The sequence below is a fragment of the Somniosus microcephalus genome, chromosome 19, assembly GCF_052327205.1.
Source record: "Somniosus microcephalus isolate GS21.2 chromosome 19, FLI_Smic_1.0, whole genome shotgun sequence".
Classification (NCBI taxonomy): Eukaryota; Metazoa; Chordata; class Chondrichthyes; order Squaliformes; family Somniosidae; genus Somniosus; species Somniosus microcephalus.
The window spans coordinates 79,601,479-79,745,657 of record NC_141005.1 but is presented as its reverse complement, the minus strand read 5'-3'; the positions used below and the strand labels follow the sequence as shown (position 1 = coordinate 79,745,657).

Sequence of the window (144,179 nt, the reverse complement as noted above, 5' to 3'; positions counted from 1 at the left end):
GTTGTCAGCTCTTCCTCTTCTTCCTTTCTTTCACTGAGAGACCCCCCCCCTCCTCTCTCTCCCTCTCCCTGAGGCAGCTGCACAGGCAGCAAGGCTGAGAATGAGGTTCTACAGCATCAATGAACCTTCCCTTTAAGTTCTGAAGAAAGCCTGTGGCAATCATGACTTGCGATTAGACTGCACCTGATATTGGTCCATCCTTTGAGTGTAGTCTTCTGAAATCGACCAATCGATTAAAGAACATCAAAGTAAACTTAACAACTTAAATTAAAATTTTGTTGCTGGGGTGATGATGCACTCCAGTCCTTTCGGTGCCCACCGGTCGCAGAAGAACATAGGAAATAGGAGCAGGAGGAGGCCATTTGGGCCTTCGAGCCTGCTCCGCCATTCAATAAGATCATGGCTGATCTTCTACCACATCTCCACTTTCGTGAACTATCCCCATATCCCTTGATTCCGAATATCCAAAAATCTATTGATCTCTGTCTTGAATATACTCAATGACTGAACCACAGCCCTCTGGGGTAGAGAATTCCAAAGATTCACCACCCTCTAAGTGAAGAAATGTTTCTTCATCTCAGTCCTAAATGGCCGACCCCTTATTCTGAGACTGTGACCCCTGGTTCTAGACTCCCCAGCCAGGGGAAACATCCTCCCTTCATCTACCCTGTCAAGCCCTGTAAGAATTTTGTATGTTTCAATGAGATCACCTCTCATTCTTCTAAACTCTATAGGCCTAGTCTACTCAATCTCTCTTCATAGGACAATCCCCCCATCCCAGGAACCAGTCTGGTGAACCTTCGTTGCACTCCCTCTATGGTAAGTATATCCTTTCCTTAGGTAAGGAGACCAAAACTGTCCACAATACTCCAGGTGTGGTCTCACCAGGACCCTATATAATTGCAGTAAGATGTCTTTACTCTTATTCTCAAATCCTCTTGTAATAAAGGCCAACATACCATTTGCTTTCCTAATTGCTTGCTGTACCTGCATGTTAACTTTCAGTGATTCGTGTACAAGGACACCCAGGTCCCTCTGAACACTAACATTTCTCAATTTTTCACCATTTAAAAAACTCTGCTTTTCTATTTTTCTTACCAAAGTGGATAACTTCACATTTCTCCACATTATATTCCATTTGCCATGTGCTTGCCCGCACACTTAACCTGTCTATACCCACTTGAAGCCTTTTTGCATCCTCCTCACAACTTACATTCCCACCTAGCTTTGAATCATCAACAAACTTGGATACATTTGGTCCCTGTAATCACAGAATCACAGAAATCACAGAAACCCCACAGTGCAGATAGAGGCCATTTCGGCCCATCGTGCCTGCACTGACACATATCCCACCCGATCCCCGTAACCCCTACACCAACACATATCCCACCCTATCTCCGTAACCCCACGTATTTAATCCCCCTAACACTAAGGGTCAATTTATCATAGCCAATCAACCTAACTTGCATATCTTTGGACTGTGAATGAAATCTGTTTGTCTTGATCCTGTATTCGTTTTGCACTCATGTATATTACCCTCCCCCACTGTGTATAGTTTCACTTCCTCTTTCCCGACTAACCTGGGAGGTTCCAGGTCTTGGCTCTTGGCTCCGCCCCTGACCTCTCTTACATAAAGATCCCAGGATCTGTATGACTCTTTCCTGTGAACCAGTCGGTGTGTTGAGATGTTAGCTCTGATCTTAGTGATTAAAAGCCAACTTGTTTAAGTCTATAACTTCTAGTTTTGTGGTTATTGAAGGCCCATCAATTTTAATCACTAAAGAATACTAGGATGGATCGACTCCTAAAACCAGAGCGTCTGGACTTGGATCCACATTCTGCTGAAGCATCAAATGCTTCGAACTCTTCGCGGGGGCCTCATCCACTAGCGAGGTAGATAAACTGAGTCTACTGACTACTCGCGTAAGTCATCGGATTTATTCGTTCATCCGGGATGCCACCTCTTACACGGAGGCCATCACTATCCTGAAGGCCCAATACCAGAGGCCGGTAAACGAAGTGTACACCAGACATCTGCTGGCTACACGCAGGCAGCGACCAGAGGAATCAATGGACGATTTCTTACAGGGCCTAAAGGACCTGGTCCGGGACTGTAACTGCAAGGCCGTGACGGCCAACGCGTACTCTGACAAATTGGTCCGCGATTCCTTCAGCACGGGCCTCAAATCGAATTATATCCGGCAGAGACTGCTGGAGGAGGTGGTCCTGGACTTAAAAAAGGCAGTGGCCACTGCGCGATTGCTGGACGTGGCCCAGAGAAACTCTGACTCTTATTCTTCCGGCCATGCGGCCCTCACCGCCTCGTGCGCGCCGAGGGGGCCACCATCTTGGAATCAGCCATCTTCCCCATCCAGGTCTCAGACCAGCTCTACGCCGTCGGAGTCCCCACACAGAAGTTCACCCAGGAGTCCTACTACAGCGGCAATGTCTCGAGGCCCGAAATGTTACTTCTGCGGCCAGGCCAAGCACCCCAGACAATGCCCAGCGAAGGACACTACATGCTTCAAATGTAAGAAAAAGGGGCATTTTAGCAAAGTCTGCAGGGGGAATCTGATTTCCAACTCCGTCACCGCCTCGTGCGTGCTGTGCGGGCTGCCATCTTGGGATCCGCCATCTTTTCCCGACTCAACGGCCGCCCAGGGCCCAACAGTGGCTTCGATCATGGTGGATCAATCCAGGCCACACCCGTTGACAAAATCTATGATGGACATACAGGTAAACAGGAATTTAACGAAATGTTTAATTGACTGTGGGAGTACCGAGAGTTTTATCCACCCTAGCCTGGTACGGCGGCACTCATTAACGGTAACCCCTAGACGGAGCAGAATTGCTATGGCTGCTAAGCCCCACACTTTGGACATTTTGGGCTGGTAACACTGACTGTAAAAGGCACGGACTACAAGGATTTTAAACTCCTCGTGATGCCAGAACTCTGTGTTAATGTAATCTTGGGCCTGGACTTCCAGTGCCACCACGAAAGTGTCACGCTAGCATATGGCGGGTCCCAGCCGCCACTCACAGTCTGTGGCCTATCAACCTTAAAAATCAGCCCGCCCTCTTTATTCGCTAATCTCGCTCCGAACTGTAGGCCCATAGCGACCAAAAGTAGACGGTACAGTCTGGAAGACAGACACTTTATCAAGGCGGAAGTGGACAGACTCCTGCGGGAAGGCATTATTGAATGCAGTACCAGCCCGTGGCGTGCCCAAGTAGCCATAGTTAAAAATAACGAAAAGAAACGGATGGTAATTGACTACAGCCAGACTGTTAATATTTATACCCAGCTGGACGCCTACCCTTTACCCTGCATATCAGAAATGGTCAACCAGATTGCGCAATACCGAGTCTTCTCGACTATCGACCTCAAATCCGCGTATCACCAGCTCCCCATTAGAACGGAGGACCGCCCATACACCGCCTTCGAGGCGAACGGGCACCTCTACCATTTTCTCAGAGTGCCCTTCGGGGCAACAAATGGGGTCTCGGTCTTCCAACGTGAGATGGACCGCATGGTTGACGAGAATAAACTACAAGCTACCTACCCCTATCTGGACAATGTCACTATCTGCGGGCACAACCAGAAAGACCACGATCTAAATCTTGCGAGATTTTTAAAAACTGCCCTAAAGCTGAATCTAACCTACAACGAAGACAAATGTGTCTTCAACACAACCCGTCTCTGTATCCTCGGCTGTGTGGTGGAAGATGGGGTAATTGGACCGGACCCTGACCGATTACGCCCCCTAAAGGAACTGCCCCTGCCACACAATCCCAAAGCTTTAAAAAGGTGCCTGGGATTTTTTTCGTATTATGCCCAATGGGTGCCCAATTACTCTGATAAGGCCCGACCCCTCATTAAATCGACGTCCTTCCCACTATCAGCTGAAGCTCGGGAGGCTTTCACCAGTATTAAACAGGACACTGAAAAGGCTGCAGTGTGTGCAGTGGACGAATGCATTCCCTTTCAAGTCGAAAGCGATGCGTCAGACTTTGCCTTAGCTGCGACCCTCAATCAGGCTGGGAGACCTGTGGCCTTCTTCTCCCGAACCCTTCAGGGACCTGAAATCAGGCACTCTTCTGTCGAGAAGGAGGCACAGGCTATAGTGGAGGCAGTGCGGCACTGGAGACACTACCTAGCCGGCAAACGTTTCACCCTGCTCACCGACCAGCGGTCGGTGGCTTTCATGTTTAATAACAAAGGGGGAAAATCAAGAATGACAAAATACTCAGGTGGAGGATCGAACTATCCACGTTCGACTATGATATTATGTACAGGCCGGGAGCCCTTAATGAACCCCCAGACGCCCTATCGCGGGGAATGTGTGCCAGCATTCATACGGACAAATTACAGGGTCTAACCAACGACCTCTGTCACCCAGGGGTCACCCGACTATACCATTTTATAAAGTCCCGCAATCTGCCCCACTCCATCGAGGAGGTCAGGGCAATGACCAGAGCCTGCCGCATCTGTGCGGAATGCAAGCCTCGTTTCTACAGGCCTGACCGTGCACACCTTATCAAAGCCACACGGCCATTCGAGCGCCTAAGTCTGGACTTCAAGGGACCCCTTCCCTCTGCCGACCGTAACGTATACTTCCTCAATATCATTGATGAATATTCCCGTTTCCCCTTCGCCATTCCCTGCCCAGACATGACCAGTGCCACGGTCATCAAGTGTCTCTGTAATCTATTCTGCATGTTTGGCATGCCGAACTACATACACAGCGATAGGGGGACGTCATTCATGAGTGACGAGCTGCGCCAGTTCTTGCTCTCGAAGGGGATAGCCACTAGCAGAACCACTAGCTACAACCCCCGGGGTAATGGGCAAGTGGAAAAGGAGAATGCTACTGTTTGGAAGGCTGTCACATTAGCCTTAAAGTCAAAAGGCCTTCCGACCTCCCGCTGGCAGGAAGTCCTCCCAGACGTGCTCCACTCCATAAGGTCTCTGTTATGGACTGCCACTAACGCTACCCCTCACGAAAAGATGTTCGTTTTCCCCCGGAAATCCACCTCGGGCATATCTCTACCCACGTGGCTGACGTCTCCGGGGACAGTACTATTGCGGAAGCACGTGAGAGGCCATAAAACGGACCCCCTTGTGGAAAAGGTACAGCTCCTCCATGCAAATCCTCAGTACGCCTATATCGAATACTCTGACGGGCGAGAGGACACTGTTTCCATAAAAGACCTCGCTCCCTCGGGGAGCGGAGAGAACGATGGGAGACTACCCAATGAAGACCTACACTACAAAGAGACAGGACGCCCAGAGGTATCAATACCCAACTTTAACCTGGAGGACACTGCAGATAACCTGGAAGACACTGCGGAGGCCCGGACAGCGGAGGAACCAGAATCCACTCCCCTAGAGGCACCTCAACCGGCTTTGCGCCGATCACTGAGAACTGCAAAACCTCCTGACAGACTCACTTATACCAACTTTTAAGAAACATCACCCCGATGGACTAAATCTATAGAAGGGGTGAATGTAATGAAATCTGTTTGTCTTGATCCTGTATTCGTTTTGCACTCATGTATATTACCCTCCCCCACTGTGTATAGTTTCACTTCCTCTTTCCCGACTAACCTGGGAGGTTCCAGGTCTTGGCTCTTGGCTCCGCCCCTGACTTCTCTTACATAAAGATCCCAGGATCTGTATGACTCATTCCTGTGAACCAGTCGGCATGTTGAGATGTTAGCTCTGATCTTAGTGATTAAAAGCCAACTTGTTTAAGTCTATAACTTCTAGTTTTGTGGTTATTGAAGGCCCATCAGTCCCCTCATCCAAATCATTGACGTAGATTGTGAATAGCTGAGGCCCAAACACTGATCCTTGTGGCCCCAATAGTTACAGCCTGCCAACCCGAAAAAGACCCATTTATTCCTACTCTGTTTTCTGTCCGTTAACCAATCCTGAATCCATTCTAGTATATTACCCCCAATTCCATGAGCCCTAATTTTGTTTAATAACCTCTTGTGTGGCACCTTATCAAATGCCTTCTGAAAATCCAATTACACCACATCCACTGGTTCACCCTTATCTATTTTTCTAGTTCGATAAGGTCCCGCATAAGAGATTAGCGTGTAAAGTTAAGGCACATGGGATTGGGGGCAAGGTATTGACTTGGATAGAGAACTGGTTGGCGGACAGAAAGCAGAGAGTAGGAATTAACAGATCTTTTTCCGAGTGGCAGGCAGTGACTAGTGGGGTACCGCAGGGATCGGTCCTTGGACCCCAGCTATCGGTCCTTGGACCCCAGCTATTCACAATATACATTAATGATCTAGATAAGGGAACTAGATGTAATATCTCCAAGTTTGCAGACGACACAAAGCTGGGTGGGCGTGTGTGCTGCGAGGAGGATACCGAGAAACTCCAGGATGATTTGGACAGGTTGGGTAAATGGGCAGAAGCGTGGCAGATGCAATATAATGTGGATAAATGCGAGGTTATCCACTTTGGTGTCAAAAACAGAAAGGCAGACTATTATCTGAATGGCAATAAATTGGGAGAAGGGGAAGTGCAACGAGACCTGGGTGTCCTTATGCACCAGTCACTGAAGGTAAGCATGCAGGTGCAGCAGGCGGTGAAGAAGGCAAATGGTATGTTGGCCTTCATAGCGAAAGGGTTTGAGTACAGGAGCAAGGATGTCCTGCTGCAGTTGTACAGGGCCTTGGTGAGACCACACCTTGAGTACTGTGTGCAGTTTTGGTCGCCTTATCTGAGGAAGGATGTTCTTGCCACGGAAGGAGTTCAGCGAAGATTCACAAGCCTGATCCCTGGGATAGCAGGAATGACGTATGAGGAGAGATTGGGTCGATTGGGCTTATACTCGCTGGAGTTTAGAAGAATGAGAGGGGATCTCATCGAAACTTATAAAATTCTGACAGGTCTGGACAAACTAGATGCATGTAGAATGTTCCCGATGGTCGGAGAGTCCAGAACCAGGGGTCATAGTCTAAGGATAAAGGGGTAAGCCATTTAGGACAGAGATGAGGAAGAATTTCTTCACCCAGAGAGTGGTGAACCTGTGGAATTCTCTACCACAGAAGGCGGTTGAGGCCAAGTCTTTAAATATATTCAAGAAGGAGTTAGATATATTTTTTAGAGCTAAAGGTATCAAGGGATATGGAGAGAAGGCAGGTACGGGGTACTGAGTTTGGATGATCAGCCATGATCTCATCGAATGGCGGAGCAGGCTCGAGGGGCCGAATGGCCTACTCCTGCTCCTATCTTCTATGTTTCTATGTATGTTTCTAGTTACAACCTCAAAAAACCCTAACAGATTTGTCAACCACCATTTCCCTTTCATAAATCTGTGTTGACTCTGCCCAATCCTATTATTATTTTCTAAGTGCCCTGTTACCACGTCCTTAATAATAGATTCTAGCAATTTCCCTACTACTGATGTCAGGCTAACTGGTCTGTAGTTCCCCGTTTTCTCTCTCCCTCCTTTCTTAAATAGTGGGGTTACATTTGCTACCTTCCAATCCGTGGGAACCATTCCAGAATCTATGGAATTTTGGAATATGACAACCAATGCATCCACTATCTCTATAGCCATCTCTTTCCGGTACGGTAGCGTAGTGGTAATGTCACTGGGCTAGTAATGTAGAGGCCTGGACATTAGTGACCCATCTCGTTCACTAATGTCCTTTATTCAAGAAGGGTAGCAGGGATAAACCAGGGAATTACAGGCCAGTGAGCCTAACATCTGTGGTAGGGAAATTATTGGAAAAAATTCTGAGGGACAAAATTAGTCTCCACTTGGAGAGGCAAGGATTAATCGGGGATAGTCAGCATGGCTTTGTCAAGGGTAAATCATGTCTGACCAATCTGATTGAATTTTTCGAGGGGGTGACAAGGTGTGTGGATGAGGGAAATGCTGTGGATGTGGTATACATGGACTTCAGTAAGGCTTTTGACAAAGTCCCGCATAGGAGACTGGTCAAGAAGGTAAGAGCCCATGGGATCCAGGGTGCCTTGGCACGTTGGATCCTAAACTGGCTGAGTGGCAGGAGGCAGAGGGTGATGGTCGAAGGTTGCTTTTGTGACTGGAAGCCTGTGTCCAGTGGGGTACCTCAGGGATCGGTGCTGGGTCCCTTGCTGTTTGTGATCTACATAAATGATTTGGATGAGAATGTGAAAGGTATGATCAGTAAGTTCGCAGATTACACAAAAATTGGTGGGGTGGTAAATTGCGAGGAGGAAAGCCTCAGGCTACAGGACGATATAAACGGGTTGGTCAGATGGGCGGAAAAGTGGCAAATGGAATTTAACCCTGAAAAGTGCGAGGTGATGCATTTTGGACGGACAAATAAGGCAAGGGAATACACAATGAGTGGTAGGACCCTAGGAAGCACAGAGGGTCAGAGGGACCTTGGTGTACATGTACATAGATCCCTGAAGGCAGCGGATCAGGTAGATAAGGTGGTTAAAAAGGCATATGGGATACTTGCCTTCATTAGCCGAGGCATAGAATATAAGAGCAGGGAGGTTATGATGGAGCTGTACAAAACGCTGGTAAGGCCACAGCTGGAGTACTGTGTGCAGTTCTGGTCGCCTCACTATAGGAAGGATGTGATTGCTTTGGAGAGGGTGCAGAGAAGATTCACCAGGATGTTACCTGGGATGGAGCGCCTCAGCTATGAAGAAAGACTAAACAGGCTGGGGTTGTTTTCCTTGGAGCAAAGAAGGCTGAGGGGGGACCTGATTGAGGTGTACAAAATGATGAGGGGCATAGATAGGGTAGATAAAGAGGAACTTTTCCCCTTAGTAGGGGGGTCAATAACAAGGGGGCATAGATTCAAGGTAAGGGGCAGGAGGTTTAGAGGGGATTTGAGGAGGAACTTTTTCACCCAGAGGGTGGTTGGAGTCTGGAACTCACTGCCTGAAAGGGTGGTAGAGGCAGGAACCCTCACAACATTCAAGAAGCATTTGGATGAGCACTTGAAATGCCATTGCATACAAGGCTATGGACCAAATGCTGGAAAATGGGATTAGATTAGACAGGGCTTGATGGACGGCGCAGACACGATGGGCCGAAGGGACTCTTTCTGTGCTGTATAACTCTATGGCCTAGAAATTCAGTATAGCCAGTTTTGGGGCGGTAAAGTCGGGCGGGCGCTAAAGTTTGTGCCCGGCGCAAAGTCGAGGCCACTTCGCCGATATTCAGTAGCTTCGCCCTAAGAGTTTGCTCGAGCGCTAAAACTGGCGTTACACAACTATCTTTAGGCGCAAAGCCGGCGGTGCTGAGGGATAGCGCCGAGGCCGGGCGCAGCGCAGGTGCGGTCATTTCTTGATTGACAGCAGACACCGTGGTGCCGGGCAGCTCTTAAAGGGGGAAGGGTCGACTTGGTCTGCTGCAACAGCCTGCACACTGCAGCCTTCCAGCTAGGCCTGAACACTGCTGGTGAGCAGAAGGAGCCATGGCAACGGTACAGAAGGCCCGTGAGCGTGCCCTGCGCTTCTCAGCCCATGACTTGAAGGTGATGGTGACGGCCTTGGAGAAGAGACAGCACATCTTGTTCCCGGACACTGGCAGGAAGCCTTCCACCAGCGTCTATAGGAAAGCCTGGAGGGAGGTCGCCCGCAGGGTGTCGGCCACCGGCGATGCCCCCAGGGACAATGTCCAATGCCGGAAGAAGTTCAATGACCTGACCAGGATTGTCAGGGTGAGTACCCTTTCCAGTCTCCTCCTCATCCTTGCATGTACACCTGACATGATGGGCAAAGGGACCTGAAAGCCCTAATGGCCAGCCCTCAGCCAGCAGCTATGGGACAGTCATGAACATCAATTGCACATTCTGCACTTTACACCATGGGAGGCAGTGCACACCACATCAGGGCTACACACTGGCCAAGCTATTCCACCATGGGAGGCAGTGCACACCACATCAGGGCTACACACTGGCCAAGCTATTCCACCATGGGAGGCAGTGCACACCACATCAGGGCTACACACTGGCCAAGCTATTCCACCATGGGAGGCAGTGCACACCACATCAGGGCTACACACTGGCCAAGCTATTCCACCATGGGAGGCAGTGCACACCACATCAGGGCTACACACCGTACTTACAGGCCGTCCTTTCTCTTGCAGGCAAAACTTGCAAACAACCGAAGGCACCAGGAGGAGACCGGGGGAGGCCGCCCCCAGATCCAGGAGCTCACTCCCCTGGAGGAGCGCGTGAGTCGCCTCATGGGAGCCCGGGTGATTGGGCCCGTCGCCTGTGGAGATGCCGACCCTCTTCTGGGCCACAATGGTAAGGACATCACCTTTTGGACCTCTCTCGTCACACTTGCGCATCCGATCTACCTCCTTTGCCACTGTCCGACCAATGCGCTGAATGCCACCAGTCATGCCTCCCTCGCTGACGCCCTCTCCTCACTCTAAAGCTACTCTTGTGCCTTCCTGCTTTCAGCTGGTGACGAGGAGCTCCCTGAAGCTGCCAGTGACAGCCCCTCCGAAGAGGAGGAGGAGGAGGAGGAGGAAGAGGAAGGCGGACCATCAGGGCAGCACTCAGGTCCGGCTGCAGATGCCGAAGTAGTGGACACGTCTTCCCTGGAGGAGAGCCTGGAGGAAGTGTCGGAGGGGAGTGGAGCTGCTGGGACCAGTGGCGCCCAGCAACCCAGGAGGGCTGCGGTTGGTCCGCGGCCTTCCCCCCAGAGGGGGGAAGGATCGGAGGGGAGTGCAGTTACTGGGCCCAGTCGCCGCCGGCAACGTGGCAAGGGTCGGGCAGCTCGGCCCCCTGCTCCCCAGCGGGCGAGTCCAGACTCCAGTCCGGCCACGTTCAACTCAGAGGAGGCGCGCCACCTCGATCAAATGGCCCAGGATTCGGATCGCCGGCACACCGAGCTGATGGGGGTAGTGGCACGGATGCCTGAGGCGATCGAGTCCCTGGCTAGCAGTGTGCGTGAGTTCGGGGCCTCACATGCTGCGAGTGGCCGGCTGATCAGTGATGCCGTCCAGACAGTGGCTGCTCTGTTGCGGTCGCAGACCAGGGCAACAGGGGCACTCACTGCTGCCACACGCGCTGCGTCAGCCAGGCATCGCCTGGACACCCGCCGCGCTGCAGCAGCACAGCGGGCTGCCCTTCGGCAGATTGGTGCGCATGCTGCAGTGCGGGCCCGGGCGAGTGCCAGCGTGCCACATCACCAGCCAGCGCCTCCCATCCGCCAGCTTGCACACATTCCTCCAGCCGTCACCGCCACTCCCCCAGTGGAGCCTCAACGGCAAGCGGCTGCGAATGATGTTGGCCAGGCACAGCTGCGCCAATCACCAGCCGGCCCCTCGAGGGCCAAACCCCATCTAGGCCGCCCCCCAAGGGCATCTGCCGGAAGGACATCTGACCCTCAGGAGCCTTCCCCCAGCCTCGCAGCAGCCACTGGGCAGAGCTTGCGGAGGAGCAGCAGGCCAGGCAGGGGCCCCAAAAGGCTCAACAAGGTCTCGCCCTCGCGGCCCAATAAGTAGACGGTGTGGCCAAGTGTTATTTTATATGGCGATGGCTATGTTTCTTTTGGGGATGGTTGTTTTGTTTCTGGGGATGTTTTTTGGGTTAAGGCCGAGGATGAAGGCCATTTTTGTCCAAATGTTCAGTTATTCCTCCCCAGGTTGTGGGAGTGAGTCATTTGATGTACTGTTTTTTGGGGCCGTTGAATGTTTCTGGGTTTCATGTGGGAAGGGGTTTCATTTGTCTAAAATAAAGATTTCTCTTTATTCAGAGAGTGTCCATGTTTGTTGTTGTAAGTGTTTGTTGCCTTCACCGGCTGAGGGCTTGTGGAGCGGCTGCGTTCATGTTCCTTCATGGCCACAAGGCATTCCCTGACAGGGGGCTTAGAAGTGACGTTCAATAAGCCGCCGACGGACGGCCCTTGGACCTTCTCGCTCCCTCCTGGGATGGTACTCCTCCTCCTCCTGCTCCTCCTCCTCATGCTCCTCCTCCTGAGGTGGTGGTCCAACGTGAGGTGGCAGTGCCTGAGTCCTGCGGAGAGCCAGGTTGTGCAGCGCCAGGTTGTGCAGCATGCAGCAAACTACGACGAATTGGGAGACTCGGTCCGGCGAATACTGCAGAGATCCGCCGGAACGATCCAGGCAGTGGAACCGCTGCTTGAGGACGCCAATTGTTTGCTCGATTATGTTTCTGCTCGCTTGATGACTCTCGTTGTATGCCTCTTCAGCAGGGGTCCTGGGCGCGCGGAGCGGGGTCATGAGCCAGGTACACAAAGGATAGCCTTTGTCCCCGAGAAGCCATCCTCTTGGGGGAGGCTGTGCCTCGAACATGTCACGCACAGTTGTCTGCCGCAGGATAAAGGCATCGTGGCTGCTGCCTGGAAAGCGAGCATTGACAGCTAGGATGCGCTGCTTGTGGTCACACACCAGCTGCACATTGAGGGAATGGTAGCCCTTCCGGTTGCGGTAATCCTCGGCATGCTCCACAGGTGCCCGCAAAGCCACATGCGTACAGTCAATGGCGCCCTGCACCAAGGGGAAGGCCGCGAATCTTGCAAATCCCAGTGCACGCTGATGCTGCCTCTCCAGGGCCATGGGGAAGGAGATGAATTGGCGTCTCCTTCTGAAAAGGGCATCGGTCACCTGGCGGATGCAGCAATGCACAGCGAACTGGGATATGTTAGCAATGTCCCCAGCAGCGGATTGGAAGGAGCCGGTGGCATAGAAGTTCAAGGCCACCGTCACCTTCGCTTCCACCGACAGAGACGTCCTGCTCCTGAGCTTTGGACGCAGATCTCTGCGAAGCAGCTGGCAGATCTCTGCAACCACCTCCTTTCGGAATCTCAGCCTTTTTACACATCGCGCGCCACTCATGTTGAGGTAGGAGCGCTGCTGGCGGTATGCCCTGACTGGGTAAGGCCTATGTTGCTGACGCCTGTTGCCCCCTCTGCGTCTAGCCAGGGCTGCCCCTCTCACACCGCGTCTGCGAGCCCTACGGACATGACGCTGAAACTCAGCGTTGGCACCCCATGCAGCCCCCATAATATGCTGCCAAACAGTCAAATATCCAAGAGGCCACTTGCAACGCTCTGGCCTGAAGCCAAAAATATCTGAGCTAGTGTTGGCCCAAACCAGAAAGCTCTCTTCCTTGGTCTCTCTCCAGAAATCCGTTGCACAAGAGTGTTTGCTGCAAAATGGCTGCCCTTTATAGTGCAGGGTAAGTGTCCTTTAATTTGCGCTCCCCGGGGCCCGCGTCGGCTCTGTTGCGTTCCACTAAACAAGCGTTCGGGCCGCCGGCCGCACAATGGGGCGGTCCCACTGAAGTTCTGGATCGGGGCGCGCAAAGGGCGTTGCACGAGGATATGACGTCATTTTCTGCGCACGCAGGTGAGCGCGCGCTAAGACTTTGCGCCAGCACTAAATGTCTACTTAATTTGGGGCGAGGCGCAGATTGCGCTGCGCCCGGACGCGACACGCATAGCGCCCGAAATTCACTTCTCTTAAGGCGCTAACGGCTGGCGCAACCAACTGAATTTCTAGGCCTATGACTCTATGACTCATGGCCCGGCATAACCCTCACTCTACCATTACCATCAAGCCAGGGGACCAACCCTGGTTCAATAAGGAGTGTAGAAGAGCATGCCAGGAGCAGCACCAGGCGTACCTACAACTGAGGTGCCAACTTCGGGAAGCTGCAACACAGGACTACATGCATGCTAAAAAGTGGAAGCAACATTTTCAAAGACAGGGCTAAACGATCCCGCGATCAACGGATCAGATCCAAGCTCTGCAGTCCTGCCACATCCAGTCGTGAATGGTGGTGGACCATTAAACAACTAACAGGAGGTGGAGGCTCCATGAATATCCCCATCCTCAATGATGGTGGAGCCCAGCACGTGAAGTGCCCAATGGATGATCCATATCGGCCTACTCCCGAGGTCCACACCATCACAGAAGCCAGTCTTCAGCTAATTCGATTCACTCCACGTGATATCAAGAAACGGCTGAGTGCATTGGATACGGCAAAGTCTCTGGGCCCTGACAACATCCCGGCTATCATGCTGAAGACTTGTGCTCCAGAACTAGCCGCGCCTCTAGCCAAGCTGTTCCAGTACAGCTACAACACTGGCATCTATCTGACAATGTGGAAAACTGCCCAGGTATTTCCTGTCCACAAGAAGCAGGACAAATCCAACCCGGCCAATTACCACCCCATCAGTCTACTCTCAATCATCAGCAAAGTGATGGAAGGTGTCATCGACAGTGCTATCAAGTGGCACTTACTCACCAATAACATGCTTACTGATGCCCAGTTTGGGTTCCGCCAAGACCACTCGGCTCCCGACCTCATTACAGCCTTGGTCCAAACGTGGACAAAGGAGCTGAATTCCAGAGGTGAGGTGAGAGTGACTGCCCTTGACATCAAGGCAGCATTTGACCAAGTGTGGCATCAAGGAGCCCTAGTAAAACTGAAGTCAATGGGAACCGGGGGGGAAAACGCTCCACTGGCTGGAGTCATACCTAGCACAAAGGAAGATGGTTGTGGTGGTTGAAGGTCAATCATCACAGCCCCAGTACATCACTGCAGGAGTTCCTCAGGACAGTGTCCTAGGCCCAACCATCTTCAGCTGCTTTATCAATGACCTTCCATCCAACATAAGGTCAGAAATGGCGATATTCTCTGATGACTGCATAGTGTTCAGCGCCATTCACAACTCCTCAGATAATGAAGCAGTCCATGCCTGCATGCAACAAGACCTGGACGACGTTCAGGCTTGGGCTGATAAGTGGCAGGTAACATTCGCGCCACAGAAGTGCCAGGCAATGGCTATCTCCAACAATTTGGATGATCAGCCATGAATTCATTAAATGGCAGAATAGGCTCGAGGGGCCGAATGGCCCACTCCTGCTCCTATCTTCTATGTTTCTATAAGCAAAAGGCTAACCACCTCCTCTTGACATTCGCCGAATCCCCCACCATCAACATCCTGGGGGTCACCATTGACCAGAAACATAAATACTGTGGCAACAAGAGCAGGTCAAAAAGGCTGGGTATTCTGCGGCGAGTGTCTCACCTCCTGACTCCCCAAAGCCTTTCCACCATCTACAAGGCACAAGTAAGGAGTGTGATGGAATACTCTCCACTTGCCTGGATGAGTGCAGCTCCAACACACTCAAGAAGCTCAACACCATTCAGGATAAAGCAGCCCGCTTGATTGGCACCCCATCCACCACCTTAAACATTCACTCCCTCCACCAGCGGCGCACTGTGGCTGCAGTGTGTACCATCTACAAGATGCGCTGCAGCAACTTGCCAAGGCTTTTTCGGCAGCACCTCCCAAACCCGCAATCTCTTCCACCTAGAAGGACAAGGGCAGCAGCACCACCTCCAAGTTCCCCTCCAGGTCACACACCATCCTGATTTAGAAGTATATTGCCGTTCCTTCATCGTTGCTGGGTGAAAATCCTGACACTCCCTACCCAACAGCAATGTGGGAGTACTATCACCACACGGACTGCAGCGGTTCAAGAAGGCGGCTCATCACCACCTTCTCAAGGGCAATAAATGCTGGGATTGCCAGAGACGCCCACATCCCAAAAACTAATAAAAAACCCTCAAAAAACTCACATATTTTTCAAAAACAATTTCCGTTTCATAAATCCGTGTTGACTGTGCACAATCTTATTATTTTTTAAGTGCCCTGTTACCACGTCCTTAATACAGGTGCACTATCCCTTATCCGAAACCCTTGGGGCCAGATGTGGTTCGGAATTTTTCGGATTTCAGAACGGAAATACCGCGCATTGAAAGAAACAAGCCACATCGAGCAATGCAGCCCACGGGGAACGTTGTAAAGTCAGATTTACTGTTTACCTAATTTACTCATCAAAAATATACAATATTTCAGTGCAACAATTTATACAAAGTATGAATACAACAAGTATTGTGAACATTTAAGGGTCAGTTTTTTTAAAGCACAAGAAATCTCAACCATTTTCCTATCCGTTTAAGTATCTCCCCACTGAGTGACGCTCCACGAAAAAACTTTCGGTTTTCAGAGCTTTTCGAATTTCGGAATTGCAGATAAGGGATAGTTGACCTGTAATAGATTCTAGCAATTTCCCTACTACTGATGTCAGGCTAACTGGTCTGTGGTTCCCCGTTTTCTCTCTTCCCTCCTTTCTTAAATAGTGGGGTTACATTTGCTTCCTTCGAATCTGCGGGAACCGTTCTAGAATCTATGGAATTTTGGAACATAACAACCAAAGCATCCACTATCTCTATAGCCAACTCTTTCAAAACCCTCGGAGGTAGGCCATCAGGTCCAGGGGATTTATTGGCGTTCAGTCCCATTAATTTCGCTAGTACTACTTTTTTTACTAATTCTAATTTCTTTCAGTTCCTCATTCTTGCTGGACCCTTGGTTGTCCACAATTTCCAGGAAGTTTTTTGCGTCTTCTTCCATGAAGACAGACACAAAGGGCTGGATTTTACCTGCCGAGGCGAGTTGGGGGCGGGACTGCTGCCTTCCGGGTTCTTGGTCCGCCCCCAGCGACGTCCGACGCACAGACGCTATTTTCCCCTGATTGGCCTTGTTAATCCCGCCCTGCGGGCTTGCTGGCCAATTAAGGGAAAGCCGGTGTTAGATGACGTCAGTTGATGACGCTTCATCTGCCCGTTTTCTTAAAGGGACATGAACCATTTATTTTTGACAGATGATTTGACAGTATTGAAGTGCTGTCAAACACTGATAATCACTGTACAAAGGTGAGCCCTTGTACCCAGGCTCTCCAATGACTCTCTCCTTAGGATAAAACAGATGGCAGCTGCAGGTGAGGGTACAGAAGCGATCTATCACTTCTCCCAATGAGGTGAGGCCACACAAACACTTCAAAGCTTGTCACCTACAGAAAAATCTAAACACATTAAAAATGACTTTCCCAACATTTCCTTATCTCTGATACTCACCAGTGTCCCATTGCATCCTTCACACCACTTCTGCAGCTGTCATCTATACACAAACATTACAACAGACCCACAGCATGCCTCACTTACCCAGGCGGGGTTCCCCCAACGTCAGGAAGCCCGCAGAAGTCTTAAAATGGGAAAAAGCCTCTTAACTGCCTGTTAACAGGCAGTTAAGTGGCTATAATCCTCTTCCCACTGCTAGGAATCGGGTCCCTGCGCAAATCGTGGACCCGACACCCAGGAAGATTGGTTGGAGGCGGGTTGGGAGCGGTTTCGCGACCCGCTCCTATTCTTTTTGATTTTTCCAGCAGACCCGCCTTCTCAGGGCTGGTAAAATCCACCCCAAAGTATTTGTTTAATTTCTCTGCTTATTCCTTATTACCCATTATAATTTTTCCTGTCTCAGCCTGTAAGGGACCCATGTTTACTTTCATTAATCTTTTCCTTTTTACATACCTATAGAAGCTTTTACACTCTGTTTTTATGTCTCTCGCTAGTTTACTCTCATATTCTCCAAAGATGTGCGGGTTAGGTTGATTGGCTATGATAAATTGACCCTTAGTGTTAGGGGGATTAAATACGTGGGGTTACGGGGATAGGGTGGGATATGTGTTGGTGTAGGGGTTACGGGGATCGGGTGGGATATGTGTCGGTGCAGGCTCGATGGGCCGAAATGGCCTCTATCTGCACTGTGGGGTTTCTGTGATCTGTGATTCTATTTTCCCTTTCTTATCAAATTCTTGGGTTCACCTTTGCTGAATTCGAAAATCCTCCCAATCCTCAGGCTTGCTACTCTTTTTGGCAGCATTATAAGCCTCTTCCTTTGATCTAATACTATCTTTTAGTGTGAGGTAATGCATTTGGGGAGGGCTAATAAGGAAAGGGAATACACATTAAATGGTAGGACACTGAGTAGTGTAGAGTAACAAAGGGACCTTGGAGTGCATGTCCAACGATCCCTGAAGGTATCAGGCCAGGTAGATAAGGTGGTTAAGAAGGCATACGGAATGCTTGCCTTTATTAGCCATGGCATAGAATATAAGAGCAGGGAGGTTATGCTTCAACTGTATAAAACACTAGTTAGGCCTCAGCTAGAGTACTGCGTGCAGTTCTGGTCACCACATTACAGGAAAGATGTGATTGCACTAGAGAGAGTACAGAGGAGATTTACAAGGATGTTGCTGGGAGTAGAGAATCTTAGCTATGAGGAAAGACTGGATAGGCTGGGTTTGGTTTCCTTGGAACAGAGGAGGCTGAGGGGAGACCTTACTGAGGTGTATAAAATTATGAAGGCATAGATAAAGTGGATAGAAAGGACGTATTTTCCTTAGCAGAGGGGTCAAAAACCAGGGGGCACAGATTTAAAATAATTGCTGGAAAGTTTAGAGGGGATTTGAGGGGAAATGTCTTCACCCGGAGGGTTGTGGGGGTCTGGAACTCACTGCCTGAAAGGGTGGTAGAGGCAGAAAACCTAACCACATTTAAAAAGTACTTGGATGTGCACTTGGGATGCTCTAACCTGCAGGGCTACGGACCTAGAGTTGGGAAGTGGGATTAGGCTGGATAGCTCTTTGTTGGCCGGCGCGGACACGATGGGCCGAAATGGCCTCCTTCCATGCTGTAACTTTCTATGATTCTATGATTTAACTTCTGTTAGCCACGGTTGGACCACTTTTCCTGTGGGCTTTTTGTGCCTTAAATGAATGCATATTTGTTGTAAATTATGTATTAATTCTTTAAATGCTAGCCATTGCTTGTCTACCGTCATACCTTTTAATGTAGTTTCCCAATCTACCGTAGCCAACTTGCCCCTCATACCTACGTAGTTTGCTTTGTTTAGATTTAAGACCCTAGTTTCGAATTTAACTAAGTTACTTTCAAACTCAATATAAAATTCTATCATATTATGGTCACTCTTCCTTAAAGGCCCCTTTACTACAAGGCTATTAATTAACCCTTTCTCATTGCACAATACAGGAAATTTTGTTATATCCGGCACCGACGGGGCCGAGCTGTTGCCGATCTATCAAAACTGCCGGATATACAAAGTTAATGTTGAAGCATATGGAGGTTTTCATCTCTGTATCTGACAACAAACACTGTTGCTTAGCAACAGCTTGTAAACGGTCGGCCCGTACCTTGGAAGCATCTCTGTAGCTTAGCAACAGCTTCAGAGACACTTTCCAGAGCCTGACTGTTGAAAACAAAGCCACGAGAAGAAAAAAAACCTAACAAAACGGCTCCTGATTTCTGCCGGTAGATCGAGGTTTCCGGACATACAACCTCTGGATAAACCAAAGTTTCCTGTACTAGGTCTAAAAATGCCTGTTCCCTAGTTGGTTCCGCAACATACTGATCTAGAAAACTATCTTGCATACATTCCATGAATTCATCCTCCACACTATTGCTGCAAATTTGGCATATCCAGTCTATATGTAGATTAAAGTCCCCCATGATTACTGTATTACCCGTGTTGCATGCACCTCTAATTTCCTGATTTATACACTGCCCTACATTACAACTACTGTTTGGGGCCTATAAACAACTCCCACCAATGTTTTCTGTCCCTTGTTGTTTCTTAGCTCCACCCAAACTGATTCTACTTCTTGATTTTCGGAGCTAAGATCCTTTCTCTCTACTGTCTTTATCCCATCCTTTATTATCAGGGCTACCCCTCCTCCTTTTCCATTTTGCCTATCCCTTCTAAAAGTTATGTATCCTGGAATATTTAGTTTTCAACATTGGCAGCTTTGCAACCACATCTCCGTTATGGCAATTAGACCAAACCTGTTCATCTCTATCTGCGCTATTAATTCATCTATTTTTTTGCGAATGCTTCGCACATTCAGATATAGTCCCTTTATCTTTTACTTATTTCTCTTTTTCCCTGATGTCACTTTAGTCACTGATGCCCCATTACCGTTGTTACTCTCTCTGTCCCTTCCTGACCCACTCTGTTTATTTTTACCCAAAAATCTACTCTGCTCTAGAGTCTTAACATTTCTCGCGCTGCTTTTAAATTTACTCTTTCCTGAATCCTCCAGCACCCCCATCATTAGTTTAAAGCCCTGTCTACCACCCTAGTTATTTGGATCGCCAGGACACTGGTCGCAGCCTGGTTTAAGTGGAGCCCGTCCCAACGGAACAGCTCCCTCTTTCCCCAGTACTGGTGCCAATGCCCCATGAACTGAAACCCCTTCCTCCCACACCACTCTTTGAGCCACGCATTTAAACCTCTAATCTGTTTGTCCCTATGCTAATTTGTGCGTGGCTCAGGTAACAATCCAGAGGTTATTACCTTTGAGGTTCTGCTTCTTAATTTGGATCGTAGCTCCTCAAACTCCCTCAGCAGAACCTCATTCCTAGTTCTACCTATGTCATTGGTTCCTAAGTGGACCACGACAACTGGATCCTCCCCCTCCCACTCCAAGTTCTTCTCCAGCCGCGAGATGTCTTTAACCCTGGCACCAGGCAGGCAACACAACCTTCAGAACTCCCAGTCGCGGCTGCAGAGAACAGTATCTATTCCCCTGACTATACTGTCCCTGATATACCTATCAATTCAGTTCATGAAAAGCGACGAGTTAAGTCAGTAACTATAGGTTTTTATTGGCTAAATAACAGAGCCCACCCTCGTGGGTGATTGGATCCAACAAGGAGGAATACCAGCCAGTCGACCACCTTTATAACTGGGCAAGCAGGCGGAGCCATGGGCGGAGTCAGCTGTGGTCAGCCCAGGTATAACAGCGTGGCAAGAGGTAACCTTGTGTAGTGATACAACAGTGATAACCATAGTGTAACGATATAAACAGTGATAACCATAGTGTAACGATAAAAGTGGTTTACCACATTCACCCCTTGTTTAAATTTGAGTCCGGCGGGGTGAAGTGTACTACCAGTTCGGGTATGTCAGTCTATCTGGAGGCCTCGTAAGCCTTTCTGATCGGCGCAGCAGCGGCGGCGGAGGTGTAGTATTCGAAGTTAAGGCTGGTGTCTGTGTGGTCGGCGAAGGCTCATGGGGTTCCGGCATGCCGTCTACCGGGGCTGGATTTGGGGGAGTGGTGGGGGGTAACGGTGGTGTCTCAGGGGTGCCCGAGGGTGCGAGGTCTCGTAAGGAGACTGTGTCCTCCCGCCCGTCTGGGTATGCCACATAGGCGTACTGGGGGTTGGCGTGCAGGAGGTCCACCCTCTTGACCAAGGGGTCCGTTTTATGGGCCGTCACATGCTTCCGCAGCAAGACGGGCCCCGGAGAAGTCAGCCATGTTGGTAGCGAGGTTCCCGTAGTCGACTTCCTGGGGAAAACAAACATTCGTTCATGGGGGGTGGCGTTAATGGCAGTGCAAAGCAGTGACCGGATGGAATGCAGCGCTGCCGGGAGGACTTCCTGCCAGCGAGAGGTTGGGAGGCCCTTAGACTTTAAGGCTAAGAGAACGGCCTTCCAGACTGTCGCGTTCTCTCTTTCCACCTGGCCGTTCCCTCGGGGGTTGTAGCTGGTGGTCCTGCTTGCAGCAATACCTCTCGCTAGTAGGAACTGGCGAAGTTCCTCGCTCATGAAGGATGAGCCCCGGTCGCTACGTATATAGTTCGGGAACCCGAACAAGGCGAAGAGGTCGTTCAGGCATTTGATGACCGTGGTACTGGTCATGTCTGGGCAGGGGAAGGCAAAGGGGAAATGGTCAGAGGACGGGAGGGGCCCCTTAAAATCGATGCTCAAGCGCTCGAAGGGGCGGGTGGCCTTGATCAGGCTTGCTCTGTCCGGCCTATAGAAATGCGGTTTGCATTCGGCACAGGTTTGGCAGTCCCTGGTCATGGTCCTGACCTCCTCGATGGAGTAGGGCAGGTTGCGGGCCTTAATGAAGTGGTAAAGTCTGGTGACCCCGGGGTGGTAGAGGTCGTTGTGGAGGGTCTGCAGTCTATCAATTTGCGCGTTGGCGCATGTACTTCGTGATAGAGCATCTGGGGGTTCGTTCAGTTTACCAGGCCGGTACACGATATCATAATCGTAGGTGGAGAGCTCAATTCTCCACCTCAAGATCTTGTCGTTCTTGATTTTGCCCCTCAGCTTGTTATTAAACATAAAAGCGACCGAACGCTGGTCGGTGAGGAGGGTAAATCGTTTGCCTGCCAGGTAATGCCTCCAGCGTCGTACTGCCTCCACGATCGCCTGGGCCTCCTTCTCAACAGAAGAGTGTCGGATCTCAGGGCCCTGGAGGGCCCTTGAGAAGAAGGCCACAGGTCTCCCTGCCTGGTTAAGGGTTGCAGCTAGGGCGAAGTCGGATGCATCGCTCTCCACTTGGAAAGGGATAGACTCATCCACCGCGTGCATTGTGGCCTTAGCAATGTCTCCCTTTATGAGTGAGAAGGCTGCGCATGCTTCTGCTGTCAGGGGGAAGGAGGTGGACTTCATGAGGGGTCTGGCTTTGTCCGCATAATTGGGCACCCATTGGGCATAGTAAGCGAAGAGCCCCAGGGTTCTCTTCAGCGCCTTTGGACAGTGGGGGAGGGGAAGCTCCATGAGGGGGTGCATTCTTTCGGGGTCGGGGCCGATGACTCCGTTCTCTACTACGCAGCCGAGGATGGCAAGGCGCGAGGTGTTAAACACACATTTCTCCTTATTGTAGGTGAGGTTCAGCCGTTGGGCCGTACGGAGGAATTTCTCCAGATTAACATCATGGTCCTGTCGGTCGCGGCCGCAGATGGTGACGTTATCTAGATAAGGGAACGTGGCATGCAGCCCGTTCTGGTCAACCATCCGGTCCATCTCCCTTTGGAAGACCGAAACCCCGTTGGTGACGCCGAAGGGAACCCTAAGGAAGTGGTAGAGGCGGCCATTCGCCTCGAAGGCGGTACTCAGGGCGGATAGGGAGTTGGTGATAGGCCAACTTAAGGTCGATGGTGGAGAATACCCGGTACTGTGCAATCTAATTGACCATATCAGATATGCGGGGAAGGGGGTATGCGTCCAGCTGGGTGTACCGGTTTATGGTTTGGCTGTAGTCGATGACCAGGCGGTGTTTATCGCCGGTCTTAACGACTACGACCTGGGCACGCCAGGGGCTGTTGCTTCCCTCGATGATGCCCTCCTTCAGGAGTCGCTGCACCTCGGAGCTAATAAAAGCTCTGTCCCCGGCGCTGTACCGCCTGCTCTTGGTAGCGACGGGTTTACAGTCGCGGGTGAGGTTAGCGAACAGGGAGGGGGGCGGGACTTTGAGGGTGGATAGGCCGCAGGTGGTATGCGGTGGGCGGTTTAGGAATTGTTGGTTGTAGACTGTGAGGGGGGGGGGGGAGGGATCCACCGTATGCCAAGGTGACACTTTGGAGGTGGCATTGGAAATCCAGCCCTAGTAGGACGGCAGCGCAGAGCTGGGGCAGGACGAGAAGTTTAAAATTTTTATACTCCGTGCCCCTAACCGACAGGGTCACAACACAGTAGCCGCTGATGTCTGTTGAATGGGACCTCGACGCCATCGAGATCCGGTTGCGCGTTGGCCGGACAGTGAGGGAGTAGCGGCTCACCGTGTCTGGATGGATGAAACTCTCCGTGCTTCCGCTGTCGAACAGGCAGGTCGTGGCATGGCCATTTACTTTGATGTCCATCATGGACTTGGACAGGTGATGCGGGCTAGCTTGGTCAAGTGTGACGGAGGCTAGTGTATGGCTGAGCGAGCTGCTGTAGTCTGCGGGTGAGGCGGCGGTCGGGTCTGGAGACAAGGTGGCGGTCGAGTGTGGTGAACAAAATGGCGGCGCCCACGACGTTGAACAAAATGGCGGAGAAGATGGCCGCCCCCACAACTCACATGAGGCACTGCTGGCGTCGGTGGCCTTGATCAAAGATGGCCGCCCCCCACGACGTGATGCTGGCATCTGTGGCCTTGATGAAAGATGGCCGCCCCCACAGCTCACATGAGGCACTGCTGGCGTCTGTGGCTTTCCCCCTGCAGGCCTTCGCGAAGTGGCCTTTCTTGTGGCAGTCGGAGCAGGTCACGTTTCTTGCAGGGCAGCGCGCCCTCGGGTGTTTCGCCTGGCCACAGAAGAAGCAGCCGGCGGCCCGATCGCGGGGCTCCGATGTCGCAGCCGGTACCGGGGATGGCGGTCCCGATCGGTTCCGGGACACCGACGCTGTGGTAGGCCCCAGGGGCGGCGGTGCGAGGGGTATTGCGGCCGGAGTCGGGCCCGAGTCCCAGGGTCGCGCAGCACAGTACCTGGAGTACGCCTCGAGGTCCCGATGGGCCACTTCCAAGGAGCGAGCGAGGATAGCAGCTGTTTTCAGGTCGAGGTCCTTTGATTCCAGCAGTCTTTGCCGTGAGTAGTCTGACCGAAGGCCTTTCACGAAGGCATCGCGGATATTTCCATCGGTATGTTCTGCAGCTGTTACGGCTTTAAAGTCACAGTCCCTGCCGAGTATTTGCAGCGCCCGTAAGAAATCATCAACCGACTCTCCTGGCTGTTGCGAGCGGGATCTTAGGAGATGCCTGGCGTACATTGAGTTTACAGGGCTCCGGTACTGCTCTTTTAGCAGGTTGAGGGCGTCCTCGTATGTAGCAATGTCCCGGATGAGTGCAAATACTTTAGGGCTCACCTGGGCGGTCAGAACTCTTAGTTTGGATACCGGAGGCACACCGGATTCTCCCAGGTAGGCTTCGAAGCAGCTCAGCCAGTGTTCGAAGTCGAGGGCTGAATTCGCAGCCTGTGGGTTTAGATCCAGGTACGGCGGTCGGAGGGCTCGCAGCCAGGCCGGCTGCTGGGGCTGTTGTAGCTGGCCATTTGGCTGTTGTAGCTGGCCGTTTGGCTGGGGCTGTACGTTTGGCTGCTCCGGTACAGACATTTCAAAATTTAGCCAATAAAATTGATATACCTATCAATTCAGTTCATGAAAAGCGACGAGTTAAGTTAGTAACTATAGGTTTTTATTGGCTAAATAACAGAGCCCACCCTCGTGGGTGATTGGATCCAACAAGGAGGAATACCAGCCAGTCGACCACCTTTATACCTGGGCAAGCAGGCGGAGCCATGGGCGGAGTCAACTGTGGTCAGCCCAGGTATAACAGCGTGGCAAGAGGTAACCTTGTGTAGTGATACAACAGTGTAAACAGTGATAACCATAGTGTAACGATATAAACAGTGATAACCATAGTGTAACGATAGTGAACGATAAAAGTGGTTTACCACAGTCCCCTACCACAACTACATTCCCTTTCACTCCCCCCACTTGAATGGCCTCCTGCACCATGGTGCCATGGTCAGGTTGCTCATCCATCCTGCAGGCTTTTCCCTCATCCACACAGGCCGCAAGAACCTCATACCTGTTGGACAAGGGCAAAGGCTGAAGCTCCTCCAGCACTGCACCTGGGGTCCCCTTACCTGCCTGAGTTGCAGTCACACCCTCCTGTCCCTGTCCACTAACCAAACCTGTATCCGAAGGCCTCAAGTGTGCTGGCGGACACAGTGTGCTCCATCTCCAGGGCCACCTGGGGCGAACGTGGCCACGGAAGAGAGGCAGGCAGACGGGCCAGATGACCCCCTTGACCTCCCATTGCCTGGATCTGTTGATAGCAACTTTGGCCAGGCCCAGGAGCAGTCCCACGAGGAGGTCCTGCGACCCGCCTGCTCTCCTCCGCACCGAGTGACCAAAGATCAGGAGCATGGGACTGAAGTGCAGCCCCTTCAAATAGTGGAAGAGGGGCTGCACCCTCTCACACTGAACATAAACATGGAACACCGAGTCCTCCAGGCTGCAGAAAAGGCAGGCGGGCTGGGAGTCCGTGAACAGACTTAAAACCTTATTGCACGGGACTGCCCTGTGCAACACTCTCCAGGCCAAGTCCACGATAAAGGGAGGACTCCCGCGTAGAGAGTCCTCCACTGGAGATTCCTACCTCCTCCGGACGGCAAGATGGTGCGCCAAGGCTTGTCTGGGCAGCAGAAGAGGATGACAAAGTGAAGGGTGTGCAAGAGCAGCCCATACAGGAAACCCCTCCGCGCAGAATGAAAAGGCATGGAGGGGATTTTCCGGAGATGGCTCAAGTTGTGAGGCGCCGGCTCCCGAGAGGGGTTTCGGGGCCGGGCGCCGATGAGGAATTCCATCCGGACGAGAGTCAGTTCGGACGGGATCACCCCACGTGCATGAGCCTCCTCGATACACCTAGTGGAGTCAGGGCCCAGTGCCACTTGCAGCAACTCGATGGCTTTGGCCGCAAGCCGGACGTTGGCCCAGGACAGGCGCTGCGCCAGCTCCTCCGGCACCATCTAACCCGCTCCTCCGCCATCGAGCAGGTCTCCGATTCTGGTCACCTTGCCAGACACAACCCTGCCCTCCGCCAGCCACCTGAACCCACGTTCGTGGAGGTGCGGATTACTGAGCAGCAGCTCCCGAAGGACAACCGCTACTCCTGACGGGGGAGAACTCCGTCTGCACGCGACCTTGTTCCAGATACTTAGCAATTCCTGGTAGAAGACAGGCAGCTCCCGCAAGGAGGCACGGGTACCACCCAGTTTTACAAACAGGAGCTGCGTGTCATAATTGAGGCCGTGCAACTAGCGGAAGAAATACATCGCCAGCGCACACCATCTGGGAGGATCCTCGACGTACAGGTCCCTCTGCAGGGTCCAAAGGCGGAAAGTCGCAGCCTGGGTGCGAAGGCACACCAGTGCCTGACTGCCCTCCCTAAGCGGGAGACTCAGAACTGCGGCAGAGACCCAGTGCTTCCTTTTGTCCCAGAAGAAGTCGATGAGCTTCTTCTGTATCTTGGCAACAAACGCAGGGGGAGGGATCAAAGTGACCAACCGGTACCACAACATGGCGGCCACCAGTTGACTTATGACCAGTGCTCTACCCCTGTAGGACAGCTCTCGGAGCAGTCCCGCCCAGTGCCCTAAGCGAGTGATGACTTTGGCCTCCAGCTCTTGCCAGTTCGCCAGCCAAGCGTCCTCGGCAGGGCTGAGATAGACTCCCAAGTAGAGGAGCTGAGTGGTGCTCTTTTGGTTAGAACAATTGACTGTAACGTAATAAAATTTGAAATAAAACTTAACAAATTAAATTAAAATTTGGATTGCTGGGGTGATGATGCACTCCAGTCCTCGCGGTGCCCACCGGTCTCGGAAATCCTTGAGCGTGGCGGTGGACACCGCGGCTCTATCTCCAGGGCCAACCTGGCGCGAACATAGCCACGGAAGACAGGCAGGCAATCGGGCCGAACGACCCCCTTGACCACCCGCTGCCTGGACCTGTTAATAGCCACCTTGGCCAGGCCCAGGAGCAGTCTTATGAGGAGGTCCACCGACCCGCCCGCTCCCCTCTGCACCGGGTGACGGAAGCTCAGGAGCGTGGGACTGAAGTGCAACCAAAAATCGAGGAGCAGCCCCTTCAAATAATAGAAGAAGGGCTGCAACCTCTCACACTCTATGTAAACATGGAAGACGGACTCCTCTAGGCCGCAAAAAAGGCAGGCAGCCTGGGAGTCCGTAAACCTACTCAAAAACTTATTGTACGGGACTACTCCATGCAACACCCTCTAGGCCAAGTCCCCAATAGAAAAGGGGAGGACTCCCGCGTTGAGAGCCCTCCATCTCCGCCGAATGGCAAGATGGCACGCCAAGGCGTGTCTGGGAGGCAGACGAAGATGGCAAAGAGGAGAGTGTGCAGGAGCAGCCCGTACAGGAAACTCCTCCGCGCAGTGCTAAAGTGCACGGAGGGCATTTCCCCGAGACGGCTGAAGTTGTGAGGCGTCGGTTCCCGATGGGGGTTTCGGGGCCGCGCGCCAATGAGGAATTCCATCCAAACGGGGGTCAGTTCAGATGGGATCGTCCCACGTGCTTGAGTCTCCTCAATACACCTAGTGGAGTCAGGGCCCAGTGCCACTTTCAGCGACTCGATGGCTTTGGCTACGAGCCGGACGTTGGCTGAGGACAGGTGTTGCGCCAGCTCTTCTGGCGCCATCCAACCCGCTCCTCCGCCATCGAGCAGGTCCCTGATTCTAGTCACCCTACCACGCACAGCCCTGCCCCCCGCCAGCCACCCGAGCTGGCGGTCGTGGAGGTGCGGATTCCTGAGCAGCTGCTCCCGAAGGACAGCCGCCACACCTGACGGGGGAGAATTCCGTCTGCACGCGACGCTGTTCCAGACCCATAGCAGTTCCTGGTAGAAGACAGGCAGCTCCCGCAAGGAGGCACGGGTACCACCCACTTTTACAAACAGGAGCTGCGTGTCATAATTGAGGCCGTGCAGCTAGCGGAAGAAATACGTCACCAGCGCACACCATCTGGGAGGATCCGCGACGTACAGGTCCCTCTGCAGGGTCCAAAGACGGAAAGTCGCAGCCTGGGTGCAAAGGCACACCAGCGCCTGACCGCCCTCCCTAAATGGGAGACTTAGAACCGCGGTAGAGACCCAGTGCTTCCTTTTGTCCCAGAAGTCGATGAGCTTCTTCTGTATCTTGGCAACAAACGCAGGGGGAGGGATCAACGTGACCAACCGGTACCACAACATGGCGGCCACCAGTTGATTTATGACCAGTGCTCTACCCCTGTAGGACAGCTCTCGGGGCAGTCCCGTCCAGTGCCCTAAGCGAGCGATGACTTTGGTCTCCAGCTCTTGCCAGTTCGCTGGCCAGGCGTCCTTGGCAGGGCTGAGGTAGACTCCCAAGTAGAGGAGCTGAGTGGCCTCTAGGCAAAAGGTCGGAGTTCCCCTGGGAGGGAGTCCACCTGCCACTGACCCACCAGGAGTCCGGAATATTTCTCCCAGTTGACCCACCCCGTGTCCCGCTTTCCCGGTGAGGCTCCCGCCCCGTGTCCCGGGCGGGCTCCTGCCCCGTGTCCCGGGCTCCCGGTCGGTCTCCCGCCCCGTGCCCCGGTTTCCCGGTGAGACTCCCGCTCCGTGTCCCGGTGAGGCTCCCGCCCCGTCCCAGTCTCCCAGTGAGGCTCCCGCCCCGTCCCAGTCTCCCAGTGAGGCTCCCGCCGGGCGAGCTGAGAGCGGGCAGTGCGGAGCATGCGCAGTGTGTGCCGCGGGCGGGCCCCGGGCGCGCATGCTCAGTAGCGGCGGTTTGCCCGGGACTGTGTGAGGCGGAGCGCCGCAGCCCCGGGCTCCCATCAGCAGCACGGTCCGCGCTCACAGCCTCCGCCGCGGTAAGAAACATTCACAACATTGCTGAAAACTCGGCCTCCGGCGGGGGTGGGGACAGGCCGCTCGCCCAGGGTCCCCGCCAAGTCGCTGGGCTGAGTCCGGGGCTCGACTCGGTGCCGGGCGGGGGCGGCAGCCGTTGGGCCGCGGGGCTCCCGCTCGGAGCGCACCGCACATGCGCCTCAGTGCGGGGGGAGAGTGAGCCCCGGCCAGTGCCGGCCGCCAGTGTGGGGGGGGGGAAGAGAGCCCGGCCAGTGCGGGGGGAGAGCGAGCCCCGGCCAGTGCCGGCCGCCAGTGCGGGGGGAGAGCGAGCCCCGGCCAGTGCCGGCCGCCAGTGCGGGGGGAGAGCGAGCCCCGGCCAGTGCCGGCCGCCAGTGTGGGGGGGGGGAAGAGAGCCCCGGCCGCCGCCAGTGGGGGGGGGGAAGAGAGCCCCGGCCAGTGCGGGGGGGAGAGAGTGAGCCCCGGCCAGTGCCGGCCGCCAGTGCGGGGGGAGAGCGAGCCCCGGCCAGTGCCGGCCGCCAGTGTGGGTGGGGGGGGGGGGGGGGAAGAGAGCCCCGGCGGCCGCCAGTGTGGGGGGGGGGGAAGAGAGCCCCGGCCGCCGCCAGTGTGGGGGGGGGGGGGAAGAGAGCCCCGGCCGCCGCCAGTGTGGGGGGGGGGAAGAGAGCCCGGCCGCCGCCAGTGTGGGGGGGGGGGGGAAGAGAGCCCCGGCCGCCGCCAGTGTGGGGGGGGGGGAAGAGAGCCCCGGCCGCCGCCAGTGTGGGGGGGGGGAAAAGAGAGCCCCGGCCGCCGCCAGTGTGGGGGGGGGGGGAAGAGAGCCCCGGCCAGTGCGGGGGGGAGAGTGAACTCCGGCCAGTGCGGAGGGGCTCGCAGCTCTCCCAGGGGCCCGTGTCCCACTGAGGCAAACCGGTCGTGTGCAGGTCCCCCATTCTCCGGCTGCAATGATAAAAAAGAGAAATAACTGGAAATGTGAACACAAAGCCCTGACAAACAAAACCGAAGTCTGGCGATGTTTAGCAGGTCGGCCAGTCACTGGTCAATGCTCCGGGTTTTACCCAAAACATTAAACCTGTCCCCCGATCCGCGGATGTGTGTTTCCAACATTTTTTGTGTTTTCATTCTCTGAAATAACTGGGAAGAAAATAAAACAAATGTTGCAGATCAGCAAGATTCAAAGTAAACCTTTTTTTGTGTAAATTCAGTTACAATCCGCTTCTGATATTTGAATTACTGCATAATTCTTCTTTTGAAGTTTTCTTCAAAGATAAAGTTCCCACTGCTGTTTCAGTTGCTTAATTAGAATTATTTGGTAACTCGAATAGTGCAGACATGAATTTTAATTCGCAGGAGTACCCAGTACATTTCAATTAGAAAATCGGGCTGGAGGTGCTTTGTTTAAGTCATCTGATCTTATTAATTATCGCTATCAAGTACTACTTCTGAAGTTGTGCATGTTTTTTGGTAAACCAAGTAGCAAGTTATTGAAATTTGTAATACTTGTTACAGAAGTGATGATTTACTTACGAAATAAGTTAAACTTGTTTGGTATTAGCTTTTTTTAAAGTTTGTTTGCACTTTGGCTACTCCAACACACTCTGTGCTGGACTCTCATCCTTTACACTCCACAAACATTGGCACCAATGTCCAGACTACTTGTTTGTTTAACATTACAATATAATTAGGGCCACTAATTTATGGTGACTGAATAAATAAGTCAGATTCTGTTTTGATTACATAGAATGTCAGGTTATTTAACCGGTGTTTGGGGGGATCAAATGCCACAGTTCCATTCAGTTTACTAGGAAAATGTAAATCAGTGAATATAACTTGCAGTCACCAAGATATTATTACAATCTATTGTAAAGCAACTCATCTGGTGCTGTGTGACATTTTGCAATGCTACTTTGCTCACTGTGAGCTCAATTTAAAAAGATTCAGCTGTACAATTCACGGTACTTTCCTTAGTTGTGAGTGTTCTCATGATTCGCAGTTGATCTTGTGCTTTATGAATAAACAGTACGAGGAAAAATGTGACATCTGTTGTAATTTAACCTGATGAGTGCTGTAAAATTGTGTCTGATTTTCAGTGAATTGAAAGCTGGACTCTGCTGCTGGTAAGGGGAGGGGGGTTGACAGGTAGCTTTGAAAGTCGACTCCGAAACACAATTTTTCATTATGCATCAAGAATTTTCAGATACCTCAAACCTTGCTGAGGGCTTTTTTTAAGCTTTCATCTCTACAGTCAGCTTCTTCCTCGTACTGTTATAAACCTACTTGGATTTTCCTAAGATGTGGGAAATTGATCTGTCCAGTTGCGTCACTGGGATTGTGCCAGTTGCAGAGCCCGAATCTAAAGATCAAAGAGTGGAGATCAGCAGCATCTGTGTGTGCCAGAAACTGATCTCTGCCTTGATCTCTGCCAAAATAAGATACTGGCAGGCATCTTGGTGTCTTGGCTTTTAGTTTGTGTTTCATGTCTTCTAGGGGATTCCTTGAGCGTGTTGTCATCTCCAAAATCTGTACCCATCTTGCCCGCAATTCCATGTTTAAATCTCTCCAGTCAGGTTTCTGTCCCGCCACAGCACTGATTCGGCCCTTATCAAAGTCACAAATGACATCCTATGTGACTGACCATGGTAAGCTATTCCTTCTCGACCTGTCTGCAACCTTTGACACATTGACCATTCGCTTCCAACACCTCTCCTCCGTCGTCCAGCTGGGTATGAGTGCCCTCGCCTGGTTCCATTCTTATCTATCCAGTCTTGCCAGAGAATTACCTGCAATGGCTCCTCTTCCCGTCCCTCGAGAGTCCCCCAAGGACCCTTGGTCCCCTCCTATATCTCATCTACATGCTGCCCCTTAGCGACATCATCCGAAAACATAACATCAGGTTCCAGATGTACGCTGACGACACTCAGCTCTACCTCACCACCACCTCTCTCGACACCCCCCCCCCCCCAATCTGATTTTTCACACTGCTTGTACTGGATGAGCAGAAATTTCCTAAAACAAAATATTAGGAAGACTGAAGCCACTGTCTTTGGATCCTGCCACAAACTCCGTTCCCTAGACACTGACTCCATCCCTCTCCCTGGCAACTGTCTGAGGCTGAACCAGACTGTTCACAACCTTAGTGTCGTATCTGACCCCGAGCCGAGCTTCTGACCCCATATTCTCTCCATCACCAAGGCTACCTACTTCCACCTCCGTAACATGGCCTGGCTCCACCCCTGCCTCAGCTCACCTGCTGCTGAAACCCTCGTCCATGCCTCTGTTACCGATGGACTCGACTATTCCAACACACTCCTGGCCGACCTCCCATCTTCCACCCTCCAGAAACCTGAGCTCATCCAAAGCTGTGCTGTGTGTAACCGAACTCACACCAAGTCCCGTTCACCCATCACCCCTAGGCTCGCTGACCTATATCGGCTCCCGGCCTGGCAAAGCCTCAAATTTAAAATTCTCACCCTTATTTTCAAATCCTTCCATGGCCTCACCCTCCCTCTGTAACCTCCTTCAGTCCCACAACCCTCCGAGATCTCGGCTCTCCTCCAATTCTGGCCTCTTGTGCATCCCCTGTTTTAATCGCTTCACCATTGGCAGCCGTGCCTTCAGCTGCCTAGGCCCTAAACCCCTCTGCCTCTCTACCTCTCTCTTTTAAGACGCTCCTTAAAACCTACGTCTTTGACCAAACTTTTAATCACCTGTCCTAATATCTCCTTATGTGGTTTGGTGTCAAATTTGGTTTGATAATACTCCTATGAAGCGCCTTGGGACGTTTTACTTCATTAAAGGCGCTATTGAAATTCAGCTTGTTGGGAGCACAGTATGATGATTGTAGAGCACCACAGCTTTTAACACTTGATGTGTCAGTCGCGGGTCTTTGTTGGTCTCGGCCATGATGGTGCCTGGGTGTTACAAGTGTCGATACCCTCAGACTAGGGAGGGTTTTCAGTCTCGATTACTATCCAGTGAATGCTGCGGGATATACAAGGATGTGAACACTGGGTAGAACAGGATCATGGTCACCTAGTCCTCCTGGTCAGTCTCATTCAACAATAACAGCTTGTATTTCTATCGTACCTTCAACGTAAAGAATGTGACTTCAGCGATGGATGTAAGGAAATCCGACGCCTTGTCAGGAAGAGAGATTAGGAGGGGTGACCAAAAGCCTGGCCAAAGAAATGGGTTTTGAGAAGCTTTTAAAAGGAGAGAAAATGGAGAGATTTAGGAAGGGAATTCCAGAGTCTAGGACCAAGGCAGCTAAAAGCTTCGCCATCAGTAGTGAGGTGAAGGGAGTGGGGGTGGCGATGCGCAGGAGACTAGAGTCAGAGCAATGGAGTGTTTGTGTTGTAATATAGAGCTGGAGAAGATGGCAGAGATGGGGTTGGGAAAGGACATGCAGGATTTAAAGATGGGTGTGAGAAATTTAAATTGAATGTATTGTGAGATGGGGAGTCAGTGTAGGTCAGTGAGGACAGGGGTGATGGAGCAGTGGGAGTTAGTGCCAGACAGGATACCTGGCAGCAGAGTTTTGGATATACTGGAGTGTGGAGGATGGGAGTCCAGCACGGAGTGTGTTGGAGTAGTCAAGTCTGGAGGTGACATAGGCACGTCTCAGGGTATCGGTGGCGGTGGGGCGGAGATGGGCAGTGTTGTGGAGTGAAAGTAAGTCTTTTTGTTATAGAGGATATGGGCATTGAAACTCAGATTGGGATTGGACAGGGTGGTAAGGTTGCCAATGTTCCAGTTCAGGGTGTGATGGCGGCTGGGGAGGGAGGTGGAATCAAGTGGCCAGGGAGCAGCGTTTGTGCCGGGGCTGAAGATGGTGAATTAGTTCTTCCCAGGGGCTGGAGGGAGTTGTGACTCATCGGACAAGTTATCTGACAGTACACAGGTAGTCATGGCGGGGAGGGGGGGTGGTTGAGAGAGGTGGTGGAGAGATAGAGCCGGGCGATATCAGTGTTCATGTAAGGGGCAGTGTGTAAATGACTAACAGGAGAGGCCCAAGGATAAATCCATTCATACAAAGGGAATTGACCACTTTGGGGAAAGTACTGAGAGCTGCCAGTGCCCGTGTGACTGCACCCCACCCAGCTTTCAGGAATCATTGCTTTCAGGGGACTGAGGGATAAGAGAGGGCGATTAGGGTATGAAAAAACGTTTTGATGGAAACAATACATTTATTGACAGGGTTGATGGGTTAATGCTTTAACTCTAATAAATTGAGAACCTATCCAACCAACAATCCACTTGAACGTTTCAGGGTACGTCCTGATTTTGTGAACTAACCTTGCATATGAGGTTTGTAAATAAAGATTCAAATAGTGCTCCTTTACTTTGGCTGTGCCAGTCATCCATAGACACGTTAACACACGGTGCTAATTTGTATTTGTCCCAAATGTTACAGATTGGTTAACCACTTGGTTTACTGTAATAGTGCACTCCAGTAAAGCAGAACTATTAAAATCATTCATATTTATTAGAGAAAAACATTCACCCTCAGATTGAATCTTATTTCTGTTTTATCTTCTGTAATAGCTAAAAAAGAACAGCTTCTCTAAGTTGGATCAGACTAATGTCCTTCAATATTCATGTTAATATTCTAACTTGTGTCATGAGGTTCTATATATAATTACAGGAAGTTCAAAAGGAAGATTGTTATCTATAATTTATAATGCTCGCTTCTGATTCCTTAAATTTTAATATTTAAACTAACACAGTGGCTGTCTTTCTATAGTATGGATATTATGGTCTATACTGCAGTTTGGAAGATGCTGTAAATATTATTGCTGATACCACTTTCTGCTGTATGTTACTGCTGATTGTGAATGAATACATGTCTGCTTAGTAACAGGCCTGTACTTTCAGGTACTGTTTGTGGCCAATATATTTCAGTGCTTGGACAATAGAAATAATTGGATGGAAAATATTCTGCTTGACATAGGTGTTCTTGAGGCTTCTATACTTGCTTGTCAGAGATCTAGTGGCATTAATAAGCATCAATTATATAAAACTAGTGTGAAGAAAACAGTAGGCAGTGGATTCCTTTATTCCCCTCAGTTTTATTCTGTCTCCTGAATGTTACTCATTTTTCCGCTCCTCAAGGTGCTGCCTCCTGTTGAGGTATTATTCCATGGGTGCCTGCAGCATCTGCTCCCTTGCCCTAGTGAGCATTCTTTGTGTGTGAGTCTCGGCAGGTTATTTGACCAAGGAGGGCATCACACTCAAGCCAAATCCTATTTCCACACGTGCACTTTCCAGCTGAGGTCAGTGCATAGTGATCATGGGCAGGTACCCCAGCTGATTTTCTTTCTTTCTTCCTCTTCCTTGCCAGCTCCGGATGCTCAGGCTAATTGTAGCATCTCAACTGTTGCCCTGACTGGGATCAGCTAACTTGAGTACATACCAGGAATCAAACTTAGGGCAATCTTGTGATCTGGATGACTTAGTATGATGCCTTTATCCACTAAACTCTCCACCTATTCTCCTAATCCCTAACTAGAAATATTGTTGAGGTTTGTGTCACTGAATGATAGGAACAGGAGGAGGCCATTCAGCCCCTTGAGCCTGCTCTGCCATTCAATTAGATCATGGCTGATCTGTACCTCAACTCCAGTTACTTGCCTTTACTCCATATCCCTTGCTGCCCTCACTTAACAAATATCCACCGATCTGAGTCTTGAAAGCTCTAATTGTCCCAGCATCCACAACCTTTTGGATAGGATTCATACCATTGATCTGTGACACTGGGATATGGAGGCTGGTTTTAGCAGAATTCTAGGAACATGTCACTTCCTTGGTTGTTAAGCAGGAAGATACGTAACGTGGAGAGCCAGAGAGATGAATGCCTTCAATAATCGGAGAAAAAACAGATTCTTGATATTTGAGTAATTATTGCGTAGAAAGGTATTGAATGAATCTTGAATCAGTCTCAGCAGTAAGTTATGATGTCATATTGATATTGAAGAGAATATTTTACATTACATTAATTAAATTCTACTCATAATATAAATATTGTATTTATCCAGCACCTTACCATATTGAAGATATCTCAAAACTGTTTCACACAATGAATTCCTGTTAGAGTGCAGTGATCCTTACGCAAACAAATCGGGGTAGTTGTTCTATGTTGGCACTCTACTTGACGAGGGTGAACTGAGGTAAATAACCCGTCCCTTTTTTTGGTGGTGTTGGCTGAGTATTTGGATATGGAGAAAGCCATGGTTGGCACAAATGAAAGGCGTTGTTATATTTTGGGTGACTCTATCTGGTGTTAGGTGGAATTTCATGGTGCCTTGTTAAATGCTAAAATTGGGACTATTTGTTGATCACATAGGCCTTCATCGGCTCACTGAGATGCTAAGGGAGCTCCACTTTACCTGGGAACTGTTTTGGCCCAATTCACATGTCTGTTGTCCAGCTGCTTGAGGCTTAAAGTATTTTTCAGTATTGTGTTGCTCAAGTGATAGAGGCAGGCGATGTGAACCCGTGATTGAGCTTTCAGTACAGACAATGACATTGGCTACTTTGATTTAACTAAAAGTATTTGATTTGATAAATTACCGATCTAGCCATCTCAGTCACAACTGACATTTTTATACAGCACCTTTAATGTAGAAAAACACCCCAAGGTGCTTCATCAGTGTCCAGAAAATAAAGGAGAGATTAGGACTGGTGACTGAAATCTTGTCATAGAGGTAGGTTTTAAGGAGTATCTCGAGGGACAAGAGGGAGGTGGAGGGGTTTAGGGAGGGAATTAAGAGTGTGACCTAGGTGTCTGAGGGCATGGATGTCACAGATTGGGCTAAGGAAGGGTGGGATGTACAGTAGCTGGAATCCAAGGAACGGAAAATTCTGTTGGGTGGGGTGGGGTGGGGGGTTGCGGTTGTAGTGCTGGAGGAGGCGGGGAGGACGATTGAGGGCCCAGGAGGTAATACAGGCCAGTGAGGGTGAGGGCTGGGAGACTTGGCGTGGGGTCGGGGGTAGGTTATGAGCAGCAGAGCTTTGGACGAGCTGGACTTTGGGGAAGAGGGAAGGAGACTGAGGAGCAGATTGAAGTAATAGATGGAGCCTGTAAGCAATGAAGACACACATGATGGTTTCAGCAGCTGATGGCTAAGGTAAGGGCTGAGATGGAATCAGTACTTCATACCTATATCTGCACTTGGTGTTTGTAAAGAGTTTGGTGCTTGGAGTCCAGCACCAAGACAGCATGCTTGTATGAGAGCTCTGATGGGGAAGAAGGGTGCGGATCAGTGGGGTGGCCATAATGTAGTGAGGTGCAAGGCTCAAGGTTTGATCACTTAATGGTTATGTAACTGGAAGTCTGTGAGTGACTGCTCCAACTGCCAGCTCACCTACTACCTGTACTGACAAAATCAAAGCAGCGGGTGGGAAGCAGGTAGACTGGGTACCCAGATCGGCTGGCTGCAAACAGGTCACGTGGAGGGACTGGAACCTGGCTGTCTTTAAAAACAAGTAAAGGTATCTGAAGACTAGATTGAAAAACAAAATGGCAGTGGAGCAATTTTCCTCTGTCCAGTCCTGCTTATGCTGAGGTGTTGACTTTGAAAAGGAGAAATGTATTCCTGCTCGGTCTTTTTTCTAATGCAAACTAATTTCGTCGTTTGAGTTTTTTCTTAGCATAAAGTGCAGACTGAGAGGAAAAAAAACATTCAGCCCATGAAGCCTACTGCATCCAGAGCACGTGTATGACTATTTAATCATAGGTTCCACCCTTTCCTCTCCCCACTAACACCGGTTGGTCCTCAAAGGAGCTCTTAGTTCCGTCACCTTGCACTGTAAAATCTCACGCATTCCTCTGAATATCTGAAATATTTTGTCAGCCGGGGCTCAGTGGGTAGCACTCGTGCCTCTGAATCAGAAGGCTGTGGGTTCAAGTTCCACTCCAGAGACTTAAAAGAAAGACTTGCATTTTTATAGCACCTTTCACGACCACCGGACGTCCCAAAGTGCTTTACTGCCAATGAAGTACTTTTTGAAATATAGTCACTGTTGTAATGAGCACAAAAATCTAGGCTGACACTCCCAGTGCAGTACTGAGGGAGTGCTGCACTGTCAGAGGTGCCGTCTTTCGGATGAAATGTAAAAGATCCCATGGCACTATTTCGAAGATGAACAGGGGAGTTATCCCTGGTGTCCTGGCTGATATTTATCCCTCAATTAACATCACTAAAACAGATTATCTGATCATTATTGCATTGCTGTTTGTGGGAGTTTGCTGTACGCGTTTCCTAGATTACAACAGTGACTACACTTCAAAACGACTTCATTGGCTGTAAAGTGCTTTGGGGTTGTAAAAGGCGCTGTGCAAGTCTTTCGTTCGTTCTTTCTTTCGTCCCTCCCTCCGTTCCTTCCTTCCTTCCGCCCCACCTACCTGTTCAAGGTGTTACTTGACCCCAAATTAACTACATTCCCGGGGTGGGGTGTTTGCTCCATGTGTCCATTACCCTGTATGAGAACTTTCTCTGTCTTTTCTAATGTTGCTTAGGGTTGTAAATTTTAGAATTTGTGTCCTCCAGTTTTAATCAAACAAAACGGCTTCCTCAGTACCTCATTATTTGAAAGACCTGTATGATGTTTACTCAGATTTATTTTCTCCAGTGAAATAATTCTGATCACTTGAGCCTTTCTTCATAACTGAGTCCCCGAATGGCTGGAATCATCCTGAGCACTGTGTGCCCTGCCCAATGCATCTACATTATTTTGAGGTAGGGTGACCAAAACTGGATGTCACACTTAAAAATGTTAGGGACAGTAAATCTATAAATTATGCCAAGGCATTAAACAAAACTTCTACCACTTTCCTACAACTGGGTTGGAGATTTGCTATTCACATCTAAGGTTATAAGATGCTTAAAATTTAGATTAGCTTATTAGTCTTGTATCACTCACACAGTACACTTGATTTAAGTGATTAACTCCTAATTGCCAGGGTCATTGAAGACTTGAGTCAGGCACAGAGATGCATCAACCTTATTAACACACCTATGATAACATGACCAACACCATCACAGTGTTAAGCATTGAGAATTATAGCAGGTACTTGGATATTATTTAGAAACATAGAAAAATAGGCGCAGGAGTAGGCCATTTAGCCCTTCGAGCCTGCTCCGCCATTGAATATGATCATGGCTGATCCTCTATCTCAATACCATATTCCTGCTCTCTCCCCATACCCCTTGATGCCTTTTGTGTCTAGAAATCTATCTACTTCTTAAATATATTCAGTGACTTGGCCTCCACAGCCTTCTGTGGTAGAGAATTCCACAGGTTCACCACCCTCTGAGTGAAGAAACTTCTCCTCATCTCAGTCCTAAATGTCCTACCCCGTATCCTGAGACTGTGACCCCTCGTTCTAGACTCCCCAGCCAGGGGAAACATCCTCCCTGCATCCAGTCTGTCTAGTCCTGTCAGAATTTTATACGTTTCAATGAGATCCCCTCTCATTCTTCTAAACTCCAGCGAATATAAGCCCAATCGACCCAATCTCTCATCATACGTCATTCCTGCCATCCCAGGTATCAGTCTGGTGAATCTTCGCTGCACTCCCTCCATGGCAAGAACATCCTTCCTCAGATAAGGTTACCAAAATTGCACACAATACTCAAGGTGTGGTCTCACCAAGGCCCTGTACAACTGCAGCAAGACATCCTTGCTCCTGTACTCGAATCCTCTCGCTATGAAGGCCAACATACCATTTGCCTTCTTAACCGCCTGCTGCACCTGCATGCTTACCTTCAGCGACTGGTGCACAAGGACACCCAGGTCTCGTTGCACTTCCCCGTCTCCCAATCTATTGCCGTTCAGATAATCTGCCTTCCTGTTTTTGCCACCAAAATGGATAACCTTGCATTTACCCACATTATACTGCATCGGCCATGCATCTGCCCAATCACCCAACCTGTCCAAATCATCCTGGAGTTTCTCGGCATCCTCCTCGCAGCACACGCGCCCACCCAGCTTTGTGTCGTCTGCAAACTTGGAGATATTACATCTAGTTCCCTCGTCTAGATCATTAATATATATTGTGAATAGCTGGGGTCCAAGGACCGATCCCTGTGGTACCCCACTAGTCACTGCCTGCCACTCGGAAAAAGACCCGTTTATTCCAACACTCTGCTTCCTGTCTGCCAACCAGTTCTCTATCCAAGTCAGTACCTTACCCCCAATCCCATGTGCTTTAACTTTACACGCTAATCTCTTATGCAGGACCTTATCGAAAGCCCTCTGAAAGTCCAAATACACCACATCCACTGGTTCTCCCTTATCTATTCTACCAGTTACACCTTCAAAAAATTCCAGTAGATTAGTCAAGCACGATTTACCTTTTGTAAATCCATGTTGACTTTGTCCGATCCTGTCACTGTTTTCCAAGTGCTCTGCTATTAAATCTTTTATAATGGACTCTAGCATTTTCCCCCACTACCGATGTCAGGAGGAGGGCAAATCGGACAGCAACTTCCAGATTTCTGTTTTTAATTGCGCATGTGCCACCGCCTGAAGTTGCTGTCCGATTTACTCCATAATAACGGTGAGTGCTGTTAGCCTCACTGTTATTCCTATCGCCAAGTCCAGGGCAATATGTGAAATAGAGCATGACCTGCTGTGACCCTCACCTGGTAATTCTGCCCCCTTTATTAGAAACATAGAAACATAGAAGATAGGAGCAGGAGTAGGCCATTCGGCCCCTCGAGCCTGCTCCGCCATTCAGTGCAATCATGGCTGATCATCCAAATTCAGTACCTGGTCCCTGCTTTCTCCCCATACCCCTTGATCCCTTTAGCCTTAAGAAATATATTCAACTCCTCCTTGAATATATTTAATGAATTGGCCTCAACTGCCTTCTGTGGTAGAGAATTCCACAGGTTCACCACTCTCTGGGTGAAGAAATTCCTCCTCATCTCTGTCCTAAATGGCCTACCCCTTATCCTTAGACTGTGACCCCTGGTTCTGGACTCCCCGACTATCGGGAACATCCTTCCTGCATCTAGTCTGTCCAGTCCTGTCAGAATTTTATAAGTTTCAATGAGATCCCCTCTCATTCTTCTAAACTCCAGCGAGTACAAGCACTATCGACCCAATCTCTCCTCATACGTCATTCCTGCCATCCCAGGTATCGGCCTGGTGAATCTTCGCTGAACTCCTTCCATGGCAAGAACATCCTTTCTCAGATAAGGCGACCAAAACTGCACACAATACTCAAGATGTGGTCTCACCAAGGCCCTGTACAACTGCAGCAAGACATCCTTGTTCCTGTACTCAAACCCTCTCGCTACGAAGGCCAGCATACCATTATTGCCCCACCATTGGCGGCCGTGCCTTCAGCTGCCTAGGCCCTAAGCTCTGAATTCCCTCCCTATGCCTCTCAGCCTCTTTCCCTTCCTTCAAGACATTCCTTATTATCTACCTTTTCAACCCCAAGCTATTGGTCACCTGTTCTAATATCTCCTTGTGTGGCTTGGTGTCAAATTTTATTTGATAACGCTCCTGCGCAGCACCGTGGGACGTTTTACTACGTTAAAGGCGCTACATAAATGCAAGTTCTGCGTTCGCAATCCATGCCTCCTGACCCATTCTTGGTGCCCAACCACCCTGTATCCAGCCACTAGGTAACACTCTCCTCCAGGCTGCGAACCAGATCCCAGGCCGAAGCTATCTTCAAACACAATGAAAGCATTTGAAATGTTGACTATTTACTGTTTTTCCAGTCTTTCGTCATACCTCAGACCTGTGAGAATTTTCTTCTTCTCACCCTGCACTGTAATATGCTTTGTTCAGCCTTTCCACATCGAAAACAGCCAGAATATCATCCCATTTTCTGGTCTTGTCTTTGCTCAGTGCATCCATGTCAGTGCAGCTCAGACTGTGACCTCAGCGGAGTGAGGCAATGGAAACATAGAAACATAGAAGATAGGAGCAGGTGTAGGCCATTTGGCCCCTCTAGCCTGCTCCGCCATTCAATGCGATCATGGCTGATCATCCAAGTTCAGTACCCGGTCCCTGCTTTCTCCCCATACCCCTTGATCCCTTTAGCCTTAAGAAATATATCCAACTCCTTCTTGAATATATTTAATGAATTGGCCTCTACTGCCTTCTGTGGTAGAGAATTCCACAGGTTCACCACTCTCTGGGTGAAGAAATTTCTCGTCATTTCTGTCCTAAAAGGCCTACCCCTTATCCTTAGACTGTGACCCCTGTTCTGGATTCCCCGACCATCGGGAACATCCTCCCTGCATCTAGTCTGTCCAGTCCTGCCAGAATTTTATAAGTTTCAATGAGATCCCCTCTCATTCTTCTAAACTCCAGCAAGTACAAGCCCAGTCTCTCCTCATACGTCATTCCTGCCATCCCAGGTATCAGCCTGGTGAATCTTCGCTGAACTCCTTCCATGGCAAGAATATCCTTCCTCAGATAAGGTGACCAAAACTGCACACAATACTCAAGATGTGGTCTCACCGAGGCCCTGTACAACTGCAGCAAGACATCTCTGTTCTTGTACTCAAACCCTCTCGCTATGAAGGCCAACAGGGGGCTAGAAACCTATGTAGTGAAATAGAGGAAAGTGAAAGGCAGACAGAAATAAATGGTAAAAGGGTGAGGAACAAAAAACAAAGGGCCAAACTAATTCATAAAAAATGTGAGCATAAAAAAAGCCTGAGGGTTTTATACCTTAATGCGAGAAGCATCAGGAACAAGGTAGATGAATTAGCTGTGGAAATAGAGGTTAATAATTATGATCTAATTGGGATTACGGAAACATGGTTGCAGGGTGAGCAGGGCTGGGAGCTTAACATACAGGGGTATTCAGTATTTAGGAAGGATCGACAAAAAAGAAAGGGAGGAGGGGTAGCATTGCTAGTAAAAGAGGGGATAAATGCAATTGAAAAGAAGGATATTAACTCAGTTAATACAGAATCTATATGGGTGGAGCTAAGAAATAGCGAGGGGCGAAAAACATTAATAGGAGTGGTATATAGGCCTCCAAATAGTAAAATAGAGGTTAGGGAGGGCATCACGAGGGAAATTAGAGAAGCGTGCAATAAGAGCACAGCTGTCATCATAGGTGACTTTAACTTACATATAGATTGGACTAGCCTAATCAGTAAAAATAATGAGGAGGAGGAATTCCTTGAGTGTTTAAGGGATGGTTATCTGGATCAATATGTCGAGGAACCAACTCGGGAACAGGCTATATTGGACTGGGTACTGTGCAATGAGAAGGGACTAATCAGTAATCTTGTTGTACGGGGACCCTTGGGTCAGAGCGATCATAACATGATCGATTTCTCACTCGAAATGGAGAGCGAAGAAATTGACTCAGAGACTAAGGTCCTGAATTTAAACAAGGGGAATTATGATGCCATGAGACGGGAACTGAGTAGGTCTGATTGGACAACGTTCCTGGGAGGACTGGAGGTAGATAAACAATGGCAAACATTTAAAGATAGAATGACAAAATTGCAAAAATTGTTTATACCAATCTGGCATAAAAGGAAATCTAAAAAGGTGACTCAACCGTGGATAACAGGGGAAATTAGAGACAGCATAAAATCCAAAGATAGGGCGTATAAAATAGCCAAAAAAAGCGCCAGAGCGGAAGATTGGGAACAGTTTAAGATAGAGCAAAGGAGGGCAAAGGGCATGATCAAGAGGGGCAAAATAGCTTACGAAAACAAGCTGGCGGAAAATATAAAAACTAACTCCAAAAGCTTTTATAAATATATCAAAAGGAAAAGACTGGTGAAAACCAAAGTTGGTCCATTGCAGTCAGATACGGGGGAATATATAATGGGAAATAAGGAAATGGCAGATCAACTAAATGCATACTTTGGGTCAGTCTTTACGAAGGAAGACACAAAAAACCTCCCTGGGATATCGGGAAAAATAGGGACATTGGCAAAGGAGGAACTGACGCAAATCAATATCTCTAAGGATATGGTGTTAAGGAAGCTAAAGGGATTGAAGGTGGACAAATCCCCAGGGCCTGATAACATGCATCCTAGGGTACTGAAGGAGGTGGCCCTAGAGATAGCGGATGCACTAAGGATGATTTTTCAGAATTCATTAGACTCGGGAACAGTGCCGATGGATTGGAGGGTAGCTAACGTTACCCCACTATTCAAAAAGGGGGGTAGGGAAAAAGCAGGTAATTACAGACCTGTAAGCCTTACATCAGTTGTGGGCAAAATGCTGGAGTCCATCATTAAGGATGAAATAGCGGAGCACTTAGCAAATGGGGACAGGATAGGACAGAGTCAACATGGATTTACAAAGGGTAAATCGTGCTTGACTAATCTATTGGAATTTTTTGAGGGAGTAACTGGTAGAATAGATGGGGGAGAGCCAGTAGATGTGGTGTACCTGGACTTCCAAAAGGCCTTCGATAAGGTCCCACATAAAAGATTAGCATGGAAAATTGAGGCTCATGGGATAAAGGGGAAAGTTTTGGCGTGGATAGGGAACTGGCTGTCAGATAGAAAACAGAGAGTTGGAATAAACGGCTCATTTTCTGAATGGCAGGCAGTAACAAGTGGGGTACCACAGGGATCTGTCCTGGGCCCCCAGCTGTTCACAATTTACATTAATGACCTGGATCAGGGAGTCGGATGCAGCATTTCCAAATTTGCAGACGACACTAAACTAGGAGGGGGGGTGGGCTCAGAGGAAGAGACCAGGAAGCTCCAGAGCGATTTGGACAGACTGGGCGATTGGGCGGATAAATGGCAGATGCACTATAATGTGGACAAGTGCGAAGTTATCCACCTTGGGTGCAGGAACGGGAGGGCAAATTATTATTTAAATGGCAATAGATTGGGAGAGGGGGAAGTACAGAGAGACCTGGGTGTTCTTGTACACCAGTCACTGAAGGCGAGCATGCAGGTGCAACAGGCGGTCAAGAAGGCAAACGGTATGCTGGCCTTCATAGCAAAAGGGTTAGAATACAGGAACAGGGATACCTTGCTGCAGCTGTACAGGGCACTGGTGAGACCACACCTCGAGTACTGTGTACAGTTTTGGTCGCCTCATCTGAGGAAGGATGTTCTTGCCATGGAGGGGGTGCAGCGGCGATTCACCAGGCTGATACCAGGAATGGCGGGAATGACCTATGAGGAGAGACTATGTAGTTTAGGGATGTACACACTGGAGTTTAGAAGATTGAGAGGGGACCTCATAGAAGTGTATAAAATTCTGACAGGTCTAGACAGACTGGATGCAGAAGGAATGTTTCCCTTGGCGGGTGAGAACAGAACTAGAGGACATAATTTAAGGATAAGGGCTAAACCATTTAGGACAGAGATGAGGGGGAATTTCTTCACTCAGAGAGTGGTGAACCTGTGGAACTCATTGCCACAGAGGGCAGTGTACGCCAGCTCATTAAATATATTTAAGAGGGAATTAGATATATTTCTACGGGCAAAAGGGGTTAAGGGTTACGGAGAGAAGGCGGGGACGGGATACTGAATTAAAGGATCAGCCATGATCTCATCGAATGGCGGAGCAGGCACGAAGGGCCGAATGGCCTACTCCTGCTCCTATCTTCTATGTATCTATGTAACATACCATTTGCCTCTTAACCGCCTGCTGCACCTGCATGCTTACCTTCAGCGACTGGTGCACAAGGACACCCAGGTCTCGTTGCACTTCCCCTTCTCCAAATCTATTGCCGTTCAGATAATAATCTGCCTTCCTGTTTTTGACACCAAAGTGGATAACCTCACATTTATCCATGTTATATTGCATCTGCCATGCTTCTGCCCAATCACCCAACCTGTCCAAATCATCCTGCAGTTTCTCGGCATCCTCCTCACAGCACACACGTCCATCCAACTTTGTGTCATCTGCAAATTTGGAGATATTACATCTAGTTCCCTTGTCTAGATCATTAATATATATTGTGAATAGCTGGGGTCCAAGGACCGATCCCTGCGTTACCCCACTAGTCACTGCCTACCACTTGGAAAAAGACCCGTTTATTCCAACTCTTTGCTTTCTATCTGCCAACCAGTTCTCTATCCAAGTCAATACCTTGCCCCCAATCCCATGTGCCTTAACTTTACACGCTAATCTCTTACGTGGGACCTTATCGAAAGCCTTCTGAAAGTCCAAATACACCACATCCACTGGCACTCCCTTATCTATTCTACCAGTTACATCCTCAAAAAATTCCAGTAGATTAGTCAAGCACGATTTACCTTTTGTAAATCCATGTTGACTTTGTCCGATCCTGTCACTGTTTTCCAAGTGCTCTGCTATTACATCTTTTATAATGGACTCTAGCATGTTCCCCACTACCGATGTCAGGCTTACCGGTCTGTAATTCCTCGTTTTCTCTCTACCACCTTTTTTGAATAGTGGGGTAACATTAGCTACCCTCCAATCCATGGGTACTGTTCTAGATTCCATCGAATGTTGGAAGATGATCAGCAAAGCATCAACTATTTCTAGGGCCACTTCCTTAAGTACCCTAGGATGTAGGGAACAGGTGCCTCTCCTCTGTGTCCTGGATTATATGGATTGTTACTGACTGCTGTAGTAAACCAAGCACAAAGTATACAGAGCTGCCGTTCTGACGACCCACCTTTCTGCCTGTGAAACTTGGACAACATATTCACATTACATTAAGAAGCAGAATCACATTCACCTAAGCTGCCTGAGACGACTAATGAATATCAGGTGGCAAGACAAGATCCTTGACACCAAAGTTCTCAAAAAAAGCTGATGTGCCAACCATAGATGCTCTGATCATGAAGTCACGGCTACGATGGCCAGCTGATGTGCCAACCATAGATGCTCTGATCATGAAGTCACGGCTACGATGGCCAGCTGATGTGATGTGAATATCTGATGATCAAATCCCGAAGAAGATTTTTTTTGCAAATTGCCAACGGAAAGCAAAAGAGATATATAGACTGCTTAAAAGTGATTCTGAAATGGTGCAAAATAGACATCCGTAAGGGGGAACATCTTGCTAAGATAAGAAAGCATGGCATAAAACCATCTATGGAGGCACCTCCTACTGTGAGGTCCATCCCATTGCTGATGCTGAATGTAAATGCCAGCTGAGAAAGTCGTGCATGAAGAATCAAGATCCCCAACCTGGTGTATCCGGGATCCACTGTTCACTCTGTGGACACTCATTCCCAGCAAAATGAGTCTCATCAGTCATCCAAGAACTCAGTGCAGAAAATGGGATGATATTCTAGCTGGCTTCGATGTGGAAGGCTGCACAAAGCAATAATACAGAGCATTCAGATTGTGTATATGAATGTATCTCTTCAAAGTTAGAAAAAATTGACACAAGTCAAAAAAATGCTCACTTGCTGGTTTGTAGCTTTCTGTTGTGACAAGCTGCTGTACCTGTCCTGGGAGCACTGACATGCATTGCTTTTAGTTTGTACCTGCCCTTGCCCAACTCTTTCACCTGGCTCCGTTGACCTTTGTTGATGTAATTTGTGGTTATTGAACAATGGCTAAAGGAGTCATGGTGTGGAGATGCCGGAGTTGGACTGGGGTGGACAAATGTAAGAAGTCACACAACACCAGGTTATAGTCCAACAGTTTTATTTGAAATCACAAGCTTTCGGAGCGCTGCTCCTTCGTCAGGTGAAGTGGAGAGATGCATAAAGACACAACTTATCTAGTCAGAGAATAATGCCAGATGATTACAGGTAATCTTTCTAAGAACGGGATATGACGCTCGACTCGTCGATCGACAGTTCCGACAGGCCACAGCAAAAAATCGCATAGACCTCCTCAGAAGACAAACACGGGACACAACCAACAGAGTACCCTTCGTCGTCCAGTACTTCCCCGGAGCGGAGAAACTACGCCATGTTCTTCGCAGCCTTCAACATGTCATCGATGACGACGAACACCTCGCTAAGGCCATCCCCACGCCTCCACTACTCGCTTTCAAACAGCCGCCTAACCTCAAACAGACCATCGTTCGCAGCAAATTACCCAGCTTTCAGGAGAACAGCGACCACGATACCACACAACCCTGCCACGGCAACCTCTGCAAGACATGCCAGATCATCAACACAGATACCATCATCACACGTGAGGACACCACCCACCAGGTACATGGTACATACTCATGTGACTCGGCCAACGTTGTCTACCTCATACGTTGCAGGAAAGGATGCCCCGGAGCATGGTACATCAGCGAGACCATGCAGACACTGCGACAACGGATGAACGGACACCGCGCAACAATCGCCAGGCAGGAGTGTTCCCTCCCAGTCGGGGAACACTTCAGCAGTCAAGGACATTCAGCCTCCGATCTTCGGGTAAGCATTCTCCAAGGCGGCCTTCGAGACACACGACAACGCAAAATCGTCGAGCAGAAACTGATAGCCAAGTTCCGCACTCATGAGGACAGTCTCAACCGCGATCTTGGGTTCATGTCACGCTACATGTAACCCCACCTGACGTAGGGTCACGCAGACTCGAGTCGTCGTTGGCTTGTTCTCTCTACACTAGGGTTGCAAAGGGGTGGAAAGTTTCTGGTAAATTTCCGGAAATTTTCCACGGGAAGTTTAGCTTGGGAAATTTGCCCAAAAAAGCACATGCTAGCATAATATTTTTTTTGTATTTCTTTCTTTTTTTCCCCCACAGGTCCTCTCTTAAAATTACTAACAGAGATGGAATCTTAATTATTAAGGAATTTCTTAATCAATATATGTTTATCTTCTTACTTGGCTTGTTTTAATAATTACAAGTTTTGTGTGTGACTGTGAACAAATGTGTCCTGATTGGTTGGATGAGCGATTAGCTCCCTCTATTTGTAATATCTGCATATCGAATTGTGATTGGCCTGCAGGCATCTGTAAGACTGCTATAGTTTTTTTAAGATCCAGGTTAGGGGTCCTGAGGGAAGTCATTTTGTTTTCTGCTGATGTTGTGATGATGCAGTAAGTAAATCAGACTTTATACCAAATAAACCAGTTACTTGTTGAACTCTGTTGTCCTTCAATTTAAAATATACAAAATAATACACTATTGGTGATGTAGCGTCGTGTGTGTACAGGTCATGCTTCCGTCACATGGAGCATCAGCAAAAATGTACTCGCCCTGTTGCAATCGTGCTGATCGACCGCAGTTCGACACAGAGATGAATGCCCTTTATTTCTCTGCATAGAACAATGCCACGTTTACCGTCGGATGTGTGGAAGCATTTTACCCCAGGCATTAAAGATGGAAAGACTGTGTACATGTGCAAACACTAAAAAGCCATATGTAAAGAATGCCACAAAGATGCAGCAGCATTTATCCAAATGCAACAACTTCACTCATATTACGTCTATTGGGTGCGCAGCTCATGGGCTTAACCTGCTCCTCAAGGACATCATGGGTTTGAGAACCATGGAAGCACTGTACAAGAGAGCCAAGCAAGTTGTTAAGTATGTCAGGGCAAAACAGGTAGTTGCAGCAACCTACAACTCCAAGCAAATGACAAAGAACAAGAACACCACACTGAAGCTGCCCAACAACACTAGATGGGGTGGTGTTGTCATAATGTACAACAGCCTTCTGGAGGGTAAGGAGTCGCTGCAAGAAATGGCAATATCCCAGTCTGGGGATATGGAAACCACCATCAAGAAAATACTGCTGGATGATGTGTTTTGGGAGAGAGTGGTTAGCAGCCTTAAACTACTCTCACCAGTAGCATCTGCAATTGCTCAGATTGAAGGAGATGACGCTGTCTTGTCAGATGTTCTCAGGCTTTTTACTGATTTAAAAGAACAAATCAGCATTGCCCTACCCACATCCCTGCTGCTCAAAGCAGAGGAGAAGGCAATTGTTCAATTCATACAGACGCGTCAAGATTTTTGTGTCAAGCCGATTCATGCTGCAGCATACATGCTGGACCCAAAGCATGTTGGGAGACCAATACTTTCTGGAGACCAGATCAACAGCGCTTACAGTGCGATTTCTACCCTCACACCATCTCAATCTGGATGTGGGCAAAGTTCTGGGAAGTCTGGCAAAGTTCTCTACCAAGCAAGGTCTTTGGAATGGGGATGGGATATGGGAATCATGCAAGCATATCAGTGCACATACCTGGTGGAAGGGACTTTGTGCATCTGAGGCCCTGTCACCCATTGCATCGGTGATACTCCAAATCCCACCTTCATCAGCGGCCTCTGAACGAAACTGGTCACTTTTTGGGAATACGCATACAAAGGTGCGCAACAGGCTGACTAACAAGAGAGTGGAGAAACTGGTGGCTATCCGGGCGAACCTACAACTTATTGAGCCAGATACAGAAGTGTCCACCACACAGCTAGACACTGACACAGAGGAGGAAATGGACACGTCAGAGCCAGAGCCAGAGAATCAGGAGGAGCAATGAGGAGTAGAAGACTCATGAGTAGAAGACTCAAAGGGACAAAATAAGGACAAATTACAGGCTAAATAAGCTGACGCTCTTTTTATTTTATTTTAGATGGGTCTTTTTTGTGGGGGTTCAATAAAGTTCAAAATTATAACCTAAATAAAGTTTTGAAAGCCTGTTTTTATTTGTATGGAACAGTATGTCTATTTTGACGACAAAGATAATATAAGGGTCAGAGACAAAAACCATCAGTGTGCAAAAAAACCCAAAATTCCCGAAAATTCCCATGGAAAGTTTCCTCTTTTAAAAATTCCCAGAATTTTGCAACCCTACTCTACACAGATGCGGCCGGACCTGCTGTGATTTCCAGCAAAAAAAATGTTTTTCGGTCTGTTTTTTGTTTTTCATACAGACCCCAGCATCTGCAACATTTGACCCCTTGTGACCCCACCTCATTGTTCTTTGATGTAATGTTTTCCTGACTAACCTGTTTGGACACCATTCACACCTTTGATTGCTGTGATTCTCTCTCTGCTGAGGTGTGATAAATGGCAGTTAGAAAGATTACCTGTAATCATCTGGCATTATTCGCTGACTATATAAGCTGTGTCTTTATGCATCTCTCCACTTCACCTGACGAAGGAGCAGCGCTCCGAAAGCTTGTGATTTCAAATAAAACTGTTGGACTATAACCTGGTGTTGTGTGACTTCTAACAATGGCTAAAGGAGGCAGTGGAGATTTGAAAGAGCCGTAAACGTCACCTTGAAAGAATGTGAAGCCTGGCTAGCTTCATTTCCAGCACAACCTTCTGATACTGATCTGAGCTACATCATGGAAATAGATTATTCCAAGCTGTTTCCCTATGCTTGTGATGCGTCATTGACTTTGATAATTATATACTGCGCCGTAGTGACTCAATTAACCAGTATCCTTATTAAATGTCTATGTTTCCTAAGGAAAATGGGAAAGCAAAAATCTTTTGATTCGGTTTTGCTATTTTCCTTTCCTAGAATACAAGAATTGTACTTGATGTGGGTGTTGAGATCCGTTATTCTGTTTCTATAGCTGACTTTTCAATCAAGTTTGATATCATGAAATGTCTGCAATTTCTGCGTTACATTTTAATGCTGGGAATTTGAAGTAAAAGCAGAAAATACTCGAAATATGTCGCAGGTTTGTCAGCATCTGAATCGAAAGCAGGTGAACTTTGTGCTGGACCTTTTTATCTGCACTTTGATTAGTTTTCTGAATGGAGTTGAATTGTTGCTGGCTCAGAGAGCAGAGAAACATGTCTCCAATGTTTCTAATCAGCAGCTAAAGTAGGTCAGCAAAAAGGATGTGATTTCTTCAATTTACTAGCTCGAAATGGCCTGTTATTCTCTGACTCACTTCCAGTGTCCTTATCTCCGTGTGCAACTAGTGGTACAGGCAGGCCCCCATATAGCTATTAAATATAATTAGTGTACACATTGCGAGTAGATCACTAAACTTATGATTACAGTCTTCTGACCTGTACATGTTCTATGTGTAGGTGCTGGCTTCACTTAGCTCTGCTGTGGATGTGTAATTGGGAATGGGTGTTGAGAGCTTCATCAGTCACGGAGATTGTTGTGTCTGGGGGGGAAACTGAATATTCGTTGATTTGTAAATGTGTATTTGAATACATTGATGTCCAGTAATCATAGTACATGTTCCTCTACTCAAAACAATATTGTTGAAAAAGCTTGAGTAACAGATGAAGTGAATGGTGGTAACCTGTTGATGGCAGGCCTGTTTGGACCTGGGGAGCTGCTGTGGGATATATACAGGCCTTTTGGGAGATGTATTGTATATTCAGTGTCTTTGTATCCGTGTTGTGTGTAGTCTCACACCTTCTGTTTCATCTGATTGAGCTCCTACTGAAAACAGCAGTTTCCTATTTTTTGATTTCCTGATCCACAGTGTGATCAAGAAGACTACAGAATATTTCGGTGGACTGCTCTGGCTGGCAATGAGTGAAAATCTGGGCGTGTAATGTTCCTCCAAGTCAAAATTCTATTTACTTAATATTTTTATGTTCTATATATTTTTGTGCTCATCAAGCTGTCTGACCTCAGCTCTAATTAATGGAGCCAGTGTTGTCACCATTGGTATCAACCTGCTGTCGGAAAAATTACACCAAGATGCTTTAATGTTGAGCCAATAGGGTCATAGAATTGTAGAATGGTACAGCACAGGAGGAGCCCTGTCCATATTGCACCTCTGCCTGCCATCCACTCAGTCTTAATTTCCTGTCCTTTTTCCATACCGTTTTAATCTTTACATTTTTATTGTGATTTTCTTAATTTATCAACGTAAACTAAATTCAGGAAACTCTTTTTTTATCCGGCACCGGCGTGGTGCCGGTTTATCAAAAAGTCTGGATTATAGAGAGGTATAGTTAAAAGGTATAGTTAAAAGGTACACCGCAACAGATCCAGGCGTCCCTGTTGCTTAGCAACAGGTGCAGGAACCCCAGCCACAAGATCCAAGCGTCCCTGTTGCTTAGCAACAAGTGCAGGAACCCGGGCCACAAGATCCAGGCGTCCCTGTTGCTTAGCAACAGGTGCAGGAACCCTGGCCTCAAGATCCAGGCGTCCCTGTTGCTTAGCAACAAGTGCAGGAACCTGGGCCACAAGATCCAGGCGTCCCTGTTGCTTAGCAACAGGTGCAGGAACCCCGGTTACAGGGCCACAGATCCAGGAACGGCCACTAATATGAAGTAAAGCTTACCTGAACCTACTCCTGAATTTTGCCGGTTAACAGAGATTTCCGGTTATTTAGGTGCTGGTAAATTGAGAGTTTCCTGTTCATAGAATCATACAGCACAAAGGGAGTCCATTCTGCCCATCGTGCCAGTGCTGGCTCTTTGAAAGAGCTATCAATTGGTCCCACTCCCCTGCTTTTTCCCCACAGCCTTGCATGTTTCTCCGTTTCAAGTATATAAAATCAAAATACTGCAGATGCTGTAAATCTGAAATAAAAACAGAAAATGCAGGAAGTACTCAGCAGCAATGTTCCTATTGAGCAGTGCGACTGCGCAGCGGTCTGGAGGTCCTGCGCAGGCCACTCACGGGCTTTTCAATGTAAATAACCGCGCAGGCGTAAAAATTGAATGGGCCGCGCAGCCAGTTAAAGGGCCTGCACGCCACAAAACAAAATTACAGGCAACATTGCTCAGCAGGTCAGGCAGCCTCTGTGGAGAGAGAAACAAAGTTAACGTTTCAGGTCGATGCCCTTTCATCAGAACTAATTGATCGCTCTTTCAAAGAACTGGCACAGACACGATGGCCAAATGGTCTCCTTCCATGCTGTAGATTCTGACGAAGGGTCATCGACCTGAACCGTTAACTCTGTTTCTCTCTCCACAGATGCTGCCTGATCTGCTGAGTATTTCCAGCATTTTCTGTTTTTATTTATAATTGTATATCATTGTTCTCTGTTGTTGCCGTGAGTGACGCACCTTGTAGCTAGCATTGGTCTTGAATCTATGGCCTCTATTTATTTACCAACTCACTGACCAGCGGAAGTAGTTTTTCTGTATTTTTTGTTGAAACCCCTAATAATTTTGAACACCTATTGGATCTCCTCAACTTTCTCTGTTCTAATGACCGAGTGGGTTGGCTTCACTTGTGTCTCCTCGGAACTGAAGATTCTAATCCATGGTATCATCTTAGTATCCTCGCTTATGCTCCTCTTCATAGTTCATCATGCTTCCTATTTTTGTGTTCTCTGCAAATTTTGATCTTCTGCCCCTAAAACCCAGGTCCAGATTTTATATGTATAGAAATAATAGGGAAGAGCAATGGTCCCAACACTGACCCTTGGGGGACACTACGCCTTCTGGTTTGAAAATCATCCATTATCCACTATTGCTCTCAGCTTTAACCAGCTGCCTATCCATGCTGCCACAACCCCCTTGATTTTATTATTAATCCTCCTATTAGGCATCGTTTCAAGCACCCTTTGAAAATCCATATACACAATATTCACTACATTTCTTTGAGGAAATAATGGAATATTCTGATAAAGAACTGTGTTAAATTTGTCAGACACGACTTGTGTTTTGTGTTTTACAAATCCATGCTGAATGTTCTTAACCAACCCTTATCTTTCTAAGTGAGTGTTAATTTTATCCCACATGATGGCCTCTAGAAACTTACCCACTACATGTTGAGCTGATTGGTTAGTAGTTAACTGGTTTATTCCTTTCTCCCCTTTTGAGCAGAAATGTTAAATTCGCGACCCTCCAGTCTCCTGGTACAACTTCCATATCCAAGAATGTTGGAGCGATGGTGGTCGGAGCCCCTGCGGTTTCCCCTCTGACTTCCCTCAGCATTCTCCGATGTGTACCATCAGGGTCTCCTCTTCCTCAGTTCTGCCAATTTTTTCAGTACTGTACAAATGCAATTTCTTTCTTTCTTTCTTACAACTCCCTTGTTTATAGTTATCCTAACTAATTGCTTCACCACCTCTTCTATCACACTTTTCTGTGGAAAAACAAGGCAAAGTGATCATCCAATACCTCCCCATTGCTTCATCCCCATAGGTTTGCATTAACTTTTTATGGGCTAATACAATCCTTTACTATTTCCCTTTGATGGCTGTCAGCCTTTCTTCGTACTCTTAGCCTTTCTAATCTTGTCTATTCCCTCTCTATACTTCTATTCTCAACTTTTTTTAGATCTTTTAATTTGAATTTCTGCACTCCATTCATGTCTGTCGGGATATCTAAAATTTGGATTGAATTCCTAATGAGAGGTTTTGATATTAGTTCTTTCTTGCCCTATTTTCACCAGCTGAAATTCTGCAAGTTGTCCTGTCATTAGTACTGACCATTTCATTTTTGTTTTGTAAATATATTGGATGGTTTTATATCCATTCTCTGGAATGTAAAATGAGCATCCTGGGATATTAGATTTACATTCTTTCCGTTCCATATGACCCTACTGTAAAGTTAATCCTTTTTTCCCCCCTTCTTGATATCCAACAGAACTTGTAACTGTTCAGTGTCGAGTAGATATGTATCCTGTACAAACAGGATATATGTAGTCCCTACCACTTACAGTATCCCCGTTCATCCCGGATAGCCGCCTAGATCAGCCAAATGGTGCTGACCATTTACCATTACCATAGGCGTCAATTACAAATGCGCTGCTAATACCGGTTACTTCGGACAATTCAAGCAGCTGTTTGAGGTCACCTTCCGCTTGCCCTGCCGCATGGTTTTATTTCCATTGATTAAAAAGGAATCTAGTTGAGTGTCGCACTAACTGTACTCAGCTGATATATTTCCTTCTTCGAATCACCCCTTATTCAATGTTAATTTCTGAGACATTAACAAACCTGGCGAACTATGAATTGACATGGGTAGTTCGTAGACAGCAACTTGTCACAGTCTAACTGTTACTACAGTATATGAGAAGCTGGGTTCTTTTGCTGGTCTAAATGTACAGTTTTTTATTCAATCTGATACCATCCAAGAACAGCAAAAGCAATTCTTTCACCAATTAACCAGTTCTGAAGAAAGGTCATCGACCTGAAACGTTAACCTGGTTTCCCTCTCTACAGATGCTGCCTGTGTATTTCCAGCATTTTCTGTTTTTCTTTCACCAATTAAGTTCAACATAATGCTAAATCAGCCCAGATTGTGCTTTCTCTTTAATTATGTTGTCTGCTGCAAGTACTTACAGTGGCTTTTGAGTCAAGGTTGCTTACATGCATCAAGATACTCTCTGCTGCTCATAGAGCTTGACAATATTCCTTACACTTGCAGTAGCCACTTATTAAAAGTGGTGGCACTGCCGTTATTTTGGGAATTCACCTACCACGAAGTCTGTCAAACGTTATAAAGGCCATCGCGTATAGTGGGCAAATCACATTCACACTGTTGTAGGAAAAATGATTCCTCGGAAACTAGACTTTGAGTAAGAGAGACAACTTTATTAAATGACAGAGCTCTGGGAGAAGCGTCTGCAACCACGCGGTCTGCGAGAGCACCTTCTCCCCGATTGTAGTACGTGCCGAGCTTATATACAATTCCAAGAAGTTGGTTTTAGATCATTTACATTCATCCAATCAATTCGTTTATTAGCGCATATCGTTATTTTCCTCCAGTCAGGAGTTTACACACTTGTGTTGCCAATTCTGCCTCTTCAGGTCTTCGTTCCGTCTTGTTCCCCGGCGGAATGTGATTAGTTCGATAATAGGATACAAGTGATTAGTTCGATGATAGGATACCAGTGAACCTTGTTAGTCCTCAGTGATTCAATTAGTCCCAGTCAGGACACGAGATGAACTTTGTTCCAGCCATGCGTAAGCGTGGCATGTCTCACTGTGCAGTGATTCAATTAGTCCCAGTCAGCGAATTTGTTGTTTGTGTCTTTTCCAGCAAAATCTTGTCCAGCAAAAATTTATTCTAACAATCCCTCCTCTTGGTCCTGGAGCACGATTCATTTGCTCCCAGATGACCATCCTCGGTCCCCCTTTCGTCGGTGCTTACAGCCACTGGCTGTTCGGTTGTTCCTTCGACAGTGTCGTATTGGTGTTCTTCGTCCCTTGGTAGCAGGTTGGTGTGTTCCTCCTCAATAGAGGCGATCGGCATCACGGTTTTCATAGCAGTTTGGCAACACCACTTTATAAGGCTCAGCGCACAACACATCAACATACAAATTACAACTATTATTATTATCCCTTGCATCATCCACGCTCCCCACCCGGTTTTCCCTAGCAACCAATCAAGCCACCCTGTGCTTGTGGGTTGATGGAGCTTCTTTATTTCTTCTTGGATATGATTTGCTAGGCTCGTGATATTCTCTGAGCTATGTGGGACATATGTACAGCAGTCTGTCCCGATCAGGGCACAGGTGCCTCCTTGCGCCGCCAACAGATAATCTAGGGCTACCCTATTCTGTAAGGCGGTGGTCCGGATCGCCACCATTTCGGCACTAATTTCTCTCAGGGACTCAGCCGTATCGTTGGCTATTTGTTCGAGCACTGCTGCCATGTTTATGGATTCCCTTGCTATTTTTCCTGTTCCGTACCAGGGGAATGCTATAGCCCAGAATCTTTCGGTTTCCGTAATAGCTCTCTTAACACGCTTGGCTGGTTGCCATAACGACTGGTGCCCGTAGTGGTGGGTTAGGGAGGATAAATAATGGATGTATGGTACTACGTATCCTATATAGCATGACCCAGTCCAGGTTCGTGGAAGCCATGGATACGCCTTATATCCGCAAATGAAATAGGTATTATAGGCCTCAAATTTGTTCCAAAGTTGGTACATGATCCCAGGTATTCCCCTCCAGGGTAGATTGCTAGTCCGGTTTAGCACTTCGGATAAATTAAACGTTCCCACGTAGGGCCATTCTAGGGCACCTGGTGGTTTAGTACTGGTTTTGGTTAAAGTGTAATTATACTTGCACTTACTCCATCCAACCACTAACCCTGTCTCGTCATAGTTTACCAAGCAGACTTCCCCCTCTGCATTGTTTAGTTTTCCCCCTGTGCTGACTAATAGCTCTTCTGGATACCTTCGATTATCGTACTGGGGATGAAACCATCCTTTAAAGTTCGTGGGGTTATACCCTGCCTGTTTCCACTCATGTTCCAGCTGATCTGGATTCAAGCTATTTTGGGTTTGTATGGTATCCTCCTTATTCCAGGTGGTATTAGAGTATAATAACCACCCTACCATCTCCTCTACCTTAAAGGGGATAGGTCTTAATGGGATTCTTCCCCCCCGTATGGGTGGGCACATGGGCGCACACCCAGCAGGAGCTTTGGCCCATTTTTTTCGCAAAGACATATGACATCTACAGAAAGGTATTTACATGCAATCCTCTCTCTTTACGTAAATGGGGTACCGCGCTTCCCGTGACAATATGAAATAACGCCATTACCCATAATACTCTAAACATGATTAATATATCACTACAGTCCAGTCTTTACAGGAATTTTATGACAAAGGGTATGCAGATCACCTGTAAAACAGATTCAGAAAGTAGCCAGTCAGTTGTCTTTATATACTTTCAATTGTGTCCAATGCTTCCATACTCCTTTACCCCTTATGTCTAGACAGGCACAGGTATCCCCACTGATTATGATTTCATATGGCCCACTCCATTTTGGGGCGAACCCTGGTTTGCTGGGCAGAGTTTTCACCATGACTTTACTACCCGCTGAGGGAACATAAGCCGTCATTGTGAGCTCTTGTGCCCGATCCTTGTCCTCCTGATTATCGCGGACATTCTTTCGCATCTCCTTTAATTGAGTGCTAAGTTCCAGAACGTATCGTTTTAGTCTATCTTTTAAAGGGCCTACATCGGCCCCACCTGTTATGATGCCTTCTGGCAATTGCATCGCCCTTCCTGTCATCAATTCATAAGGGGTCAAGCCTGTCGTTCGGTTTTCAGCGGCTCGCAGCTTCATTAGGATAATGGGCAATACTTCAGTCCAGGTTTTCCCCGACGTCTGCATTGCCTTTGCCAATGCATTTTTAAGGGTTCGGTTCATTCGTTCCACCATGCCCGAACTTTGAGGGTGGTATGGGATGTGGAATTTTTGTTTAATTCCCATTAATTGGCATACCGTTTTTATGACACTCCTGGTAAAGTGGGTACCTTGATCAGAGTCCATTTGAATTGGTATTCCCCACCTGGGGATTACTTCTTCAGCTAAGACTCTGGCAACCATCAAAGCGGTGCAATTTCGCGTGGGGAAAGCCTCTACCCAGCGGGTGAATTGGTCTATGACCACGAGGCAGTATGTTTTGCCGTGTGACGGTGGAAGGGGACCTGTGAAGTCTATTTGTATATGCTCCCAGGGCCCTCGTGGCCTTGGTTGATGTCCCATTTTGACCTTTATGGGTCGCCCGGGGTTATACTGCGCACAGGTGATACATCGATGGCAGTATCTCGCGATATCTCTTCCCATCCCCTTCCACCACCATTCTTTGCTGAGGCTTCCCATCATCGCTTCTCTCCCTGAGTGTACAAGCCCATGGTGGAGTTCTAATAGCGTATTTTGAATGCACTTGGGGGCCATTACCCTGTTATCCTTTCGCCAGACATTATCGCTTCCCCGCTTTGCGCCTTGTTCTTCCCACGTACCTTTTTCGACGTCGGGGGTGTCCTCATGGAGTTCGTCAACACTTATCTCGTCCTCGGAGCTGCTCACAGCGGCTATTGGTACTTCTTCGATCCTTTCTTGCTCTAGCGCCCTTTGTGCTGCTTGGTCCGCAGCCTGGTTCCCCTGGTGATTTAACCAGTCCGGGCTAGTCCGGTCCGGTTCCCTCTGATGTGCCTTAATCTTAATTACTGCTACCTGTTGGGATTTGTCGCTAGCTTCTAGGAGGGCTTCTATCCTCAGCTGGTGTTTTATGGGATTGCCTCCCGTAGTAATGAATCCCCTCCTACCCCATGCAGTCATATAATCGTGGACCACCCCAAAGGCATACCTACTATCTGTGTAAATGTTCACGATTTTATTCTCTGACAACTCTAGTGCCCTGGTGAGAGCCACTAGCTCTGATACTTGGGTCGATAGGCCTCCATCAATCCGTCCTGACTCTACGGTTTTTAATTCGCCATTAACCACCGCCCACCCCGTTCGGGGCAGCCCATCTATATACTTGCGTGAACCATCTACGTACAACGTCTCTTCCGCTGTCGCTAAAGGGGTGTCTTTTATCCTATCTTCTTCCAGGTTCATATCTACGCCCCCACAGTTGTGGGGCTCCCCAGTTCCCAGTATTCCTTCTGCCGGGTTCTCCCCCGTGTCTCTAACAATGGTTACTGCTTTACTCGGAGGGAGGAGGACGGCCTCCCACTTGGCACGTCTCATGTTCGAGACGGATCTTAATTTCCCGGTATTCAGCATCTCTACCAGAGTGTGTTTAGTGTGCAATATAATGTTTCCTGTCATTACTATCGGCTCACTAACCTTTACTGCCCAAGCCACACAATCCAATGCAGCTATGCACCGGGAGAGCCCTGTGACTACCGGTCCCTCCGCTGTGGAATAGTAGGCGACGGGCCTTCTTTTATCCCCATGATCCTGTGTAACTACTGCTGTGTAAAACCCTTCTTCACTGTTGCAATGTATGTGGAAGTCCTTACTCATATCTGTCAGTCCTAGCCCTGGGGCTGATACTAGCTCAGACTTTAGTTGAGTATAAGCTTCCTCTTGTTCCGGTCCCCAATCTATTGGTTCCAACGCGGGTTTACCCCCTTTCACTAATCTTTGTATAGGTTCTGCTAATTTAGCGAACCCCGGGATAAAATTTCGACTGTAATTGAAGAGCCCCAGTACCTTCCTGACTCCGCGTACTGTTACGGGTCTCGGCATGCCCTGGACAGCGTGTTTCCTGTCCTGTGGCATTTCTTTAAGTCCTTGGGAGATTAGATGTCCCAGGTATAGGACCTGAGTTTTTCCTATTTTTTTTTAGGGCTTACCTTGAGGCCAGCCGTCTCTAGGGCCCTTAGTACTAAATATAGGGTTGCCAGATGGTCTGCCTTCATTTCCGAGGCTATTAGTATGTTGTCGACGTACTGCAAAATAGTGCTTCCTTTAGGTACTTCTATCTGTTTTAGGATATCACTCATGACGCGGTGAAAAATAGCTGGGCTATTATGGAATCCCTGTGGCAATCGGGTCCACGTATATTGTTTATCCCCTACTGTGAATGCAAATTTCTCTTGTGATTCCGGATCTAATGGGAGTGCCCAGAATCCGTTAGCTATGTCTAAAACGGTGAATATCTTCTGTTCAGGGGATAGCCCATTCAAAATTGTTGAGGGGCTGGCAACGATGGGGTGTAATTTAGGAGTGACCCTGTTGAGGGCCGTATAGTCTATAGTCAACCTATAGCTCCCATCAGGTTTCTCTACTGGCCATGTGGGGGAATTAGTAGTGCTCGTGGTTTCCCTCAGGATACCCCTTTCTACTAGCCCCTTCACTATGTCCACGACTGCCTTCCTGGCCCCCGCCTTTATTGGGTACTGGCGGTGGGATTAGCCAATGTCCCGCCCCGACTCACGGGAGCCATCTCGACTATTTCAACGTCCCCCTCGCTTGCAGGGGCTGTTGGTTCTGCGCTGTAATATGGGGGAAGGGAGGTGGTGTCTGGACAAGTCCCCATTCGCCCCCCCCCCCTCGTATACCTTACACTCTAATTCCTTTATAATCTTTGCTTGACATTTCGCCTTTGTCTCTAGTTCCGTAACCATCTGTACTTTGTCTTGTGCAACTTTCTTTATTACGTTTACTTGTTCAATGAGTCCTGCTAGTTGGTGTACTAATAACACTCCTGCCTTCTTGGTTTTATCCTTTGTCTGTTTAGTCAACCAGCTTCTCTGGAGTTCTAAAGTCTGTGACACATCCCACCCGTCTTTCTGCATCTTCTTAATTAACGACTGTCGGTTTGTCATATAAGAATATGTGAGGGAGCCCGAAGGTCCCCTCTTAACTTCCTCACCTGACATCGCCGCTGCTTCACCGATCGTTCCTTCGTGTCTGGAGATCTGTTCCTTAGAGAGCCCCCCTATTCTTTCCTTCCGAGAATACCCGAGCTTCTTGTCGCACCCTATGCCAGCGTCCTCAGAGGTCCGGGTTTGTCTTTCTCTCAAAACTGCCCGGACGTGTAACGCTAATAATCTCCTAGTTCACTTAGCAACATGATATAATGCAGAAAAATGTCAACCATACTCGACTAGTATCACGACTTTAGAACACCTTGGAGTCTCGAGTCTCGGCACCTACTTCATGGTCCTGGCCTTCGCGTGGGGCATTTGCCCTCTTAACAACCGGCCTGAGGCTAGGTGTCTGAGACAAGTGTCCTCCTGATCCGAGGTTTTTCTTAGTTACTTAGTTACTATTACAGAAATACAAATACACATACAAATCAAGTAGTGTCTCTTACCCACTCAGTCTGTGTCCCAGATTCGTTTTGGTGCCGCCTCGCCGTTCAGTCGCCTTGTCGAGTGTCTCTGATTTATGAGCGGTCAAAAATCTGACTACTCACCCTGGTCACTGATTCGAACGACTGTTCAGCTCCGTGGCACCCTGCTCGCAGCGCCAATTTCTTGTAGGAAAAATGATTCCTCGGAAACTAGACTTTGAGTAAGAGAGACAACTTTATTAAATGACAGAGCTCTGGGAGAAGCGTCTGCAACCACGTGGTCTGCGAGAGCACCTTCTCCCCGATTGTAGTACGTGCCGAGCTTATATACAATTCCAAGAAGTTGGTTTTAGATCATTTACATTCATCCAATCAATTCGTTTATTAGCGCATATCGTTATTTTCCTCCAGTCAGGAGTTTACACACTTGTGTTGCCAATTCTGCCTCTTCAGGTCTTCGTTCCGTCTTGTTCCCCGGCGGAATGTGATTAGTTCGATAATAGGATACAAGTGATTAGTTCGATGATAGGATACCAGTGAACCTTGTTAGTCCTCAGTGATTCAATTAGTCCCAGTCAGGACACGAGATGAACTTTGTTCCAGCCATGCGTAAGCGTGGCATGTCTCACTGTGCAGTGATTCAATTAGTCCCAGTCAGCGAATTTGTTGTTTGTGTCTTTTCCAGCAAAATCTTGTCCAGCAATCTTGTCCAGCAAAATTTTATTCTAACAACACGAATGTGCCCACTTGTGTGGCTCGGTGAGCAACCCAAGCACCCCACCCACCCGCCCCTTCAACCACCGTCTGTCAGCTGTGACAGAGACTGTAGGTCCCGCAATGGACTCATCAGTCACCTGAGAACTCATTTTTAATGTGGAAGCAAGTCATCCTCGGTTCCGAGGGACTGCCTAAGAAGAAGAATTTATATAGCGCCTTTAGCATAGTAAAACGTCCCAAGGCGCTTCACAGGAGCATTATCAAACAAAAATTTGACACCGAGCCACATAAGGAGATATTCGGACAGGTGACCAAAAAGCTTAGTCAAAGGCCTAGAAATTCGGTATAGCCACGTTTGCGGCGCTAGTCCTGGCGATGTGCAAAGTTTAGCGCCAGGCGCAATTTAGTGCCACCTAGCGTGATATTGGGTTGCAGCGCCCCTAAAGGTGATTGCGGCGCTAAATCAGGCGCTGCACGCTACTCTTAAGGCGCTAACCCGGCGGCGCAACTCAATTTCGCGGCAGCGGGGCGCAGCGAAGGTGCTGTCAATAATCACTTTCCCTGAGACACACTGGCGCCGGCCAGCTCTTAAAGGGGCAGGTCAATTGGCATCACCAGACACACTCACTGCCTTGTAGGCCTTCAAAGCAGTGGGAGCCTACCTGTGGTGCACCAGCCTAGCAAGACATGGAAAGGGTGAGGCAGAGGGCGGAACGCCTCACTGATGGGGCATTGGATGCTTTGGTTGGCGCAGTGCAATCAAGGCCAAGGAAGATGGTCGGAATGTGATTTATGTTTTGGACAGTCTCCCGGGTGTGAGAGGCAGTTATGTGTCAGTGTATTAGTTTTGCTTTCTGTTGCCATAGCTTTCTCATGTTTGAAGGAACCACATTTTGTATAATGAAACACTTTCTTCATTTACAATGGCCATGCCTGCTATTTACATGCACCTTGCCCTTCACAGGCTTGGGGGTATCAGACCGGTTCCATTCCTGTTCTTGGAATGGCAGCAAGCATTCCGTGAGAGGGGCCTAGAAGCTACTTCTGATCAGCCTCTGACGCACAGCCTGAGAAGAGCCGCTCGCGTAGAAGTTCAGGCCAGCAGGCATCTTCTCAGCCACCGACAGATGTCCTGCACCTTATCTGAGGCTGCAGATCTGACTGAAGCAGCTGGCACAGCTCAGTCACCACCTCCTTTCTAAATCGCAGCCTTCTGACACACTGCTCCTCCGGCATGTTCATGTAGGAAAACTGCTGTCGGAAAACCCTGCCAGTGCAAGGTCTGCTGTGGTGACGTCTGTTGGCCCTCCTCCATCTGGCCATGCCCGCCCTCCTCTCCCAGCGTCTCAGTGCCCTTTCCAGATGATTCAGCAGCAGGACGTTCCCCTCCAGTGCAGCCCCCATAATAAGTGCCCACAGGAAGGTTCCCCGTTGTCGAGGCTCACCAACAGCAAGGTGATGGTCAGAAGGCTGAAGATCGTCTGCCTGCGCTGGCTCAGTGGTCAAATGGCTCTGGGTGTGCAGCTCAGCAACTCGTTGTAGCTCTAGAGGAAGTTGTGCTCCAAAAATGGCGGCCGCTTTTAAACCACACCAGTCCCCTTTAAATAACGCTCCTCCAGCCTGAGAACGACTTGGTAAGGTCCAGGTAAGCTGTCACTATTAGCGCCAGGCGCTACGGAGGGGGGCGCCACTGAATTTCCGGTCCGGGGCGCCCAAAAGGCGTTGCACACTCAAATGACGTCATAATCAGCCTGCACCCATGAGCGGGCGCTAAGATTTAGCGCCAGCGCTAAATGCATGCTCAATATGGGGCGAGGTGCTAGGCGTCCGCCCGGAAATTGGCTAGCGCTCCACTTCTCGGCCTCTTTAGGCGTTAATCGGTGGCACTAACAACCGAATTTCTCCCCCAAAGAGTTTAAGGAGTATCTTAAAAGAGATAGCGAGGTGGAGAGGTTTAGGGAGGGAATTCCAGAGCTTAGGGCCCAGGCATCTGAAGGCACGGCCATCAGTGGTGGGGCGAAGGGAGTCGGGGACTCGCAAGAGGCCAGAATTAGAGGAGTGCAGACAGCTCGTAGCTTATCGGGCTGGAGCAGGTTACAGCGATAGGGAGGAGCGAGGCCATGGAGGGATTTGAAAACAAAGATGAGAATTTTAAATTTGAGGCGTTACTGGACCGGGACCCAATGTATGTCAGCAAGCACAGGGGGTGATGGGCAATGTTCCCTCCAATGAACAGCTGCTTTAACAGACTGCACAGCCCATTCAAATTTCTGCGCATGCGCGGTTTTTCCATTTAAAAGCTGTGAGCGGTCTGCACGTGACCGCCAGACCGTGCGGCCGTGCAGCTTAATAGGAACATTGGTGATGGGTGAATGGGACTTGGTGTAAGTTTGGATACGGACAGCAGAGTTTTGGATGATCTTGGTGATGGAGAGGATATGTGGTCGGAAGCTCATCTCGGGGTCAAATACGACACCAAGATTACAAATAGTCTGGTTCAGCCTCAGACAGGGCAAGGAATGGAGTCGGTGGTCAGGGAACGGAGTTTGTGACAGGGACTGAAGGCAATGGCTTCAGTCTTCCCAATATTTAATTGGAGGAAATTTTTGCTCAACCAGTACTGGATGTCGGACAAGCAGTCTGGCAAATCAAAGGTGGGGCGCGGTCGAGAGAGGTGGTGCTGAGGTAGAGCTGGGTGTGGAAACTGATGCTTTGTTTTCGGATGATGTCGCCGAGGGGCTGAATGCAGATGAGAAATAGGAGGGGGACCAAGGATCGATAGCAGTGACTATTGTAAAATACCTAGTGTTGCTCTGGGTACTTTTTCACAGCTGCTAAATTAACAGGGTGATGGTCTGGTACATGAAGGTATGCGTTGTATATAGAGCGAAAGAAACTTTATTAAACAGTGGTTATGTCACTGTAGTAGTTACATACTCCTGAGATTTGTGTGGGGTGTAGTCATACACATGGCAATGTGGTGAGTATAATAGAAAGCACTTGAAGTGGTGAATTAATGTCTACCCATCAGTTTCTTATGGTACACCATTTTAAACAGTTGATTCATAAGTTTTTTAAAACCTTTCCCCTGCCTTCACTACCCTGCACCAATACCTGGACCAGCTAGCAGAGTATTCTGGTTGATCTCTTGTGTCATCGCTGGAAGGCAAAATAAACCGTTTCTCATGTAATTCCTTTGTGAAGCACTGAGACTTTTCCTGAAGTTATTGAGGTGTTATATAAATAGAAGTGTCTCTGTGTCTGTCTCTTTCTCTCTCACTAGTTTTTGAAAGTTTCTGAGCATGCATACAGATATTTTGTAAAGTCATTAATGGTTTTGCCACACGGTAGGTACAGGGGAATACGTTGGCACTTTTATAGTTATTGATTGATGTTGCTCCGAACTCATTGGGAATTGCGCAGTGTGTTGAGTTGGGATAATTTGATGAGTGCCTGTGGTTTAGCTGAGTTGTGTATCAGGAATCCTACCTACCTGTAGGGGAGGATCACTGGAATTTTGTGCAATGCTGGGTGGGAGTTATTAATTTGTGGTCACATTCTGATTTAGGGTGTGCATCACATAGACATTACAACATGGAAAAAGGCCATTTGACCTGTGTTGGTCTTTATCCTCCAAATGAGCACTAGTCCTGATCCCAATCCCATATGCCCACCCTGTCCCAGTTCCCTTTATTCCCCCTTTCTTTTAAGCACCCATGTAACCTATTCTTAAAAGCTGACGTGGTCTCTGCTTCCATCACTAACTCTTGTAGTATATTCTACAGCCTCTCAACTCTGTGTAAAAAGGTTTCTCCTGCTCTCTGCTCGAAAGCGCTTGCATTTAATCTTGTATCTATGTCCCCTTGTTCTAGGTCCCTCAATCAGTGGAACCAGTTTGTTTCTATCAACTGTCCGATCCCTCCAGAATTTAAAAAAACCTCTGTCAAATCACTTCTTGATCTCCTCTGTTCTCGCACAAACACCTACTTAGATCAATGCCATGGGTATAACTACTCCGCATGCAAACTTCAGGAATATAGAACTACTTCATTGCCTTCACCACCGTTGGATGACACCTCTTTCACTATATAGCGTATACCATCCTGTGCCAGACATTTGTAGGTGTCAGAGTCCATTGGAATCTATGGGGTGTGGTATCCTCGGTATGTTACCTTGAGCTAGTACTCATGCTTTCTGCTGCAGATGGTAGGTGTGAGGACTGATTCCTCCTCCTCCATCTGCTGCTCTAGGTTCCATTGCCTGGCCTTTCCAGCTTTCTGTGTTGTCCTTTGATTGGGAGGGTGTCAATGTATTGGGAGAGGTCTGTTAGGAAGTGGAGTACAGTTTGGGGGACAACAACAGAAAATGCTGGAAACACTCAGCAGGGAGTGGAGCGGAGAATTCTCTCTCCACGATGCTGCCTGACATGCTGAGTGTCTCCAGCATTTTCTGTTGTTTCAGATATCCAGTATCCGCAGTATTTTGCTATTGTACAGTTTGGGGGAGGTTGGCTCACGTGGGAGGTTTTGAAATGTGCACTGATCCTGAAGGAAGCATTTAATTGGAGGTAGTAGGAAGGTTGTGTTGGGTGAGATGGAGCTTGCCAGTTTTTGGGAGGGTATAATAAGATCTCTATTGAGGCGTTGGCCTAGCCTGATGATGCCTTTCATGTCGTGTTTAGATTCCATCTGTGGTGAATGGGTGTTTCCCACTGGACCACAGTGGGAAAGAGTTGATGGGCCCTGAGGGGATTTTCAAAACACTCCGCTATCTGTTGTTTCTGGACTCGTTTTGACCCTTGCTCACTCGCCCGCCCTCTCGCCCTCAGTTCATGCCACAGACTGTTCAGATGTAATTTTGGGGGCAGTGACTCTTGATCTTAGCCCAGTTGCCTTGGGGATTCAAGTCCAGGCACGGCTCTTCTATTGCCACAGGGAGGGGCAGTTGGATGGATGGTAACCACATTGTGCTCAGTTATAGAGAAACATTGGTTCAGGCCTGGAAGCAGGTCCTTGGCCTATCATCTTAGCCAAGGATGCTATGCAAACTGGAGAGACTTGTGTAGAAAAGTGAGAGTAACATTAAAAGAAAATTCTGAGCAATTGGTTCTAAAAAAATAATGAAGGAACCAATTAACCGATGACTACAAAATTGCCACAGTTCGTTATTCCATAATGTCTTTGTCCAGTAGCTATACTAACGACTCGCAAGTCCTCCTCCCTCCCTCTCCACCCAAAGGTAAATGGGGACTTAACAGGAAGAAGCAACTGTTCTGATACCAAACAAAAGAAATCATAGAATAATAGAATGGTTACAGCATGGAAGAATGCCATTCGGCCCATCGAGCCCGTGCCGGCTCTCTGTAAGAGCACTTCAGCTAGTCTCACTCCCCGCCCTTTCCCCGTAGCCCTGCAAATGTTTTTCTTTCAGGTACTTATCCAATTCCCTTTTGAAAGCCACGATTGAATCTGCCTCCACCACCCTTTCAGGCAGTGCACTCCAGATCTTAACCACTTGCTGCGTAAAAGTTTTTTCTTGCGTCGCCTTTGGTTCTTTTGCCGATCACCTTGAATCTGTGCCCTCTGATTCTCGACCCTTCTGCCAATGGGAACAGTTTCTCTATCTACTCTGTCTAGACCCCTCATGATTTTGAACACCTCTATCAAATCTCTTCTCAATCTTCTCTGCTCTAAGGAGAACAACCCCAGCTTCTCGTCTATCAACGCAACTGAAGTCCCTCGTTCCTGGAATCATTCTCGTAAATCTTTTCTGCACCCTCTCTAAGGCCTTCACATCCTTCCTAAAGTGTGGTGCCCAGAATTGGACACAATACTCCGGTTGAGGCCGAACCAGTGTTTTATACAGGTTCATCATAGTTTCCACGCTTTTGTACTCTATACCTCTATTCATGAAGCCCAGGATCCCGTAAACTTTTTTAACCATTTTCCCAGCCTGCCCTGCCACCTTCAACGATTTGTGCACATATACCCCTCGGTCTCTCTGTTCGTGCACCCCCTTTAGGATTGTACCCTTTAGTTTATATTTCCTCTCCGCATTCTTTCTCCCAAAATGTATTATTTCACATTTTTCTGCATTAAATTTCATCTGCCACTCTTTCAACATCAGAGAGAGTGTCATTGGGTGAGTTCTTAGGGAAAAAAATAACAGCCTGTGATTAAACATCATGTTTCACAGACATTGTTTGAGCTGGAGCAGCTCTGAAATCAGCCAAAATCCAGTTCAGCTTGGAGTATATCGAAACAGGCGATGCTGGAAACACTCAGCAGGTCAGACAGCATCTGCCAGAGAGAGGGACGGAGGGTCAGCGTTTCAGGTCGATGTCCCTTCATCTTCTGTTTTTATTTCACATTTGCGTATCTGCAGTAGTTTTCTTTTTGTCAACTTGGAGTATACTTGCTATGGTTTCACACCAAATTGGGCAAACCCCAATTAGCTTGCCTGACATCTGGTTGCACTATAATAGTGGTTTCTGTTCTGGGTTGCATCCGCCAGAATGTTTTCTTGGATAGTTGGTTTAAATTGAACAACAACAGCTTGCATTTAGATCGGAAAATGTCCCAAGGCACTTCAGAGCTGTAATCAGGCAAAAAAAGACCAAGCCAAAGAAGAGATACAGGAAACTTTGGTTTATCCAGAGGTTAACTGTCTGGAATGCTCGAGCCACCGGCAAAAATCAGGAGCCGTTTCGCTAGGTTTTTTTTCTTTTCGTTGCTTTTTTTTCACCAGTCAGGCTCTGCAAGGTCTCGCTGAAGCTGTTGCTAAGCAACAGAGACGCTTGCAAGGTACGGCCGACTGTTTAGAAGCTGTTGCTAAGCAACAGGGTTTGTTGCCAGATATGGAGCTCAAAATCTCCGTATGTTTCAACATTAGAGCTGGTTTGTCCGGCAGTTTTGATGGGACGGTAGCAGCTCGGTCCCGTCGGTGCCGGATATCACAAAACTTCCTGTAATAGGAAGGATGGTCAAAAACATGGTGAAAGAAGTGGGTTTTAAGGAGGGTGTTAAAGAAAGAGAGACAGTGGCGAGAATTCCAGAGCATGAGGCTTAGATAGTGGAAGGCATGGCCGCCAATGGTGGGGCCAAGGGAAGGGGGTGCACAACAGACCAGAGTCAGGAATATGGAGTTCAGGGAGGGGGGTGGGGGTTATGAAGGCATTAAACAGGAAGATAAGAATTAAAATTGGAGGCGTTGGGTGACAGAGAGGACAATCCTGTATTTTTACCCCCTGTGTCTCTGATTTTTCACAAGGTCTATAAGATCTGCATTATTCATTGTCAAATGGAAGTCCAGATATTTGATATAGCAAGTTCTACTGTTTTAGGAGGTTTGTCAAGCAGGACCTTCACCTTCTAAATCCATGCTGACAGAACATGGATTTTTACACTACTTCAGCTGCATATGTAAAATATAATTTGACTTTGAGAAAAAACATTGTGAATTATACTTGCTACCAAATGTTTCCTGTCCTTGTGGTCCTGATAATTCACCAATTATCAGGTGCTGAGCGATTCTGCCGCCTTGTCGTCACAGGCATTTTCTCTCCTATTATTTTCCTTCCCCATCATTATTTCCTCAGTGTAACTGTTGGGATCAATGTTTGGTTTACTAATATGCAGTTTTCTGAATCAGAATTGTTGGGTAACACCAATCTTGATGTGCAGCTTGCTGATCCTCATTAATTTCCTACCTTTCATAATTAAGTGTTATGATAGAAAGAACTTGCATTTCTATAGTGCCTTTCACGATTTTGAGATGTCCAAAAGTGCTTTACAGCCAATGAAGTACTTTGGAAATGTAGTCACTGTTGTGATGTAGGAAATGCAACAGGCAGTTTGCGCACAGCAAGCTCCCACAAACATTTCCAAAGTACTTAATTGGCTGTAAAGCGCTTTTGGACATCCCAAAATCGTGAAAGGCAGTGTAGAAATACAAGTTCTTTCTATCGTAGCACTTAATTATGAAAGGTAGGAAATGAGATAAATGGCCAGATCATGTGTTTGGGATGGCCTGAGGTCTCGAAAGCCACTATATTAATGCTCTCTCTCTCTCGATCTCTTTATGACTATCTCTTTCACACTTGCTCGCTCTCTCTTGCATCTGAAGTATAAGGTATGAAGTGCATGGGGGTTATGTAACTGCACTGATCTCAGCCTAGTCAACTGGTTTTACAAAATCTCTCAGTCCAGTTTAGCAGGTAACGTGCAATGTGTGAAATGCATATAGATTAACGAGCTGCAAATCAATGAGAATTCGAAGATTGGCGTGCGTCTGGGAATTTCCTCCGAACTGCTCTGTTCCGGAGGTTTACTGGCGAAGTTACAGCAGTGGAGTGGGAGCAGCACCGAGGAAATTCCCAGCCTAGGTTTTGGAATGAATGATTTTCCTCGTGAAGTAGTTCTGGATGTTCTTCTCATGTTCCCCAACCTCCTTAAAAGGAATGCATCATGCAGGTTAATAACAATTCCACAAGTATGTACAAGGATACATTTCATGTAATAACTAATGTTTTTGAATATTAGAATCCCTGTTAAGTTGTTCAGTCAAGACCTGTGTCTCCAGGTGCAGTGAAACCTCCCCTGTTGATATTATGGGTTAGATTGCATGTCATCAGAACAACCGTGAACATGTATGAATTTGCACATGTTGTTTGAAAGTCTCAGTTCACATTTTGCTTTCGTTCCCTCATCAGGAAACCTGTGCTCTCTGCTTCCTGCAGCAATGTTTATAGTCGGTACTGGGCGGGGGGTCCACTGCTGCCTTGGGGGTTGGCACAAAAATCATCTCTTGAGGGGGATCTTTGCTTTCAAAGGCAGCATTTACCTGCATTTGGCTGCTTTCTGATATGTTAACAACTTGCATTGGGATGAATGATTTTCCTCGTGAAGTAGTCCTGGTGCAGATTTCCTGACTTGTAGCATTGTTTCCTGGAGCCAGATGTCAGAGTGGCTCTCAGCCTGGTTTTAAATCACTTCATCTCCACACAGCGACACTTTGACCCTCCCTCCCTGAGCAGGGAAATCCTCCCTAGCCTACTGAATATTCTTCCTTCCACACCCCCCCCCCCCGCAATTAAGGAAAGGGTCCCTTGGCCACTCTAAACCCTGCCCCCCCCTTTCCAAATTGCATCAAAATTCCCAGGCCCTGGGAAACATCCTCCATTCCATCTCCAAATCTGTCCTTCTCTTCCCCCTCCTTGTCCACCTCTCCTCATCCCTGCTCCCTTGCTGGCCCCTCCCCTTCACTATCACCTCTTCCTCCCCCGTCCTCTCCTCTTTCCTCTTGCTGTCCACTTCTCTCTCCCCCGCCCCGCCCCGCCCCATTCTCCTTCAATCCCCATCCCGCCCCATCCCTCCCATGCTCTCCTTTCTCCCTCCACTGCCAATCCTCTAACCCTACTGCACTTGGTCTTGACTCTGAATGTGTAATACCACATGAGATGGGCTTGTGGACACTCATACATATTCCAGTTAGTTTGTAGCCTGAATCTCGGCCTGGCAGAGACTAGGGTATTTCGATTAGGCATTTTACAGCCTTCTGGACTCAACACTGAGTTCAACAATTTCAGACCATAACCTCTGCCCCTATCATTATTTCATTATTTTTTCTCTCTCACACGGCAGATGTCGATCATTCTGCCATCGCCATTTACACCTCATCTAGAGCCATCTTTTGTTTCTTAACTTGTCCCATTACCATCATCCCTTTGGTCTCTTAATCTCTCCTGCCTTCCACCCTATCACAGACCTTCCCTTTTGTTCTTTCCTCCCCTCCCCACTTTCCCTGCCCCATAAAAACCTGTTACATCTCTTAACTTTTTCCAGTTCTGACGAAGGGTCATCGACCTGAAACGTTAGCTCTGTTTCTCTCTCCACAGATGCTGCCTGACCTGCTGAGTGTTTCCAGCATTTTGTGTTTTTATTTTATATTCGAGACTAGGGCATCATGGAGCAGCATGTGAAGCATTCCAGTCAGCAGGAGCAGAGGCAGCGGGTCAGTGACACCGGGGTCCTGTCACACCTAATTACATCGAATGTACAGCACAGAACACCGGGGAGAACTCCCCTGCTCCTCTTCAAATAGTGCCATGGGATCTTTTACATCCACCTGAGAGAGCAGACGGGGCCTCGGTTTAATGTCTCATCCGAAAGACGGCACCTCCGACAGTGCAGCACTCCCTCAGCACTGCCCTAGGAGTGTCAGCCTAGCTTTATGTGCTCAAGTCCGTGTGAATGAAGTACAACACAGGGCGCCAAAGGACAAAGTGAAGTGAAGAATGTCCAAGTGGGTTAGCATATTGTCTAAATAAGAACTTCTAGGCACAGGGAAAAAGCCATCATGCCCAACTAGCATGTTACTTCACACAATTCAACTCCACCTACTCCCCATAAGCCTACATCTCTACTCTGTGGAAATGCAATAATTATCTATTGAGCCAATTTACACTATCTGCGTTCCCTAAATGTTTTTTTAGGTGAACACTGATGCTCAACTTCCCTTCTTAGTCCTAATTTCATTTCAACTCTTCTCCCATGGTATTTCAGCCCTTCACTGCAGTGAGCAATTAACCTGCATCAACTTTTAATTAATTCCCTTCACAATCTTACAAATTTCAAATCAATTCCCTCTTTTTTCTAATGAGTCTAGAAGTTAGATCAAATGCACAATTCAAACTGGGGATTTGGGGGAGGCTGGAAGAGAATTTTTATGTTTTCCAAATAGTGACTTATTTTAGTATAAGAGGCCAAGACTATTGGGCAGGTAACGGCACGCTCTGGTTTACAGGGGATGTAAAGTCTGCTTCCAGGAGTGCCTGGTGACACTGAAAACGAGAATATGTAGTGTAAAAACCCAAAAATGTAACCCCTCCTATTCCATGATGCAACAGGAAAGCGCTATTTCATTCATCTTACAAAAGAAATGCTGTGGTTGCACAGCTTCAGTGTTCTGTATCACACCACGATTACTGTGAAATGTTGCTTCCTTTCTGCTTTGTTTGGCTTTGTGCTGCTTGAATAATATTGTACTGTACTTGAACATGAAGCTTTGTGTCTCTTTTTGATTCAACAAGTACATAGCTTGATCTACAGTTACAGAAACCTTTTTGTGGCTACCAGCCCAAACCTGACTGATCTAATGCTCAGCTTCAGAGCACAGCATACTGAGGTCATCAGTCAGTGTCTTTGGGCACAGTGCGACAGATTCAAACATGTTCTCTATTGGGGGGAGGTGGGTGTGGAGGAAGAAACTATCACTTTAGATATCTTGTGTCTCATTCAATTAATATTGTGTGTCAGCAACAATTACTTTTGTATTCAAAGTGTGCTCTCTTTATATAGTCTTACCATAAATTTCTTGTGATATTTTCATTTTAAAATATCCAATTTCTTAGCTGCTGGCCCACTTCAGTGATCTTGGTTAATGGGAGCGTTGCAGAGAGGCTCAATTGTAAACAGCTGGGGATGGGGGAGGAGGTGAAGTGAGAGCCACTCTGGAAACCTTGCTACAAGTCGGAGAAATCGACATCCTTAAATATTGCGTGGAATTGATGTCACCGCAGCAGCTCAGCAGAGAGGGATACCTATTTTAGGGGCTCCATGTCATCAATAAAACAGTCAAAGAAACTTTATAACGAGGCGACTATTTTCTCCTATTAAAAGTGGGGAGTACTTGGAACAAAATGTATTCTGTCAGACTTTCCTTCCCCCTTTAACATGTGCAAACCAAAAGGGAGGTTTGTATTGTCACTGACTAACGGCTGGTTTTATATACTAGACAGTTGGATTCAATGAATTGTAAAAGTTAAGCCAGATATTTTGACCATAATTGTATTATTAAACTGGTAGTTAGGTACGTCATTAAGAAGACTAGTCTTTTCGAAAGTTCCAGTGCCCTGTTTTTGTTAATATACAGGAAACTTTCGTTTATCCGGAGGTTAAATGTCCGGAAAGCTCTGTCTACCGGCAAAATTCAGGAGTCGGTTCAGATAATTTTTTTTCTTTTCGTTGCTTCTTTTCTCCAGTCCTGGCTCTGCAAGTGTCTCTGTAGCTAAGCAACAGCTTCAGCTAGATGCTTACAAGCTGCACTGACTGTTTTGAATCTGTTGCTAAGCAACAGGGTTTGTTGCTTCACACGGAGCTCTGAGCTCCGTATGTTTTAACATTAGCGCTGGTTTCTACAGCAGTTTTGATCTAACGGCAGCAGCTCGGTCCCGTCGGTGCTGGATACCAGAAAGTTTCCTGTACTAATTTGAAATGGCAGCAGAACACAAATGCAATATTAAGATCGTGTCAATCTAGTAATGTGATATAAGAAAGACTTGCATTTATATAACGCCTTCCACGACCACCAGATGTCTCAAAGCGCTTTACCGCCAATGAAGTACATTTAGGAGTGTAGTCACTGTTGTAATGTGGGATACTGTAATAGAATTTTGTTGTTCTCGCAAAACCTTTTTCGAAATCACATGAACAGAGACGCAGTGATCTACATGGATTTTAGGAAGGCGTTTGACAAAGTACCACATAGAAGGCTGGTTAACAAAAATTGAGGCTCATGGAATAGGTGGGTCAGTGGCAGCTTGGATAAGGAATTGGCTTAAGGACAGAAAACAGCGAGTTGTGGTAAATGGCTATTTTCAGACTGGAGGATGGTAGACAGTGGTGTTCCCCAAGGGTCAGTGCTGGGGCCACCATATAATATATATAAATGACCTGGATATTGGAATACAGAGTAAAGTTTCTAAATTTGTCGATGACACCAAACTTGGGGGTGTGGCAAACAGTGATGATGATACCAGTCGATTGCAACAGGACATAGAAAGGCTAGCAGAATGGGCAGACAAGTTGCAGATGGAATTTAATACAGAGAAGTGTGAGGTGATGCATTTTGGCAGAAGGGACAGGGAGAAGCAATATACACTTAATGGCACAGTTTTAAAGAGTGTGCAGGGACCTGGGAGTTAATATGCATAGGTCCCTGAAGGTGGCAGGACATATCGAGTGAATGGTTAGCAAAGCATATGGGATCTTGGGCTTCATAAGTAGAGGTATTGAGTACAAAAGTAGAGAAGTTATGCTGAACTTTTATAAAGCGCTGGTTTGGCCACAACTAGAGTATTGCGTCCAGTTCTGGTCACCACACTTTAGGAAGGATGTGAAAGCCCTTGAGAGGGTGCAGAGGAGATTTACCAGAATGGTTCCGGGGATGGGGCTCTTAGCTACAAGGACAGGTTGGAGAAGCTGGATTTGTTTTCATTAGAGCAAAGGAGGTTGAGGGGTGATTTGATAGAGGTGTACAAGATTATGACGGGTTTGGATAGGCTGGACGGGGAAAGGCTGTTCCCACTAGTTGATGGTACAAGGACTAGGGGACACAGATTTAAGGTTTTGGGCAAGAGATACAGGGGGGACGTGAGGGAAACCTTTTTTACGCAGCGAGTGGTGAGGACCTGGAACTCGCTGCCGACGGAAGTGGTGGAAGCGGACACACTCAATGTTTTCAAGGGGAGGCTGGATAGGCACTTGAGGGGAATAAACTTGCAGGGCTACGGGGATAGAGCGAGAGAATGGGACTGACTGGATTGCTCTACAGAGAGCCGGCACAGACTCAATGGGCCGAATGGCCGCCTTCTGTGCCGTTATGACCCTTATGACTATGATGGAGGGGGATTGCAGTCAGTTCCTGATGTCAAACTGGCTGCTAGAACATAGCATTCCCTCATTTTCATCTGCCTTTTAATCTGTTTCATTTCCTGCCTTTTTTTTCTCAGTTCTGAAGAATGATTTTGACCTGAAACATTGACTCTATTTCTCTCTCCACGGATGTTGCCTGGCCTGCTGAGTTTTTCCAGCGTCTTCTGTTGTTATTTCCTCATTTTCATATGTTATCTCGTCTCGCTCCCCATTGGAATTGGCAGAAGCAGCATGGTCTTCTCACCATGGGAATGGCGTTTGGGATTGCGTGGCTTAAAGTGGAGTGGGAATTGTAAAATAAATTAGTTTGAGAAGACTGAGATTGACAAGTGGGTGCTGAGGATGAAAATCTGGGCCAGCGTCTCAGTCGATAGAAACTATTTCCTCTGGGTGGGTGGGGAAATCAAGATCATGGGGACGTATATTCAAATTAGAGTTAGGCCATTTCGGAGGAAAATCAGGAGGCACCTTTTCACATAAAGGGTTGTAGAAATCTGGAATTCTGTTCTCCAAAAGGGTGCGGATGTTGGAGATCAATTGAAACTTCCAAGACTGAGATCAATAGATTTTTAAATTCGGCATGGGTATCAAGGGATATGAAGCAATGGTGAGTAAATGGATTTGAGGTATAGATCAGTCATGATCTGATTGAATGGTGGAATAGACTCAAGGGGCTGAATGGCCTCCTCCTGTTCCTATAGTCTGAGTATTGGAGCTAGGTACCATGGATTGAGAGTTCACTGGTTTGATCCCTGACTGCTTAGTTCTGGATTGGAACCAAGTGGTGAACGGCAAGAAGGGACTGGGGCGCCGCCCTGGCAGGTAGAGGGATTGCACCTCCTGCTGCTTGGCCAAGGTGGGCATCAATGGAGGTCTGGGAGTAGCTTGTCCACCAGCCTCCTGCAACAGAAGCATAAGTCTGGGATGAGTTGAATGGTGATGAACTTACCTTGGAAAAATGATCCACCAAGAATTTAAAACCTACTTCAAAATTTTAAACTCTCGTCATTTCACTGTGCTGAAAGGAATGTCTGGAAATGTCTCGTTTGAAATCCAACACAAGGCCTCAAAGCATAAACTGTTTTAGCACTTGAGTCAGTACACCCCTGCTGATTTACTGCGGCTGTGAGTGAGTTGATTACTCAAAAAAAATCCAAATAACGTTAAACAAGAGAGAGGTCAAGAACAAAAAATTAGACATCAGCTGGGGAACAAAAAAACAATCTATAAGCTGGTTTTGTGTGGAGGCCAATAAAAGGAGACTGTAATTTCAAGAGATTTCCTCTCCAGCAAAAGCAAGTGGGGCCCCTGAAAGTGGACTGTTCCATTTGGGATAAAGGTTTAGGATTTCACCTTTTTGTAAACTCCCTGTAGAGTTGGCGCTCTCGTCAGACGTTTTCAATTACACCTCTTTTATCGTTTTTCTCTCTTCCCTCCCAAAGAAAACAATCACAGTTTATAAGTGTTAATATACAGCATACTGGGTTGACTTCTCTGTGATAGCACTCTTTCCTTTGATTCAAAAGTCTTCACGTTTAAGCCCCATACAAAGGCTTGACCGTATAATCTAGCCTGACACTCCATTGCAGCAAGTATTGAGGGAGTGCTTCATTGTTGGAGGCACTGTTCTTCAGGCAAGACATTAAATCATACATTAGTACGATAGCAAAATACTGCAGATGTTGGAAATCCGAAATAACAACAGAAAATGCTGGTCAAACCCGAAACGTCAACTCAAATTTCTCTCCACGGATGTTGCCTGACCTGCTGAGTTTTTCCAGCATTTTCTGTTGTTATTAAATCATACATGTTTAAAATGTAAAAAATCACATGCCATTTTTCAAAGAAAGGTAACATTCTTCCTTCAAGCACTCCCAGCTAAGAATAAACCAGCTGGCCATTCATCTCTTTGCCTGTTCTGTGGGATGTTGCTGGTGTGAAATGACTACCATGTTTGCCCACATAACAGTTACTATATTTCAGGTCGTAACTGACTGTGAAGCTCTTTGAGATGGTTTCAATGTGAGCGATGCTATATAAAAGCAAGTATTATTTATATTGTACCTCCTAGCTTAGTGAAGAATACTAACGTACAAATTATTAGATTTCAGCAGCTAAAATACATTTTTTTTGATAAGATAAACCTGGGATTCAAAGTGAGAAGGGAGTTAGGAAGGGTAGAGGACTCCAAGCTTTAACTGATCAACATTCATTTAAAAACTCATGGTGTAGCTAGCAACTGATTATAAGTTTGCTCTTTGATTTAAGATGTCTGCTTTGTAACTGACTGAAGTTATTACTGCCAGTTCTGTAGTACTGTACTTGACTTATTTTTGGCTACCTACAGAGGGGAGGCGAGGGTGCAGGGGGAGTACTCTACTCTCCTTCCAAGTTTGGCCTGCCTGTCAGATCAGGAATGCTGAGCATTGGTGACCGTTTAACAGTATCTGGTGGAGTTATTGACATGGGCTGTGATTGTAGGTAAGTCTTGCCTGCTGTGTGGAGTTTCACACTGTAGTGCTAGCTTTTTATGGAGATTATTTCTTCCCCTGAAAGAAATGGGAGTAGTCAAAGCAGGACAGAAATATCTCTTGGGCTTTTTGAATTTTAGTCATCTGATTGTTTTAATGCAGTTAAGTACATCCAGACTGCATCCCAGGTTAGTATGTCCTGTGTGTCCAGAAAAGATTGAATACGATTTATTTTAAAAAGTGCCTCACCGAAAAAAGGATGAATGTTTTATTTTCAAGTGTGGATTTTTTTTAAGTAAAGCTCAAGAGGATTATGGTACAGTTCAGCATTTGTAGTTCTGAAAACTGACTTGGTGACTAGATTGCTGATTATTCTGCTTTTGAAGATTCAGGTTGGTGAAATAGAAGCACTTTTAAGTTACTTTCAGATTTTATATTTTGTATTTTTAAGCAAACATTCATAGACATTTGAAACTACCTTAAAGATGGTGCTACTGTCTGGAATAATTAACTTTCTAACTGAGACTGCAGTTTCAATTTCTGTTTAGAAATGCACAGATTCCAGTTTGTAAGTGGAATTCTGGTCAGATATTATTGGCAAATTTGTTTCTTTGAGCAGTCTTCAAGCAGTTGGATTTGTGGGCTCCAGGCTCCTTCCTCCCTGCACCCCAGTGTAATTCAGACCGTGTGTTTTTCACGGTGCCTCACTTTACCTTGGCTGAAGCTGGCTGTATTTCCAGGTTCTTCTATTGTAAACGTATGGTGAGTGCCGGATGGGACCATTGCCTGGAAATTGGCACGCTGTCTAAATCGGGGAAAGGAAGTTGTGTTCAGTCCTGTAGCAGCACAGATTTCAGGTGTTTTTCTGACCTCTGCCTGCTATCAGAAACCTCCTGTTAAACAGCAGCCAATTGATCTCCACCCTTGCAGTGTATGCACTGAGGAATGATTATAAAATGTATCTGGGGTGAGTTGCTGGCTGTATCTGATCTGATGGGTGGTCTGTAGGGCGAGCATCTGTTCAGTGGAATCTTCAGAGAATGACATGGAAGGGGTTCTTCTCATAGTATTTAAATCATAGATTTTAAATTATAGTATTTAAATATACAGCACAGAAGGAGGCCATTCGGACTATTGTGCCTGTGCCAGCTCTTTGAAAGAGCTATCCAATTAGTCCCACACACTCTGCTCTTTCCCCACAGCTCTTCCAGTTTTCCCCCTGCTCCTCCTTGTTTCAGACACAAGCTTCCTGTCCAAGCTACAAGTTTCTGCTCCTATTCCCTCTACCTAGTGCTCAGGCGCTGGTGTGCACGGGGTGCTGGGCAAAGGAAAACCAGCTGCATGTAGCCTGGAAGATGTTTCATTTGATTTTATGAATGTTGTTGCAAGGTGCCCCTGTAGCTCAGTGGGTAAATGTTGGCCTTTATCTCAACGGGGCTGGATTACAAACTGGAGGAAGTGATGCTTCAGTTGTACAGAGCCTCAGTCAGACCCCGTGGTCATGCCGTCTCCCAACTTCTCTTGTCCATGAGACCAATCTCTCTTTCAACACTATCCCCACCATACTGCTGACCACCCAACTTCTCTTCCTGGCCCCATGTTAGCTGATATTGTAGACGGTTCCCTCTGCTCTGGTACTGTACCCCGCCCCTTCATATCTGTCATTATCATCACCCTCCTCAAAAAAAATCCACCCTGACCCACTCTGTCCTTGCAAACTACCACCCCATCTCCAACCTCCCTTTCCTCTCCAAAATCCTTGAACGTGTTGTCGCCAATGCTCCAGGGAACTCGCGCAGCCGGCTTGCCGGATTTTCAATGTAAAAACCGCACATGCACGGTATTTTGAATGGGCCGCGCAGGGCCTCAAAAAATTACAGGGAACATTGGTTGTTGCCTCAATTCTGTGCCCATCTTTCCCTGAACTCCATGTTTGAACCTCTCCAGTCAGGTTTCTGCCCTGCCACAGTACTGAAATGGCCCTTATCAGAGTAACAAATGACATCCTATGTGACAGTAACCATGGTGCACTATCCCTCCTCATCCTTCTCGACCTATCTGCAGTCTTTGAGACGGTTGGCTGCACCATCCTCCTCCAATGCCACACCTCTGTTGTCCAGCTGAGTGGGACTGCCCTCTCCTGGTTCCATTCTTACCTATCCAGTTGTAGCCAGAGTATCTTTTGCAATGGGTTCTCTTCCTGCTCCCATACAATTACCTCGAGTCCCTCAAAGATCTAGCATTGGTCCCCTCCTATTTCTCATCTACATGTTGCCTCGATTTTAAAATTCAAATCCCTCCATGGCCTCGCCCCTCCCTATCTCTGTAACTTCCCCCAGCACTACAACCCTCCAAGATCTCTGCGTTTCTTCAATTATGCCCTCTTGTACAGCCCTGGTTTCCGTTGCTCCACCATTGGTGGCCATTCCTTCAGCTGCTTAGGCCCCAAGCTCTGGAATTCCCTCCCTAAACCGCTCTGCCTCTTTACCTCTCCTCCTTTAAGATGCTCCTTAAAACTTGCCTCGTCACCTGTCCTAATTTTGTTGTCAAATTTTGCCTGATAATGCTCCTGTGAAACGTCTTGGGACGTTTTACTACGTTAAAAGGTGTAAATACAAGTTGTTGTTCGCTGAGGCATAATCAAATAAAGTAGACTCCAAGCCAAAGAAGGAGATATTAGCAGGGGTTTAAGAGGTGGTTAAAGAGGTGGTTTTAAGCAGGGTCTTGGAATAGTTTAGGGAGGGAATCCCAGAGCTATGGCAGCTGAAAGCACAGATGACCAAGGTGGGGAGACGAGACGCACAAGAGGCCAGAGTTAGAGGAGTGGAGAGTTTGTGAGGGGGGTGTTGCAAGTCTGAAGGAGGTTAGAGATGGGGTGTGATGAATCTATAAAGGGATTTAAACACGAAGGTGAGAGTTTTAGCACAAATGGACTGAGGTGGGGTGGAGCCAGGCAATGTTAGGGAAGTTGGAAGTAGGTGGCCTGGATGGAGACAATATGGAATCAGATGCTCAGCTTAGTTTTGGATAGGGCACCAGGTTGCAAACTGTCTGGTTCAACCTTACACAGTGGCTGGTGAGCGGGATGGAATTGATGACAAGGGTACAGAGTTTGTGGCATGGGCTAAAGAAAATGGCTTCAGTCTTTCCAGTGTTTAACTAGAGGAAACCGTGGATCATTTAAGTCTAGCTGTCTGACAACACAGTCAGTGGAGAGATCAAGAGAGGTGGTGGAGAAGTAGAGCTGGGTGTCATCAGCGTATTTGTGAAACCTGCCCCCATGTCTATGGATATCCCCATGGGGCAGCATGTAGATGATAGAGGAGAGGAGCAAGGGTGGATCCTTGGGGGACTCCGGAGGTAATGATGCAGTGGCGGGAAGAGAAGCTATTGCTGGAGAAGTTCTGACTACGATGGGATAGTTAAGACTGGTACCAACCGAGAGCAGACCCACTGAGCTGGACAAGGAGGAGAGGCTTTGGAAGAGAGGTGTTGTCAGCCATGTCAGATTCTGCAGAGATGGTTCATGGTCAAAGTTATCGAGGATGGCATTTGTGAATTTGGTTAGGGCCATTTCAGTGCTGTGTAGGGAGGGAAACCTGACTAGAGAGATTAAAACAGGAAAGATGGGCATGGATTTGGGAGGCAACAATACATTCAAGAACGTTGGAGAGGAAAGGGAGGTTGGAGATAGGGCAGTAGTATGCAAGGGGGTGATGACGGCAGTTTTGAAAGGGAGGGGGACAGTACCTGAGGACAGAGAACCATTTACAATTTCAGCTAACATGAGGGCCAGGAAGGGAAGTTAGGTGGTCAGTATTTTAGTGAGAATGGGGTCAAGGGAGCTGGAGGTCGGTTTCATGGATGAGATGAACTTGGAGAAGGCTTGACGGTAGATAGGAGAGAAACTAGAGAAAGATGCAGGTTCGGTACTAGGGCAGGAGGAGCCTGGGAGAGATTTGGCTTGGTGTGGAAGGGTGGGGAAGCAGCAGAAACAGCTGAACGAATGATCTTAGTGACAAAGAAGTCCATGAGCTCCTCGCAAATGCAATATATGATGATGTGGAGATGCCGGTGTTGGACTGGGGTGGACAAATGTAGGAAGTCACACAACACCAGATTATAGTCCAACAGCTTTATTTGAAATCACAAGCTTTTGGAGCGCTGCTCCTTCGTCAGGTGAAGTGAAGAGAAGCATACAGGCACAGTATATATAGTCAGTCAGAGAAAACTGCCAAATGATTACAGGTAATCTTTCTAACTGCCCTTTATCACACCTCGGCAGAGAGATAATCACAGCAATCAAAGGTGTGAATGGTGTCCAAACAGGTCAGTCAGGAAAACATTACATCAAAGAACAATGAGGTGGGGTCACAAGGGGTCAAATGTTGCAGATGCTGGGGTCTGTATGAAAAACAGAAAAAAACCAAAAAACTTTGCTGGAAATCACAGCAGGTCCAGCCGCATCTGTGCAGAGAGAACAAGCCAATGACGACTCGAGTCTGGATGACTCTACGTCAGGTGGGGTTACATGTAGCGTGACATGGACCCAAGATCCCGGTTGAGGCCGTCCTCATGAGTGCGGAACTTGGCCATCAGTTTCTGCTCGACGATTTTGCGTTGTCGTGTGTCTCGAAGGCTGCCTTGGAGAATGCTTACCCGAAGATCGGAGGCTGAATGTCCTTGACTGCTGAAGTGTTCCCCGACTGGGAGGAAACACTCCTGCCTGGCGATTGTTGTGCGGTGTCCGTTCATCCATTGTCGCAGTGTCTGCATGGTCTCGCCCATGTAGCATGCTCCGGGGTATCCTTTCCTGCAACGTATGAGGTAGACAACGTTGGCCGAGTCACATGAGTATGTACCATGTACCTGGTGGGTGGTGTCCTCACGTGTGATGATGGTATCTGTGTTGATGATCTGGCATGTCTTGCAGAGGTTGCCGTGGCAGGGTTGTGTGGTGGTGTGGTCGCTGTTCTCCTGAAAGCTGGGTAATTTGCTGCGAACGATTGTCTGTTTGAGGTTAGGCGGCTGTTTGAAGACGAGTAGTGGAGGCGTGGGGATGGCCTTAGCGAGGTGTTTGTCGTCGTCGATGACATGTTGAAGGCTGCGGAGAACATGGCGTAGTTTCTCTGCTCCGGGGAAGTACTGGACGACGAAGGGTACTCTGTTGGTTGCGTCCCGTGTTTGTCTTCTGAGGAGGTCTATGCGATTTTTCACTGTGGCCCGTCGGAACTGTCGATCGACGAGTCGAGCGTCATATCCCGTTCTTACGAGGGCGTCTTTCAGCGTCTGTAGGTGTCCATCGCGTTCCTCCTCGTCTGAGCAGATCCTGTGTATTCGCAGGGCTTGTCCATAGGGGATGGCTTCTTTAACGTGGTTAGGGTGGAAGCTGGAGAAGTGGAGCATCGTGAGGTTGTCCGATGGCTTGCTGTAGAGTGAAGTGCTGAGGTGTCCGTCTTTGATGGAGATTCGTGTGTCCAAGAATGAAACCGATTCTGAGGAGTAGTCCATGGTGAGTTTGATGGTGGGATGGAATTTGTTGATGTCATCGTGTAGTCTTTTCAGTGATTCTTCGCCGTGGGTCCATAGGAAGAAAATGTCGTCGATGTATCTGGTGTATAACGTTGGTTGGATGTGCTGTGCAGCGAAGAAGTCTTGCTCGAACTTGTGCATGAAGATGTTGGCTTATTGGGGTGCGAATTTGGTCCCCATGGCTGTTCCGTGTGTTTGGGTAAAGAACTGGTTGTCGAAGGTGAAGATATTGTGGTCAAGGATGAAGCGGATGAGTTGTTCGATGGCGTCTGGAGATTGGCTGTTGTTGGTGTTGAGTACTGAGGCTGTCGCAGCGATGCCGTCATCGTGGGGGATACTGGTATAGAGTGCCGAGACGTGTTCCTGGTTCAACTGGTCCGTGGGTGCTGAGTTTCTGTAAGAAGTCTGTAGTGTCGCGACAGAAGCTGGGGGTTCCCTGTACGATGGGTTTCAGGATGCCCTTGATGTATCCAAAGAGGTTCTCACACAGGGTTCCGTTGCCTGATACGATAGGACGTCCGGGTGTGTTGGGTTTGTGTATCTTTGGGAGGCAGTAGAAGTCTCCCACTCGGGGAGTACGTGGGATGAGAGCGCGTAGGATGCTCTGAAGGTCTGGATCGAAGGTCTTGATCAGTCTATTGAGTTGGCGGGTGTGTTCTTTGGTCGGATCTGCGGGTAACTGTCTGTAGTGTTCCTGGTTGTCCAGTTGTCGGTATGCTTCTTTGCAATAGTCCATTCTGTTCTGTCTGACGATGGCCCCTCCTTTGTCTGCTGGTTTGATGATGATGTTGCAGTTGGTCTTGAGAGCGTGGATGGTGTTGCGTTGTGCTCGGGTGACATTCTGGACTGTCTTGTGAGTGCGGCTGATGAATCTGGTGTTGATGCATCTCCTGACAGCTTGAGCATACGCATCAACGCCAGATTCATCAGCCGCACTCACAAGACAGTCCAGAATGTCATCCGAGCACAACGCAACGCCATCCACGCTCTCAAGACCAACCGCAACATCGTCATCAAAGCAGCAGACAAAGGAGGCGCCATCGTCATACAGAACAGAATGGACTATTGCAAAGAAGCATACCGACAACTGGACAACCAGGAACACTACAGACAGTTACCCGCAGATCTGACCAAAGAACACACCCACCAACTGAACAGACTGATCAAGACCTTCGATCCAGACCTTCAGAGCATCCTACGCGCTTTCATCCTACGTACTCCCCGTGTGGGAGACTTCTACTGCCTCCCAAAGATACACAAAGCCAACACACCCGGACGTCCTATCGTATCAGGCAACGGAAACCTGTGTGAGAACCTCTCTGGATACATCGAGGGCATCCTGAAACCCATCGTACAGGGAACCCCCAGCTTCTGTCGCGACACTACAGACTTCTTACAGAAACTCAGCACCCACGGACCAGTTGAACCAGGAACACGTCTCGGCACTCTACACCAGTATCCCCCACGATGACAGCATCGCTGCGACAGCCTTAGTACTCAACACCAACAACAGCCAATCTCCAGACGCCATCCTACAACTCATCCGCTTCATCCTTGACCACAAAGTCTTCACCTTCGACAACCAGTTCTTTACCCAAACACACGGAACAGCCATGGGGACCAAATTCGCACCCCAATACGCCAACATCTTCATGCACAAGTTCGAGCAAGACTTCTTCGCGGCACAGGACTTCCAACCAACGCTATACACCAGATACATCGACGACATTTTCTTCCTATGGACCCACGGCGATGAATCACTAAAAAGACTACACGATGACATCAACAAGTTCCATCCCACCATCAAACTCACCATGGACTACTCCTCAGAATCGGTTTCATTCTTGGACACACGAATCTCCATCAAAGACGGACACCTCAGCACTTCACTCTACAGCAAGCCCACGGACAACCTCACGATGCTCCACTTCTCCAGCTTCCACCCTAACCACGTTAAAGAAGCCATCCCCTATGGACAAGCCCTGCGAGTACACAGGATCTGCTCAGACGAGGAGGAAAGCGATGGACACCTACAGACGCTGAAAGACGCCCTCGTAAGAACGGGATATGACGCTCGACTCGTCGATCGACAGTTCCGACGGGCCACAGCGAAAAATCGCATGGACCTCCTCAGAAGACAAGCACGGGACACAACCAACAGAGTACCCTTCGTCGTCCAGTACTTCCCCGGAGCGGAGAAACTACGCCATGTTCTCCGCAGCCTTCAACATGTCATCGACGACGACGAACACCTCGCTAAGGCCATCCCCGCCTCCACTACTCGTCTTCAAACAGCCACCTAACCTCAAACAGACCATCGTTCGCAGCAAATTACCCAGCTTTCAGGAGAACAGCGACCACGCCACCACACAACCCTGCCACGGCAACCTCTGCAAGACATGCCAGATCATCAACACAGATACCATCATCACACGTGAGGACACCACCCACCAGGTACATGGTACATACTCATGTGACTCGGCCAACGTTGTCTCCCTCATACGTTGCAGCAAAGGATACCCCGGAGCATGGTACATCGGCGAGACCATGCAGACACTGCGACAACGGATGAACGGACACCGCACAACAGTCGCCAGGCAGGAGTGTTCCCTCCCAGTCGGGGAACACTTCAGCAGTCAAGGACATTCAGCCTCCGATCTTCGGGTAAGCATTCTCCAAGGCGGCCTTCGAAACACATGACAGCGCAAAATTGTCGAGCAGAAACTGATGGCCAAGTTCCGCACTCATGAGGACGGCCTCAACCGAGATCTTGGGTTCATGTCACGCTACATGTAACCCCACCTGACGTAGTCTCATCCAGACTTGAGTCGTCATTGGCTTGTTCTCTCTGCAGAGATGTGGCCGGACCTGCTGTGATTTCCAGCAAAGTTTTTTTTTTCTGTTTTTCATGCAGACCCCAGCATCTGCAACATTTGACCCCTTGTGGCCCCACCTCATTGTTCTTTGATGTAATGTTTTCTTGACTGACCTGTTTGGACACCATTCACACCTTTTGATTGCTGTGATTATCTCTCTGCCGAGGTGTGATAAAGGGCAGTTAGAAAGATTACCTGTAATCACCTGGCAGTTTTCTCTGACTATATATGCTGTGCCTGTATGCTTCTCTTCACTTTACCTGACGAAGGAGCAGCGCTGTGAAAGCTTGTGATTTTAAATGAAGCTGTTGGACTATAACCTGGTGTTGTGTGACTTCCTACATATGAAACAATATAGTAATTCAAATTAAGCAACAGAAATAACACAGCAAAGTGGCAATTTAGTGCTTTAAAAATTGAATTATCAAATAATTGAAATTAAGAGTCTTTTGAATTAAGAGGACTGGACTATACCCACTTTATTCTTCGGCTATCTGAAGATTACACACAAGTGCTTGTGGCAATTTTGCAAAACTATTTGTCGGGCAATGCTCCCTGACCAGATATTGTGGTATAAAGTCGCATTTTAGTTTGTAGAGAGAGAACCTTATTTACGGGACTGGTCTAGGGCATTGAGCACAAGTGAAATAACTGAATAAAGCCTAAAAGTACAATTTTGGGACCCATGGACCTAGTGAATCCACAAGGGAATTCCAAGGAACCTGCAAGGGCATCAGATCTGTGTATTTTTCTTATTTGCTAACTTATTTGCACGGTTGCTGTATACTAATGATGAAGTGTTTTCTGTGATGCTTAATCGGTGGTTTTTAACAAGTAGCTCTTGCTGCCAGCCTCAGCGAATCCTGGCTGGTGTCCTTCTGGGTTTGTGCCAGCTGTGCTCGACCTGTGTGCCCAGAGTTCACACCACGCAGCATGGAATCAGCTGTAGTGGACCAGTGTGTGATGGAAGTCGTGCTCAGTCAGTTATACCGATCAAGTGTGGACCTGCCCAAATAGATCAGTAACTGAAACCTGCTGGATAATGGACAGTGAGTACTTTTCAAAAGGAAAGATTTTTTTTAAAGTATGGCACGACGTGGGATCTTTCCCCCTCCCTCCATGTAAAATATGTTCTGTATCGTGGGAGTTCAAAGTTCAATCCCGTTTTCTCTGCTGTTGTGGATGGAAAATAATTCTGCATTAATGTTGGGGGAAGGGAGAGGCCAAGGTAGCTTCTGCAGCTGGTTCCATAGTGGCAGAATTGGAGGTTTGGCTTTGGCTTCTAATTGTAATGTTGAATATTTGCTGCTGTTTTTCTTGTGCTGCCCTCCTCTTGCCTTTTGTTAACTTATCCTAGCTTACCTCATTGTTGGAGGGGACCCAACTTGCTGTTCCTTTTGGGGTGACAGGTGACCAACCCATGACCATCATCATGGAAGTTTATTTGTTCCTACGTTCCTTGCATTCATTGGCAGGATTGTAACTGAAAGTAAGACATTTGGGAAAAATGGAGAAACTGCATTGTTGTTTTTGGATGAAAGGCTAGTTTAAAGAAAAAGGCACTTGCTCGGTATTGAGCGATTATTATCAGTCAGAAAGCCAGGCTCGTAAGCATCTGAATGATTAGAAGTGAGGGGCCCTGAATTTGAGCTTTGGCCTTGTTGGCAGACACTTTATCCTCTGGTTCAGGTTCACTGGTTGGCTTTGTTGGTCTAAGCGGCAGCCATTTCAGTGGCCACCCAAGAAGTGGAAAATAGAAATTCTAATGAATTGTTCATTATTTTCTAGGTTTGACTCATGTCAGCAGTATTTTATTTCTAGGGTTTCAGTACTGCAGACGTTACAGATTGGGATTTAGGATTGGTTCTTGCCTGAAATCCTAAAACGTAATTTGACTTGGCACTGTACCAAAACTTTGTGGGTAATGTTTATATTTATATAAATAAATAAAATGGCTGCCGGCCAGCCACTTTGGAAGATGAAAAAGTGCTAGGGCTAAAACTGAACCAGAAGAGTGGTCTTTATGGCTCGAGACTAAAGAGTTCTGGTTAAGTGCCCTCCTCTTGCGCTCTCCTTTGTTTTCGCCCCCAAAAAGCAAAAAAGGATATTTTTGCAGTTCTCTGGCAAATGTTTGGTTGATGTAGTGGACTTGTTTAAAATATTATCTGACTTTGTAGTGACTTTATTTAAGCTGTAGTCAATTTCTGTCTCTCAAGGTGATGAAAGCTGGTAATGGCCGAAACCGTCCTCCCCATTGTGCATGAGGATCACAACCCATAGTGGTCACTTGGTTGCAGCAGTCACACTGGAAATGACACAAATGTTGAGGTGGTTGTTTAGAAGGAGGGATGTTGATCCAGCTCTTGTGTGACAAACAATTACCATGGAGGAAAGGTTGTTGTCCAACGACGTCATTATTCTGTGGATCATTGCTGTTTCTGAAATGTGTTTTGAGAGGAAGTGTTAATGTAGATATCACATGACCGTGGGACTAGGAATTGGTTAACATGGCTAGTCAACTGCCCAAAAGCTTTTACTAGTCTTTCATAAATGATTCCTTTTTAACTGCAGAAATATGTGACTATTGGAATTCTTTCTGATTCATTCAACTTCCATATTCCGATCACTTTTGCCATCATCCACGAGATTGGGGAAAAGTGGAGACATTTTAAGAGATTCACACTTGGTGTTGCCATTTTAAGTAGGTGATCTCCCCCTCTCTAGTATGTATAAAGCCAGGTTCTCTTGTCGCCTACATTTTGAGTGTGTCGGGACTATATTGCCCGTACATAAAGGAAAAGTTTGTTTTGGTTTTTCCTACTGTTATTATTACTGCTTGTGGCATATATGGGTACTGTGTAAATTTTTGTTCAAAGCTTCAACATAACATTCTTTTTGATAACATTTTCCTATCTCTTTGATCAAGACGTGCTTTATTATCGTACTTTATTATTGGCCAACCTTGCTGTACCTTGGATGGATCACATTGATTGACCCTTCAACCTTAGATTTAATGCTATCTGCTGGTTTGAAGGTCTGAAATGGAACCTTCCTAGTGACTGATGCCTGAACCATTTGCTTCCGTTTAGGTAACAGTACTGCAGGAATGATATAAGAACAAGTAACATTCTGCACTAGCTCATTGATTGGTAGAAGATGTTGGATCCTGCAGGGCTCAAACCTGCTGAACATCAGGTGTTCCAGTATTGGTTAGCACTGCAATTGATAAACTGACTAACATGGTGAATTATTCATCCAATGCACAGATGATGGCACTTTATAAATTGATGCTTGACATCAGTCGTGACTGTTGCACAGTGCGATGAAACTAGCTTGGATCAGCAATTCCCCATCTGACATAAGCAATACAGGTTACTTCCCTTTTGGCCTTTCATTGGTTTCTAGGTTTTCTCTAAGTGCCTCTTTGTAGTAGCAGTGTTCTGCACATCCTCCCTTTAATGAACGACAGATTGCACAGGACTACCTCCCAGTCAGCAGGGACTATCTCGTTGCTGGTTGTGGGATCTTGCTGGGCGCAGATTGGCTGCTGTGTTTCCTATGTTATAACAGTAAATACACTTCAAAAAGTACTTCAGTGGCTGTGAAGCGCTTTGGAATGTCGTGAGGTTGTAAAGTTGTCCTCAAACAAGGTGTGTTCAGTGGCTTGCAACTTCAGTCTCTGACATTTTTCCCATTCCCCCCCCCCCGTGTTCTACCGAAAAATATTTTGCATTGCTTCTTTTTCGAGGTTTGGGCAAACTCTTGGAAGGGACATGGACCTAGTCATATAGTACATGGCATACAATCACCCAAAACAGCTGTACCCCTGCTATAGATGATATTTCATTCTCTGACTCCACATTAACCCTTCTGCATTCTGTTTCTTGTTTATTTTGCTCTTTATTTATCATCTTGAGGATCCCTAATTATAATCGCTCAACCTTTGGTGGCCATGCCTTCTGTTGCCCGGGCCCTAAGCTCTGGAATTCCCTGCTTCAACCTGTCCGCATCTCTACCTCTCTTTCCTCGTTTAAGACGCTCCTTAAAACCTACCTCTTTGACCAAGCTTTTGGTCACCTGCCCTAATTTATCCTTATGTGGGTAGGTGTCAATTTTTTTTTGTCTTAAGATACTCCTGTGCAGCACCTTGGGACATTTTACTACGTTAAAGGCGCTATAGAAATACAAGTTGTTGTTGTTGTTATCCAACTTTACCTACACTTACACTGGATTCCACTCCATATTCATTAACTTCCTTCAGATCACTCGCCCTTAGTGCCACATCCTTTAACCCTCCTGCAGTGCAAAGGCTGAATCATGCCGTCTTTTCTCCAAATCCTGGGGTGGGGCAGTAAAAATATTGTCGTGAAAAATTGAAGTGAAGTATTTTGCAAGTCTAATGAGCAGTGCCATCGCCCCTTACTGTTGACTCAATCCTCAAGTCCTTTTTCATCTGTTGAGATTCTTGGCCTCATTATTTCTTTTCCACATCTGCTCTGCTGCTGAAGCTGTCTCCAAGAAACTTGTACTGACTACGATTCTGCTCAACAGCTATTGCCTCTCTCTGTGAAGAACAAGTCTGTCTGATAGCATTTCGTGGATTATCTGTTATATCTTGCCATTTCCAAATTAGTCAGTCTATTAGTCTATTTTATTATATCGCCTTTCTCCCTAAATGGGTCTGCACCGTCTCCAGCCAAGAGCACGTGGGTGAGTAGAGTGGTGGGAGGTTTGTAGAATACAACTTGCACAGATCTTACTGCCTGTAAAAGAATCACCTTCAGGAGCTTTACATTTTATTGTATCTTCTAAGAAAAAGATGGTCTAACAACAAAAGCTTAGGGAATCCTTTGTTCATCAAGAACACAATTGTGCTTGGTTGTGATGCCATCCACAGTTAAACAGCCTGATAACACTCACTCCATAGGCTCATATTTAAAGGATGAGAATGAGTACTTCTTGAAGCACTAGAGGGCCGTGGTTGGCCAGCAAGAGTCGGTGTCTTGAGGAGAAAATGGGGGAAAAGTGTATTTTTTTTTAAACGTAATTATTTTACAAGAAATTCTGAATTGCTTGAGAAGTTTAACAAGATTGATATTTTATTTTTAAAAACTACATTTAGACTTTGAAATTAGCCTGTTGCCAGCAGACTTAAACTTTCAAATGTTACTTGTTCATTTCTCATCCCTTGACACACAGGTTAATGTATTTTTCAGATTCAGTTGTAAATGCATCACAAACTGCGAGCACAGAATGAAGAAGGCAAGCAGGTCCGCTCCTGCAGCATCCAAAGTCCAGGGTACTTGTAAAATGCAGACCATTGAGAAAGTTAAATCGGACAACTACTCTTCAGTAACTACAGTAACAAAGGCTTCGAAAACAGCAGGGACGACAGCAGCATTAACTAAGGTAATCATTTGTTCACTACGCTATAGGTTGTGAAAGAACTTTTAATGTTGAAGAGACAGGCCATGGTAGAAATAGATTACAAGAAATAGTTGCACCCTGTTTACTCTTTGCCCACTGTCTCCGATGTTGGTCTTCAGATCCCTGTCACCTCCCACCCAGAGCTCGATCTCAGCATGTTCATACATCCTCAGCAAGTGAAGTAGAACAGTGTGACCTTGGGTACTGACTTCTTTTCTTGGATCATCTTGAGTTATTTTTTTTCAGGACTGCATTGGGGAAGACTAGTTAGCCAAGGATGTCGTGCCTTAAACCATTTTTCATTAGTCTGATGAGAAAATGTGTCTGACCTATTTTATCGTGAGCCTGAACTGTAGATCTATTTGTTTTTGCTTGTCAACCAGACAGCTGGTTGCCAAGAGCCTAATGTGACACTGATATTGTACCCACATGTTTTGTAATTCTAGAATGAAAGAATTTTACAGAAGCAGGCCATTTGGCCAATTCAGCACTATCGTTCTTTTCCACCCATCTGGATGAATGGCCTCCTGTGATGTAACATGCTGTTAATACTGAAGTTCCTTGCCCTTTTTGTACTCCCTTAATATGAGCTGGTTGGGACATTAATACGTTTCAATGATCATGTTATTAAAGGTATATCCTTGGGGTTGACTTGTGCCGATCTGTCACCGCCCTGAGCTGAATGTTTTGTTGCTGCTCTGAAATCCATCCTGCAACATCAATGAACTTAGACTGTCAGAAACATAGAAAACTAGGAGCAGGAGGAGGCCATTCGGCCCTTCGAGCCTGCTCCGCCATTCAATATGATCATGGCTGCTCCTCTATCTCAATACCATATTCCCGCTCTCTCCCCATACCCCTTGATGCCTTTTGTGTCTAGAAATCTATCTATCTCCTTAAATATATTCAGTGACTTGGCCTCCACAGCCTTCTGTGGTAGAGAATTCCACAGGTTCACCACCCTCTGAGTGAAGAAATTTCTCCTCATCTCAGTCCTAAATGTCCAACCCCGTATCCTGAGACTGTGACCCCTCGTTCTAGACCCCCCAGCCAGGGGAAACATCCTCCCTGCATCCAGTCTGTCTAGCCCTGTCAGAATTTTATACGTTTCAATGAGATCCCCTCTCATTCTTCTAAACACTAGTGAATACAGGCCTAGTCGACCCAATCTCTCCTCATATGACAGTCCTGCCATCCCAGGAATCAGTCAGGTGAACCTTTGCTACACTCCCTCTATGGCGAGTCTATCCTTTCTTAGATAAGGAGACCAAAACTGCACACTGTACTCCAGGTGTGGTCTCACCAAGGCCCTGTATAACTGTAGTAAGACAGCGTTGCTCCTGTACTCAAATCCTCTTGCAATGAAGGCCAACATACCATTTGTCTTGCTAACTGCTTGCTGTATCTGCATGTTTGCTTTCAGTGACTGGTGGTCAAGGACACCCAGGTCCCCTTGTACATCAACATTTCCCAATCTATCACCATTTAAATAATACTCTGCCTTTCTGTTTTTCCTACCGAAGTGGTAACTTCACATTTATCCATGTTATACTGCATCTGCCATGTATTTGCCCACTCACTCAACTTGTCTAAATCGCCTTAAAGCCTCTTTGCAAACTCCTCACAACTCACAATCCCACCTAGTTTTGTGTCGTCAGCAAACTTGGAAATATTACATTTGGTTCCCTCATCCAAATCATTGATATATATTGTGAATAGCTGGGGCCCAAACACTGATCTCTGCGGTACCCCACTAGTCACCGCCTGCCACCCCGAAAAAGACCCATTTATTCCTACTCTCTGTTTCCTGTCTGTTAACCAATTTTCAATCCATGCCAGTATATTACCCCCAATCCCATGTGCTTTAATTTTGCACACTAACCTCTTATGTGGGACTTTATCAAAGGCCTTCTGAAAGTCCAAATACACCACATCCACTGGTTCTCCTTTATCTAATCTACCAGTTACATCCTCAAAAAATTCCAGTACGTTTGTCAAACATGATTTCCCTTTCATAAATCCATGTTGACTTTGTCTAATCCCATTGATATTTTCTAAGTGTCCTGTTATCACATCCTTTATAATAGACTCTAGCATTTTCACTACTACTGATGTTAGGCTAACTGGTCTGTAGTTCCCTGTTTTCTCTCCCTCCTTTTTTAAATAGTGGGGTTACATTTGCCACCCTCCAAAACACATCCTTGATGGACTTCCAGGGGACAGCAAACGTAATTATGTAGTTCTCGGAGAGATTGTAGTGCCAAATATTACTCACATTTTGATTCTAACTTTTTCTTTTGAAAAGAACATGTAATTTATTTTAAATTGAAGAAAATAAAAGAAATGATAAAATAAAGTAAGAAATTTGTTAAAAGGCACTTGTTATTTTACTTTTAAGGATTTGTGACTTTTTTACTGAGCAGATTTGCTTTTAGCTAATGAATGCAGGCTCTGCAAATTTGAGGTGAGCTATCGGTATGATGAGGAATCTAGTCTTGGGTGATACTCTGACTGAGGCTGCAGTGTGGAGGAGAGGGCAGGGTAACTTATTCACACAGTAGGCGCTGAGCCTTCTACTATTTTGCATCAGTTATTAAATGAATTTATAGAATGAATATAGCCACTGACACAATAATTGTTGACTTGGTTGTAGTACTGTATTCAGAAAGGAATAGGACTAATCCCAGATCCAGCAGAGGATGGTGGTTGGTTTGAGGGTAGGAGAGAAATGAATGAACAGGGCCTGATCAGGTCTAGCTGGATGTAATTTCTCAGCTTTGCTTTCTTGACCTTGTTCTTTGTTTGGTTCTATTTCTGAAGTTGATATACGGTTAAATCATACTATAAACTGACTGATCGTCCTATTTCAGTCTTGAAAAAAAGCACTTTGATTGTGAACTGGATAAAGTACTGGTATCTGAGTAGCCTGTTGTAGCTTTGGAATAACCACTGGCTAACAGTTTGAAATGGCTACGGTCACAACTCATTATTATGCTGTCTCGCTATTTGGCTGTCATGCGACCAGTCATCCTTCACTGTTAAGCCACAGCTTTGTTGTGGTTTGTTTATGAACAGAAGGTGGTGAATGTGTGGTAGGGAAGTTAATCGTGGTTTTATGCATTTCCTGACTGTTGCTGCTTAACCTTTAGTGAACAGAAACTACATTTTAGTGGTTGATTTTATGCGGCTTTCGGTATTGTGATTTAACTATCTGCATGGTGCTGTTACCATTTAAACTTGTTGAAGTAGTGGATATGTAGAATTGCCTCTTAGTAAAAGCAGCTAATTCTGTACCCTTTTCATTTCAAAAAAAGAAAAAAAAAAGCTGGATCTAGTTAAGAATGAGATTGAGGGTTATAAGGACATTATCATATGATCAGATGTAGTATGGAATTGAATAGCTTATGTACTGCTGGAGCCACCCAAGTCCGAATGCAATAAGTCAGACTTGTACGGGTGAGATCTAACATTGGGAGGGATCTAATAGAGGTTTCCAAAATGAAGAGAGGTTTTGACAGGGTAAATATTGAAAAATTATTTCCACTGGTTAGCGAATTGTAACAAAGTAAGAAAGAACTTGTATTTATGCAGCAATTTTCATGTCCTTGGGATGTCCCAAAGCGCTTCATAGTCAGTGAAGTACTTTTGAAGTGTGGTCACTATTGTAAGGTAGGGAAATTCAAAAGCCAGTTTATGCACAGCTAGGCCCCAGAAACATAAGTACATAAGAACATAAGAAACAGGAGCAGGAGTCGGCCAATCGGCCCCTCGAGCCTGCTCCGCCATTCAATAAGATCATGGCTGGTCCAATCTTGGCCTCAACACCACTTTCCCGCTCTCTCCCCAGACCGCTCGTCTCCCCTGTAGTTCAAATGTCTGTCAATCTCCGCCTTGAATATATTCAATGACCCAGCCTCCACAGCCCTCTGGGGCAGAGAATTCCACAGATTCACGACCCTCTGAGAGAAGAAATTCCTCCTCATCTCCGTCTTAAATGGGCGACCCCTTATTCTGAAACTATGCCCCAGTTCTAGATACCCCCACTAGGGGAAACATCCTCTCAGCATCTACCCTGTCAATCCCCCTCAGAATCTTGTATGTTTCAATAAGATCACCTCTCACTCTTCTAAACTCCAATGAGTATAGGCTCAACCTTTCGTCATACATCAACCCCTTCATCCCAGGAATCAACCTAGTGAACCTTCTCTGAACTGCCTCCAATGCATGTATATCTTTCCTTAAATATGGAGACCAAAACTGTACGCAGTACTCCAGGTGTGGTCTCACCAACGCCATGTAAAGTTGCATCAAAACTTCCCTACTTTTATACTCCATACCCCTTGCAATAAAGGCCAACATGCCATTAGCCTTCCTAATTACTTGCTGTATCTGTATGCTAACTTTTTGTGTTTCATGTACTCGGACCCCCCGATCCCTCTGTACCGCAGCATTTTGTAGTCTCTCTCCATTTAAATAATAATTTGCTTTTTCATTCTTCCTACCAAAGTGGATAACCTCACATTTTCCCACATTATACTCCATCTGCCAAATTTTTGACCACTCACTGAACCTCTCGATATCCCTTTGCAGACTCTTTGGCCCCGATTTTCTGCCAGCCGTCGGACGGGTTTTCATGTGGGCAGGGGCCGAAAATCGCCGAAATAGGGGGTCGCGACCCCCCCCCCCCCCCCCCGCCCCGTCCGACTTTTGGACCGCCATTTCTCTGCGACCCGAATCAGTCCCGCCCGCCGCCGTCGGGACCCTGATCACCAATTATTGGCATGTTTAATGCCATTTTAGGGTGCCCTTGTGATTTTCAGGGGTTCCCCACGCTAAACACGCCTGCAGGGAAAACCTGGCATGAAGCTTGCCGGCTTGCTTGCTCTCAGCTGCAGGTCATTCGGGAAAGCTGCGATTTAAAGAGACAGCATTTGTATGTTGAAGGACCTTGTTGTTCCAGGCTTGGGGCTACTTCTTCAAGGCTTAGGCACAGCTGTGGAAGGTTGGAGCCTCACACGCTTCTCCAATGTGATCTCCTGGGAAGCACCGCTCGGCACCCTCACTCAGCGCTTCCTCAGCGGAGGCATCTACCAGAAGCATGGGACGCCTTTTTTTCCTTCCCTTCTTGCCATTAGAGGATCTCCAGCAGCAGAGGCGGCAGCAGCAGAACCAGGAACAGCAGGATGAGCACCAGGCTGCTGCTCACTCACCTGAAGCTGCACAGGCCAGAAGGGGCCAGCGCTTGGAAGTGGCTTGAGAGCACCTTACTGCGCTTTAGGGGGCCATGGGGACCCATATCTGCACTGGCAGTCCTACTCAGAAGGACTTCCATGAAGCTCTGGTTTCTCTGTTCAATAGATGGCCAACGCTCCTCAAGAGATGTCATTCTCTTATGAGCACTCACCATGTTTTCCGTACCCTGGCGAGTTATCTCCTCCATGGAGGTTGCCAACCTTTCCATGGTGATGCGTTCCTGCGCCAATGACTCCACAAAGGCTCTGCTCATGGTCGCTATGGACTCCTCCATTCGCTCCACACTCGCAGCGACCCTGGAGACAAAACCTGCCAGAGACTCCTGCATCTGTGCATGGAGATCCATCACCTCTTCTCTTGCGGATGGACCCAGAGGCAGAGGGTCGACATGCAGCGCAGCAGAGCTGAGCTGGCAGAGTCCTGTGCCCTCCGACGAGGACTCTGCACTGCTGTCTCTGTCTCCAGAATCTGCTGAGGCTCACTTGTGAGCTGTGAAACACCAGGTGACAACGCTACTCTATGTCCCGAAGGTCCCCCCGAAGTGAGTGTCTGCGCTGGTGCTGGGTGCGCTTACTTCTGCTGATGCTGCGCCCTCAGAGGTTGGAGCTTCCTCTGAGGAGCCTGGCTGCACAGCCTCTTCCTCCTCCACAGTGGGGACGGGGGCTCTGGATGGTCCTGTGGGGGAGTAGAGGAAGGAGTTAGAGATGTAATGCCAAGGTTACATGCACATTCAAGTTGACATCTGCTGACACCTGCATCCATGCAGCCTTGGTCTCAGTGGGAGGCCTCTTCCTGCCTGACCTAGGGAAGAGGACCTCCCTGTGGGCCCTAACCCCATCCAATAATGCCTGCAGTGAAGCTTCGTCGAATTTGGAGGCAGCTCGGGGTCTGGCACTGGCCACAGCTGCTGCAGGCTCCTCTGCCATCCTGTATGGTTCGTTTGGAAGCCAACAGAAGAAGCAATGCTTGCTGTGGACCTTGACAGCACCACGAATGATGACATCATACTGTGGGGCTTCCTGACTGGAAATGGACAATTAGCAAGGCTGCCCACACGCTGGAAATTAATTGGCCACTTGAGGGAAAATTGCATGCAGCTGGCTGACCCATTTTTTTGTGTGTCAGAACCCCACATTCGGGGGAATCCGACCATTTCCCACACAATCCACAAAATCGGGCCCTTTGTGTCCTCCTCACAACTTGCTAACCCACCTATCTTTGTATCATCAGCAAATTTGGCTGCAGTACACTCGGTCCCTTCGCCCAAGCCATTAATATAGATTGTAAATAGTTGATGCCCCAGCGCTGATTCCTGTGGCACCCCACTAGTTACTGATTGCCAACCGGAAAATGACCCATTTATCCCGACTCTCTGTTTTCTGTTAGTTAGTCAGTCCCCTATCCATGCCAATATATTGCCCCCAACCCCATGTGCTCTTATCTTGTGCAGTAACCTTTTATGTGGCACCTTATTGAATGCCTTCTGGAAATCCAAATACACTACATCTACTGGTTCCCCTTTATCCACCCTGCTCGTTGCATCCTCAAAGAGCTCTAGCAAATTTGTCAAACATGATTTCCCTTTCATAAAATCATGTTGACTCTGCTTGATTGTCTTATGATTTTCTAAATGTCCTGCTATTACCTCCTTAATAATGGATTCCAGCATTTTCCCAATGACAGATGTTAGGCTAACTGGCCAATAGTTTCCTGCTTTCTGTCTCCCTCCTTTCTTGAATAGTGGTGTTACATTTGCGGTTTTCCAATCCGCTGGGACCTCTCCAGAATCCAGGGAATTTTGGTAGATTACAACCAATGCATCCACTATCTCTGCAGCCACTTCTTTTAAGACCCTAGGATGCAGGCCATCAGGTCCAGGAGACTTGTCGGCCTTTAGCCCCATTAGTTTGCCAAGTACTTTTTCTCTAGTGATAGAGATTGTTCCTCCCTCCCTATAGCCCCTTGATTATCTATTATTATTGGGATGTTTTTAGTGTCTTCTACCGTGAAGACCGATCCAAAATAATTGTTTAGTCTCTGCCATTTCCCTGTTTCCCATTATTAATTCCCCGGTCTCATCCCCCAACATTTACTTTAGCTATGCTCTTCCTTTTTATATACCTGTAGATGCTCTTACTGTCTGTTTTTATATTATTTGCTAGTTTACTCTCATACTCTATCTTCCTCTTTATTTAAGTTTAGGACAAGTTTAGAGAAATGGCAGAGACTCTAAACAATTATTTTGGATCGGTCTTCACGGTAGAAGCCACTAACTGTTGGCCAGGACACCAGGAAACGACCCTGCTGCTCTTTGACTAATACCATGGGATCTTTTACATCCAATTGAGAGAACAGATGTGGCATCTCATCCTAAGCACGGCACCTCTGACATTGCAGCACTTAATCAGGACTGCACTGAAGTATCAGCCTAGATTATGCGCTTAAGTCTCAAGTGGGGCTTGAACCTACAACCTACTGACTCAGAGGCGAGAGTGCTACCACTGAGCCAAGGCTGGCAAGGGGGCATCGACTGAGGACTACCTTTGGAGGAATGAAGGGGGAAGTGAGAAGAAATGTAGAAGGGTTATTAGAACATGGAATGCTTTACCACAAGTGACTCTTGAGATGGAGACTATCACATCATTTAAGAGAAAATTGGATTTTTCTGAAAAGAAAGGCTATAACAGGGTTAGAATAGATAGCTCCAGTTTAAGAGTTGACATTGGCACAGGCTCGATGGGCCAAATACCCCCAGTCTGTGCTGTAATTTCTATGAATCTGTCATCATAAAGAGTAGAAAGTTGAGTCTGAAGAAGCAGCCAAGGCTCTCGATAGCTAAAGCTTGTAAATGGGCAAACTAGTGGCAGTTGAAATTAAAATAAGCTAAGTGTAAGGTACTACATAGAGGAAGAAAAAGTGGGTGACACATATACATGTGATTGGCATCAAAATGGCAACAGGTGAAGTTGGAAGCCCTAGGAGTATAGCCATTGTGTAGTAGCACCTAGCAAAACAAATAAAATGCTGAACTAAACAGCCAGATTAGTAAATTTGAAATTGGAGGATGTGCTGCTCAAACTGTACAGTGTTCTGGTTCATCCACACTTTCAGTACTGTGTCTAGTTTGGTCACCAAATTACTAACACATTAAAACACCAGCCCTGGAGATAGTGCGTAGGAGAACCACAAGACTGATCTCTACCAGAGGACTGCATTATGAGGAAGGAATGGAGAAACTGCCTTGAAAGGAGGTGATTAAGAAGGGACTTTATAGAAGTGCGTAAGCGCGATGGTGTAAATACAAAACACTACTTCAAAATGGTGTCTGGAAATGCTTTTTTCGTGCAAAGATCAATGTGGAATGAATTTCTGGGTAGGTTACCGGAGGCAAACACCTTAGAATCATTAAGAAGCGGTTGCATGCTGTGATGGGACCTGTAGGGCTTTCTGGGTGTTATTGTTATGGTCTTGGGAAGGTATATTGGTGAGTGGGTGTGTGGTTACTTCCCTGAAGAAATGAGTGAATTGCATAGAATCATTATGAGGCAGACTGTACATGTGTGGAGGGAATGGGTTTGATTGAATTCTTTTATTCGTACTGGTTTACACTTTACCACAGTGACACCATGTCTGTACAGGTAAAACTGAGATCATGATACATGAGTAACAAAGTGAGAAATACACAAATAAAATTCTTGACAAGCACTGACAATTTAAAAAAGCTGGGTTTCTGCTCGTCATAAAGTGAGAAGTGCCAGTACTTTTCATTATTTCAAGATCTTTTTCTGTCATCTTCTACATTTGACAGGGTGCAGAGGCTGCCAGAAGCCAATCGAGCCAGTGATTAAAAATGTGCCCAAGAACAATGACTTGCCTGTGTGTTTAAATTAAAACAAAAAAGCAACCAATAACAGCAAAATGTACCCTTGTCTGGAGGCTTTTGGATCTCTGATAGTACAAGTGTAAAGAAAGAAAATACGAAGTAAACTAGCAAGAGACATAAAAACAGATTGTAAAAGTTTCTCTAGATATGTAAAAAGGAAGAGATTAGCGAAAGTAAAAGTGGATCCCTTAGAGGCAGAGACAGGAGAAATTATAATGGGAAATAAGGAAATGGCAGACATTAAACAAATACTCTATCTGTCTTCACAGTAGAAGACACTAAACATTCTGGAAATAGTGGGGATCCAAGGGTCTAGTGAGAATGAGGAACTTAAAGTAATTAGTATTAGTAAAGAAATAGTACTGGAGAAATTAATGAGACTAAAATTTGACAAATCCCCTAGACCTGATGGCCTACATCCTAGGGGTTTAAAAGGGGTTGCTACAGAGACAGCGGTTGCATTGGTTTTGATCTTCTAGAATCAAGGGGATTCTGGAACGGTCCCCGTGGATTGGAAGGTAACAAACGTAACCCCACTATTCAAGAAAGGAGGGCGAGAGAAAACTTGGAACTATACACCAGTTAGCCAGAAATCAGTAGTAAGGAAAATGCTAGAATCTATTATTGGGGACGTGGTAACAGGACACTTATAAAATCAGAATATGGTTCGGCAGAGTCAACAAGTTTTATTAAAGGGAAATTGTGTTTGACAAATCTAGTAGAGTTTTTTGAGGTTGTAACTACCAGGGTGGAAAAGGAGGGTGTAGTATTCGGATTTTCAAAAAGCATTTGATAAGGTGCAACACAAGAGGTTGTTGCACAAAATTAGGGCTCATGAGATTGGGGGTCATATATTAGCATGGATTGAGGATTGGTTAATGGACAGAAAACAAAGAGTAGGAATAAATGGGTCATTTTCGTGTTGGCAGGCTGTAACTAGTGGGATCTATATCAGTGACTTAGATGAGGAGACTGATTGTAATCAAAGTTAGGTGGGAAAGTAAGCTGTAAGTAGAATGCAAAGAGGCTGCAAAGGGATATAGACAGGTTACGTGAGTGGGCAAGAACGTGGCAGATGGAATATAATGTGGGGAAATGTGAGGTTATTCACTTTGGTAGGAAAAATAGAAAAGCAGAGTGTTTTTAAATGGTGAAAGGTTGGGAAATGTTGGTATTCAGAGGGACATAAGAACATAAGAAATAAGAGCAGGAGTAGGCCATACGGCCCCTCGAGCCTGCTCCACCATTCAATAAGATCATGGCTGATCATCGATCTCAACTCCACTTTCCCGCCCGATCTCCATATCCCTTGATTCCCCTAGAGTCCAAAAATCTATCTCAGCCTTGAATATACTCAAAGACTCAGCATTCACAGCCCTCTGGGGCAGAGAGTTCCAAAGATTCACAACCCACTGAGTGAAGAAATTCCTCCTCATCTCAGTCTTAAATGGCCTACCCCTTGTGATAATAATAACTTCCGGGAAGTTATGTCATCACTTCCTGTGAACTGTGAACTATGAACTGTGTACATACCTCACTTCCTGTCATATATCACTTCCTGTTGGACTGGTATAAATACTGGACTGTTCAGTATTGTAAGAGGCTTCTACCAGAGGCATGGTAAAGACCTCTCTTGTATATATCACAGAATCACAGAAACCCCACAGTGCAGATAGAGGCCATTTCGGCCCATCGAGCCTGCACCGACACATATCCCACCCGATCCCCGTAACCCCTACACCAACACATATCCCACCCTATCCCCGTATTTAATCCCCCTAACACTAAGGATCAATTTATCATAGCCAATCAACCTAACCCGCACATCTTTGGACTGTGGGAGGAAACCGGAGCACCCGGAGGAAACCCACGCAAACTTACTATTCTGCCCTCGCAACGCGCGGCTATGCAGAGCTAGACAGATAGCGAACAACTTGATATCGTCCCGTAAAATCACAAGGCTTGACTTTTCTTGTAACGCTTTATTGAAAGATTCTTATTGTAAAACTGAAATACAACACAGAAATGGAAGGACGCATTAGTATACAGACGCATAATTGGTATGTGTACACAAATTTAGGTACGCCTGGGCAACACAGTACGTCTGGCAACGAATATACATTTAGCAAGCTGGAAGGCGTTCTCTTTAAATTAGCCCTGTACATAGTGTATCAAATACAGCTGCTAGATAACCAGCTAGACCGAGAAAAGTTACAACTAAACATTTTCTACAACATACAGTGTACGCTAATCGTCTATAGCATTCTAAAATACTTACAGACAAACAATTTCCAAGACTCAAGCATGGGGGCAATACAACTGAGGAGCACCGTGGCGCAGGTCCTGTTCCGGCGGCGGCTCCACGAGGAATGAGCTCGCAGTCCCGTGGGGAGCGTGATGACCTCATCACGCTCGGGGTTGTGACGTCGTCACGTTTGCCGGTCGTTGCGTCGCTGGCCGTTGGGGCCTAAGTCGGGAGCGGGGCTGGAGGCCAGGCTGGGCCGGTGCTTGCCGCGGGAGCGGAAGATAGCGGCGCTCCCGGCGGCTGATCGATGCGGCCGAAGACGCTAGGCCGGGCTGTGCCGGCGGCCTTTCCGGAGAGCCGAGTTGGGCCGGCAGCCGCCTCACGCACGTCACGTCGTACGTGACGTGACGTCAGCGCGCTAAGGCGCGTCTTAAAGGGGCAATGGCCCTAAAAGGTGAGTTAAAGGGGCAACGGCCCTAACAGGTAAGTTATACATATATAAGTGGGTTATGTACATACAGTAAGGTTAAGTTAGAGGGAGAGACAGCACACTCCCCGCTTGGTACAATTCCATTTGTACCACTACAGATACAAAATAAACCTGAAGAAAACGTCCTTTGGCTGCAACATACTCAGAGTCCGTTCTCTAGGTTTCTTCGGAAAGGAGGACTACGATCTCTGAGACTGGCCTCAGAAACACTTTGACAGTCCCCTCCTTGACGATCTTCACCTCCACCTTGCGGACCCTCTTGTCCCTGCTCGGCAGAGTTTTGACGACCAGTCCCACTGGCCATTCGTTTGTGTGCTTGGCTGTCTTTCAGCAAGACGACATCTCTCACTTTGACATTTGGCTTGCCTTCTGTCCATTTCCTACGGCTCTGTAGGGTGGACAAATACTCTCCTCTCCATCTCTTCCAAGAAGTGTCTGCGCGACACTGTACTTGCTTCCACTGCTTCCCGTGCAGCTCGGCCATGTCGAAGTTTCCAGAGGGAGCTGAAATAGCACTCATCTTTTGAGTCAGGAGCATCGCTGGGGTGAGGACTGCAGGCACGTCTGGGTCGGTGGACACCGGCACCAGGGTTCTCCTGAGCGAGCAGAGGCGTCCCGCAGCCTGCTCCCCGCTACTCGGAAGACGGCGTCCAGGAGAGCGAAATGGCAGGGGTGCCGCCCAGCTGTGTCCATCGTCCTTGGACCTTTCAAACACTGAGCATCCTAGGCCATCTGTGCTCACAGTGGGGCCTGCCTCTTCCTCACAGGCAGAGGAGGTTGACCTATGATGCTGCGTCGTGTCATCGTAGTCCTCCTTTACCTGGATCCTGTTTGGGCATGGGCTGAGACAGGATGTGCGACCGTTGTGCAACACGTTTGCTTTATAGACGCTGACATCCGCTGGTTTGTGGACTGTTCCCAGGCAAACTCCACCCACGAGGACCCATCCTAAGTCAAGCCGCTGCGCATAGGGAGCATCGTGGGGCCCGTTGATGTGCTCACGCACCTTGTGCACCCTTAAGATGTCTCTTCCCAAGAGTAGGAGGATTGGAGCGTCCGGGTCCACAGCTGGAATCTTGTTGGCAATTGGCTGTAGGTGGGGCTGATGGCGTGCGACCTCTGGGGAGGGGATTTCCGTCCTATCCTCTGGCATCATGTCGCACTCAATCAAGGTGGGGAGGGGAAGCTGTAGTTTCCCATCCATGGACTCGATCATGAAGTTCCCAACTCTCCTACCCGTAGTCTCTGTTGTCCCTGCGCAGGTTTTTAGCGTGTACGGAGCGGCGCTGGCCTTGACGTCAAAGAGATTGAAGAATTCTGTCTTCGCTAGAGACTTGTTACTTTGCTCATCGAGCACTGCATACATTTTGATTGCCTTCTCCTTTCTCCCTGCAGGATATGCTTTAACCAAGCAGATTTTGGAGCATGAGCGTGGGCTGCTTGCATTTCCGCAAACCTCTGCACACTTGGAGGTGACTGAAGATGTGCTTTCGCTTTGCTCCCCGCTATCCTCTTTGTCAACCGCGGCACTCTCGGTGGTTGACGGAGGAGGACCTGGATGCAGGGCTGCTATGTGTTTTTCGCTGTTGCACTCAAGGCACTTGATTGTCGCCTTGCAGTCTTTTGCCATGTGCATAGTCGACCCACAACACCTGAAGCAGATGCGGTTCTCTTTCAGGTATGATGTGCGCTCATCAATAGGCTTGTCTCTAAAGCTTCGACACTTTTTGAGTGGGTGGGGCTTCTTGTGTATTGGACACTGACGATCTGGGTCATCCACTTCATTCCCAGCAGAACTGGATTGGTTGACTGAGGGTTCGGCTGGAACATCTGTTTTGTGCACACTCACAGAGGCTTTGTTGCTGTACTTTGTGGATTTCTCTGTTCCCGAAGGAGCGTAACTGCTGGAGGTGGAGAAAGTGAAACTTGGATCATTCCCCACCTTTGCCTGTTGTTGGACAAATCTGGAGAAGAGGGAGAAGGGGGGAAATGCCACTCCATTGTCCTCCTTGTACTTGGATCCCTTAGCTATCCATTTCTCTTGAAGATTGTGGGGGAGCTTTTCCACTATTGGGTTTACCCCACGAGCTGTATCCAAATACGAGAGGCCGGTCAGGTAACCTTCTCCCTTGGCACACTCCAGTTCGAGGAGAATGTCGCCCAGTTCTCTGAGCTCGACATTATCCTTGTTGGTTAGCTTTGGGAAGTCCTCAATCTTCTTGAGCAGTGCGTGTTCGATGACTTCTGGTGTCCCATAACAGTCTTCAAGACGTTGCCAAACCAGGTTGAGGCCTGCTCTGGGATTGAGGACGAGCGCTGAGCGAATTCTCTTCGCCTGCCTTGACGACTCAGCTCCGAGCCACTTTGTCATCAAGTCTAGTTCTTCTCTGGCTGACAGATTCAAGTCCTTGGTGGTACTCAGGAAGGACGCTTTCCATGACCAATAATTTTCAGGACGGTCATCGAATTCTAGGAGGCCTGAACTTAATAATTCTCGGCGAGTAAGGTACCTAGCGAGGTCTTGTGCGCCTTGCGGCTCGGACGAGGACTGCTTGGCTGGATTGGCCGAGTGTTGTGGAGGTCTCTGCAGGTGAGTCTTACTTGTTTCTTCTCTTTTAAGCTCAGTGTCTCCGAAAACGGGCCGTTTGTTGCTGTGGTGAGTAGCTGGTTCTACGTCGAGGTACCTGAATGTTTCCTTTGAGAACAATTTGGAGTGTTGTTGCACATACTCACTTGTACGTTGCACTGGACTGAGGGGCTGTTCCTGGCTGGGCTCCCTGCTTTCGCTCTCCTCACTTTCTTCATAAGCTGCGGCTTCGGCTTTAGCGGCAGCGGCAGCTCTCTGGCTTTGGAGAATGTGGAGAATGTGGAGAATGGCAGCGAGGTCAGCTCTCTGCTTCGTAACGCTAGCGTCGAGGTCGGCTTTCTGCTTCATCACGCTAGCTTCTTTTTCAGCAAGGGCCAATCGAGCCTGGGCAGCTTCTGCCTTGGCACGTGCTTTGGCGGCTGCAGAAGCTGTCGATGACGACGGTCTGCTGGACTGCCGAGATGATCTAGTGGATACTTTAGAGGACTGTGCTGTCTGCTTCGTCACACTAGCGTCGAGGTCAGCTCTCTGCTTCATCACACTAGCGTCGAGGTCAGCTCTCTGCTTCAACGCGCTAGCGTCGAGGTCGGCTCTCTGCTTCATAAGGTCAGCTTCTTTTTCAGTGAAGGGCAATTGAGCCTGGGCAGCTTTTGCCTTGGCACGTGCTTTGGCGGCCGCAGAAGCTGTCGATGACGACGGTCTGCTGGACCGCCGAGATGACCTAGAGGATGCTTTAGAGGGCTGTGACTTGGCATCGTTAGCTAGGAGGAGCTCATGCTTCTCGCTTGGCTGGTCGACGTCCTCTAGGGTATATTGTTTTCCTGAGCGCAGACTCATGGTAGCTGAGTGGTATCTTCCTGTGCTTGGGCCCGCTGTGCTGTTGTCTTTTTACTATTCTGCCCTCGCAACGCGTGGCTATGCAGAGCTAGACAGATAGCGAACAACTTGATATCTTCCCATAAAATCACAAGGCTTGACTTTTCTTGTAACGCTTTATTGAAAGATTCTTATTGTAAAACTGAAATACAACACAGAAATGGAAGGACGCATTAGTATACAGACGCATAATTGGTATGTGTACACAAATTTAGGTACGCCTGGGCAACACAGTACGTCTGGCAACGAATATACATTTAGCAAGCTGGAAGGCGTTCTCTTTAAATTAGCCCTGTACATAGTGTATCAAATACAGCTGCTAGATAACCAGCTAGACCGAGAAAAGTTACAACTAAACATTTTCTACAACATACAGTGTACGCTAATCGTCTATAGCATTCTAAAATACTTACAGACAAACAATTTCCAAGACTCAAGCATGGGGGCAATACAACTGAGGAGCACCGTGGCGCAGGTCCTGTTCCGGCGGCGGCTCCACGAGGAATGAGCTCGCAGTCCCGTGGGGAGCGTGATGACCTCATCACGCTCGGGGTTGTGACGTCGTCACGTTTGCCGGTCGTTGCGTCGCTGGCCGTTGGGGCCTAAGTCGGGAGCGGGGCTGGAGGCCAGGCTGGGCCGGTGCTTGCCGCGGGAGCGGAAGATAGCGGCGCTCCCGGCGGCTGATCGATGCGGCCGAAGACACTAGGCCAAGCTGTGCCGGCGGCCTTTCCGGAGAGCCGAGTCGGGCCGGCAGCCGCCTCACGCACGTCACGTCGTACGTGACGTGACGTCAGCGCGCTAAGGCGCGTCTTAAAGGGGCAATGGCCCTAAAAGGTGAGTTAAAGGGGCAACGGCCCTAACAGGTAAGTTATACATATATAAGTGGGTTATGTACATACAGTAAGGTTAAGTTAGAGGGAGAGACAGCACACTTACCTTTAAGTTACTTGATGTGTAAGACTCCTTTTCTTACATCACCCCTTATCCTGAGACTATGCCCCCTAGTTCTAGACACTCCAGCCAGGGGAAACAACCTCTCAGCATCTACCCTGTCAATCCCCTTCAGAATCTTGTATGTTCAATGAGATCACCTCTCATTCTTCTAAACTCCAGAGAGTATAGGCCCATTCTACACAATCTCTCATCCTAGGACAACCCTCTCTCATCCCAGGAATCAATCCAGTGAACGTTTGTTGCACCGCCTCCAAGGCAAGTATATCCTTCCTTAGATAAGGAGACCAAAACTGTGCGCAGTGCTCCAGGTGTGGTCTCACCAAGGCCCTGTACAGTTGTAGCAAGACTTCCTTACTCTTATACTCCAACCCATTTGCAATAAAGGCCAACATGCCATTTGCCTTCCTTATCGCTTGCTGTACCTGCATGCTAGCTCTCTGTGTTTCTTGCACGAGGACACCCAAATCTCTCTCAACACCAACATTTGAAAGTTTCTCACCATTTAAAAAGTATTCTGGGTGTCCTTGTAGGAAAGCAAATGGTATGTTAGCCTTTATTACAAAGGAATTGGAGTATATAAGAATAAGTAAGTCTTACTGCAATTATATAGGGCTTTGGTGAGACCACACCCTGGAGTACTGTGTAGTTTTGGTCTCCTTACCTAAGGAAGGATATACTTGCCTTAGAGGGAGTGCAACGAAGGTTCACCAGACTGATTCCTGGGATAAAGGGATTGCCCTATGAGGAGAGATTGAGTAGACTAGGCTCATATTCACTAGAGTTTAGAAGAATGAGAGGTGATCTCATTGAAACATATAAAATTCTTAAAAGGCTTGACAGGGTAGATGCTGGGAGGGTGTTTCCCCTGGCTGGGGAGTCTAGAACCAGGGGTCACAGTCTCAGAATAAGGGGTTGACCATTTAGGGCTGAGATGAGGAGAAATTTCTTCATTCTGCTTCTTTGTTTCTTTTCTTTTCCCTCGCTCTCTCCCTTCTTTGCAACCGAGAGGGTCGGCAGAAGCTGCTCTTATTATGCTGCTGCTGTTCGTGACGGACTGCCGGACAGGTTTGTGAGTCTGGTCTGGTGTAAAACCAAACATCCACTTTTCCTTCGATGTTAGGGGTGTTAAATGCATTTTGTATGGTGGGTGTGAGCCGATATCCTGGCACTTGGCATGATGAACATTCAGCAAAAGTTATCAAAATACAACTAGATAAAGATAAACTATATTTGTACTTACTCACATTTAGATTTTATTTCCTACATTGCAACAATGACTTCATTGCCTGAAAGGTGCTGTGGGACGTACTGAAAGGTGCTGTGGGACGTACTGAAAGGTGCTGTGGGACGTACTGAAAGGTGCTGTGGGACGTACTGAAGTTGTGTACGGCGATATATATATAAGCAAGTTATATTTCCTGCTACCCAACAACCAGTGACTATGCTACATGAGAACGAATATCTGCGCATGTGCCCAATATAAAAAGGCATCAGGAAAGGTTTTACAAATTATAAACAAAGAAACATAAAGTTGCAAGACTAATAGATTAGTTACATCCACCACCCAAAAAAAATGCTGGACTTGTCTAAATCTGAAAATATCCAAATCTTTGAAAACCTATAAAATCTTTATAAATCCAGAATTCTTTATAAAGCCCTCCAATTCTTTAGACACCAATCTAAGACACACTCCCCTAGCTGCCAATCTGCCAAGGCAGCAACAGCGAGGAGAAGCCCGCCTACCGGTGACCACATCCTACAGGTGAATGAGAAACGGAGGATCTACGTGCCCAATTAAACAGGCTTTCAACGCTGAACGGGAAGGTTCAGCCAGTCGGCACTCCCCGCCCACATTCAAATGCCACCAGTGGACAAGGGCAGCCAGTGGATTCGCGAGTCTGGGCCAGATCCGCCACCCCTGCTCTATATTAAGGACCCGTGTTACCCGGCCTGGTACTCCGAGAACTCAGCTGCGTGAGGCATCAAACCAACATCCCTCCACTCCGTGATGTCATGCATTGGTGCTTCAGTCCATAGTGTTACTGCACTGCTACCTTCTTATTCATTCTTTTCTTCGTAGTTTTAGCCTGACTATATTAAGGCTTTCTCTACATTTTGGCCTTTGGCCATGGTTTATTTTTCAGTGATGCAGTTGGAGCCAGCTGGCAGGACAGTTAGTTAGTTTCCCTTAGCCAGCATCCTGACAGGAAATACTCGAATTATGAAAATTTTAATTGTACGACATTTCAGGCAGAAAGCTGTATGCTGCAGTCTCTGCCAGTGACTGAAAATGACAGGCTTTCTCGTTGTGTTTGAGCAGTTAATACAGCAGCCTAGGTTTTCTGTGGTGTTATTGTAACACTGGCATTAATCCCTTCATTTTAAATGGGATATTTCTGGCCTTAATAAAACACCAATTAAAAAATCTGAGCTAGTAAGTTCAATTCTCATTTTATACTAGGATAGTCGGGACACTGAATGTCACAGTAACAGGATGAAGCATGAGATTTGTACCTGGGACTCCGTATCCGAAGTATCCCCAGTCCTGGCCCGTGCACTGTCTGCGTAGAGGAGGGGGAAGAAGCAATGAGTGGAAGCGGAGTGTTTCCCTGCACCTCCCACCCCATAGGGAGGAGGGGACAGTGGAAGGTGAACTCGCCACGGCTGCTCTCGTGATTGGCCACATAATGGCATCTGCAGAGGACTTTCAACGAGTCGTTTGATTGCTTTGTTGGTTGATAAACGGTGTATGGTTTTTGAGATGGGGAAATAAAGAAGCAAAGGGAAATTTTAATTCTTCTGGTTTATAAGTCCTCAATGAGCTGAATACTTTTCTCTACTGCAGCATTCTGTAAATTGGCCAAAAATAATATCACTGAGGAAATGAGTGAAACTTGATGCCAAGACCTTTTTGGAATAGTTAAAGAAGGCTTTTTGAAAGCTAATTTACTTAGAAGTGCATATTAGGGAGACACCCATATTAAAACGTACTAGTTTGTTTTATCCAGTTATGCATTTATTCAGTACCTCATCAGTGTAAAATTAGCAGTGTTAATGATTCATAAACTGGGAATTGGTATGTGTGGAACTTCCATCAGGCTGACTGGTGCCTCCCTCTCCTTGGGCAGCTCTGGTATGAGCAAGACCAGAACCACTGCTAATTAGTCTGTAGTTAATTGTACACAGAATGCTCTCCATGCTATATATGTTTGACACTGTGGGGGAATTCTCCTCTTTGGTGATGCAGGTATTCCGCCTCCTGTGCCTCTGCCCCAACCCCAACCCATTTTGCACATGCTCCTGGCGGGGGACTCCTGCTAAAGACGAAACTCCGGCGGTACTGCTGCACTAGAAGATGCAATGAAGGACCTTAAAGGTATAGAAACATCCTGACAATTAACAGGAAGGCCGAGAACAAGGGTTTGAGCCAATTGGAGAGAGAGCAGGCCGCAGCAAGACCCTCCTTCATTGGGGAAACTGGGCCTTTACTGCTGCTTCCCGGGCTTACTGCCACCTTCCAGGTGGCGGCCCCAGCACATCTTGGTAACTGGGTCGGAAATGAGAGGAAGCATCACTGCTCAAATTTTCTAGCATTCTTCTCTACAATCCCTCCCGATTTCAGGCGTGATTGTGGAGCAGAATTCCTCCCCCAAACCCTTGAATGCCAGAGTTGATATTTAAAGATAACCAATTTGTTTTCCACTGATTGTTCTCTTTCTCTCTCTCTCTCTCGCCCGCCTCTTTCTCTCTCTCTCTCTCTCGCCCGCCTCTGCTCAAAGGTGTTGACTCCTTGTAGGGATACAGGTGCTCGGCAGCCTCCAGTTTATGTCCCAAGTGGTAATTCTTCATATATCAGCCAAGCCAGTGAGTAGCCATAGGCTTTTCGGCCACCTTGGAGATCATAGTTGAGCCTGATCCTCTCAGATGTCCCAGCATGGACATTTCTGGTGAGGGTCACTGTTTGTGGTCAACCGAGCGAGCCCTGGCTGATGTCTTTACTTCCTGATCTGGGGCTGCTGAGGCTGCTACCGGTGGTAGATGTAACTTAATTTGGCACAGACAAGCAATGAAACTTTGGATCTGCCACATACAGTTCCGTTACTCACTGCTTCAATTAGCTGAACTATCAGCTGGTGAGTGTCGATACTGTGTCACAAAGTAATCTATACCAGTTTACTGTAAAGATCAGCCCAGTGATGTGTTCAGGAAGGTAACCGTTTCATACTGTTAAGTTGTGTGAATCTTGTGTAGCTAACTAAATAGTTAAGTAAGTTCCTGAATTATTAACTACCAGCTGATGTTCTGTGGCGGTGTACACAGGGAGTCGAGACCAAGTGAAGTGAGATTAGCGGGCGGGGAATAATTGGACCAGGGTTTACAGATGTAATTCGGTTCCCCTTTTAAAGTTATATAGTCTGCCCTTATATTTTTATATTTTCATTATAAAATCCTACGTCTAGATTTATGATGGAAACTGCTTCCATAAACTTGGCATGCTGCAGTGCCACCACTGGTGGGAAGGTGCAATTATAATGTGACAACTTTACATAGTTTCTATTATAAATATAGACATAGGAATTTATAATGGACATTTTAACAGGAAGTGCACACATGTCAGATTTAGATATTTCTGTAATGTCAAATTTTGTTTGATAACGCTCCTGTAAAGCGCCATGGGACGTTTTGCTACATTAATGGCGCTATATAAATACAAGTTGTTGTTGTACCGGGTGAATAAATCACCTACGACTCTTTGGTTGCTGTTCCCTGTGTCGAGTTACTGGTGACGATGGCATGGTAACATGGTAGATGGTCACCTCTTGCCACGGTTGGTACCAAATGTGAATTCAGATACGAAGCGATTTAAAGAGAAGTGGGAGAAATGTTAGAACAAAATGTGCTGTCACTGCTTGGGTCGAAATGACCAGTGCGCCTGCAGTGAGCAAACAACAGGAGGCCTGGAATTGAGGGAGTGGTCCATACCAGCTTACCACATAAACATGTCCCTTTCATCATAATTGGAAGGTGATACTGTTGTACAAACAGGCCTGTTCCTGGTTTAAGAGGTTACATTTTAAACAAAAGTTCTGAGATGGCATAATCTCTTCCAATACTCTGAAAAGTATTACTGAGATAAATGTATTTAACAATGCATGTATCTTAAATGTGATTGAACAGCACCCCCACCATCAAAAGTAATCTCTTTATATATACATGTATTAGTACTTTTAAAATCACTGTGACATTATCTTTTGGTACTTGTTTCTCCCTGCAGGAGCTGCCCTATGCTAGGGTGCTGTGCCTCGTGCACAGGCTGTCCCTGTATATCTTTTCCCCGTGCGGCTAGACGGAGTGCTGGCTGGCTGATCAGCTGTATAGGGTATCGCACTGAGCCAAATCCTGTTGTTACCCAACACTCCACCGTAACTCCCTACTGCTGACACTGCCTCATACGATGGGCAGGAAATAACCAGCTGTTCCATCAAGCCTGCCCCACACTCGTCATGGCTGGAGCATTATGTCTAGACACTTAGTGACCCCCTTCCCCCACAGCCCTGTAATCTCTTGGGACAGGCGAAAAACCAGGGCCAATAAGGGGAACAAATATTCTAAAAAATGAAGCACTGAAGTTCTAGAAGTTCTAGAAAGAGAAAAGCCAAGATGAAGTCCATGGTTGCTACCAGCTTCCCACTCCTGCCTCTTGTCTCTGTCCTGGCCATAACTGAAGCAGTTTTGATGAGATTTTGATCTCGGTCCTTTTGAGCTGTTTGCATGTGAAATTGTTTTAAAAGTGAGTGAACCAGCATTGGCCTCATTGTGTGCTGGAACATGTGCAGCACTCTCACTGTCCCCTCCCCCTCGGCTCCCAAATTTGAAATACCTCCACAAGGAGCTCGCCCCAGTGTAAGTCCTCTACAAACAGTTGTGCTGGTTTGGTGCCAGCGAATCCAACATTTATTTTGACTGGTCTAAGCTCTAAATTCTTTCTGTTGAAATTGGAGCAAAATCACCTTTTTTTCCTCCCTGATTTGGCAGTCTTTTGCTATTGTGATCAAAGTTAGCTGTAACTAAGGCTATTCTTCCTTCACAAACTGCACAGAGTCAGCAAACTTTATTCAAAAATATCTCTGTAAAATCGGCCCACATGCTCACTCCCAGTTAACTTAGTCAGAGACACTGCAATCACAGACAGACACAGGGCTGTGATGTTGGGTGAATACACACAATCCTGATACTAAGGCAGTAACTAGCTGAGATGTAACAGCATTTGGAGGAATCACTCTGTTGCCAGCAATAAAGGTTCACTTGTGAGCCCTTCAGTTTGCCAATTTTCTTTAATGCCCGTGGGAAATTTAAACGTAGCTTTCTCCACATTTTAACTTTGACTCATCAATCATGGGCACTAAACAAAATTCCACAAATCACAGGACTCCCAAGTAGATTGCAAGTTTTGGCAATGCTGAAATGAACTGATCTGTAACCTGTGAGTAATAGTAAATTCAATCCCGATTCTTTCCCCCTTCCCCGAGTGGCTAGTAACAGATTTTTAAAATACCATGTCTTGGCTAACACCACACTCTTGAGAAAAGATCCACATTTGTTTTGGCTAATTTTTGCACTGTTCAGCAAATATTAATGAATGTTACAAGGGGCTGAAACTGATGATGGATATTCATGGCGAACTACTGTAGAGTATCTGAGTATTGTGGAAGTAAGCCTTTCCCTGTCCAAACTGGGGCAGTTTTCTAGTTACGATTTGTGACTTTCTCTCTGGCAATGGATCTTCTAGTGTTCTAGATGATCCATACAGATCTGTGAGCGCAAAGCATCTCGCCGGCTGTACGACAGAACTTCCAGCTTTCTCTAATTTACAATAGAAGTGAGGCAACAAATGTGCCTCTGAATACTCAGACTCTGATTCTGCTACCAGTCACAAATACTGTATCAGTTGGTCCTTACGACTGTTTAATAATTGAAACTGGTGCTGCTGAAATGGTCAATCTCAATCCAGTGTCCTGGCCAATATTTATCCCTCAACCAACATAACAAAAAAACAGGCTATCTGGTCATTATCACATTGCTGTTTGTGGGAGCTTGCTGTGCGCAAATTGGCTGCCGTGTTTCCCACATTACAACAGCGACTCCACTTCAAAAGTACTTCATTGACTGTAAAGCGCTTTGAGATGTCCGGTGGTCGTGAAAGGCGTTATATAAATGCAAGCCTTCCTCCCTCTCTCCCTCCCCCCTCCCTCTCCCTCTCATTCCTTCTCTCCTTTCCTTCTCAAGCCTGAAACAAATCTGTGTCTTGCCTCAACCTGTAATCTGTGTTGTATCTTTTTCACATATTGGAAAGTTAAAATGGATTTGAGTCAGCTGCATTTCTAGGGGGAGCTCGTGGAATGTGTTGCAGGAGGAACAGAATCATATTGTACGGAATGAAGCCCCAGTAACCTTTGAACTCAAGTTAATTAAAATGCTGATCTCTTGAAAGACAGCGTGTGTTTTACCAGTAAACTCTAAAAACTATCCAATAGGACATTAGCAATGGTTACGATGACAGGAAAGTGTTAGTATATGCAGGTTTCCAGCCAAGGGAAGCAGTCTGTCATTACCTGGAATGATTGATCCATCAGGGAATATCTAGAAAGGAAGGTAGTTAATGTCTCGAGATTAGCACCTGTGACATGAAAGGCTTCTTTTTGCATAATGGCTTTACATAGCAACTTTATTTCTCGTGATGGTGAGATGGGACTCCTTAAAACCACGTTTTGTTCAAAATTAAAAGGTGCTGCAAAGGGCTTGATTTTGGACACTTTTTAAATTCTGAAACAGTTTAAAGTTGTGTGTACTTTAAACATCTATTGCAGATTATTCTATATTTATTTTGGTTCTGGGTAATTATAAAACTCCTGAATAAATTCAACTTTTTTAGCCTGACCTTTATGTTCTGACAGCTTGGAGTTTTCTTACCTTTCTGAGGGGATAGGCGTACATGATGGGCAGCCCACACAACCTGTGAAGTAATTCCGTAACAGTTAATCCAGGGCACAATACTCCCTTTCACAGCTTGCATAAACGTGCATGTTTCTGATCATATAAGGCACAAGTCTGCCTCAAATCAGCTGCATTATTTAAAAAAAAGATTCAGAATACTTGAGACCATCTTGCAACATTACTGACTGATGGAGAGAAATGGCAGAAGTTTAACTCTCTCTGCTGCACAGCCCTGGTTAGGCACAAGGCAGAGGCCAGAAGCTGTCCACGAGCAGGAAAAATCAGATCGGGCATCATACCAGGCCACCTACCAACTGGTTTCAGAGTCAAGTGGCCAGAGAATGGAGAGTGTAGTGAGACACACCCAAACGTCCCAGAACGGGGAAGGGAAAAGGAGGGAATCCATACCATCATCTTCTATATTTTTACATTCATCATTATTTGTCTTTCTTTGCTCTGTACTTTGTACTTTTTAAATTGTTCTTGTTTGATTTTGCATTTCTCTGATTACTGCATTTAGCAGCTGCAGTTGTCAATCTGTCATTGGAAGGCACCTTCAGCACCATCTGGTGGCAATAGTTGATCACAAAAACATCTTGGGGGAGAAATTCGGTATCGCCCCGTTTGGGGTGCAATTATCAGCCATGCGCAAAGTTTAGCGCCTGGTGCTAATTATTGCCTCCGACTGCAAACTTGGCTTTTATCGCCCCTGGAGGTGATTGGAGCGCTAAATCAGGTGCTGCACACCTGTCTTAAGGCGCTAACGCCGAGGAGCGAGGCGTTACCTCAGCGCGCTGGCGAAGCTCGTGATGTCAGTCAGCAATGGAACACAGACACACTGGCGCCGGACAGTTCGTAAAGGGAGGGTCGATCTTGCTCTCCATCCACACCCTGCTCATTGCAGCCTTGAATCTCGGCCTGGAGAGACCTGTACATCAATTCTGCAGGAAAGAACAATGGAGAGGCCCAGGGAAAGAGCCCAGAGTGCAGCCCCCATAGTCTCTTCTAAATCGATGCGAGGAAGTTCAAATCAAAATGAACCTGCAAAGTGCTGCTCAGTACCCAAAACTCCTTCACACAGCGTTGAATCTCTCCCGAAGTCTCAGTCTCTCTCTCTCTCAGAATGCGTGGTGCAAAAATGTTGCTGACAAAAAAGGCAGGAAGCGACCGCCTTTAAATAGCACTCCCCCAATCCCTTCCCAACTGCAAAATGCTCCCCTTTGCCTGTTGTTGCTAGCGGCAGGCGGTAAGGCAGGGGGCGCCACTCAATATCCGGTCCGGGGCGTTGCACGCTCGACTGATGTCATGATCTGCGGGCGCATGGGATCATGGCGGTAGTGTTTAGCGCCGCCGCAAAATGTCTGGTCAATTTCGCGAGCGGCGCAAACATTGCCGCGCTCGGGCGCTAGTTGCTTTGCGCCCTCTTAAGTCGCTAATGGGAGGCGCAAACCAACCAAATTATCCCCCCCTTATATATTTATATAGCGCCTTTAATGTAATAAAACGTCCCAAGGCGCTTCACAGGAGTGTTATCAAAAAAAAAAAGTACAGTATTAGAAACTGGATTCATCACAACTTTGAAGAATGTACAGGAAAGTTTCTGGTATCCGGCACGGACGGGACCGACGTGTTGCCGGTTCATCAACAATTCCGGATAACCGAACGCTATCGTAAAAGATACGGAGCAACAATCCCTGTTGCTTATCCAAAACAATCGGCACAAGTTGCAAGCGTCTCTGTAGTTTAGCAACAGCTGCAGTCACACCCTTGCACAACAACAAATGGAGTAAAAAAAGTAACTGCTGGGTCCCCAACTCTTTACAATCTATATTAACGATTTGGAGGAGGGGACCGAGTGTAACATATCAAAGTTTGCAGATGATACTAAGATGGGAGGGAAAGTAGTGAGTGAGGAGGACATAAAAAACCTGCAAGGGGACATAGACAGGCTAAGTAAGTGGGCAGAGATTTGGCAGATGGAATACAATACTGGAAAGTGTGAGGTTATGCACTTTGGCAGGAAAAATCGTAGAGCAAGTTATTATCTTAATGGCAAGAAACTGGAAAGTACTGAAGTACAAAGGGATCTGGGGGTCCTGGTGCACGAAACTCAAAAGGTTAGTATGCAGGTGCAGCAAGTGATTAAGAAGGCCAATGGAATGTTGGCTTTCATTGCTAGGGGGATAGAATATAAAAATAGGGAGGTATTGCTTCAGTTGTACAAGGTATTGGTGAGACCGCACCTGGAATACTGCGTACAGTTTTGGTGTCCATACTTAAGAAAGGACATACTTGCTCTCGAGTCAATACAAAGAAGGTTCACTCGGTTAATCCCGGGGATGGACATATGAGGAGAGGTTGAGTAGATTGGGACTCTACTCATTGGAGTTCAGAAGAATGAGAGGCGATCTTATTGAAACATATAAGATTGTGAAGGGGTTGGATCAGGTGGATGCGAGGAGGATGTTCCCGATGATGGGTGAAACTAGAACTAGGGGGCATAGTCTTAGAATAAGGGGCTGCTCTTTCAAAACTGAGATGAGGAGGAACTACTTCACTCAGAGGGTGGTAGGTCCATGGAATATGCTGCCCCAAAAAGCTGTAGAAGCTACATCATTACATAAATTTAAAACAGAAATAGACAGTTTCCTAGAAGTAAAGGGAATTAAGGGTTACGGGGAACGGGCAGGAATTTGGACATGAGTCTAGGTCCGGATCGGTCATGGCCCTGTGGGTAGTGGAGCGGGCCCAGGGGCCGTGTAGCCTGATCCTGCTCCTATTTCGTGTGTCTAATTCTGTTAGATTCAGGAGATGGTTCTGTGATAGTGGATTGGTGGTTAGGATCAGATCAGCCATGATCTTATTGAATGGCGGAGCAGGCTCGAGTGGCTGATTGGCCTACTCCTGCTCCTATTTCACAGAAAATCACAGAAACCCCACAGTGCAGATAGAGGCCATATCGGCCCATCGAGCCTGCACCGACACATATCCCACCCGAACCCCGTAACCCCTACATCAACACATATCCCACCCTATCCCCGTAACCCCACGTATTTGATCCCCCTAACACTAAGGGTCAATTTATCATAGTCAATCAACCTCACCCGCACATCTTTGGACTGTGGGAGGAAACCGGAGCACCCGGAGGAAACCCACGCAAACACGGGGAGAATGTGCAAACTCCACACAGACAGTCACCCGAGGCCGGATTCGAACCCGGGTCTCTGGCGCTGTGAGGCAACAGTGCTAACCACTATGCCACCGTGCTGCCTTTTCTTATGTTCTTAAAAGTAAAAAAAAGTTACCTGAACCGACTCCTGAATTTTGCCGGTGGATAGAGCGTTCCGGTTATTTAGGGGCCGGTTAATCGAAAGTTTCCTGTATTTTACTGGTCTTGAGGCAAAAATGGACAGACATTGGATATCAGATCAGTGACTGTACCAAGGTCTAACCCAGAAAAATTCATGGCAAGTAAATTACATTTTAGAAGACCAGTGCTATTGTGTAGTAAGTTCTGTCTAATTTAATGATTGATGCGATGTTATATCCTCTGGAGAAGTGGTGTCTGGTGATCTGACCAAATTATTTAGGAACATAGGAACCGGAGTAGGCCATTCAGCCCTTCAAGCCCGTTCTGCCATTCAGTTAGAACATGGCTGATCTGTATCTTAACTCCATCTCCCCGCCTTGGTTCCATAGCCCGTAATACCCTTGCCTAACAAAAGTCTATCAATATCGGTTTTGAAATTTTCATTTGACCCCTAGCCGTAGCAGCTTTTTGGGGGGGAGTTTTCCCGATTTCCACCACCCTTAGTGTGAAGAAGTGCTTCCTGACATCACCCTGAACTGTCTCGCTCTCACTGTAAGGTTGTTCTGGATTCCCCAACCAGAGGAAATAGTTTCTCTCCATCTACCCAATCAAATCCTTTAATCAACTTAAACACCTCAATTACATCACCCCTTCATCTTCTATACTCAAGGAAATACAAACCGAGTCTATGCAACCTGTCCTCATAATTTAACCCATTTAGCCCCGTTTAGAACAATGATGGGAATTGGCAGGGTTTTTGGGAATGCCTCTTTCCTGCAGTAGGCAAATCCAGAACAAAGGAACACAATCTTTCAATTCTAACTAAACCAGTTATAAGTGAAACGTAGGAAAATATAGAAGACAGTGCTCCCGTAGGGTATAGGTACAGAGTCAATTGGGGTATTTAAAAGGGAGTTAGTTACTTAGTGTAGAATTAAGGGGATAACTCCGACATAGGGCAGGGAATTGAGATTAAAAAGATAATGAGATGATGTGATGTACAAATTGATGGAAGAAGTTTGATGGGCTGAATGGCCATCTCTGTTCCTCTGTTAATGTTATTTGAATAAATGTAATATGAACAGAAAGTATAAACAAAAGAAGACCATTTTGCTTATGGCATCCATTCCTTCCAATTTAGATGAAATTTGCAGTCATGTGTCCCCAACATATGTAACCCTTAGCATGCTGTGTAGTAACCAATGAATAGCAGACTAAGAATAAATGTCCTGATGAATGTGAAAAGCTACAGTTAAAATTCGAAAGAAGGTAAATTTTGTGATTCCGATACTCTGAAGCAAATTGAGCAAAAAGCCCCAGGATATCAATCTACATTATTCAGCCTCGAGTAGTTAATGTATTGAAAATTTAATTAAAAACCTATTGGGAAGAAGTTCCTTACTTAAAGGTGTGATAAATGTTTAGAATAATCTACTGTTTTCTTCTCCTAAACTTGTTCTTATGCTACATTCAACGGATACTGGCATGAACCCGATAATACTGGAGCTGTAATGTTCTGCTGAGTATTTTCCTTGAACGAATGTACTGAGAGTCAACCGTATAGAGGTGTACAAGTTAGTAAGCTGAAGAGGTAGATCAGGAGCACTACTTTAGGGTAAGTCGTGATGAGGAGGCTTGTGTTTAAACTAATACAAGGAAAATTTAGGAGTGATGGCAGGAAGCGTTTTTTCACACATTGATCTACATCAGGAATGGACTTCCAAGTAGGGTGAACACCCTGGAATCATTTACCAAACAGTTGGGTGCTGTAATGGGGAGGACCATGTTTTTTTTTCCATAGATGACCTATGATAGTCTGTGTGCCTTCCTCATCCTCATCTTCTGACCTCCCACTTGCAGGAAGTTGAATGGAAGTATGGTGCTGATGAAAGGCCAGGACTCCTAGAATGATACAGCACAGAAGGAGGCTATAAGGCCCTCGTGCCTGTGCTGCCTCTTTGAAAGAACTCTCCAATTAGTCCCACTCCCCCGCTCTTTCCCCACAGCCCTGCAAATTTTTCTGTTTCAAGTATTTATCCAATTCCCTTTTGAAAGTTACTACTGAATCTGCTTCCACCATTCATTCAGTCAGTGCATTCCAGATAATCGCTGTGTAAAAATATTTCTCCTCACCTCCCCCTGGTTCTTTTGCCAATTATCTTAAATTTTACCAGCTTCTCCAATCTCGCCACATAACTAAAATCCCCCATCCCTGGTACCACTCTATTAAATCTCCTCTGCACCCTCTCCAAGGCTTTGACACCTTTCTAAAGTGTGGTGCCCAGAATTGAACACAATCCTCCAGCTGAGGCCTAGCCAGTGATTTATAAAGGTTTAGCCTAATGTCCTTGTTTTTGTACTCTCTGCCTCTGTTCATAAAGCCCGGGATCCCGTCTGCTCTTTTAACAGCCTTCTCAACTTGGCCTGCCACCTTCAAAGACTTGTGTACGTATGCTCCAGATCTCTTCTGTTCCTGCACCCCTTTAAAATTATACCATTCAGTTTATATTGCCTCCCCTCATTCTTCCTTCCAAAATGTATCACTTCACACTTCTCTGCATTAAATTTCATCTGTCACCTGTCTGCCCATTTCACCAGTCCATGTCCTCCTGAAGTCTGTTACTATCCTCCTCATTGTTTACTACATTTCTAAATTTTGTCTCATCTGCAAACTTTGAAATTGTGTCCTGTGTAAGTTATTAATATATATCAAAAAGAGCCCCAACACCGACCCCTGGGAACACCATTCATTGTATACCTCCCTCCGGTCAAAAAAACCAACCGTTCACCACTACTCTCTGCTTTCTGTCCCTTAGCCAATTTTGTATCCATGCTGCCACTGTCCCTTTAATCCCATGAGCTTCAATTTTGCTAACAAGTCTATTATATGGTACTTTGTCAAATACCTTTTGAAAGTCCATATACACAACATCAACCCTCTCCACTACTTCATTAAAGAACTCAATCAAGTTAGTCAAACACTATTTGCCTTAAACAAATCCGTGCTGACTTTCATTAATCAACCCATGTTTTTCAAGTGATAATGAATTTTGTCCCTGATTATGGTGTGTCACAGTTTTTGCACCACTGACATTCAGCTGTCTGGCCTGTAGTTACTGGGAGTTTAAAGAAATTAGTGTTTTTTTTTTAATTCTCCCTTCTGCTTTTTCTCGTCTCTCCTACATGTCTATGATTAGGATTTATACTTGTTTAAAAAAAATAGATGGAACCTCTAAACACAAATAAACTTCCTGAAATCGTGCGTAACATGAATTGAATTTGACTTATTCAGTCACTAAGTTAGTAGCCCTGCCTGTAATGTCACTTTTTGATGCTGCTCTCTTTTCCCAGCTGGTTCCAAGCTCGATGAGATGGGAGTTGACGGGAATGTCCTAGCACTCTAGAGCTGCGAACCAGCCCTTTTGTAAAGCTTATACAATGAGATTCCTACTCCAAAAGAGACATGCTTTTCTCTCCCCTTGCTGTTTTTGGCATTATAGCATGGCTTGAACCAGCGACCAAGTGACTCGTGGGCAAGCATGCACTGTTCTCATTCCATTAAATGCAATTCTTAAAACAAGTCTTTGAAACAATATCAATGTTAAAATGGATTTGTGCAGTGAATCTTGGAAGGATTTTGAAATGGGTTTAACAGCTATGTTGTTTCAGGTGATCAATAGGAATAGAGCTGTTTTTATCATGATGTATATATTTTTTTACCAGTAGTGCTTTCATTTATTGAAGCCAGATGAGAAAGGACTAGATAAACAACATTGCTTCATTTATTGTGTTGGCATCCGTACAATAAATCATGGAATAACTTGGAAAATCTCCTGAGCAAAGGAATCCAGCTCGGACTGGTTTTCCTTTGCAGACTGTTTTTTCAGAACAAAGAAAATGAATGTGGGAATCTGAATACGGCGTTCCAGGGCAGTTTGACTTTTGAAGAACTATTCTTGGCTTAAAACTGCAGGGTTGGATATTTTGTATAGTGTTATACACAATGCATTTGTTTGCATTAGAACACAGGTTGGAACATTCGGAACACATTTATCTTGAAGAACATCTCTTGAAGCTTGTAGCATGATTTCAGTAAACAGTGTACTGAAAGATATGGCCAATACCCTTCAGGGGATGCAGCTTATCCACAGTGTAGTATTTAAGGCCTGTGTATTGAATTCTGGGATATGGCAATAGAAATGTAATCATTCCTATTGGGAGAATTATCAACATGTATAACGATGACAGCACTGGCACCTTCCTGCAACAGAATGGAGGAGCTTTATAGAACAAACTGTAAATGAATCAGACAAAATAGGGTTAAAAAGCAAGTTGGTGCTTGAAAGAACTACTGATCCAGAAAGTGAGATGCTCGCCCTGTTAAGCAAAGCTAACAACTAAAACCTATCTGACCTTTAGTTAGCAGTGTTGCATATCCTGAGAATGTATCTGCTGAAAGCCTGGTCAGGAACCTTCTTAACAGAACACAGGTTGTCCTTTAGAGCAGTGTTGTCCAATAGAAATTGCTGACTAGCCACAGGTGTGGTTACAGCGACACTGTTTTCACCACTTGCACTAATTTTAATAGAAAGCGCCTTGCACACACTCACACAATACATGTATCACAGAATCACAGAAACCCCACAGTGCAGATAGAGGCCATTTCGGCCCATCAAGCCTGCACCGACACATATCCCACCCGATCCCCGTAACCCCTACACCAACACATATCCCACCCTATCCCTGCGTATTTAATCCCCCTAACACTAAGGGTCAATTTATCATAGCCAAACATCCTAACCCGCACATCTTTGGACTGTGGGAGGAAACCGGAGCACCCGGAGGAAACCCACGCAAACACGGGGAGAATGTGCAAACTCCACACAGACAGTCACCCGAGGCCGGATTCGAACCCGGGTCCCTGGCGCTGTGAGGCAACAGTGCTAACCACTATGCCACCGTGCACTTCACATGTATATTTACAGAACAAACATCTACCACCATTCATTAACCAAGGAAGTAAAGTACTCAATGATCAAAAAACATTCGCAACTCTGCTTTTCACTGTACCATTTTACCAACAAAAAGATTAAAGTTCGCATTAACACAATGTGCAAATGAGTATTGAAATCACATGCCCAACAAGGGTGTCTCTTACTCATTACTTGCTGAGTAAACTGAGTGTTTATAATATAAAAAAACTTCTCCTTTTGAAGGAAAACCTAGCCATCTACTTCATTTTACCTTATTTGAGTTTGGTTGGAATGCTCTTCCTAGATTCCACATATTTGTAATGTTTACTTGTACGTTTCTGCATATCCAGTGCATGGCCTGCTTAAATCTGTCTTGGCTGCTAAGTGTGAAGTGTCGGCCCTTTTTTGAGTGCCGTTTCTCCAGCAGTCCTTTATTTTGGCAAAGTGGTAAGATTATACAAAACATCTGAAAATTAAAAATAAAATGTTGAAACCTGAGTCAGCAATTTCTTAATCACATCCATCATCAGTTAAATGGAATAGTCAGCCCCAAGACGGAGTTTGTAAGAAATGTCAGTCACCAGAGTGGTTAAATGAGCAAAGCATAAGGGAGCTGATTTAAATGGGGGCGGGAGAGAGGGGAGCAGGGTGATGGGTGGCTGAGTTCTTTAAACAACCAATAACTGCTTAACAATCCACTTTTCCGTTGTGTTTTTCCATCTCTGATGTTTTATTATTTGGAATGAGGTGGAGGATGAGATGAAGGGTTAACCTTTCCAACCTAGATAACTAGAAGTGGTCTTTGCTTGTGGCTGTTTACTCACGATAATTGGGACCCTCGGCAGTTAACTGTCTTGAGCCAGCTGTGGCAAGTTGTCGGAACTCATGGGCATTATTTTGTGAGATGATCGTTTATGATTGTGACTATTTGGGTTTGCTGCCAGTACATCACCGTCTTTTGGGAAGTGTCCTGGGGCAAACTGGATAACACTTAAAATTTACTTTGACTTTATTCTTGCGGTTTCTCCTTGTACAACAGACCAAGAGCAGGAGCAATGACGATCTGTTGGCTGGGGCACCTGGTGGACTGACGGTGACCAACAAAGTTAAGAAGAATGTCTGCCCATCCTCATCAGTAGGGACGGGTTCTGCAGCATCAGGATCGACCACAAGCAGCAATCCCGATAGCAAAGCAAAGAATCCAGCAGGTTTGTTCCTGCTCAACTATGTTTTTCAGTTGCATTTTCTGTACCTTTTGGGTTTTGAAGCTTCACTTTACTGTATAGTTTTAAAATTCCAGGAATTTGTTCCTCTTGTTCAAATGGTCGTGCACTTTATCATTAGAGTAACTCTCTCAGGCATGTGGTCTTGCATTCCCCAGTGTGCTCCGTCCTCTATCTGACTACAAGGTGGCCCATTTCACACATCTCACTGGTCTGTGGTAATCATGTGATTGTTCATGTCTTGGTCACATGGTGGCCAGGAGCCAATCACTCCCCACCTTACCAAAGCTTTACGCTGAGTTTGAGATATTTATGGGGGGAGGTAGTTCTGCAGCACTGCGTAGCGTTTACTCACTGTGCCCCACTGCTGCCTCCCTCTGCCAGTCCCTGTCCTTGACCTGATGTCTGCCGCTCCCACTCACTTACTCTGGACTCCACTCAACCACGTGTGTTGTGGCCTCTCCTTGCCCTGCTCGTGGACTCAATTCTGATCTGTTGAATTGAATTAACCAATAATGGACCACAAATATTAACATCTAAAAGCCCTGTATTATTTAAAAACTACTTGCTTGGCTGGGTAAGAGATGTTGTTTACTGTTTGCTTTGAAGCTGTTTAGTTTTGTGCGCTTCCTTGGAATAATTCAATGAAGGAGCTGTCGGGAACAACACTGATTCTTCCTGTACTTTCTTGCAAACCCATTTTGCAACTTTCTAAAACAAAAATGGAAAAATAAACTCAGAAAACGCTGGAAAAACTCAGCAGGCCAGGCAACATCCGTGGAGAGAGAAATAGAGTCAACGTTTCGGGTCGAAACCCTTCCAGCGTTTTCTGTTGTTATTTATGATTTCCAGCATCCGCAGTATTTTGCTATCGTATCCCATGGAAAAATAAACTGGTGGTGAAGATGGGCGTTGGAAATGCTGCCCAGTATGGTGATGGGAGTGGTTCATAATTGGAACAGTTCCTGATGGCGAATCGAGATCTGTGGCTTTGTACTCGGGAAGAGGTTAAAGCATTTCTGTGTCTGTGAGCCTGTAATATGGCTTCTGCTCTCGTGGGGAGTAAGTTTACAAAAAAAAGAAAGTGAAACACATGTAGAAAGGGAGACTGAAAAACAAAGTATGCGAGAAACGTACAGAATGGGTGACACTGATGAAAGAGACAGTTAAAGAGTTAATAGATACAGAGATAATGACAAAAGTGTGTGGAGGCATAGAGTGTGGAATGTAATTCTTGGATGTGATTGTAGAATCTAAAGGGACCATAGAATCTACAGCATAAAAACAGGCACCACACAAGCCTCTTCCCACCCTACTTCATCTCACCCCACCAACATAACCTTCTATTCCTTTCTCCCTCATGTATTTATCTAGCTTCCCCTTAAATGCCTCTATGCTATTCGCCTCAGCTACTCCTTGTGGTAGCGAGTTTCACAGTTTCACCACTCTGGATAAAGAAGTTTCTCCTGAATTCCTTATTGGATTTATTAGTGACAATCTTATATTTCCGACCCCTATATTTGGACTCCCCACAAGTGGAAACATCTCTGTGTCTACCCTATCAAACCCCTTCCTAATTTTAAAGACTTCTTTCGGGTCCTCTCGCTCTCTCTAACCCATTCTGTATGCTGATTCTGAGGGGGATTGACAGGGTAGGTGCTGAGAGATCGTTTCCCCTGTCTCACCATCGAGTTTTTAAGTGGTGTTTGACATAAGAAAACTACTAGGCACTTGGTCTAAGCGTTAAACAAAGCTTTAATCAACTGTTTTACAACATGGAGGTCTAGTTGTGTCCTTCACTAGTTCCTGTTAAGAATGTCCTGCGCAAGCTGGGCCCGTGCCCGAGCATTTATACTCTCCCTGGACAGCGCCTCCCGCAGGCTGCTCAGTATTATTTTATGTCTTTCTTTCATGAATGACTGATTCATGTCAGTGTTTTTGATATAAAGTTCTATTCTTTTGCTCCTTCATCAAATAAATTCTAACCATTGAAAGTGCAATATTTTTCTCTCAAACTAATCCCAAATTGTTGACTTTAAATCTTCACAAGGATGAGATCCAAGTGTGACAGTATCTAATTACTTGGTAAGAAACACTTTGTAGTTGCTAAATATATTCAGTTAAAAGGTTTTGATAGGTATTGTGACAAATATCCCTGATGCTGTGCAGTTTCCTAATTTAATTTTTTACAACATTGCAGATTTCAGACTAGAATAATATGTTGCGGAAGAGTTGCAAGGCTGTAATGCAGTTGAGTGCTTCAGGAGAAACATAAATTAATGAAAGCAAAGTAAGATTGAATATGAGAGTCTCCTAAACCTTGGGATTGTATTACAGCCTTGAGCTCTCTCCTGCTACAGCTATTATCTTAAATAATTTAAAATGATTCTGTTAACTTCTAAATGGAGCTGTGCTGGTACATAATGGTTCGGGGATTGGGACACCGAGGCGTTCGGGAGATTGGAGCTCGGCAGGGGGAGAGATGGAAAATGGGGCTTGGGTGAGGGCGGAAGAGAGGACTGGAGAATGGGGTGAACGTGGAGCCCAGTGTTTCCAGCAGAACCGGGAGCAGCAGCAGCAGCAGCATGGTGAGTGAGAGTGGCACTGAAGGAGGAGCAGCCAGTAAAGGAGTGAGTGAAACCGGGGGACTTTATTGTGGGTAAATAGTGAAAGACTGTTTCCACTGGTGGGTGAGTGGGCAACTAGGGGAAGTGCACAGCCTGATTTTACACCACCAGCTTCAATACCTGGAGGAGTGAGATGCAGGAGGGTCCACAGTAGTGCTGTGGAGCTGGGGGGAGCACGCCTGCACCTCCACACTCCGCAGAAGGGGAAGTAAAAAGAAACCTTCCCTACCATTTTTTCAGTGGCCTCCAATGGCCCCTTTGATTTTCACACATTTTGCAGAAGGTTCTAAAACAGGCGTAGGACCCTTCTTTGCATGTTTAAATTGATGCATTGCTGATTTTAGGCACGTGCAGGACTTCACGCCCAGAAATTGGTTCACATTGTACCTGTTTTACACCCAAAGAATGGGTGAAATGCATACCAATTTCTACCCCACTGTGTCCAAATAACTTTAGCTAAATGTGGCCCACATCAAGTGCCAGGGTGTCGGATCAGGCCCATCCTGTAATTTGAGTTTGACACCCCTGATTTGGATAGTTTGCTTCAATCCAATACAGTGCTGTGTCCTGAGATTATCTGCCCAATTTGGAATTTAGTTTGTTCTCCTTGGAGCATTTATTTAAAAATGGGAAACAAACCTGCTGCTTTCAAATCTTTGTTGTTAGCAGCTTGTGTGTGAACGTCCTTCATGCTCCCGAGTGACGTTGCTGATAAAGTAAAGCATACTGCTGTGTACAGTAGCTGTCATTCTGCTTCTGTGAGTGTAGTTTATAACCTGCTGTACTTAGTGTGTGAGAGGATCTGCAGCAAAGCAGTTCCTTCCAATAACAGATGTGCCAGGCCACTTGAGTTGGTTGAATTGCAGATGTTCAGGGCTTCACAGCCCTGGGGGCAATGGTTGACTGTTAGGAGACTGAATTCTTGGTTTTATCATCAATCTCTGCTGGGAAGTATGAGAACTTGGCACTTAGTGAGACTTTTCAGATTCAGAACCATAAAAGTTACAACACAGCAGGCCATTCGGCCCATCGTGTCTGTGCCAACTCTTTACTAAAGTAATCCTAAACTCATTGCAATGCTCTGCTTGCTCTTCACAGCGCTGTACTTTCCTTTGCTTCAAATATTTATCAACTTTTACCTTTAAAGTAGAATGGCCTCTGCCTGAATTGCTCTTTGTGGTAAGGCATCCCATGCCCCAACAACCCTCAATCATGTCATAGAAGTTTACAGCACAGAAGGAGGCCATTCGGCCCATCGTGTCTGTGCCGGCCGAAAACCGGCAATCCAGCGTAATCCTACTTTCCAGCTCTTGGTCCGTAGCCTTGTAAGTTACGGCACTTCAAGTGCAACCCGCTGCACAAAGACATTGCTTCGAACCTCTGTGACCCCTCGTCACCGACTCCCCAATCAGAGGAAATTAGTCTAACCCATTACCTTACTACTGATATACCTATCAATTCGTCCAATAAAAGGCGACGAGTTAAGAACGTAACTAAAGGTTTTTATTGACTAAATAACAGAGCCCACCCTCGTGGGTGATCGGGTCCAACAAGGAGGAATACCAGCCAGTCGACTACCTTTATACCTGGGCAGGTAGGTGGAGCCATGGGCGGAGTCGGAGGTGGTCAGCCCAGGTATAACAGCGCGACAAGAGGCGACCTCGTATCGTGATACAACGGTGATAACAATACAACAGTGATAACTATAGTGTAACGATAAAGTGGTTTACCACATTCACCCCTTGTTTAGATTTGAGTCCGGCGGGGTGAAGTGTACTACCAGTTCTGGTATGTCAGTCTGTCCGGAGGCCTCGTAAGCCTCTCCGATCGTCGCAGCGGCGGTGCTGCATTATCCGGTGTTAGTGCTGGTGTCTGCGTGGTCGGCGAAGGCTCGTGGGGTTCCGGCATGCCGTCTACCTGGGCTGGAATTGGGGGGGTGGTGGGGGGGGGTAAAGGTGGTGTCTCCGGAGTGCCCGAGGGTGCGAGGTCTCGTAAGGAGACAGTGTCCTCCCGCCCGTCTGGGTAAGCCACGTAGGCGTACTGGGGGTTGGCGTGCAGGAGGTTCACCCTTTCGACCAGGGGGTCTGTTTTATGGGCCCTCACGTGCTTTCGCAGCAAGACGGGCCCCGGAGAGGTCAGCCAGGTTGGTAGAGTGGTTCCCGTAGTCGACTTCCTGGGGAAAACAAACATTCGTTCATGGGGGGTGGCGTTAACGGCAGTGCAAAGTAGTGACCGGATGGAGTGCAGCGCTGTCGGGAGGACTTCCTGCCAGCGGGAGGTTGGGAGGCCCTTAGACTTTAAGGCTAAGAGGACGGCCTTCCATACCGTCGCGTTCTCTCTTTCCACCTGGCTGTTCCCTTGGGGGTTGTAGCTGGTGGTCCTACTTGCTGCAATACCTCTCGCTAGTAGGAACTGACGGAGTTCCTCGCTCATGAAAGAGGAGCCCCGGTCACTATGTATATAGTTTGGGAACCCGAACAAGGCGAAGAGGTCGTTCAGGCATTTAATGACCGTGGTACTGGTCATGTCTGGGCAGGGGAAGGCAAAGGGGAAACGGGAGTACTCATCAACAATGTTGAGGAAGTACACATTACGGTCAGAGGACGGGAGGGGCCCCTTAAAGTCGATGCTCAGGCGCTCGAAGGGGCGGGTGGCCTTGATCAGGCTTGCTCTGTCCGGCCTAAAGAAGTGCGGTTTGCACTCGGCGCAGGTCTGGCAGTTCCTGGTTATGGTCCTGACCTCCTCGATGGAGTAGGGCAGGTTGCGGGCCTTAATGAAGTGGTAAAGTCTGGTGACCCCGGGGTGGCAGAGGTCGTTGTGGAGGGTCTGAAGTCTATCGCTTTGCGCGCTGGCGCATGTAATTCGTGACAGAGCATCGGGGGGTTCGTTCAGCTTACCTGGCCGGTACAAGATATCATAATCGTAGGTGGAGAGCTCGATTCTCCACCTCAAGATCTTGTCATTCTTGATTTTGCCCCTCAGCTTGTTATTAAACATAAAAGCGACCGAACGTTGGTCGGTAAGGAGGGTAAATCGTTTGCCTGCCAGGTAGTGCCTCCAGCGTCGTACCGCCTCCACAATCGCCTGGGCCTCCTTCTCGACCGACGAGTGTCGGATCTCAGGGCCCTGTAGGGTCCTTGAGAAGAAGGCCACCGGTCTCCCCTCCTGGTTAAGGGTGGCGGCTAGGGCGAAGTCGGATGCATCGCTCTCGACTTGGAAGGGGATGGACTCATCCACTGCGTGCATAGTGGCCTTGGCAATGTCTCCCTTAATGAGGGAGAAGGCTGCGCACGCTTCCTCCGTAAGGGGGAAGGATGTGGACTTCATGAGGGGTCTGGCTTTGTCCGCATAATTGGGCACCCATTGGGCATAGTAGGCGAAGAGCCCCAGGGTTCTCTTAAGTGCCTTAGGGCAGTGGGGGAGGGGTAGCTCCATGAGGGGGCGCATTCTTTCGGGGTCGGGGCCGATGAGTCCGTTCTCTACTACACAGCCAAGGATGGCAAGGCGCGAGGTGTTAAACACACATTTCTCCTTATTGTAGGTGAGGTTCAGCCGTTGGGCTGTACGGAGGAATTTCTCCAGATTCACGTCGTGGTCCTGCCGGTCGCGGCCGCAGATGGTGACGTTATCTAGGTAGGGGAATGTGGCCTGCAGTCCGTTCTGGTCAACCATCCGGTCCATCTCCCTTTGGAAGACCGAGACCCCGTTGGTGACACCGAAGGGGACCCTAAGGAAGTGGTATAGGCGCCCATTCGCCTCGAAGGCGGTGTACTGGCGGTCCTCGGGGTGGATAGAGAGTTGGTGGTAGGCCGACTTAAGGTCGATGGTCGAGAATATGCGGTATTGTGCAATCTGATTGACCATGTCAGATATGCGGGGAAGGGGGTATGCGTCCAGCTGGGTGTATCTGTTTATGGTCTGGCTGTAGTCGATGACCAGGCGATTTTTATCGCCGGTCTTAACGACCACGACCTGGGCACGCCAGGGGCTGTTGCTCCCCTCGATGATGCCCTCCTTCAGGAGACGCTGCACCTCAGAGCAAATGAAAGCTCTGTCCCCAGCGCTGTACCGCCTGCTCTTGGTAGCGACGGGTTTGCAGTCGGGGGTGAGGTTAGCGAACAGGGAAGGTGGCGGCACCTTGAGGGTGGATAGGCTGCAGGTGTTACGCGGTGGGCGGTTTAACCTTCGCTGGTTGTCGACTGTGAGTGGGGGGAGGGGTCCACCGTATGCTAGGGTTACACTTTGGAGGTGGGATTGGAAGTCCAGCCCTAGTAGGACGGCAGCGCAGAGCTGGGGGAGGACGAGGAGTTTAAAGTTTTTATACTCTGTACCCTTAACCGACAAGGTCACAGCACAGTAGCCGCTAATGTCCGTGGCGTGGGACCTCGATGCCATCGAGATTCGGTTGCGCGTTGGCAGGACAGGGAGGGAGTAGTGGCTCACCGTGTCTGGGTGGATGAAGCTCTCCGTGCTTCCGCTGTCGAACAGGCAGGTCGTGGCGTGGCCGTTTACTTTGATGTCCATCATCGACTTGGACAGGTGGTGTGGGCGGGCTTGATCCAGAGTGACGGAGGCTAGCGTGTAGGTAAGCGAGTCGTTGTCGTCTGCGGGCGAGGCGGTCGTTGGGTCCGGGGGCCCGGTGGCAGTCGGGCGTGGTGGGTAAAATGGCATCTCCCACGAGGTAGGACAAAATGGCGGAGAAGATGGCTGCCCCCATAACTCACATGAGGCACTATTGGGGTCGGTTGCCTTGATCAAAGATGGCCGCCCCATGACTCACGTGTGGGGATACTGGCCTCAGTTGCCGTGAAAGAAGATGGCCGCCCCCACAGTTCGCATGAGGCACTGCTGGCCTCTGAAGATCCGCTCCTGCAGGCCTTAGAGAAATGGCCTTTCTTCCTGCAGGTTGTGCAGGTAGAGTTCCTGGCTGGGCAGCGCGACCTCGGGTGCTTCTCCTGGCCGCAAAAGAAGCAGCCGGCGGCCCGATCGCGGGTGCCCGATGTCGGAGCCGGTACCGGGGGTGGCGGGCCCGGTCGGGTCCGGGACGCCGACGCTGAGGTAGGTCCCGGGGGCGGCGCTGCGAAGGGTATTGCGGTAGGGGTCAGGCCCGAGTCCCAGGGTCGCGAGCAGTACCTGGAAAACGCCTCCTGGTCCTGATGGGCCACCTCCAGGGAGAGAGCGAGGGCTTCAGCTTTGTCCAGGTCGAGGTCTTTAGCTTCAAGCAGTCTTTGCCGTGAGTAGTCGGACCGTAGGCCTTTCACAAAGGCATCGCGGATATTATCTTCCGTATTTTCAACAGCCGTCACCGCTTTAAAGTCACAGTTCCTGCCGAGTGCTCTTAGCGCCCGTAAAAATTCAGCTACAGACTCTCCTGGCTGTTGCGGGCGGGATCTTAGGAGGTGCCTGGTGTACATGTAATTTACCGGGCTGCGGTACTGCTGTTTCAGTAGGTTGATAGCGGCCTCGTACGTAGTCGTGTCCTGTATGAGTGCGTATACTCTCGGGCTCGCTTGGGCGTTCAGAAGTCTTAGTTTGGATCTCTGCGGGGCGCCGGATTCTTCCAGGTAGGATTCGAAGCAGTCCAGCCAGTGTTTGAAGTTGAGGGCTGCGTTTGCTGCCTGTGGGTTTAGATCCAGGTACGGTGGTTTGAGGGCTTGCAGCCAAGCCGGCTGGTGTGGCTGTGCTTCTGGGAGGGCTTCTGGCTGGCCAGTAGTAGACATCTTTAAAATTTAGTCAATAAAATTGATATACCTATCAATTCGTCCAATAAAAGGCGACGAGTTAAGAACGTAACTAAAGGTTTTTATTGACTAAATAACAGAGCCCACCCTCGTGGGTGATCGGGTCCAACAAGGAGGAATACCAGCCAGTCGACTACCTTTATACCTGGGCAGGTAGGTGGAGCCATGGGCGGAGTCGGAGGTGGTCAGCCCAGGTATAACAGCGCGACAAGAGGCGACCTCGTATCGTGATACAACGGTGATAACAATACAACAGTGATAACTATAGTGTAACGATAAAGTGGTTTACCACAACTACCCTACAAAAGCTCTGCATAATTTTAAAAAACTCTATTTAATCTTCTCTCAGCCATCTTTGCTCCAGTTTCTCAAGAATATTCTTCTAATACCCCATCCCTGACATCATCCTGGTGAATCTGCACTGAACGCTCTCTATGGATTTAAAGTTCTTTCTATAATGGGGTATCCAAAACTGCACACCGTACTGTACTGTGCCCTGACCATTGCCTTTTAATCATTTATCATTACCCTTTTTACTCCTATATTCTATGCCTCTATTTATGAAACCCAAAATGCTGTTGGAGGATGAGGCACAGGAGGAGGTGGAGTGTGAAAATGAAAGGGGGCAGTGGGGAGGAGGATGGGGGAGGGAGGGTGAAATGGATGAGTGAGGGGGTGAATGGGGAGAGAGGATGGGGGAGGAACAGGGGGTGAAGAATGTTTGGTGGAGCGTGGAACAATCTCCCAGGCCATGTTTTGATGTTCTGTGAAGGAGGGTGGTCAGTGGGAAAGGTACAATATCCTGGATAAAGACATGAAAAAGTGGTGGGTGGCGGGTGGGGGAGGTGGGTGGCTGGGGAGGGGCAATATTAACTCTACTCGCCCAGCGGAAATAGACTGGGAGGGCAGTTAAAGCCTCCCAGGTTACCAACAGCCAGAAAGCTGTTAGGGTCCCACTGTTCTGAATTTTAACCTGCTCCACTAAATTAGTGCAAAGGCATCTGCTCAAAACTGGCGGGTTCCTGCTTTATATATGCACTTGGGTCCTGACCCACCCCTTTAACTTGATGGCCTGACTGAGAAGCCACTGTGGCTTTCCCGCCAGGTGAAGACAATGGGAAGAGGAGCCATGGGGGTGGTGAAGGGGCAGTGGTGAGGATGGTGAAGGGGCAGTGGTGAGGATGGTGAAGGGGCAGTGGTGAGGATGGTGAAGGGGCAGTGGTGAGGATGGTGAAGGGGCAGTGGTGAGGATGGTGAAGGGGCAGTGGTGAGGATGGTGAAGGGGCACTGGTGAGGATGGTGAAGGGGCAGTGGTGAGGATGGTGAAGGGGCAGTGGTGAGGATGGTGAAGGGGCAGTGGTGAGGATGGTGAAGGGGCAGTGGTGAGGATGGTGAAGGGGCAGTGGTGAGGATGGTGAAGGGGCAGTGGTGAGGATGGTGAAGGGGCAGTGGTGAGGATGGTGAAGGGGGCAGTGGTGAGGATGGTGAAGGGGGCAGTGGTGAGGATGGTGAAGGGGGCAGTGGTGAGGATGGTGAAGGGGGCAGTGGTGAGGATGGTGAAGGGGGCAGTGGTGAGGATGGTGAAGGGGGCAGTGGTGAGGATGGTGAAGGGGCAGTGGTGAGGATGGTGAAGGGGGCAGCGGTGAGGATGGTGAAGGGGCAGCGGTGAGGATGGTGAAGGGGGCAGTGGTGAGGATGGTGAAGGGGGCAGTGGTCAGGATGGTGAAGGGGGCAGTGGTGAGGATGGTGAAGGGGCAGTGGTGAGGATGGTGAAGGGGCAGTGGTGAGGATGGTGAAGGGGGCAGTGGTGAGGATGGTGAAGGGGCAGTGGTGAGGATGGTGAAGGGGGCAGTGGTGAGGATGGTGAAGGGGGCAGTGGTGAGGATGGTGAAGGGGCAGTGGTGAGGATGGTGAAGGGGCAGTGGTGAGGATGGTGAAGGGGCAGTGGTGAGGATGGTGAAGGGGCAGTGGTGAAGATGGTGAAGGGGGCAGTGGTGAGGATGGTGAAGGGGCAGTGGTGAGGATGGTGAAGGGGGCAGTGGTGAGGATGGTGAAGGGGCAGTGAGGATGGTGAAGGGGGCAGTGGCCAAAGCAGGGGGGAAACTGGAGGAGTTTATTTTGGGGAGGGGGTGAATGTTGTTTAACAGGGTGTAAGAGCTATTTACTTGGGGCCAAGGGTTGCGGGGGGGTGGGTGGGTGGGGTGTCGAGGGTGATTGAATTTCTGTCATTTTCCACAGGTCGATGTGATGGAGATCCGATTGGGGAATGGTATCCAGGATTGCTGTAAGGGACTGAATTATTTACAGAAAGTTTTACGCTTAATTAAGAACTAAAATTCCTAGCATCTAAGTAAGTAAAGGAAGGTGTGTCAAAAACATATGCTGCTCCACAGTGTCATTTGGTGGCCAGAGCCTATAACTACATGCATACTTGAGCCGTTTTTTGGGTGTTAACACTCTATCCGACGTGGGTAGGGTTTGGGAGGTGACGCAGCCTCGGTGGCTCCCCATGTTTTTCCAATCTGTCACGTAACATTACGTTTACAGCACCACCTCCTGGTGCAATATCCTTGGAGTCGAGCCCACTATATATAATCTATAATAATAGGTATATCTCCACTATACCTTCATCCTTCACAACCAGATTTCCCCCTTTATCCTGAGTGATCCCACCCTCTCGAACTATTCTTTTACTTTAGTATGCTTATAAAAGACCTTACTATTTACTTTTACATTATCTGCCAGACTTTTTCTTAATCTTTTAGCCTTTGTAATCTCCCTTTTCACTACCTGTCTATATTCTTCATGATTATCTTTAGTATTGTTGGCCCTAGTTTTATCATAGAATCTTAGAATGATACAACACAGACGGAGGTGCCGGCTCTTTGAAAGAGCTGTCCAATTAATCCCACTTCTCTGCTCTTTCCCCATAGCCCTACAAATATTTCCCCTTCAAGTATTTATCCAATTCTCTATTGACTGTTAGTATTGAATGTGCTTCCACCACCCTTTCAGGCCGTGCATTCCAGATCATAACTCGCTGTGTAAAAAAAAAAAAAAAATGTTTCCTCATGTCACAGAATCATCGAAACTTACAGCATAGATGGAGTTGGATTGTCGTGCCTGTGCCGGCTCTTTGAAAGAGCAGTTGTGCTTAGTCCCACACCCACGCTTTTTGTCCGTAACCCTGCAAGTTCCTTATCCTCAAGTGTCTGGCCCAATCGCTTTTAAAATTATTTATGGAATCCGCTTCCACCACCTTTTCGGGTAGAGAATTCCAGACCAATGTTCCCTTTAAGCTGTGTGGCTGCACAGCTCTCGGGACCTCCCGTGCAGCCGGCTTGCCGGCTTTCCAATGCAAAAAACGATGCATGCCCGGTATATTGAATGGGCCACGCAGCCCCTTAAAGGGGCCGCACACCCCCAAAAAATAAGAGGGAACATTGTTCCAGATCCTAACAACTCTTAAGTGAAAAAAATTCTCCTCATCTCCCCTCTAGATCTTTTGCCAATGATTTTAAACCTATGACCTCTGGTTATTGACCCACTCGCCTCCAGCTGAGGCTTTATAATGGTTTAGCGTAACTTCCTTGCTTTTGTACTCTATTCCACTATTAATAAAACCAATGATCACGTGCTTTTTTAACAGCCTCCTCAACTTGTCTTGCCACCTTCAGAGATTTGAGTACATGCACCCCCTTTAAAAGTGTACCCTTTAGTTTATATTGCCTCTCCTCATTCTTCCTACCAAAATGTATCACTTCACACTTTTCCACATTAAATTCCATCTGCTGTGTGTCTGCCCATTCCACCAGTCTGTCGATGACCTCCTGTAGTCTGTTACTATCCGCCTCATTGTTTACTACATTTCCAAGTTTTATATCTTCTGCAAACTTTGAAATGATGCCCTGTATACCCAAGTCCAGGTCATTAATATATATCAAAAAGAGCAGTGGTCTGAACACCACTTGTACTTCCTTCCCCCCAGTCTGAAAAACAACCGTTCACCACTACTCTCTGCTTTCTGTCCCTTAGCCAATTTTGTATCTATGCTGCCACTGTCCCTTTAATCCCATGGGCTTTAATTTTTCTAACAAGTCTATTAAGCCTCCCTTTTAAGTTTGTTTTGTGTTAAAGAATAGAGTTCTTTATCCTCCAAACTCTATTCTTTAAGCACCTCCTTTTCACCTTATAGGAATGATTCATTTTTATACTTTATCCACCTCATATTTGCTGATTTATTGACTCATTTGCTAACTTTGCTGCCCAGTTAATTTGGCCCAGATCATTCCTATCTCACTGAACTTTGCCTTTTTCCAGTCCAGTGCCCTTATCTTTGACGTTTCTATTTTCACATTGTTGTGGTTGCTATTTCCCAATTGTTCTCCTAATCTCAGTTCAGTTATTTGTCCTAATTCATTTCCGAGAACTAAATCAAGCAATGTCTCGTTTCTTGTTGCACTAGAAATGTTTTGATCTAGCAAGCAGTCCTGGATGCACGTTTAAATGTGCTTTGACCACATGTATTGCCTTTATTCCTACCTGTCTTGGGATAGTTGGAACCACCCAATATTACTGCTCTGTTGTTATTGCATCCCTTTTTGAACCATCTGCAGATCTCTATCGCACCTCCATTGCACGATGACCTGTAATGCACACTGAGAGCTTACCATTTCACTTCTTGTTTCTTCAAGTTGATCCATATGCAGTCTTAATACAGTTCCCAGGACATCCTTACATTCTTGCACTGTGCGAGTCCTTTATTAATACTGTCATCCCCTTCCCCTCCATCTCTCCTGAAAATGTTATAATTAGTAATACAGTACTAAATTCCCAGTTCTGTCTGGACCTAAGCCACATCTCTGTTATATCTACAATATTGTATCCCCTCATAGTTATTAATGTTTCTAACTCTTCAATTTTGTTTTAATGCTTTATGCATTCACAAACATACCAGTTAATCTTGTCTTCAATTTTTATGGTCTGTTACAGCCTTTTTGAGTTTAGGTAATAGTTGATATCCACAGTAATTGTTGATATATTTTAGCCTTTAAACGTAACATGGGGATATAGAATATAAGATATCTCTGTAACCTCCGCCAATCCTACAACCCTCCGAGAACTCAGTGTTCCTCCAGCTCTAGCCTCTTGTGCACCCCAACTTCCTTCGTCCCACCACTGGTGGCCATGCCTTCAGCCATCTAGGCCCTAAGCTCTGAAATTCCATCCCCAAACTTATTTGCCTCGAAACCCCTTTCTCCTTCTTAAAGACACCGCTTAAATCCTACCTCTTTGACCAAGCGATGGTCACCTGTCCTAATATCTCCTCCTTTGGCTCAGTGTCATTTTATCTGATGACACTCCTGTGATGCGCCTTGGGATGTTTTACTACGCTACAGACACTATATAAATGCAAGTTGTTGTTGTTGAAAGACACAAGTGCTTGACTTGCAGCTGGTTTTAACACTAATGCTACTCTGTCATGATGCATACCATCTTCCCAGCCAGAAACTAAAAGCCTGTGTCCATCGTAGTGAAACTCAACTCTATGACTCTGACTCATCGGTACCATTCCATCTTGTCTCACAGAAACCTACTATTTGCAATTGGTATCTCTTTAGTTCATGAATCAATATTGGCAGGGCTCCAGTTTGATGTAGTGTCTGCAAATTCCATGTTCCTATAAATATCTTGTGTTTTGTACCAATTAAAAATGTTTTGTGTGGGTATATGCATCAACAACAGCGTCTGATGAAGGTAGATGATGTCTATAAAGACCTCCAAATGAAAACAGAAGAAGCTCCAAGATGTGACATGTTCCTGATAATGGGACACTTCAACGTGAAAGTGGAATCTAACTGGAATGTATGGGATACAGCTGTAGGAAAGTTTAGATTATGTGAGGGAAACAAAAAAGAACAGTTACTTTCCTTCTGCCTAAGTAGCTATCTGACGGTGGTGAACACACTTCTTTATCAAAGAAAACCTCAAAAAGTGGACTTGGTTGTCACCTGATGGGCAAACAAGAAATATGATTGATTTAATCGCTGTAAATAGATGATGAAAATCCAGTGTTCGTTGGGCAGATCCTTTAACATAAGAACATAAGAAATAGGAGCAGGAGGAGGCCATTTGGCCCCTCGAGCCTGCTCTGCCATTCAATAAAATCATGGCTGATCTTCTACCTCAACTCCACTTTCCTGCACTATCCCCATATCCCTTGATTCCCTTAATATCCAAAAATCTGTCGAACTCTGCCTTAAATATACTCAACAACTGAGCCTCCCCAGCCCTCTGGGGTAGAGAATTCCAAAGATTCACCACCCTCTGAGTGAAGAAATTTCTCCTTTTCTCAGTCCTAAATGGCTGACCCCTTATCCTGAGACTGTGACCCCTGGTTCTGGACTCCCCAGCCAGGGGAAACATCCTCCCTGCATCAACCCTGTCAAGCCCTGTAAGAATTTTATATGTTTCAATGAGATCACCCCTCATTCTTCTAAACTCGAGAATATAGGCCTAGTCTACTCAATCTGTCCTCATAGGACAATCCCCCCATCCCAGGAACCAGTCTGGTGAACCTTCGTTGCACTCCCTCTATGGCAAGTATATCCTTCCTTAGGTAAGGAGACCAAAACTGTACACAATACTCCAGGTGTGGTCTCACCAGGGCCCTATATAATTGCAGTAAGATGTCTTTACTCTTATACTCCAATCCTCTTGTAATAAAGGCCAACATACCATTTGCTTTCCTAATTGCTTGCTGTACCTGCATGGTAGCTTTCAGTGATTCGTGTACAAGGACACCAAGGTCCCTCTGAACAACATTTCCCAATCTCTCACCATTTAAAAAATACTCTGTTTTACTATTTTTTCTACCAAAGTGGATAACTTCACATTTCTCCACATTATATTCCATTTGCCATGTTCTTGCCCACTCACTTAGCTTCTTTGCATCCTCCTCACAACTTACATTTCCACCCAGCTTTGTATCATCAGAAAACTTGGATATATTACATTTAGTCCCCTCATCCAAATCATTGATGTAGATTGTGAATAGCTGAGGCCCAAGCACTGATCCTTGCGGTACCCCACTAGTTACAACCTGCCAACCTGAAAATGACCCGTTTATTCCTACTCTCTGTTTTCTGTCCGTTAACCAATCCTCAATCCATGCTAGTATATTGCCCCCAATCCCATGAGCCCTAATTTTGTTTAATAACCTCTTGTGTGGCACCTTATTGAATGCCGTCTGAAAATCAAATGCACCACATCCACTGGTTCCCCCTCATCTATTCTGCGAGTTACAACCTCAAAAAACTCCAACCTATTTGTCAAACATGATTTTCCTGTGTTGACTCTGCCCAATCCTATTATTATTTTCTAAGTGCCCTGTTACCACGTCCTTAATAATAGATTCTAGCATTTTCCCTACTACTGATGTCAGGCTAACTGGTCTGTAGTTCCCTGTTTTCTCTCCCCCGCCTTAAATAGTGGGGTTACATTTGCTACCTTCAATCCATGGGAACCTTTCTAGAATCTATGGAATTTTGGAAGATGACAACCAACGCATCCACTATCTTGATAGCAAAATACTGCAGATGCTGGAAATCCGAAATAACAACAGAAAATGCTGGAAAAACTCAGCAGGCCAGGCAACATCCGTGGAGAGAGAAATAGTCAACGTTTCAGGTCGAAACCCTTTGTCCACTATCTTTATAGCCACCTCTTTTAAAACCCTAGGTTGTTGGCCATCAGATCCAGGGGATTTATCGGCTTTCAGTCCCATTAATTTCTCCAGTACTATTTTCTTACTAATACTAATTTCTTTCAGTTCCTCATTCTCTCTAGACCCTTAGTCCTCCAGTATTTCTGGGAAGTTTTTTGCGTCGCCTTCCGTGAAGACAGACACAAAGTATTTGTTTAATTTCTCTGCCTTTTCCTTATTCCCCATTCTAATTTCCCCTGTCTCGGCCTGTACGGGACCCACAGTTACTTTCGCTAATCTTTTCCTTTTTACATACCTTTAGAAGCTTTTACAGTCTGTTTTTATGTCTCTCGCTAGTTTACTCTCATTCTATTTTCCCCTTGTTTATCAATTTCTTGGTCCTCCTTTGCTGAATTTTAAAATGTTCCCAATCCTCAGGCTTACTACTCTTTTTGGCAACATTATAAGCCTCTTCCTTTGATCTAATACTATCTTTATCTTCTCTTGTTAGCCATGGTTGGACTACTATTCCGGTGGGCTTTTTGTGCCTTATAGGAATGTATATTTGTTGTAAATTATGTATTCTTTAAATGCTAGCCATTGCTTGTCTACCGTCATACCTTTTAATGTAGTTTCCCAGTCCATCTTAGCCAACTCGCCCCTATACCTACGTAGTTTGCTTTGTTTAACATAGAAACATAGAAGATAGGAGTAGGAGTAGGCCATTCGGCCCCTTGAGCCTGCTCCGCCATTCAATGCGATCATGGCTGATCGTCCAAATTCAGTACCCTGTCCCTGCTTTCTCCCCATATCCCTTGAACCCTTTAGCCTTAAGAAATATATCCAACTCCTTCTTGAATATATTTAATGAATTGGCCTCTACTGCCTTCTGTGGTGGAGAATTCCACAGGTTCACCACTCTCTGGGTGAAGAAATTCCTCCTCATCTCTGTCCTAAATGGCTTACCCCTTATCCTTAGACTGTGACCCCTGGTTCTGGACTCCCTGACCATCGGGAACATCCTTCCTGGATCTAGTTTTTCTAGTCCTGTTAGAATTTTATACGTTTCAATGAGATCCCCTCTCATTCTTCTAAACTCCAGCAAGTACAAGCCCAATCGACCCAATCTCTCCTCATACGTCATTCCTGCCATCCCAGGTATCAGCCTGGTGAATCTTCGCTGCACTCCTTCCATGGCAAGAACATCCTTCCTCAGATAAGGCGACCAAAACTGCACACAATAC

At 47.0% G+C, this 144,179-nt stretch overlaps 1 long non-coding RNA gene across 2 annotated transcripts; it reads left to right on the top strand.

Moving 5' to 3' along the window:
* The first annotated feature begins 28,933 nt into the window (after positions 1-28,933).
* LOC147104951 (uncharacterized) lies at positions 28,934-127,377 on the top strand. 2 transcript variants are annotated; one of them, XR_015072380.1, is made up of 3 exons: positions 28,934-29,064; positions 92,863-93,055; positions 126,679-127,377. It is a non-coding gene; the product is annotated as an uncharacterized LOC147104951 (long non-coding RNA). The 2 variants fall into 2 exon arrangements; XR_015072379.1 differs by lacking the exon at positions 126,679-127,377 and adding an exon at positions 100,529-102,261 and having other exon boundaries at positions 28,940-29,064.
* Positions 127,378-144,179: the final 16,802 nt, after the last annotated feature.